The 120,482-nt window shown below is 37.7% G+C and overlaps 4 protein-coding genes across 8 annotated transcripts; 2 read left to right on the forward strand and 2 right to left on the reverse strand.

The window, feature by feature from the left end:
- Positions 1–4,754: 4,754 nt before the first annotated feature.
- On the forward strand, positions 4,755–41,555 carry RHOQ (ras homolog family member Q). Of its 2 annotated transcripts, none has more exons than XM_039347483.1 (5): positions 4,755–8,888; positions 9,913–9,971; positions 31,641–31,805; positions 34,107–34,202; positions 36,105–41,555. In XM_039347483.1, the coding sequence occupies exons 1-5, from the start codon at positions 8,738–8,740 to the stop codon at positions 36,135–36,137; spliced, it is 504 nt and encodes a 167-aa protein (XP_039203417.1). In that variant the 5' UTR covers positions 4,755–8,737; the 3' UTR covers positions 36,138–41,555. The 2 variants fall into 2 exon arrangements, with proteins under 2 accessions (XP_039203417.1, XP_039203416.1); XM_039347482.1 differs by having other exon boundaries at positions 4,766–8,888; positions 36,101–41,555.
- Positions 36,444–66,418, reverse strand: PIGF (phosphatidylinositol glycan anchor biosynthesis class F). Of its 3 annotated transcripts, none has more exons than XM_039347478.1 (6): positions 66,268–66,418; positions 64,377–64,626; positions 62,386–62,477; positions 54,238–54,354; positions 45,596–45,704; positions 36,444–36,793 (listed from the first exon to the last, which is right to left on the reverse strand). In XM_039347478.1, the coding sequence occupies exons 2-6, from the start codon at positions 64,602–64,604 to the stop codon at positions 36,680–36,682; spliced, it is 660 nt and encodes a 219-aa protein (XP_039203412.1). In that variant the 5' UTR covers positions 64,605–64,626; positions 66,268–66,418; the 3' UTR covers positions 36,444–36,679. The 3 variants fall into 3 exon arrangements, with proteins under 3 accessions (XP_039203412.1, XP_039203414.1, XP_039203415.1); XM_039347480.1 differs by having other exon boundaries at positions 66,158–66,302; XM_039347481.1 differs by lacking the exon at positions 66,268–66,418 and adding an exon at positions 66,154–66,175.
- A 42-nt stretch (positions 66,419–66,460) lies between these two features.
- CRIPT (CXXC repeat containing interactor of PDZ3 domain) lies at positions 66,461–79,387 on the forward strand. The gene is made up of 5 exons (XM_039347484.1): positions 66,461–66,615; positions 72,789–72,854; positions 76,477–76,531; positions 77,208–77,311; positions 77,432–79,387. The coding sequence occupies exons 1-5, from the start codon at positions 66,600–66,602 to the stop codon at positions 77,494–77,496; spliced, it is 306 nt and encodes a 101-aa protein (XP_039203418.1). The 5' UTR covers positions 66,461–66,599; the 3' UTR covers positions 77,497–79,387.
- Positions 79,388–82,139: 2,752 nt separating this feature from the next.
- LOC120309867 (GTP cyclohydrolase 1-like) lies at positions 82,140–100,222 on the reverse strand. 2 transcript variants are annotated; one of them, XM_039347486.1, is made up of 7 exons: positions 100,060–100,222; positions 98,903–99,634; positions 90,589–90,698; positions 90,156–90,211; positions 89,208–89,239; positions 88,262–88,346; positions 82,140–82,685 (listed from the first exon to the last, which is right to left on the reverse strand). In XM_039347486.1, the coding sequence occupies exons 1-7, from the start codon at positions 100,115–100,117 to the stop codon at positions 82,670–82,672; spliced, it is 1,089 nt and encodes a 362-aa protein (XP_039203420.1). In that variant the 5' UTR covers positions 100,118–100,222; the 3' UTR covers positions 82,140–82,669. The 2 variants fall into 2 exon arrangements, with proteins under 2 accessions (XP_039203420.1, XP_039203419.1); XM_039347485.1 differs by lacking the exon at positions 82,140–82,685 and adding an exon at positions 85,847–87,132.
- Positions 100,223–120,482: the final 20,260 nt, after the last annotated feature.

A 120,482-nucleotide genomic window follows, 5' to 3' on the forward strand; every position in this document is an offset into this window, starting at 1 on the left:
CAAATTTCCTCAGGAAGTTGTTAACACTGACACTGAGGCTATACTTCTGACATAATGCTTAAAGAAACTTAGGACTAAACTGTGTGGATTGTCTGATAGTGTTCAATGCACATTAACAGATTCAATTGCATTACAGTCCATATTTTAATCAATATATATAAACAAATCATTCTTCCTGTCCCCTTTCAGCCAGTACAACATACAGGAGCTAACCCTTCAGTAGTGTAAACACTGGATTCTCTGTTGTTTGTTTTCCTAATAATGAAAAATTTTGGCATTCATGAATTAAATAAAAGCAGTAATTAATTCATTGGTACAATTTTAAGCTTACTAATCATGGCTATTAAAGTGATCTGTGAACAGACTTCAGTTGGATGAATTTTCTGTATTATTGTTTCAGACGTTTAATTCCATCCCCCCTCCCCAAATGAGAGTTAATTTCTCTTGGGTTAGCATGTTAGCAACTGGAAAAGAGTATCTTCAATAACTTGCCTCTGATGTTACCACTAATAGGTCTTCACTCCCATATTTACGTGTTTACTCTTAATCAGTGTAACTGTTGCTGTCAATCTCCCCAAATATAAGATTGAATATCTGATGTTCGTTACCTCTACCAATTGTCATTAAATTAGCAGCTTCTGTTTTTAAACATGAAATAAATGTTATAGTAATGATCCAAAATGTGTCTTTAGGACAAGGACCTGAAGGAAATCATGTTCAGATTCCAGATCCCTCTGTAGCCTCCTGAAAGATTTCTTCAATTAGGCAAGAACATATGTTCTCACATATTTCCACAGTTTATTTCCTGGTGCATGAAAAAGCCTTGGACTGGGAAATGAGCTGTTCATCTGATCCCCTTATTCCCCTGCCTTCACTATTTAATTAATTAGTTGTATTATTATGTCAGCATCATACAAAAGTAAAAGATCAAAATTCGAGATCTGCTAGTCTTTAGCTGTAATAAAGTTTATGTACTTGTCAAAAATACAGATGCAAGAAATAAGATATTGCATAATGACAAAACTTGGTAATAAAAAGCATTTCTCCTTCCTTGCATTTTTCTTTTCCCTAACCACTATTAGATATTTAATGTATACTTTGCTTCAGAGTTTAATGGTTATTGCTTATATCCTAGTCTTTTATTTGTTTAATCAATTTCTCTCTTCTTTCCAAAAGCCATATTCTTGTCTGGTTGTATATTCCTCCATTGCCACATATTCTCTCATTTTTGGTCTCCCAATTTTGTATCATCAGCAGGGTTTTTCTTTTCCAATGTTGTGCTAGATTATTTTTTTTTTCTAATGCCAATGTACATGTCAGTATATTATATTTATGCACTCTGGAATCATTCCCATTTTACTTTCAAAATTCCTTGAATATTTTGATGCATTTATTTACAGTAGTTTTGATTTTGATGTTTTTATTTTTTGCATGACATATGATAATATATTCCTTACTTGTTATGGCATTTCCAGCATCTATTGTTACATGATTGATTCGTTTTAGCAATAATTGTATATCATCTATAAAACTTTTTATATTAATTTTCCTTTAAATTGTAGCTTAGAATAAATTTTACTAATTTTCCCTATAACTTTTCCCATTGATCCATTGTGATATTTCTTTAAAAAATTGCATTCATTTTTTCATGCAGTGTTTAATTCGTCTCCATATCATATTTCAATAACAGTACAGACACATATCTAATAAGTGACTTTGATTTTGTGTATGTACTCTAAATTCTGTCCTCTTTCTCAAGGATCCTCCTTTTTAAGATTGCTTTTTTATCTTTTCAGCTATTTGCAAATACATTAACCATGGTAGGTTCCTTCCATCATGTTGTATCTTTAATCTGTTATTTGAATCTGAATATATCACAAATTTACCTTTCAGTAATTTTCTTTAGAGTAAAAAAGCATTTGATGAAGATGCTAATGTGGCCTCATCTTACTCCACCTCTATATATGAGTTTAAGGCTATGTGCTGAAAAACAACAGTTCTTTTGTGAATTTTTCTTAAATTTTTTCTTTAAAAGGAAGTTATTTATCAGCACTGATCCTAATTAATGTCTGCGTGAGAATAGGTCCTTTGGAAGGCATGAATGGCTTAGCAAGTAATTTAGCTCATTCATCTTTGGTCCCTTCAGGAAAAGAGACAATAGTAATAATGTTTGGACAAAAGGCAATTTGCAAATGGTACTATATACTATTCCTGAAATTAATAAAATACCAGAAATTATTTCAAAAAGAAGAATGAATCCATTACCATTAGTCAAATATAAAACCTGCTGTTTCAAATAAAAATTGTTAATTAAGTATACTTTAGATGAAATGTGCAGTGTGAACATATCAAATCGCATCTGGGTGTGTGTGTGTGTGTTTGTGTAAAAAAGCAAATGTATGCCAAACTGTGGTATTTTCTGCACTAGGACTAGAAGTTGGCAGGTTCAAAACCTTTATCAATCTCTCTGCTAATTGTGAGTTTGACTAGCTTTTGGAACTTTTCTTCCTTACGCTGCAAGTTCTTTTCACTATAAAAGGCAGAAAAACAAAATAAGCAGTCAAGGGAGTAACACATACCATTTTGTTAATTGCACTGGAAGACATTTGTGCAGAGCTTTAATTGGGTGTACCATTACTGGAGGTCTTTTAACATACAGATTGTAAAACTATTCTCCAATAAAGGATATTTTGTAGCTCTGGGTTGAAATAAGGGGTCCTTCGTGCTTGATTGTTTTCTTGCACCAAGGACCCCTCAAAACTATTCTCTGCTGTGTATGCGTGTAAGGGTTGAACTTGTTGATAAATGTTATCTAGGTAGCCCTTGACCTACGATCACAATTGAGCCCAAAACTTATGTTTCTAAGTGAGACATTTGTTAAGTTTTGCCCCATTTGACAAACTTTCTTGCCACAGTTGTAAAGTGAATCACTGCAAGTGTTAAGTTAGTAACATGGTTGTTAAGTGAATCTGGATTCCCCATTGACTTTGCTTATCAGAAAGTTGCAAAAGGGGATCACATGAAAGAAGAAATAGGGGAGACATGATAGCAGTGTTCCAGTATTTGAGGAGCTGCCACCAAGAAAAGGGGGTCAAATTATTCTCCAAAGCGCCAGAGGGAAGGACAAGAAACAATGGTTGGAAGCTGACCAAAGAGAGAAGCAACCTGGAATTAAGGAGAAATTTGGGTTTTCTTGTAGACATTCCATTACCAAAACTAGGTAACATCGGGGCTTTTTTTCTCATAGAATGCCCAGAACGGAATTCCGGCACCTTTTTTGGTTGGAACCTTGTAGGGTACGCAAGGCAGGTTGTATAACGTGTGTGAATTCTGGCACCTTTTTTTTTTAAAGCACTGGGTAACATTATCAGTGCTAGTCATCATCAATAGCACTGATGATGTTACCTAGTTTGAGTAATGAAACATCTGCAAGAAAACAATCAAGCTCAGAGAGCACCAAGGACCCCTTGTTGAAATACAACATTTGGTATCCCTTGCTAGTGGCCATGCTGGCAGGAGCTTCTGTAAATTATAATTAAACAACACTGGGAAACCACAATATCCTCATCCTGTCTCTGGACATGTTTTAGAAAGTTGCTTTGCATCTGATCAGATTATTTATTCTTTTAAGCAAGCTCTCTGGTTTGGCAGATGGCAGCTTCCAGGCTTTCGGGCATAGAAGTTTCTTTTTGACTCTGTTCTTTTTAAGCAGAGATGCTGGAGACTGCCCTAAGATTTCCTACATGCTAAGGATGTCTTCTGTCATGGTCCTTACAAAATTTTAGAGCTTGCCAGACTCCTGATACTATCACCAACCACTATCTGCCATAGGTAAATGTCAGCCTTATTTATTTACCAAATGAAAATCAAGATATTATAGTAGGTTCCCACATAGAGCCTCTAAGCTCTCACTCAGAACTACTTAGCTGCAGCAAGGTGGCTGCATCATATGCATTCAGGCCTTGTTTCTATTCCTGAGGACGACACATACTTTTTAGTTTATTGTTCCATTGAAACAATATATTTAATGTTGTCAAATGTTTTGCTAATTTTCTAATTCTCTTACACAACAGACATGATTGTGATAATTAATTCATTAATGAGTGCTGGTTCCATCAGATTTATACATCCTTTGAGGTGATAACTAAGGCACTATGATTTATCTGTCTTGGTTTGGAAGTGAGTCATGTAGAGAGCCTAGTAAGGTGGCCCTTTTGTGCAGATCATGTCATAAAAAAGTGTTGGATCAAACTACAATAATTATATTTTCTATGCAACTGTTCTTAGCTTTTGTTATTTGAAAGCCAGATTTTAAATTCTCTTTTTAAAAACAACAGCTTACCCTGTAATAACTGGAAGTAATTTACATATGCAGGTGGAAGAGTGCTGTCTATAAGTGTTTCAGCAACACAACTTTTAAACCATGGGGGCTTTAGGGGCCCAATGGATGCCTTGAGGTTCTCCAAAGGTTACGGCAACTATTGTAAATTTTAAAATCTAAAAATGCAAAAAATAAGTCTGGAAATTTAGGCCACATCCATTCTGAAGTTCTGGAGACCACAAAGAAGATACAGGTAATCCTCGACTTACAACAGTTCATTTATAATGATGACGATGATGATGATGATGATGATGATTGATAATAATAATAATAATAATAATAATAATAATAATAATAATAATAATAATAATAATAATAATAATAATAATAATAATAAAAAAGTTGGAAGAGATCTTGGAGGTCATCGTCCAACCCCCTGCTCAGGCAAGAAACCCTATACCATTTCAGACAAATGGCTGTCCAGTCTCTTCTTAAAAAAGAGCAGAGGATAAGAGGCAAACAGCAAAATGACTTTCATGATACAAGCCCCAGATCTTTTGTATGTGTGTTGCAATGTTTTACATGTGTATGGAAGAAATGGAGTTTTTGCATAATAACATTAGTATTCTTCATTCTGACCAAACTGTCAAATTCTACTAATATTTCTGAACAAAAGCACGTGATCTGCAAATGACCTACCAGGAGGTTTGTTGGTACATATGTACACACATTCATGCATATCATCATACTGTTTACCTAACATTATGCAAAAGGGAAAAAGGAGAAAAAAAAACAGTAACCAATAGAATTAAAGGCCTGACACATAAAAGAAAAGGAAACATCATCAAAATTATTTACTCCAACACCGTTCCCTGTACCGCATCATACCTTTCTATCCTTGTAAACTATCCTTCTTCCACTGCATCCATACATTTATTTGTACATTGCCTTTGTATATTAAAATTCTCCCTTTTCTTTTTGAGATTCTCATTGATTCTGTCCAACTATAACTTTCTCTTATTTGTTAAGAATTCCATTTATTTTGATGCATGCTTCACTTCCATTGTATGGTGCTTTTTATTGCATCCAGCAATAAATTTTCAGCTCAACATGCACGTAAAATGTTCTCTTTTACAGGTAGTTCTTGACTTATGATTGCAAATGAATATGGAATTATAGTCATTGCAGTCATTAAGCGAGTTACTGTGACTGAACCTGTTTTTATGACATTTTTTTTTTTGCAGTAGTTGTTAAACAAATTCATTTTCCCCAGTGAAACTGGAATTAAATTCCAGAAACCAGCAAAAAGAATATATCAAAAATTGTAGTCATGTGACTTTGGGACACTATACAGCTGTAAATGTGAATTGGTTGCCAAAATTCAATCATATGACCGCATGTGTAGGGGTGGCCATTGTAACTTCAAAATCAGCTTTGGGAGGGGAGGGGTCTGTTATCATACAGTCAATAAATGACCAGTTGTAACTCAAGGACTACCTATACTGCTATTACAATGCCACTTCCTTCTCTTATTTTCCTTAGCTTTGAAAACTTTTAATACTTTTGTTGTGTCCCTTACTTCTGTTTCATTATTTAAATGTTACTGTAAGTTTAGACATTGCAAGGTATATAACAGTTTAGCCCATTCTCCACTATGCAAACTATATCCATTTTACCCCATGAGCTTGCTCTTAACACTGTTACGAGTTTGGTCATTCTGATTACTGTGAAACAGTCTATCGCTAGGCAACCGATGGATGGTCAGGAATTAAACAAAGAATATTAATGTTCCTTAATGGCTTAAAAACTCTTTTCTATGCCTTTGGGATGGGGAATGACACCATTGGGTTAATAAGGGGGAAGGAAAGAGATTATTTTAGAAAGTCTAAATGTGGACAAAGGAAGTATTTAGATAAGTTAGTGAAGGTTTGCTTTTTTTTGTTCTAGTGTTTTTTCAGGAACCTAAAGCAAGGTAGGTTGTTTATACTTCTTTTTAGGAATGTTTTTGCTTTCATTAGTTCTTAGCATTTCTAAGAAGAGTTCTGCTACTAATTAGCCCAAATATCTTGCTTTTTGATAAAACAGCAAAGAGCACATGCTCACAATCATGATTCTAGATGCCATCCTTGAATACATGCTTTAATGAATGCCACTATTTTCAATTTTCTTCAAGTCAAGGAGTTGAGAGACTTGTAGACTGGCACGTAAGAGGAGATTAAAAATATTGTTCCTGTATGTTAAATTTAGTCACCGCACTGTTTCATGTCATCAAACAATCCGAAAAGTACTTTAACTCCTGGAACTTTCTGCAATGGCCATGCTTGTCTGGGAAATTCTTGGAGGTTAAGTCAACTTATTTGGAAGTTACCAAGACTGGGAAGCACTAGACTAAAGATCCATTTCCTTCTTAACCATGAAGATGACAAGTTGATGCTGGACCAATGATACTATAGCCTGGTTGTTGAGAGATCCCTAATATAAAGGTTGTATCTTTTAAATTTTTAAAAAATAATGGGCTGAATGATGAAATTGGATCTTAGAGATTTTGAAAAAAGCAGCCTTTCCCAACCTGAGGGCTCCCAGATGTGTTACTTTGTGTTATCACTGTCTTGTGTATAATGTATGTCAGGCCATCTAGAAAAGACATACTTAGGATCTCCACTTGAAGTAAGAGGATATGAGAAAGAAAAGCAGAGTTTTTCAATACATTGAAAATACATTGAATCCAGATTCATACTTAGCCTTCTTACTTCTGACTTTCAGAAAAACCTTTAAAAAAATCTTTTCTTTTTAAGCAGTCTTTTGGCAAATTTTCAACTTTCATATGAATGGTGAACATCTGCATTTATTTTAATCTGATTCAATTAAAGTTTTGAATTATTTTCTGGGAGATTGCTATTTAGGATTCTTCTGTTAATAGCCTAGAGTTGCCTGATGGGGCAATGTAAAATTATTAATATATTGTTGTGTTATCTATACTATAGTTTATTATACTATACCTATAAATTGATGTGTTCAGTTATTATTATCATCACCTCCACCCCTTTGCCTGCTATATTAGATGGTATCACTTTGGAAGAAAGCTGCCTTAGATTTTCTGCTTAGCAATAAAGATTCCTCGGTGACCTATCTCACAGACTGATTTTATCACACAGTGCTGTTATGAAAATAGATGTTTGAGTTAGCATAAAATATGAAAAGTTAATACAGTATACAAAAATAGAACAACTTTGCTAACATCAATTCTTTTTTGCTGATGCTATCTAAAGAATTTTAAATTGACATTGATAGATATTTTCCCAATCATAGTTATATCCCAGTGTTCAATTTTTTAAAAGTACTTCCAAATACATATAAAGTTACATGACACCCCCACCTTCCCTTCTGCACTTAACCAATAGAAGGAAATAATTTTAGGAGCAGTTCGTCATTCACAATCAAGGATGATTTCTAAAACACTTTACTAATAGAAAGTGCAAAAGATAATACTCTGCCTCTAGGAATTGGGAGGAGGGAGCCCTGAATCACATTCAATTATTACTATATCTTGATTATTTACATCATCGCTCAAACCAGGAAGGCACTTTGCAAAAGCCGTCGACGTTTCCCGGCGCTGCGGGCTCTTTGGAGAGGAGCCCTCAACTGAACTACAGTACAGAATTTGGCTTCGCTCCGCCTTTCTCCTCCCGAGCGAGGCGGAGGTGGTGGGGCTGCCCCGCTATTTTCCTGCTTTCTGCGCGTGTTGGAAAAGTGGCGCCTGAAGCCAAGGAAGGGGAGGGGAGGGGAGGGGAGAGAGAAGGGAACAGAAGGAAAGTAAAGCAGAATCCCACTCCCAGCCTCGCTCTGGAAGGTAGTCTGGGCCTTCTTCTTTTCCTCCTCCCTTCGGAAAGCAACGGAGGGAGGGCGGGAGGAGGGCTTACCCAGCACATGCGAAGCAGTTTGGATTCTAAGAGGAGGGGAAAGAGGAGGAGGAGCTGGACGAAAGTGGTGCCCGTCTCGGTGCGGGTTTTGCTGCTCTAAGTTCCTCTTCCAAGCCTGCTGCTGCTGCCGCTGCTGGTCTTATGAAAGCCTGTGTCATCGCGCCTAACTGGGGCGAGAGCAGGGGAGGAAAATCCCTGCCAGCCAAATTTGGCACTGGAGGAGGAGGAGAAGGACTTCGACCACGGCGAGGGAGAAGAAATGCCATCTTCAGTGATTTGTGGCGCCTGCTGAAACGGGCGAGCCAGCCAAGCTCTGCTGCCAGGCGCAGTCTGACGCTGCCCAACTCCGGAGTGGCTGAGCTCGAAATGCCACCGAAGGAGCGGCGCCTTTTCCGACTCGGCGCGTGAACGGCCCTCCCAATCCTCTTCTCCCCCTCCCTTTTCCCTGCTCGGCTTTCCCTCTGTCTAAAATGACGATCGGCTCGGAAACCTCATCATGGCCAACGGGACGGGGGCGGCGGCGACAGTCATGCTGAAGTGCGTGGTGATCGGCGACGGAGCGGTGGGCAAAACTTGCCTGCTCATGAGCTATGCCAACGACGCCTTCCCGGAGGAGTATGTGCCCACAGTCTTTGACCATTACGCAGGTAAGGGGGGAGGGACCAATGGTGTCTTGTTTGCAAGTGCTGAGTAAGTGTTTCCCTGTCACCTTTTCCCGCCCCCCTGCCCCCCATTGCTTCTCCCCGGCTCTCTCGCTTGCTCCCACCCCTTCAGCAGGAAAAGCAGCAAAGCAGGAACTTAAGCAAAAACTTTGCTCTCCCCCTCCGCATTTTCCTCTCTCCTCCTTTCTCTTCTCATTTCTCCTCATTTACCGCCCTTCAATGAAAACCCGGCTCAGCCTTTCCCAACTGGGATTCTTCCAGATGTTTAACGCTGTCAAATGAGTTTTGAGAATATCTGGGCAGCGAGTTAGGGAAAGTCAAGCTGGAATTTATAATGGCTTGAATTGTCTTTTGCTCCTAGGACAGTTTGTAGCAGCTCCTCAAAATGGCTTATTTACAGCGTCCTCCACCCCCACCTCCCTTGGAGGGCTTCCCCTCTCTGCATTAAGGTTGTTGGGTTAGTTATGGCAGGTGGGAAACGGAAAGGGAAAAGTGATGGGATCTTTCAACTGTATTCAGCTTTGTTATGAACCAGAAGTATTCCGCCTGCCCTCTCCCCAATGACAAAGCCCCTGGAAGAGAGAGCAAAGTGGTAAAAGTTATTTTATTAGCAGAAAAGATCTTTAGTCATACTAAATAGGACCCTGCATATAATAACAAAAACCAGAAATATTTTTTTAGGCACACTTTGATCAGTTGCAGTAGTTTGATCTTGTGAGCACATGCGTGTTAATGGGGACTGGGAAACATGCACTCACATGGACATCTTTACTGGATGCTGGATTGAAAAAGTGTTTCTGTAATCTTTCGTGCTATCAAAGAAACTAGCAGTGTGTGTATATTTTTGTATTTTCAATGCCTGATTCCCCTTCTCCATCCCTCCTCCCCCATTTTTCCACTGAATTATGGTGAGTGATTGAAATTGATCCTTTGCTTGTCCTCTTCTAGAGAGAAAAGACCAAATATACTGATCCTCCTTCCCCACTTCATCCTCTCTTTCTTTTTGCAGTCAGTGTGACAGTTGGGGGCAAGCAATACCTTCTTGGGCTTTATGACACTGCTGGACAGGTAAGTACCTTTCTGATCCAATAGAACCAGACAAGGGCTGCGTTGAAGAAGAAAAAATAAGTCCAGCTTAGTGTGGATTTAAAAATAAATCCAGCTTAGAGTCTAAAGCTTTAGTTGTTTTTATGCTCACTTGCACATATTGAATTATTCAAAGATTCTGTTGAGAAGTCTCACTACAGCAGCTTCTACTAATCGCCTCATTTGCTGTCTTGCTACAGAGCTTTGAGAATGAACCTGCTTCCCCCTCTTGTTTTCTCTGCTGTCATTAAAAGACATTACAAACAGCTCTGTTAATGTGATGATCTGACTCTGCCCTTACAGTGAAAACAGTAGCTGTTTGCACTACCCCATGCCTGGGCTGACTTTTGAGTTGCCTGTTGTTTTCTCATTGGTGAATGGGCAACCAGAACTGCTGCCTCTGATTGGTGAATAATGGCATCATCTAATTTGGTAGAAAGGCATCTTGTCTGTTTATCGCAGCCCATTGCTTTCTGTCTCTAAAGAAGTCCTTTGAACTGAAACATTTGCAAGGAATGATTGAATAATTTGAGAGTATAGAAGTCTAGGAAGAATGTGTTTCTCCCTTCTTTGGGACACATCTACGTGGAGGCAAGGGGAGCAAAATGAGGGAATCCTAAACTATTGCTTTTGCATCCAGAACTGTGAATTGCCATTGATTCTTGCAATTTGTCTTCTTTTAACATATAATGGTGTGGGCCCCCTAAACAATATCTCTCAGAGAATTAGCCTAATATTTATTGTGCCAGACTGCTTTAAATGAAGACATTCATAGTCATGATGCTACTAGAATCAAAGATTTAGTCAAAATATACTTGGGAAATGGTTATGCAGTCCATGACTCACTCCCTTAATGACTGCACATCTGAGAAGCATCAAATACAATTCATAAAAAATTATGCCTCATCATATACAAAGTCTGTCTTAATCTGCCTTCTCTAATCTGCGTGAGTCTATTAAATCCCCAACTTCCATAATTCCCTAGGCAGCATTTTAAAAAAGCACTGGGTCTGAAAGAGCTAAAACTAACTTTTACTTTTTGTCTCACAGTAGCCAGTCAATAGCAGAATTTAAGTATTAAGTGTTCTTCCACCCATATTTCCCATAGATTGGTACTAAGAGGCAAGCTGCTTCTGGTTTAATGTCCAGTAAACATTGAGAAGCTTACTTGTTTTTAAAGCAATTTAAGTTAGGGTCCCCCTCTCATCCTGAAGTGGAGGCTGATTTATTTATTTAGAAAAATTAGGTCACTCAATTCACTTACAGTAAGTTTATGAAGATAAAACCCCAGTGAAAAAGCCAATAAATCCCCACCTCCCTGGTGACAGCAATCAGACCAGCTACTTGATGGGTCCATATCACTGGGGTCCCTGGGCCCATTGGCAGAACCATGTCTCATATGCTGTGCTCAAATTGATGCATTGTACTTCCGGTAAATAATTTGAGAATATTTGAATACACAGAATCAGGCCTGTAATCTGAACTTTTGTGCTTCAAAGATTTATATGAGGATCTAATGCATGAATTGTGACATTTGTGTTTGGGTAATAAGATTTTATTCTTAAAGTCACAGAGAATCAAGTTATGACATACTGTATGTAGAACTGGACATTCGGCTAGTAGTTCCACATTAATATGGCAATTCAATCTGTAATTTAAAGTTCTTTAGTACATGTTGCAATATACTATCAACTTTTCTCTAGAGCTGTTCTGATTCCAAAGGCTTTGTTTTAACAGCTAAAGCATTAACTAAATGTCTAAAAAAATAGGGATAAAATTTCAAGGACCCAGACTTTAATTAGAATTAAATATAGTAAATTCTATAATTAGTCTTATACCAAGCCTTTCAAATCCCCTCCTTTTTTATAAGGCAGCAGAGTCTTAATAATCCACATAAAATATCTCAAATGCCAATTAGAAATTTGCAGTGCTGGATTTGTGTTTGTTTTTGGTGCTTTTAGGGGCCTAATGGCTCAAGAAAGCAATACAACATAATAGTGGAATATTTATCTGAAATGCTTGTAACTGCAATAGCTATTGATTTAGGATTTCATACAGGGTTCAAGTAGATGGCATACTTGGTGGAAGGCATAAAAAGCAATAAAGATTCCTGTAGCATCTCAAAAATGAAGGCTTTCATTGTGATAGATCTCACCAGGTGGGAGCAATTGGTTTATCTTCTTTGGGTTCAGAAACTAAACAGGTTTGGGTCTGGTTAATGCTTTAATGGGAAAATCTCAAAGAATCCTAAGCCTATAGGCATACTGGAAATAAAAACAAAAAACCCAAGGTCCTGGAAGAAAATACTGTAATGTATTTGCACCAAGAAAATTTTATCTCTATATCCACCTAGAAACAAGGAGTTAAGCTTGATTAGAAGGCATCTTTATTTTACTTTGTTACTATAGCATACAGTGAAGAAATTTAATGCTATAATAAATCTCTTAATTTTAAACTTGCTGCAAGTTTTGTTTTGTTTTGCTGCAATGACTAACATGTTAACTGATGTTTCAGAAATTATATTTGAAATGTGATCAATATCTCCAGAGGACTGAAAAAATAAACCCATCTGGGCAATAGATTATTCTAAATTTTAGTTTTAAAATCTAAATTGAAATAGTCCTACAAGGTAGGTATTTGGTGGATCTCTCTACAATTGAGACATTCATCAGTTGGGAGACTGCCACAGAAGAAGGTTGTTCCTGAGGAACTATAGCTCTAATTCTAGAAGTTGATTACCATGTTTTCCCGAAAATAAGACCCGGGTTTTTGTTTTGTTTTTTTGCCTCCAAAAGAGGCACCAGGTCTTATTTTCAGGGGGGAGGTGTCTTTTTCCATAGTCTCACCTCACAGTGGCAGCATCAACAGCCCCGCCCAGCTGGCCCATTTTGTCTGTGGCTACTTGCCACTGCTCAAGTGCATCGCTCCCGGCCTCCATTTTGCTGCCAGAGGCTTTAGGAAATGCCTCTGCAGCTGAGAATTGACATGTATGCCATCAGAGGCCTTCCAGAAAGGCCTCTTCAGCCGAGAATCGAGTTATGGATTTAATCTATAGCTCGGTTCTCAGCTGCAGAGGCCTTTCCAGAGGGCCTCTGACAGCAAAATGCAGGACGGGGTGCTGTGCACATCAATCCGAAGCTCCATTTTCAGCTTCAGAGGCATTTTCTGAAGGCCTCTGATGGCAAAATGGAGGCCAGGGGCAATACACATGAGTGGCGGTGAGCAGCCGCAGAAGTGGCCCGGCAAGGCAAGTATCGATTCATGGGATGCCTGGCTGCAATGGTAAGCAAGCGGGGGGGGGGCAGCTCCCTACCCCCTATGCCCACCCTAGCTTGATTTTTAGGCATATGCCTTGCCCCAAAACTAGGGCTTATTTTTGGGGTAGGGCTTAGGCCCACCCCCAAAAAATCAACCTAGGGCTTATTTTTGGGGTAGGTCTTTGGGAAACAGGGTAGCACATATGTTAAGAGGCATTCTGATATGGTATCCCAAAGCTACGAAGGGTTTTTGAAGGTCAAAATCATAGGTACTGCTAGCCAGAGAATTATTGACATTTATTAATAATGATCTTATTAAGTGTTATTTCATGAGTACATTGCAAAGGTTTTTTTGATCAGTGTTTTGGAATATAATATTTGGAGAGTGTTAAATAATATAGGTGGATATTCCACAGGGCAGCCTTCTTCAACATCATGCCCTCTGGATGTATTGGGACACTTCTCAGGCAGCATTGCCAATAAGCCACAGTGTAGTATACTATATAGTATTTTATCTTTGCAGTCCAAGACTTTGTATTCTGAAGCAGTTATAGCAAACCTGTAAAATAAATCAGACTGACTATATTACAGATGGGAACAGATAAAATATTACTTATATAATGCACTCCCACTGAACGCAGGGTAGAAAGATGACTTAGAAAATTATGAAACATTTCACTATTATGTCAGGGCTGATTTCAAAAATTTATGTTTTATCGACACATGAGAGGTGTAAAAGAAATAAGTTGAAGGCTTCAGACAATTAACTGATGAGTATTTATATATTTATAGCATATCCTAAGGACCTAGGAATTGCATGTATAATAACAGATCATTTGTCAGGAACAATTCTGCTGCTAAGGAAAGTGTGTTGTAAGTTGAAAAGCTTGAAGTTGGCTGTCTTGCAAAAGAAAGGAAATTTAAACTATTGAGGTCAAACAATCTGATCTGTAAAATCACAAGTCAGTCCTTTGATGACCGAGATTTCCTGTACAATTCTAGAGTACAGCTCAGAAGTGCCCAGACACTTATTTGTCATAAGGTTTTTTTGGCTTGAGGTCAGATGACATTTTCATAGCCTTATGGACATCTCTTACTAATTCTTGTTTCTATAACAAAAGTAGGGATTTTTCAGTATCAACTCAGGTAGTGAAAAAAACAGAAATATTTGCACTTAATTGCATACCTCAGAAAAGTAGTTGTTTTAGGATATCATATCAAACTTCATTAGACCTTCTGCTAAATTGCATACCTCAGAAAAGTAGTTGTTTTAGGATATCATATCAAACTTCATTAGACCTTCTGCTAAAGCTACTCTGACATATATGATGCCAGACTTCTCAATTTGATGACTACTGGAGGCCATAGACTACATATTGAGGAAGGCTGTAAGCAGAAGGATTTCTAACATGCTGCTATTCATCTTACTGCAAGACATTCAAGACAGAGGAAACTTGTTAATGCTTAAGGTAGAGACTGAGGACATATGGCCCTTTAGTAATAAATATTTCTTTGCATGAGTATGCATAGTAAACAGAAATTAGAATAGTTTCTAAGGAAGATGCATGTATCAAAGCATGCCATAATGTAATTTATTTGATTTTGGCTTAGTGTAATTTAAGATACTGCAATTGTTGCATAATTACAATTCAGTATCTCTCACTTTTGGCCACACCTACATGGGATATTGGAAATTGTAATTTAGCAATCTCTGGATGGCCACAGATCGCTTTCATCAATGCTTTGAGCTGAAATGAGTATCTGGCCTTATCTGTGGTAAGTGAAACTCATTATCTGATGTTTAAATTAGGAATCAGTAGTAAATACAGTATGTCTTTCCTAATTTTCAAATGTTTTCAGAAAAGTAAATTCTCCCTCTCCCTTCAAATCTTTAATGTATAAACATTCACAGTGATGATGTTTTCTGCCCTGCTGTTTTTATATTATTTTCCATAAGAATATCTCTGCTTCTCATTTCGTCAGATATCATGAATTTCATGGTGAAGCAATGTTTTAATTGCTTACGGCTGTACAGTAATCCCTGATATTAACAAGACGAATAGAGACTGAAGATGATACTATTTCCTGGACTGCTCACATGGAAAACTTAACCCATGGGGGGGGGTTGTCATATAATGAACCCCATCATGTTATTGAGAGCAAACAAAATTTATTCAGGGTAACTCTTTTTGAATAGGTGTAGACTTTCAGTTTTTTGAGTGGTAATTTCTGTAGAACAATGCTTTCTATTCTATTTTTGATGCTGAGAAATATTTGGTAGTTTTCCATTATTTTCTTTTTACTGTCTGACAATGGAATGTGGCAATTGAGTATGTTCAGTCCTCTCTGGAATGTTCTGTCCCTCCAACTTCATCTATAGAAGTTCTCTTTGTTATATCAATTTGCCCCAGCTGTTGATACCGTTGTCTGATGAATGGAAGGTCCTGTTTTAGTTGCTTAAAAATTGTAATTCAGCAGATTCATGTCTTGAGTTATGTTTGTTTCTAATTTTATATATTGATTCAATGGGGCTGCCCTTTTTTGCCATGTTGTTGGATCCCATATATTTCTTTAGAGGAATCCATAATTCCTTAGAGTTTAGGATTTAGGGAAGATACTGAAGAAAGAGGTGAGATCTATTCCACTGTCAGATGATGCTCCCATCTGCGGATGAACTTTGTAGAATAAAACTCTTCCACTACTTTTTTGAGAACACAAAATTGGTTATGGCTGACATGGCAGATACTAATTTGTAATTTTCATTATGTTTATTATTATTTATATTGAAAAAATAGTGTTTGTGCATGTCAGTACACACATATACAGATACACATCCAAAAAACCCAGCAAACTATTGTATTTGAAAATGCCCCAAATATCCTAATTTTTTTAGATTGAAGAAAACTGGAAAATAAAGAATGTGAAGCTGAAATTATTAATGTTGTAGTAAATAAAATGTACTTTTGCTTATTTGAATATTGAAACATTATCTAGAAGAAAACATTTTAAAAAGTTGTGTGGCATCAACTAGATGACTGCAGACTGTATAAGAATCTAGCTTGTTTTTTTTAAAATCAGCTATCATAAAAATAAATAATGTCTCTTTAGAAAAAATGGTTTTGAATAAGAAGTGTGATTTCCTAATTCTGTAGACTTATTTCTTCCATAATTAAAAAACATTTTCAAGGAATAAACTTCTACTAACACAATTATTTGGGACATTGACTTGAGGATATTATTCCATATTTTCAAAGAAGAAGGATCTTCTACAGCAGTGGTTCTCAACCTTTTTAATGCCGCAACCCCCAACTGGTCGTAAGTCGAGGACTACTCAACCGGTCATAAGTCAAGGACTACTCAACTGGTGCAGCACCGTTTGCAGAATGGGACTTTTGGCGGGCTCCTTGCAGGGCAGAGACAGCCTGAACAATTCCTATTGGCTTTTGAAGCCAATAGAATTAGACTCTATTCAAGAGAGTCTATTCTATTGGCTTTCAAAAGCCAATAGAATAAAAGGGAGTAGCACAGCTAAGGAAAAGGGGGAAAAAATGGCGGACTGCGTTGTTTGGCGACCCCTGTGAAATGGTCGTTCGACCCCAAATGGGGTCCCGACCCACAGGTTGAGAACCACTGTTCTACAGGAATAGAATCGAAAGGGAGGATTCAAGAATGGGTCGGTGGGAAGAAAAACACCTTTAATCTCCCAAATAGATTTCTCTTAGATTTTAATATTTTTCTTTTTTCTTTAATTTTTAATAAAATCAAATTATGATCAGTATATATTATAAGTGCAAAGCATTATGTTCATTGCTTCCAATTTTGCTCAATTGTGCATCTGTAATGTGTTCTATTTAGTTTGAACTTTGTAGAATGCTTTAGGATCGACTTTCAAGTTTTTAAAACAAACAAGAGAAATCATGTATTTCATGCTTTGTTTGCTTTGGAAATGTTATTATAACTTCATTTCAGAAGATGTTATGAAAATATGTAAGATGTAAGAATATACATCGATATCACTGACCAGTTTTGGATACAGCAGTTTGGGACTTAATGAAATGTGTGTGGGTGGATAAATATGTGCGTGCATGCACATGTACGCACAAAAGTTCATTTTGTTGCAAGCTCTGCTGCTTTATGGGTTGAAATATTCAAGGCTCTATGGAGCAAAAAATAGCCACTTGCACATACACTTGCTGGTCAAGGAATCCTTATTTCATTCTGCAGCTGAATAGCTCCTATTTCTAGGAAGTGGGTGGAAAATGCCACTCTTTAGCAGACATAGCATTCTATCTTCAGTTCCTAACAGAGGCAATTTTTCCTTTCTGTTACCCAAATAAAGTAGAATTAAGGATTTTTTTTAGCTTTTCTTGATTGTATAAGGCAGTGGTTCTCAACCTTTTTAATGCCGTGACCCCCAACTGGTCGTAAGTCGAGGACTACTCAACTGGTGCAGCACCGTTTGCAGAATGGGACTTTTGGCGGGCTCAGCAGGGCAGAGACAGCCTGGACAATTCCTATTGCTTTTGAAAGCCAATAGAATTAGACTCTATTCAAGAGAGTCTATTCTATTGGCTTTCAAAAGCCAATAGAATAAAAGGGAGTAGCACAGCTAAGAAAAGGGGAAAAAATGGTGGACTGCGTTGTTTGGTGACCCCTGTGAAATGGTCGTTCGACCCCAAATGGGGTCCCGACCCACAGGTTGACAACCACTGGTATAAGGAAACCTATAATACATTTCGAGGTAGAAGAAAAAAAATTAAAAGTCTGCAGAAGTCCACAAGAATAAAACTTCAAAAGCTACTTGGGTGTTATTTTGGGGGGAACTGAGCGATATGCCACAAACTAGTGAACAAAATGGTTCCCTAAAATTCATCAGCAGGCTAGTTGGTACTCAACAAGTGCAGAATGAGGGGAGGAAAATAAAAATATGCAAGGATTTGGCCAGATGTCATGGCTGTGAGGTGTATACTTTAGATTGCATCTCAAAATTCAAATCGCAGACTGATACATTTCTAGGTTGTGTTCAAGTTTATAGAAATGCTTTCAGATACCCAATACAATGTTTCCTAAATTGTATAATTTGGGGTATGATCAGCTTCTATTTGAATTAAATGCTTGTCCACTCTTTCCTCCTTGATATTTTTTTTGCAGAAAAATCTGTTAGCGGTAAAAAAAGAATAACTGCAAAATATTTTGAGTATTTGTGGGTTAGGAAAACTCCGATTTAAAAATGCCCTGGAACCAGGAATCAGTCAACTCACTACTACTGGTCTTATTATTTTCATAAGTAGTTTACATTAATTTGAAAAACATTTTTGTGATAAACTATAAAGACAGAAACACTTAAAAGAGTTGTCAATATGAAATTGGTGGAAAACATGAATTTTTTAAAGAAATATATCAGCCAGGCAGATTACAGTATGAATTCTGTGTTTCATTACAGATTCATCAACATACCAATAAGATATAAACTTGTGTGATCTGCGCTAGGAAATTTGGGGTTCAGTAAAGGGAAATCAAGTGACCAAGAAGGATATTTTGTAAAGTGGAAAAGATTTATCAGGAATTATTTAGTGCATGTGAAAATGCAATAACTATGAATAATTAGTCCACTCTGGTTACACAATTAAGTCTCTAAAGCCACTTACAGGAAGTTGAATATCTACAGGGCTCTAGCTCAAGTGTATGTGTTCAGTACACAGACTGTAGAAGTGAGTTTAGGGAATCCCCTGTGTTTAGGAAATAAATTACTTACATGACCACAGTGTTCTTGAGCTGATTAACTTATACAGGAGGGTTGTTTGGAAGCACAAACTATGGCTCAATGTATGAAATACTACTAGTACAAACTGGACTTTGAATATGATATCTGAATTAGTTTTTATCAGATGATTAGAGAGCAGGCCTGCACACAAATAAAAGGGAAAAGGACATTGATAAATTAAAAATAATTGCATTTCGCAAAAGAATAGCTGTTTGGTGGCTAGCAGGGCAGCAGGAGAGACAGAGCTAGTGGTGTCATTGAGGCATTGGAAGTGCCCGGCAGCAGTTTTTTGGGGGTGGTGACATTTGGCAGTGATGAATTTAAAGAATGGAACAGGCTGCTGAAGTTCTTCGCAGGCTACATGTTCTGCCGTACTTACTCTAGGGCTCTCAAATAAAAATAAATTACCCCCAATACTAAAGTAGAATGATCTTATATTCCGTTGCGTAATCCAGAGCTTTCTTTGTTACAAATTGTTTAATGTAGGTGTGTTGTGCATGTTATTTTTGTAGGCGTGTATGTTGAGATTATTACAGTCCATTTTCTTCTTTTTTTAGACTTGCCATAGTCTCCAACTTTGTCTTTATTTGAGTTGCAGCTTTAAAATTTTTGCATTCATTGTGTTTTACCTGTAGAAGATTATATACTCTTTATTCTCCCTGGCCTTTCTGCAACACCATCAAAAAGCAATTTTAAAGCACTCAACTTCAGAATACGATAAAAAGAGAGGAATTGGATGAATCATCTTCTGGGGGATTTTACAGGTCCTCATTACTGAGATGTGCTGTGGAAAGAGATTATAATGTAGATCCAGGACTGGGACTTACCTCTCTTAAGCCGGCAACTTTGAGTATAGAGGGGTGTTTCCACGTACCATTTTTAGCAGCACTAATGGCTACCCTTCAGCACAGGCTGGCTGGCTTTTTTCACCAGCTTTGACCAATTGCTATTTTTGGTTCTATTTCTAAAAACAGATGGTTCTGATTGAGAACCTTTGTTCCCTACAATTCCTTCCTACAATTCTAAGCAATAGATGGTTGGCAGTTCAGCAATTACAAAATCTAGAGACGTTTCTCAAGAGTGTGAAGCCTTATGTAATTTTTAATAAGATTTGCCCAACCCAATGTGTTGATCCTTTGACTTTTCGAAGACATTACCATGGTATAAAATAACACATTTAGAACATTGAAAGAAACAGGAAGGGAAAAGAGAGATTTTTATCATTTGTTGTGGATTGGAAGGGGATGGAAACAAGGTTGTAACCATTTATTCATTCTTTTAGACAGGTTCTTAATTTTATCACCACCCACCCTTTTCAGAGAATATAACCAACCTTTCTATACTGACTCATGGAATGATCATTCTATTGACTGATTGGTACCTTCTGGAATATTGAAAAAGTTTTTCTCTATGCTGTTTCTTCTTTGTGCTGTGGAAGTCTTGGATAATTAGACATAATTAGACCCTACCCAGGTTTATGGAAGATATTTTGTCAAACCATTCTATCTGAACCCGAAACTAAGATAACCTCTGTGTTTGCTGTTCCTTATGTTCTGTCTATCCTGAAACATATTTTAAGGCCTCTAGAACTCTATTTCATACTACAGAATTTCTGGAAATTATAGTTCCAATGCATCTGGAATTTGCAAAATTGGGGAAAAGTAGTATAAGAAATGTCATTCAGACATTTTCCTAATCACCCTAATTATTAAGAATTGTATTACAATACTTTAATACAAAATAAAAGCAGAAACCTAAAAGCAGGAAGAAAAGAAATTGGAATTCTAGAATTGGTGCCTAACAATGAAGGGTGTCTTTAAAATCCTTAGTTTAGTTGCTTTTTTCCACATTAACCAACATAATTCATTTGTATTTTTCTAGTGTATACAGGAACTCTTAAAAGACCTCAGGAAAAGGATGTGTATGTATGTGCATCTATTTGAATATTAAGAAATTATTTTTTTCTGTTTTATCATCATTCTTCCATATTAAGAATGAAGGACCTCCCCCCAAAATGAAAAAAAATGGAATTCACATTAATCAGCAGTCAGATTCAATTGGGAACAATACAGTTAGAGTTTTGAATGTCTGCAAAATAAAGGAACTATTTACCAGTGCAGTAGTTAGTGATAACACAGTCATCTAAGCATAGCTATGTTAATTGCTTTAGTGACCCAAATGAACAAATAGCTTTAGCTGTTTCACACTGGGATCTTTCTTTGAAAAATGTCTAATGAGAATGGAAATAGGGATCCAAAGGCAGTGAAAGCTGTTGGGAAACACAGATGTTTGGGTGAGTGGGGAGATGGGTACCTTCAAGGCAGTGTTGACTCATGGTGATTGCCTGGACAACTAACTGCAGTTTTCTTGGCAAGATTTTTCAGAAGTGGTTTGTCTTCTTCCTAGGGCTGAGAGAGAATTGCTAGCCCAGGGTCACCCAGCAGGCCTGGTGCCTTAACCACTACACCAAACTGACTCTACACATATATGCTGTACTTAGGACACTAGGACATTTCTGTGGCATGTATCAATTCAACTCCTGAAACAAAATTTAAGAATTATAAAATCCATAAAGAGTTTCAGAATAATCAGATTTTGGAAATCTCCTAGGTCAATATCTGACTTGTTGCTATCATTTTGAAAATGTGACTTTTTAAACAAGGTGCAGAAACCAGTCTTATGATGAAGCTATTAGAACAGGGCTTTTCAACCAGTGGTACGGGTACCACCTGTGGTACATTGGCACCTGACAGGTGGTATGCGATCATCCTAAAAAAGTGATAGTGGGGGAGGGGAATGAGCTGAACTGGTGGCAGCACCACACAAGCCTGAGTGAGAGATGGCTGGAGCTGCAGGGTTGTCAGGACTCAGTGGAAGCACCAGGATCAGCACCAGGCTCCAGCTGGAGCTTGGCACTGATCCTGGCACTTCTGCTGAGTCCAGAAGAAGCGCCGATCAGCTGGAATGTTGCAGCATCTCCAGGGTCTTGTGATTTACATTCAGATGCTTGGCAACTGCTTCATATTTATGATGGTCACAGTGTCCCAGGTTCATGTGAAGTGACCTGCTGCAACCACCAGCAGACGAGGGGAATAAAAACCAAACACCCCCTCACCCCACCGCCACTTCCAATCCTCAACAAAAATGCTCACAACAATGGAAACCTCGGACAGGAGGAAGAGCGCCTCTGGGCGGGCAGGCAGATGTCTTACTCGGCTGTGCCTTGGGGGGCACTTTTTTCAGTGCCATTGTAAGTTCAAACAGTTACTAAGCGAACTGTTGTAAGTCGAGAACTACCTGTACTTTATCACTTTTTTCCCTTTTTTTTTTTTTTTTTGGTCATCAAGTTTTCGACACCTTGCTAGGTGACTGGTACTCGGATATTGCCATATCCTAAAAGTGGTACAATGGGTGAAAAGGTTGAAAAGCCCTGTATTAGAATATGGAGATTAAAGGATCTGAGAAATCCTTGCTGCTCTCTCAGCTTGGTTGTTTTCTTGCAGATGTTTTATTATCCAAACTAGGTAATATCATCAGTGTTAAATAGTTTGGATAATGAAACATCTGCAACAAAACAACCAAACTCAAAGAGTACCAAGGACCCTTCATTTCAACCCTGAGCTACAAATATTTTCCTTTATCAATTAAAAAATATCTTTTAATTGCCAAATGGTCATGATATTCTGGCAAACTGTCTTCCAAATCTCAACATGTTTGGCCTTTTCTGATATATACAGAGAAATAATGAGTTCTATGTTTTTTATGTTTAATGGCTATGAGATTATTTGAACCCTATGATGCTATGGGTATTTCCTAGACATCAAACTATGTCTAGGAAGCTAAGCAGGGTTCAGTTAGGGGAGTATTTGGATGAGAGGATTCTAACTACAGTATATTAGAGCTGTTGATCAAACTGGAAAAGTAGGTAAAAATAAACATCCTGGAAGCCAGCAATAGCTACTTACTTTTATACATTATTGTCAAAAGAATTATGTAGAACTATCCATGAAGTGACCAGAAGAAATACAACTTGAAGGAGACATAACTGAGTTTTTCAGATTTCCTGTCATCTGAAAATTCAAAAATTAACAGTACATTATATGTTACCAAACAGCTATCCAGTTTCCATTTAAATATGAACCCTACGTGTTGGTATATAACAATTAAAACATGAAATAAATTTTCTGTTCAAATTCATTATCTCCAATATCTATTATACTTCCTCTTCCTTTCTATGTGGATTTTGCTGTGGATGTGTTTTAATGTGACTTCACAGGTACAATAAAAAGAAAGTGGGGGCAATTGCTTTCTTCTGTTTACCAAGATGAACATAGAGCATGGATAGCCCAATTTCCATCAGATGATAGCCTACACAGATTATTGCATGATATACAAATGGAGCAGTTTTACTTCTCTTTTTGTAGCTTTAAATTTTTATTATTTCTAAACAATTTGTTTTCTTGCATAAAATAAGAAGAAAAAATACCTGGAATTTATTTCACTATCCCAGGACCACATGAAGTGAATTTAACAACAACAACAATAATAAAGTTGGAAGGGACCTTGGAGGTCATCTAGTCCAACTCTCTGCTCAGGCAGGAAACCCTATACTCATCTATCCCCTCATCCAAATCATTGATGAAGATGTTGAAGAGCACTGGGCCCAGATCAGAGCCCTGGGGCACCCACTACACACTTCCCTCCATGTAGATGCAGTTCCATTGAGGATCACACACTGAGTATAGCGGTCAGTCAGCTACAAAGTAGTAGGTTGTGGTCTACTTTATCAAATGCCTTACTGAAATCCAAATAAATTATATCCACAGCATTCCTCTGGTCCACTGATTTTGTCACCTGGTCAAAGAATGCAATAAGATTTGTCTGGCATGATCTGTTTTTGACAAACCCATGCTGGCTTTTGGTAATGACTTTGTTTGCCTCTAGGGGTTCGCTTGATTCATTGCTTGATTATCTTTTCCAGAATCTTCCCAGGTATTGGGGTCAGGCTTATAGGTCTGTAGTTTCCTGGATCCATTTTTTTTTTTCCTTTTTCGAAAATGGGAACTATATCAGCTCTTTTCCAGTCCTCTGGTAGTTCCCCAGTGCTCCAGGATGTTTGAAATATATAGTTCAGTGCTTCTGAGATCACATCTGCCGGTTTTTTCAGAACCTTGGGGTGTAGTCCATCTGGTCCTGGTGATTTGAACTCATCTACAGTGGACAGGTGCTCACTTACCTATCTTGTGTTTCTAATCTGTTTTTACGGTACTGTTTTTGATAGGTTGTGACTGTTTTTTCCCTTTGTGTAAAGACAGATGCAAAAAACGAGTTGAGTAGTTCTGCTTTCTCCCTGTCACGTTCTTGCCACTTCCTCCCACTAATGGACCAATCATTTCCTTTACTTTTTTCTTGTTTGTTACATGTTGAAAGAAGCTTTTTTTATTATTTTTGACTTTTGTTGCAAACCTTAGTTCATTTTGAGCCTTAGCTTTCCTCACTTCATCTTTGCATGCTCGGGCTATTTGCTAATATTCTGCCTTAATTATGTGCCCCTTTTCTACTTTTTATACTTGTCCTTTTTGTCTTTCAATTTATCAGAGAGTTCTTTTTGCAGCCATGCTGGTTTCTTTTGAGAACTGTTATTTTTCTTGTATTGTGCTAGACTGGGCTTTTATAATCTCACTTTTCAAAATTTCCCAAGCTTCTTGAGTTGTTTTCCCCTTGAGGATTCTCATCCATGGAATCCTTCCCAAGCTCTAAGTTTATTGAAATTAGCTCTCTTAAAGTCCAAGACTCTAGTTTGACTGTGTTCTATTGCTTGTGCTTGCATAATGTTGAATTCCAATATTGCATGATCACTCCCTCCCAAGGTTCCTGTGGCTTCAACACCTTCTATCATTTCATCTCTTTCACTATCCCAGGACCACATGAAGTGAAGATACCTATCCCACATATCTCCAGGGTGGCCTGGAGTGCACTTCATCCCTTTCCCCAATTCCTCAGCTTTTTCCTTCTTCTGCACCAATTAAGGATTGTCTGATATATTCTAGGTAATTTTCCTCAGAAAGACAGGAGGAGGAGGAGATGACATATACTGGAGTTGATCTATTCCACAGGTGCTTCCCTATGGAATATTTCTAGTTCTACTTAGAAGAACAGAATTGAGTAGTTTATCATTTTTCTCTTATGAATTTATTTTGGAAAAACGGATGAATTAAATATGGGGGACTATGGGAGGATGGATTCCAACAGAGAAACACCATCATTTTGGGTTTGATACAGGATGAATGAATACTTTGTCTTCAAACATACCAGCTTGGTACTGCAATGTGAAGTTGGACTTGGGTTGTAGTGATTGGACTAGGGCAGGGGTGTCAATCTGCTGGCCCGCGGGCCAGTTGCATCATGTGGAGGCCGCGCTCACCCCAACTCCAGCAATGCAAAAAAAGTTGCGATACATCACGACACGTCATGTGACGCGGCGAGTTTGACACCCGTGGACTAGAGGGAGTTAAGCAATGATGTTTTTTCATATCCTGCGATTTTAAAAAAATGTTGATAATACTGTGGATTGGAATGGAACTTTCTACTTCAAAGCATGTGCTTTATTAGAGTCCTTTGCCAGTTTAGGATTACCATATTTCCTCCACAGAATTAATAAATTGTTCCATAGAATTATGTTTTTTAGATATCTAGCGGCATTGAGAAAATTCAATACAAATCAGGCTACACACTGATTTCCAGAATTGTGACTGATGAGACAACTATTTAACCCTTTTGATTTTTAAAACAACTTCCCTATATTGGGGCACAGTTTAATTTTTTCCCTGAGAAAGAACAGGGGTATAGATTGAAATTCATTGAGCAGTTTGTAATTGTTTCTGTAGGCTTCTTTGGCTCTCAGTTATTGATTGTAGTTTCTGGGTGAGTTTAATATTCTAGAGGATCATACTTGGAAGACTGTGTAGCTGCAGTGATAAAAATGGATGCTGCTTTACCCAGGTAAAAGCTAGTATGCATATTTCCCCAACAACTTACATGTGTGTTTTATCAGCAGAGGAATTTGACATTATATACTGACAAGCATATATTTGACAATATATACATACTCCTAGAACCCTTATATTGTAGATATTTTACTTTTTTTTAAACAAATTTTATTGGTTTTTTAATTTCTTAAAACAAAGTATTCAGGACACACCGTGGTGCTGGGGTAATCAAACATCCTAGAACAAAACATATATACATAGTACAATCAATACATCAAATATTCCCTTTCTTTTTCCCTCAAATAGCATAGTATATTTGAAATATCCAATTCTATTTTAAATTTATTCAACCTGAACCTGTTTTTAAGCTTTATAAATTTACAATACCGTAATCAAATTAACTTTAAATAAAGACATTTTCAATTCAGATATCCCTTCCAAATATGTTCTACTTTCTTAATTTTATCAAAATCTTATTTATTTCTTCTTCCACTAATCTCCCCTGTTTAAAGTAAAATATTAATCTATCCTATATCTATCTAATCTATCTATTAATCAATCTCTCTAAGCTAACAAGATAATCAGACCTTAAATCATTTCAATCCATTAAACAGAATTCAAATCTCATCCAATTATCATAACTGATAACATCCATATCATCAAAGAATCACATCATCTTATTAAATTTCAATTAATTAATAATTCAAATCAAATCTAAAACATCTCTTCAATTTTCTTCATTCCATTACATAATAATTTTCATACAAATGAACATAACATTTTAAAAAAATTCTTAATATTCTAGATTACTTTTAATCCATTATATAAAAATATCTCATTTTTAAACAGAAATATTGATCTATCCTGTTGTTGTTGTTGTTAATTGCAAAGTCGTGTCCGACCCATCGCGACCCCATGGACAGCGTTCCTCCAGGTCTTCCTGTCCTCTACCATCTTCTGGAGTCCATTTAAGTTCACACCTACTGCTTCAGTGACTCCATCCAGCCATCTCATTCTCTGTCGTCCCCCTCTTCTATTGCCCTCAATCTTTCCCAGCATTAGGCTCTTTTCCAGTGAGTCCTTCCTTCTCATTAGATGGCCAAAGTATTTGATCTATCCTAGACATATCTAAATGTATATATCTATCTATTCTATGCATGTCTAATCCATCAGTCAAACAATCTCTTTAAGCTGACAAAATAGTATCAGACCTTAAATCATATCAATCCATTGAGCAGGATTCAAATTTCATCCAGTTAGTTGTCATAGCTAAGCATCCATGTTATAAAACAAACAAGTCATCTTATTTAATTAACATTCAATTAATTATTAATTTAACCCAGATATAAAACATCTCTTTACTTCATACTCATAATCTTAATCCTTACATCAGTCCATGGTTCTAGGTTGCCTTTAATCCAATATATGAAATTTTAAATTTCATTTTTCAATCTTATTCTAGGTTTCCTCTTATGCCAGGCAGGTTTCCATAGCAAAGTTTCCCTTCCAGATGATGAATCTCTTTTTGTTGCTTGTAGTGTCATTTGATTCGATGGAAACCATCTTGGTCTCTGCATTGGCCCTCTGTATCTCTTGTCCATAAAGCCTCATTGCTTGAGAAGTTCAAAACTCAGTATTTGCTTTTCCTGGTCTTGCTTATAGGGCAAAGTAAAATTCTCTTTATTCTCAATTAAGTCCTCTTCTTGTATAATCTGTTTTGAACATTATCCACCCCCACAGATCACACAACTGGCTCAAATTATCTTTTCTCTTGATAAATAGTTTGAAGGCCAAATCATCTCATCTCCAAATAGTCAACAATTCCAATATTAACTTTTGACCAGTAGATGTCCTCAGTAAACTAAAAAGACTTCTTCAAACGCCATTTTTTCCTTTTTTCTATTTTTTAAAGGAAGAATGGAAAAAGAAATACTCTACCAATAAAATACCGTTCCAAAAAACCAACAATTTTTTCTGTACCTCAACATGAATAGAGATATATAGTCTTTAAAAAAGTTTTAATCTGTCCTTTTATAAAATGCCTTTGTTCCCACACATACAAAAGCCACTTTTTTCAGATGGGGAAGTAATTCCAACGAAGCTTTTACAGGCAAAAACAACATGGGGTGAAGAGAGGAACAAAAGGGGTCTCACCGGGATCATCCGCGGTGGATCTGTTATGCTTAGATGTCAATGTGACTTTTGGCTGGTGCAGCAGGGTGGTTGGCCATCTTGCAGGCCGATCTTTACTCCATCGACCCTAAGGAGATAGCTGGAGACACGGGGGAAGCTGCCGCCCTCCCCTATCTACCAGCAAGCCTCCTCCTCGATGGTCGCCCCTCCAGGGCGACTTTCGACACCCTAGGGGGTCTACCGGTGAAAGAAAGTCCGGACGGCATGGAGACGAGTCTCCAGGCATGACCAGTGTCACCGTGTTCTGGAATCAGAAGTCTAGATATTTTACTTTGATCAGTATATTTAATCACTGGTCAGGATTGGTGAGACAACATCTAGGTTTTCTCACAATTGGACTTGAACATATTCTTCAACTAGAAACTTGAATAACTTCTCATCCTCTGTGTATTATTGGAATTGAATTCCAATACATAACTGTCAGGGCCCCATCGGAACCCGAGGAGGAGGAGGGGCTGGCGCAGGGGGATGGTGCAGTCTCTATGGTTCTGGAGGAACAACCTGAGAATTAGGACAAGGCAGTCCTGGGCCCATCAGGCCCAGAAAGAGTAGGCAGGGAAGAAGAAAGGGCTCAGGCTGGTCAAGGAAGAGCAGAAGAGCTCCAGAGCGGTAGAGAAGAGCAAATGCCTTCCCCGCCCGGTCCCCGAGTGCGAAGAATGGAAAGAAGGCAGAGTCAGGGCAGGACAACCCGCCCCTCCTCACGAGGTTCACCTGGAGAGTAATATTTAAGGAGACGCCGTGAGGAACACTTGCCAGGAACAAGTGTTTGTTTTCAGATCACAGTCCCCCTGCTTTCGCCTTGCTTTAAGAACTGTTTTTGTTTACATCAAAGACTCCTTTTTGCATTGCTTCAAGAATCTGTGTTTGCTCTGTGAGTCAAAGACTGTTTTTGCCTTGCTGTGAGGACTGTTTTTGGCTTGCCCTAGCCCTGAAGATTCTCTCTTCAGACCTGCCTTGCCTTGGACCCTGTCTTGTTTTGAGAAGTGCTCCTTGCCTTGGACCTTTGCGTGGCTCTGAAAACTGCCTTGGCTTTCTGTCTGGACTTTTGCCTTGTGGACTTGCCCAGTAATTAAGGGCTGTTATTGGGGGGAGGGGCTGGGGGTAGAGCCTGCCAGATCAGTGGAAGGTCATTTGTTAACCCTTACCAAGAGCAATAAAGAACTCTCTGGAGGCCGGCCTAGTCTTGCCTATCTGGGTCATAACAATAACAGAAGGCAGCTTTGAGAAATGAGGTCCTTCTTACAAGACTTTAGTTCCTTAAACATGATTTTATCTTCAATCTAACAACAGTGTGAAGACAGTACACTCTGAAAACAGATTTAATTTGCAATTATAGAGTTACTTTTAGATTTTGCTGTGGTTTCCATCCAGAAAAGATTGTGTTTACTGGATATGACGACGCAAATACAGAAAGTCTTAGGACCATAAAGATTACAATGTTCCAGGTGGCTTGCTTTTCACAATCAGAGGTTAACTGTCTTTTGTACGTGAAAGTTGTGTTTTTTGATGTTCGTGGCTAGTAGTCTCCATGAAATGATATAATGAATGTTTAAAATGCTACTAGCTTTCAGCACACCCATTAACAGTAAAGTTTATAGGCTGATTGCATTGTATGAATTTTTGCTTTGTTTGAAATCTGTTTTAGTTAACTGTTTCATTGGATAATCTTGAAAGAACTGTATTTTAAGAGAAATGAAGAATATATTCTTATCATCTACAGATTTTACATATTTTTATTCTCTGTGACTTTTTTTTAAAACAAAACTAACATGAAAAACCACATAAAGTTTTTCTTTAAAACATATTCCATTCTTGCTATACATAATCACAGGTCTCATTACTCTTACTAATTTTATTTCTTTTAGGCTAGGACATCCAAAACTGAGATTCATTATGATGCATTGGCAATCTTAGCTTTAGAAGTACGTTTCAAAGACTGGAAGCAGGGACTTTCTTTCTGCCTTATTAATCAGTAAGGTAAAATACATAATTATGTCAGTGTGCTATCCATTTCATACTACTACTTCATTTGAGAAATACTCAAAAAAGTAGGTATTCTTAAATATAGGTTTGTAAACAGTGAGATTCCCCAAGAATCTGTTAGCAGGACACCAGTTTTGATGCAATGAAGAATAATCTAGAATTAGGACTGAACAGGCAGGCTGTACAAATAATGGATAACCTCATATTATTTTGAGTAATTAACAAAAAAGGGACACTGAATGAAAGGATCTCTGCATATTGGGCTTTAAAATGTCAAATATCAGTGTGAGCAAGTGATACATATTAAGACAAAAAAATCTTAACTTGATATATATGCTACTAGAGTCAGAACTATAGTTGCTTCCCAAACAGGGAAGAGAACCTGCAGTTATCATTGAGATGTTCCAATAGAAGAGAATGTATGCAGGATTGAACTGTGCTCTTCTTGGTGCTTCTGAGCTTGGCTGTTTGATTAAAGCCATTTCATTACCAACTAATATCACACTGATGATATTACCTAGTTGGGTAATGAAACCAAGCTCAGACAGCACCAAGGACAGCACAGTAGAGAGGTTAACATCCAGCTGCTGTGAAAAAAGGAAATTCCATCCTTATGGAAGGAAGTAGTAATAAATCTTTCAACATATTTGTATTACTTCTGTTGTAATAGAAGCAACACGTGAAAGAAGTGAAGCCAATGAGTAAAGGCTACAGTATTTGAGATGTATAAGATTATGAATGGAGCTGAAAAAGTGAACAGGGATTAGTTTTTATGCCATATAATAAGAATATCCAATCCCTTGCAAGGAAGCTGCATAATGAAACAGTCAAGACAGATATATGATATGACAGATATATGATATCAGAAATTCAAACAATTATCACAAGATGTTGTGGCTGCTAACGTGAACTACTTCAAAGAAGACTTAGTTAAAGTACAGCTAATGGTTTTGACAGCTGTTTTAGGCTATTTCCAGGATCAGAGGCAGCAAGTCCTGGATATCAAATTGAGCCCTGCAGGTGGACTTTCTATTGGCATCTGATTGGCCTTTATGGATAACGTATTCCTAAATGTTTGATCCGATTCAGAAAAAATGTTTTTAAATGATATTGGTGTTTGTTTTTTTAGACACTCCACAAAAATATTAAAATCAAGCAGTATCCACAGCTTGGCTTAATGTCTTGAAAATATATCCATTATTCCATATATTGTAGAAGCTGACTGGGAAGGTAACTGTCTGATTTTTATAGTAGTACTACCACCCAAATGGACCAAAAGTAGGAGGAAAGGATAATCTGCAATTCATTGGAAAAAGCTTTTAATTTTCAGTTTATTTAGCATGAAATACTGAGGTAGTGATTGCTTAGAAACACCAGCATCTGTATCCATTAGAAATGACTGTGATCAAAATTCACATTTTTAGTGAAAAGTAATATATATGTGTGTGTGTCTGTCTGTCTTCAGGAAGACTATGATCGCCTCAGACCGCTGTCATACCCCATGACTGATGTTTTCCTCATCTGTTTCTCTGTGGTAAATCCGGCTTCTTTTCAGAATGTGAAGGAGGAATGGGTACCAGAACTTAAAGAATATGCACCAAACGTACCTTATTTATTGGTTGGAACCCAGGTATGTGGCTCAAACTATCTGTCTGTCTATCTCTAGCTATACCTACCTACCTACCTGTCCATCCATCCATCCAAAATAGCAAGATATTTTCTTCTTTTACAAAAAGCACATGCACTGCTCGTTTTTGCCTTTGAAATGTTATCAGAACCTTTAAAGATTACTGAAGTTCCTTCCTGTGATCTTTACTTCTCTAACTCTATTACTATCAGCTATTAAACAGATCCCTAAGTTCTTCAAGGGCTGTGCCCATTCTAATTGTTTCTGTGTCATGATGCCCTTCTCAGAATAGTGCCATTTTTTTATTTTTCCCTGAAAATTCTTTTCAAATTCATCCTTTCCCATAAAATCTTTGCCTTAACCAGTTATAATTCAAATGAAGTCTAAATACCTATAATTTCCTCTTTGTCAGATAAATGTAGCTTCTCCCTCTTTCTAGATCAAGCAATAGTTTCCTCAGCCCTTGCTCTTTCCAAGCATGTAGGCTTACATTTCTAGTTTGCAACTAAAATAACAAGAAATGCATCCAAAGCAATCTAATTTTAGAGCCAGAAGGGACAACTGGAGCCCTCTAGTCATTCTGTGATTAACACCATTAGTTGTAAACAGGCCTTGAAAGACTAACTATGGAATAGAGAAACTGTCCCAATGAAGAGAGAAAACAAAACTGCATCTTAATCTATTTTTGTTGCTCTTGTTAGGGAACGAAGTCCTTTGACAATGCCCCCCCCCCTTTTGTCCTCTTTATGGATTTTTAAAACTTCTTTCAGCATTTAAATTGAGAGCAAAGCTCTGTGTTTGATATGCTTATGTACAAAAAGGATCTTTGCTCATAAACAATAAAGCAGCAGTTATAGGACCCAAACAGCTGATTCAGACAAGCGTGGGTATCACATGCTATAGCTGGATGGAAAGAAGAGTCTTGTGGTCACCACCGAGTCTCCTTTACTGATAAATATATAGATACACATCTCTATGTACCCTCTGGGTGAGAATAACTGGTTCACCCATTTTTACTGTGACTGTGGCAGTCTGTGGGCTCAGTGCCCACCACTGGTTTTCCAAATAGAAATGTGGGGGTATGTGCCCTGCCACTGATGCTAGAAAGCTGGAAATCCCTGAATTCATTTTCTGCACTAAGGAAATTTAAAAATGGCTTGTATTCCCCACCCCCACCTATCAATTTGTCTCTATGCAATATATCTAAATGATTTCTATGAATGAGTTGGCTGCAAATCCATCAGCTCACTCTTACCTTGAAAGACCTGCTTGAATCAGCAATAGGGAGCTCACAAATATAGAAACAAGCTAGCTCCGTAGAGCTGCAGCAATTCTAAAAGGCAAGTTTTATTATGGCTTCAAGTATGGCAGTTGAGCCTGAAATAAATTTGTTTGATTCTCAACACCTGAATCCATGAAACCACAAAGGTCCAGAATTTATTCTGAAGCTGCAAAGAGTAGTTGTGTCTATGAAATAACTGTTTCACAATTATCAGTTTACAAGTAGTCATGCAGAGACACTTTCAAGCTCCCACTCAGATAATGTTCTACAGACCTTGAAAAACCTGACTTTTTTCTCAGGTTCTGGCTTAGATGGATGAAGCCTCTTGCTGGGTACATGATATATGTTTGGGGCCTTTGGCTGGATTTGCCATCTTGTTTACTTTTTTTAAAAAATGTAATTTGTACATCTGTTATGTTTTCTGCAGTTGGTGGTGCCTAAATGAAATAAATCAATGAACAAATATGTAGCTGCAAATGGGTTGGGGAACATTTAGCCTTTCTTCCTTCCAGCTACCAATTTTCTTCTGCTAATTTCCTCCAAACTTTTTCTTAATTGATTTCTAGTCTCAGAATAAGCAGAAGAAAGAAAATAAGTAGAAAGATAAAACAATCCTCGCCTCTCATATTTAAATTATTGACTTCTTGTGTGCTCTTCGCTTCTTCTATGCAGAGCTAAAATTTTGGGAAAATGCCTTTTGAGGGTTTTCTCTGGAAATGTCATAGGGCCTTTTAATTTGCACACAGTTCATTTGAACCACAATGTACATTACAGAAATAGGCTTAAGATTCCAATTAAAGCAGAGGTTATAGATTGAATTAGCCTGAGTTAGCTGTGGTTAAATCTCACCAAGTTCAATATTAATCATGCCTAATTTAAATCCTAAAGTGTTCAGTGAGATATCAGCATAGTTACCTTGTATTGGAGCCACTTCTATTTTCTTTTTTTTATAAAGTCTGTGATGTAAGGTTTGATTCGTAACATGTAGAAGGACTACATATCTTCTGTAACTTTCCTAACAGATTGATCTTCGTGACGATCCTAAAACATTAGCAAGGCTAAATGACATGAAAGAAAAACCAATATCTATGGAGCAAGGTGTTAAATTAGCAAAAGAGGTAAGCTGGAGATTTAGAATTCAAATCTTGCTTGGTATTATGTGTACTGCATTTCCCCTACCTTTATTTTACCTTTCTGTATGAAAAGACTTGCAGCAGCCATACAAAAGGATCAGTCCAACCTACAGGTAATCATTGATTTAAGTCTATTCATTCAGCAACTGCTCAGAGTTACGGCGGTGCTGAAGAAATGGGCTTATGACCAGTCCGCGAAGTTCCAACAGTTCCTGTGGTCCTGTGAGTGTAATCCAGAGGCTCAGGTGCCCAGCTACAGTTACAGTGTCACAGTGTGCCACGTCACATGATTGCAATTTGCAACCTCCTGTCATCTTCCCACAAGCAAAGTCAATGTGGAAGCCACTAGGGAAGGTTGCATGTCACCCCTGTAAGTTAGTCCTGCAGCTTTTTCTCCTGAGGAGCCCATTGAAGAATACAAGAGTACTTGTACTCCGTAGCACATCTGCACATCATAGCTCCTGCCCACTACATAGTGCACGCCCTACCTAGCATTCCTCACCTGACCCACTATGTAGCACAGTCGCTCCCCCACCCATTTAAAAATCCAAACATCCTGAGGTTGCAATGGCTGCCTGGAATGTCGTCATAACGCAAGGACTATCTGTGTTTTAGAAGCTGCTGTTCATGGCAACAAGAAAGTGTATTTCTATGTAAATCCCTTTGAGTCCTTGGATATAGGATATAGAGGACATAACTCTAATAAGTAAATAAAAATATAAAATCAGTAGACCTTAGTATAGCATTTTCATGTAAAAAAAAGAGTCAAAAAAAAATAGGAGGGGGACAATTGCCCTTTAGTTCAATTATTTCCAGATTATATAACAACAGTTCTAACCTAATGACCTCCTGATGATTTGTTATGTTATACATCACATTAACTGTGGACAATAAGGGCCATAAGGAAGCTAATGTGGAGGATTTGCTTTTGCATAAATTACAAACACTGACATTTTTCTGCACATGGGCTCTTCTTTCACCTTTCTTACATTAAATTATCCCTAAAATTTAATACTGTATTGCTCCACCATTTTCTCCATATGTGACTTCTTTCCAGACTTCCTGCATGGCCAGCTGTCAATATTGTTTGGCGTGGGCAGGATGTGCTCCCAAAATTCTAGCTGTGCCCACAATATCAGGGAATAAACTATTAGCCTTTGTTTTCCAAATGGACCAGTGCTACTTTTTGTCTCTTTCAGTGAGAAGGAGCAGCAAGAATGCAGATTTTTATACTACATTTAAAGGCAGCTATGTAAGAATTAAGCAGTACATAATCTTATTGGTTAATGCAGCTGTTTTGTTTGTGAATAAAATATAGAATTATATATTATACTGTAAGTAAGAGTTCATTTAGTACTTTTCAGTAATTAAAAGATAACTTACTTCAATACAAGGCAATGGAACACAGTGAGAATACGTTTGAGAAAATTAAAATAATCACCTGAATTTTTAAGTCTCCAAAGTATAATATTTATATCAGGTGTGATAATGTATTTAGCTATAGAAATTTTTATGTTTGATGGTAATCTCTGTGTGTGCATTAAATATTGGTACATTTCATTTGCTCTTTAAACTTTCCTAAAATGACTCAGATACAAATATACTGCCAAAAGTAAAACAAACTGAAAACTCCAGTGTATTTAATGGTGGTTTTTTTTTTTCAAACCCTGAAAGTAATGAAAAGAATTCTAAATCTGTCACCAAAAGACAAACTTCTTTTTCTGGAAGGTAGAGTAGTGAAATGTTTTTCTCAGGGCAAAGACAAATCAAAAAACAAACACTGATGTTTCAATAAAAATGAAAGCCCCCTGAGTTCACTAATAGAGTTTGGGGAAGATGCCCACTGTCTATGTAGCTATTAAATGCATTTGTTTTCTTGACAGATAGGAGCCTATTGCTATGTGGAATGCTCAGCTTTAACACAGAAAGGATTGAAGACTGTTTTTGATGAAGCCATTATAGCCATTCTAACTCCAAAGAAACACACAATGAAAAAGAGAATAGGTTCAAGATGCATTAATTGCTGCTTGATTACATGAGAGCTGCTGGACAATGGCCACGAGTACTGTGAAACTTCTGACACTGTGCAAATGTACACTTCAAGACAGCAACAGCTTATTGAGAAATCCACTGACTGACAGGGAAGCGGATTTTAGGAACTGGCATTTTATGAAACCCAGAGGGGGAGGGAGAAAATCACAAATATGTAAAGAAGCAGGCACCATCTACTGTGAAGATTTTATTCATATGGGAAGGAATGTACAATCTCTCAGGGGTCATGTAGTTTAGGACATACAACAAATGTATGATCAAATTGCCAGTGCATGTTGACCATGCTGTAAAAAAGAAGAGTAAAGCCCAACAATGCTCTGAAAAGATATGGAAAGCCTTTTGCTTTGGCCATACCCCTGTGCAATCTTCATGGAATCTCACAATCAAAATGCCTTTCCTCCTTGCGCCAGTTATCTGCTTTTGTATGTAAGCTGCTTCCTATTCCAATATATCCATAAAGATGCAATAAAGAGACCGGCCACATACCCAAAGGTGGCTCCAAGTGAACAGGAAATGGGCCACACCTGAAAGAGGAAAATGCTGCATTAGAAGAAGAAAAGGATGATCTTCAATGAGCACAAGTTTTTGGTATAACTGAAAGACATCAAAATGGGGCACAGAATCCTTTGCAAGGCTTGACATGCTTTTACTGAAAATGGTTAAAAAAAATGGTAATAGCCATCAAACATTTGTTAGGACTATGAACAATTGTACAGTTTTAAAACTTCTGTGCATTAAAGTGTAACTAGCTGGTGGCTATTCCATATGATGCTTGATCAAAATCAGGTAAGAAATATGTGGTGCATCTGTGGTCAGAGCAGTTGATGTATTCTTATTTTCCAGTTAATTTGCTATTTTTTTAAGCGTTTCTCTCTCCTTTTTCAACTGTATTCTTTCAGTCCTAGGATAGCTGGGTAACAGATTTGATATTGAAGCACAACTGAATGAAACATTAAAGGAGACCATAAATCAAAGGGAAGGGCAGGGGCACAAATCATAATGACTGCTTCATGCAATGACCTTTCACTGCAATAGCAATGAATATTTGCAAGGTAAAGTTCTGCTATCATGCTAGAAAGCATATTGAATTAGATCTAAGCATCTATCTTCTGTGGATAGAAGATTCTCCATCACTGGCGACTTCTGATCCAGGAGAAGAATGGAAGAACTGCTGGTCTTTCCCAATTCACCCCTTTTCCTATAGTCTTCTAAAGCTGCTTATGGTCCACAATATTAGGGAAATGGAACTGGGTTCTATACTGAAATGCCCCATTATACCAGCAAGAGAAATATGAGCAGGAGTTAGTTCAGAGAATGCTCCCATGGTTGGAACTAGATCCAGCCATCGTAAAACAGTTGATCTCTCTTTTTTAACTCTTCCTACCTCTCGGTGCTGTTCTTAAATGAAATTAATTGACATTAATTCTGAAGTATTTTTGCTGCTTGTGTATTATACAGGCACTTGGAATTCCAAGTTAGTTAGATAAAGTGGAACTGCAGTTAATATCCCAATATTCCTATGTGTTTAGTCAATATCTGAAAAATGTAAGGATGAAAATTCTGGGAGCATTGCCAAATGTGCAGTTCCCGAGTTAGTATTACACAGCTGAAACATGGCAGCAAAACCCCCCATTTATGCAGCACTAACTGAATTTAAGCCTTAAAACTATACTCCAAATCTGTTTGTGATGGGTGAAATCAGAAGTAGCTAGCCAGATCCATTCAGAACAAAATAAAGACACTACTCCACTTGTATATAAGAACTCAGCCTATCAGTCAGGGACTTAAACAAGCCAGCTAATTGATCAACTGAAATGGAATCTGAATAAAACAAAATAGCTTTACGGAGAAAAGGCATATTTGTTATTTTCAAAAAAATTAAAACATCACACACACAAAGTTAAAATTAAAAAGTTGGTCAATTATGCAGGGTACCTTTTTAGCCAATAAAATAGTTTTGATTGGTTTCACTGATTAACTCACAAAATGTCATTGTAATAAAAATGAATACATTGCAAATGAATGCTGCTTTAAATTCCAATGGATATGCAATCAGTTGAGTTCCTTAATTAGGCATGGTGTTATTTTGATCACTTTTTTCTCTTGAAGTGAAATCCAGTCCAAGCTATCGTTATTGGGCAAGGCAGGAAATATTTGCTGCTTAACATAGATGGAATTCTAAAAAGAGAATTTTTATATGTAGCTCTATGGAGGAGTTTTCCTCTTTCGTTTTTGCTGCTCAACCATGGCAAGAGGAAGGGGTTGCTGGCACAGAAGGAATGGATGGGTTGAGGTTCAGCAGGACCCCATTTTTACCATTATGAATGTGTCCTGCAGCTGCAAATTCATTATTAAAGCATATTGAAAATGATTTAAATTTTAAAATGAGTTAAAAGTTTATTAAGGCCTATTCAGATTTGAAATCTACAAGCTATAAATATAAAGATATTTCAGTGAGCATTTTTAAGAACATTAGACTCGAGCGGGCTACTTACCCCCATTTTGATACAAAAGATAAAATTAATTGCAGATGGGAATATTAACAGAAAAGTAGACAAGGGATATGAAAGCACATTAAGAGGCATTGGCTCATAGTTCTTTTGTCTGAACTCTATGTGTGAGAAAAAAGAGGAACGGGCTAGCTAGTTCAACTCTTCCTTCATGCTCTTGTTGCTTCCTCCACATTGAAGTCAATTGTTCAAAGATTCTGTAACCCACAGAAGAGTCTTGCTCTACAGCTGTCCTTCCCATATAAAAGGTAATGAGAATGGGGAAGGAAGGGTTTGTTCATGCCACCTCTGTCTATATACACACACACATACACACACACAAACAACTACATAAGGGCCATTGAATAGGGCTACTTCTTTCGTAGCAAGCCTATATTTATTTCCACTCTGCTGATTGCTGAGCCTCTCGTAGCAAAGGGACTCTTAACCTATGAATGCAAACTGCTGTCACAATAGCCTTTCTTGGATGATTCACATTCTGCTCTAAGCTAGCTACTCTAAAATGATTCTTGGAATGATGAACTTGTGGCCAAAAACCAACTTTGTGCAAAGACACAGCTCCTGCATGCACATAGTGTAAATAATCTGACCTGAAGAACTGGGAATGTCTTGCACTCACTTTTAGAGTTGCAGATATAACATTGCAGCAATCTTAGTTATCTGCTCCAATCTAAAAGTTATCATTGTGTGTTCTTAATATGGACAATATGCAGTAATCCATACTATTTCTATGGTATTAAAAGTATGGAACAGATATTTTCAACAATCATCCCAATGTCAGTAGACCCCTTAGTACACGGGTGTCAAATTCGCCATGTCATGTGATGTGTTACGACATATCGCAACTCTTTTTGCGTTGCCAACAATGGGGTGGGCGCGGCTTCGGTATAATGAAACCAGCCCGCGGGCCGGCAGTTTGACACCCCTGCCTTAGTACATCAGTGGGCTGACCTGTAGATTTCTTTCAGCTATTTTCATGTAATACTCTACAATTAAATCTCTTAGGACAACAACTCTCATGGTTCTCAGCTATTATGATTAGGAATTTGGCTCTTGCAATGAAATACATCCAAAGAATTGTACATTCAGGTTTGAAAACTGATATACTTGCTTGGGGGTTCATACAGACAACTATTTACTAGAATTTATTTTATATATGTGTAAGGCAATGCCCAGTTAGACAAATCAGAGAACTGCTATCCAGTTCCATGAACTTTAACTTACTTGAACCACTCTTTGTTCAAGTAAAAGGTAAAAGTAAAACAAGTAAATGGCTTGAGAAAACTTTCTCGATACCAAAGGTTTACTTTGATAAAGATTTTTAAACACTGAGGGAAAATTAAAGGCTAAATTATTTGATTAATGAATTGACTTCAGTACCAAAACCTGTTGGCCCAGATAGCATAACAGAGGTCATATTTTAATTTAAGAAATTAAATTAAGAAAAACACTATGTTACAGTTTATCTCTTCTCTTTTGTAGAATGCTATAGGTCCAGGCTATCTTTACAGTGCTATGCTAAGGTACAGGTATACACTACGTATATTTCCTTAATTGCACAATTTACAATCTTTTGTCTTTCCTCTTGTTTTTTATTCATCTTCCGGACTACAAATGAAATATATTCCAGGTAATATAATGCAAAACAGTCTGTGTGGGGGTGGCATTTAGCTCCTGTCTCCAGTTGCAATAAGCACGCATACCAACAAATTCTAAAATATCTTTCCTTACTGTTGTTTTGGAAACACAATTGACAGACATTTGAGATATTCTTCTATTCTACCTGGGGGGGGGGGCCTCCAGGTTGATGAAAGCTTATTTCAGTTTTGAAAAGAACAGGCAGGAAAATGAGTCAACTTACTCCATACGTTCTCCTATCTGTTAAAATTTTCCATCATATTATGCAGGTAGTCCTCAATTTATGTCCACATTTGAGACTAGGAAATTTCTCGTTAAATGATATGGTTCTTAAGTGAATACTGACTGCACCCAATTTTTCTATTTTTTTTTTTTTTTTGCCACGATTGTTAAGCAAGCTATCACATGATCGCAATTTGCAACTTTCACTGCTGACTTTCCTATTGACTTCGCTTGTTGGAAGCCAGCTGGGAAAGTCACAAATTGTCATCACTTGACTCCAGACCACTGCAACCATTGTAAATACATGCCGGTTGACAAATGCCCAAATCGCAATCATGCGATTTTTGGTACACTGCAGTGGTCATAAGTGTGAGGACTGGTTGTAAGTCACTTTTTTCAGCACTCGTAACTTTGAACAGTTGCTAAACAAATGGTGGTTAAGTCAAGGATTACCTGTAATGCATCAAACCAACTCCTTTGTTTTTTGTAATCTGTTTTGATTTGATCTTTTGCGCGCTTAATCTTCATATCACTAAATGTGCATTTAGTGTTTTATATATAGCATTATTTGAAGGTCTTCAGAAGAGCAGTCAAAATAATAATAATACGTTCATGAGGTGCCTTAGGGACTCTTACTGACCTTGCTTTGGCCTTTTATTTACAGCCTGAGAAAGGTCACCATTTCAATTTGTCATGCCTGCTTTTCAAACCAAAGATTTGCTTATTCATGTTTGGTAATATGGCACTGCATATTTTCTGCAGAATGTTAAATAGTGTATATTCAGTACTAACAAACTGCATTATTTGGTCTGGTGAAGGCTTAATTTCTAATGGACATTTTCTTTCAAAATAAATTCAGTTTCTTCAGGAATTAACCAGACATTAAACAATAATAAAAATAATCTAGGCAATGGTGTATTGGTCTTTGTATGCAAAACTGGCATCATTCATTCCCTTTATGTCCAACATACTTGAACCTACAAGGTCCAATCTGGGTCGGTCACCGGGACCAGAGGCTTTGTCTTCCGAGCTTTCGGACTCAGAAGCTGTTCCTACCTATCACCTTGATTATATCTTTCTTCTCAGAAGTGTATCATAAAGGTACAGACCAGATGTCCTGACACAACTCAGAAAGGAGCCAAGGCAAATAGGTTCATACAACCAGAGTTAATGAGATTAATACTGATAAGGACTGTTTCTTGTTCCTTGCATAACCAGGATTCTTTGGGGACCAAAGCCTAGTTAAATTGTAAATGAGCCTATTTTGGCTCAGGGTATTTCCCCCCCCCCAATTAGGTCAGGAAAGAGAACATAGTCATGAAAGAAGAGGGGTGCATAGCATCCTGGGCTCGTTTTCCATCACTTAGATTCAAGGCTACCCTAAACATGTACTGATTTACAGAGGTTAGCACTACCGGTACAGACAAACTGCATGGGAATTAATTTTGAATTAACTCCAAAAGTTGTCACTCCAACTCTATTTTTTTAAAAAACTCTATCCTGCCAAATGCCTCTGCTACAAAAAATGTTTTCTAAACTAGGAATACAAAAATAACTCCATCTCTCTGAAAGCATTCTTCTGCTTCTCACACTGTGCAACACTTTTCTCTTCCCCCACACTTTTTCTTTATTAAACATGTTAGAGGCATTGTAAGAAATACAGCAAGTTCTTAAAGAGATGGGAATACCAGACCATTTTATTTGTCTCTTGAGAAACCTATATGCGGGTCAAGAAGCAACAGTGAGAACTGGACACGGAACCACTGATTGGTTCAAAATTGGAAAAGGAGTCCGGCAAGGCTGTATATTGTCGCCTTGCCTATTTAACTTATATGCAGAGCACATCATGAGAAAAGCAGGGCTAGATGAAACAAAAGTTGGAATTAAGATTGCCGGGAGAAATATCAACAACCTAAGATATGCAAATGATACCACTCTAATGGCAGAAAGTGAAGAGGAACTAAAGAGCCTCTTGATGCGAATGAAGAAGGAGAGTGCAAAAGTTGGCTTGAAACTCAACATTAAGAAAACCAAAATCATGGCATCCGGCCCTCTCAATTCCTGGCAAATAGATGGGGAAGAAATGGAGGTAGTGACAGATTTTATTTTTCTGGGCTCCAAGATCACCTCAGATGGGGACTGCAGCCAAGAAATTAAAAGACGCTTGCTCCTGGGGAGGAAAGCTATGGCAAATCTAGACAGCATACTAAAAAGCAGAGACATCACCCTGCCAACAAAAGTGCGTATAGTCCAGGCCATGGTTTTCCCAGTTGCAATGTATGGCTGTGAAAGTTGGACCATAAGAAAGGCTGAGCGCCAAAGAATTGAGGCCTTTGAACTATGGTGCTGGAGAAGACTCCTGCAAGTCCCTTGGACTGCAAGATGTTCAAACCGGTCAGTCCTAGAAGAGATCAACCCCGACTGCTCTTTAGAAGGCCAGATCCTGAAGTTGAAACTCAAATACTTTGGCCACCTAATGAGAAGGAAGTACTCGCTGGAGAAGGGCCTAATGCTGGGAAAGATTGAGGGCAATAGAAGAATGGGACGACAGAGAATAAGATGGCTGGATGGAGTCACTGAAGTAGTAGGTGTGAATTTGAATGGACTCCAGAAGATGGTAGAGGACAGGAAGACCTGGAGAAACGTTGTCCATGGGGTCGTGATGGGTCGGACACGACTTTGCAATTAACAACAACAACAAAGAAATACAGAGTCCACCACTTCTCTCATGGATATTGCAGAAATGTTTTTAGAGGATTGGTATGATCTCAAAATAAGTGCAGGGAACAAATGTAACGAGACTAATTTTGCACCAGCTTAAGGCAAATCCAAAGAACTAGAAAAGGGCTACTTGGATATAAATATATTATTATTATATAACCCAGGAGCTGCAGCTTTCAAGACTTCAGAAGCTCTCAAAGTGCATACCTTCCTTTATAATCCTTTATAATCAATGCAAAGAAGAAGCACCAAGTACCTGAACTCCTTTGTATAGGTCAGTGATGGCAAACCTTTTAGAGACCGAGTGCCCATAAACTGGCCCGCCCCCACCCCGCCTGTCCAGAGGGCCACTCACCGTCTCACCTCACCACTCACATGATATACCATAATAGACTGCAACATCCAAGGCTATACTTTTTCATTCATAAAATTATTCCTTTTTCTATGAGTCAGTTCTCTATTTTTTTTAAAAAAAACATTTGTTCTTAAAACAATATAAATGATCCAGCTGATTATTTCTTGAGACCTGTTTCTCCAGCACAATCCCAGTGACCCTTCTGTTTGATACAATTTACAGGCTCATTTATAAACTGCTTTTGCAACATTAATCTAAATACATGTACAAACACACACTTTAATTCAATGTCCCATATTAAGAGGGTGATAAAATAAAGCCTGGTAGTGAATTTGAAAGCTCTGCCCATTTGTACCATGCCTATAATTACATTTGTTGTTATGTGCCTTGTCATTTCTAATGGCTTCTGAAAGGAGAAATTATGGTAAAACAAAGTATTGCTGACAGGATGCTTTCTAAAACTTCCAGGAAACTAGAGCCATCTTAAGGTATCAGTTATTATGTAGATTTAATGAACTAAAACCTATTTCATCCACAAATTTAGCTCTAATACATGAAAAGTAATATCCCAGTAAATCTGTTCAAAGACCCTTTGCTCAACCAAGTCCTCTTCCTGTCAAGCATTTTGCTGGTGGGAGATTAGCTCTCAGCTTCCAGGTACATAAAGATGATGAAAGCAGCTTTTAAAGTCTTCCTCTGAAAATGGAGGGGGGGGGCAGCCTTGCTTCTTAAGGGGAACTCTACCTCATCCTGTTTCTTGGGATTCTCCCCTCCTTCCCACTGCCATAGCATGTTTGGAAATGGGACACTGGTGTGCCCCTTTAATATCTTGGTTTTAGGGGGCTTGTCCTCAATTTGCTTTATATTTTGATACATGTTATTTATGATAGATCTATCTAGTGTAAAAATATGTGGGAATATAATTAGATGTATGCTTTTTTAAAAAAGGAAGAAACCAATGTCCCAAATTTCCATTATTATTTCTGATTTATATAGCAAGTTCATTGGCATTTAATCTGAGACAAAAATGGTACAAGAATAGTAATTACAACTGGACTACATTTATTTACATCAGACATTTTGTTCAATCTAGCAAGATTCAGAATGCTTAATGCCAAATACCTTTATCCTCTGGTTGTGGGTATATCTGCTTTGAGAACATTTTAATCCACTTTACATTATTAGCAGATCACTTTAGTCTTTCCACCCTTCCCCAACAGTAATGTTGGCAGATGAATGTACAGTTGTCCTGCAATCCTGCCAGCTTCTCATTTTTCCTACAAGCCACAAAATGCTTAAGGGCTTGTTGGAAAACTACAAAACATGTTTTCGGCACAGGGTGGCTCAGCTAAGGCTGTTTCAAAGATCAATCTGAAGCCAATAGCCATTTCAAATGCATTTTGTTAAGTGCTTTTAATGGAAGGTAGCAGCACACCACAGGCCACATTCTCAGATGGCATAAGTGGGGATGGCCTCCATCACATTAATGGGCTGGATGCTGACTGGCTATTGCTTGAACTTGAAAAATGTCATTAACTGTACATTAGCAAGCAGCAAGGCCTTGTTTGCACTGAGTACATCTGAAAGTATTCTGGCAACCATGTAACTCACACTGAGGAAGTAGCTTCATCCACTTCCAGCTTGTTAGAAAAAATATTCTACCATGTTGTTTTCAACAGTCTTTACAATGGAATTACAATTAAATCTTAAAGACCACCAGTCTATCAACAGAAAATGCTAGAAGGCAAAATAGAAAAAAACCCTTAGTACTTTGCTGATAAGTCTTTATAAGGGAGTAAGGTAATTGCAAACTAAATGTGGGACTAGATGGAGCTGGTCTGGTCAGTTTTATGTAATTTATATAAAATAGAGCAACCAACCTGCCATGGACGGTCCCAGTCAAGTGGAATAGGAAATGCTCCAAGCCATGCTCCCACCACACTGCATATTGTGGTAATCTGGAGATTGTTATCCCAGATAGACATAGCCCTATAAAAGAAAGAAGGAGGTTAATCTTTAAAAGTGTGTGTTCTTTAGTAGTTGACTTGTTTACTGACTCATAGCTTGGACCTATCCATGCAAGACTGTAATATTACAAAATATGTACTACTCTTTTGCAGATTCCCATCTATTACTGTACTTCAAAATTAGATTTTAATATTCCATCATCACCCATCTCTAATGGGATGTTTTTAGATGGATTCATCAGTCAGGATAATCTGCCAAAGAATAATAATAAACTCCCTCTATTTTTTTCTCTAGTCATATGGACTTCATAGAAAATCCGAAGTCTTCACATGCTTCTAGATTGAACTATAATTTATTTTGCTGCTGATAATTTAAAAAAATAGTTTTACTTTTTAATGTTCCTTATAATAAATACAGTATATTTAAGAAGCTGGGACATTATAAAATTCATTAACTATCTGTCACAATATAAACTACCATCCTGGCAAAATATCTATTCTGCAGTGCTTTAAGGAGCACTTCTTCTATTTCTGCTGATTATGGAAACATTTTTTTCTTCCCACAGCATGAAAACTTTGTATCTCCCTCAGTTAGGATAATTTCTGCAATATCTCTTTTTTCCTACTAACTCTGAATCTATTCAATTCTATGCTGATAATAAGATAATGAAAGTGCTAGCAAGGGAGTCAAGTGGTAGTTAGGTAATTTAAGTATGATTTTTTTTCCATACTGAAAATGTAACTTTCAAATAGTATTTTCTATATATCCAATGCAGTTCATTATTTTCTAAGAAAGGATAAAATGATCAGAGATTTTTATTTTTTTTTATTTTTAATGAAAAATTTCCATATGCACCTGCTGTTTTATTGGATCTTCCTGAGGAAATAAATCATACAATATATGCAATTAAGGGCCATATCATTTTATTGTTAAAATACTTCTGCGTTGCTGATCATTAAAATAATCCTTCTGTATATTATCAACTTTTTTCTTCTTGGCTTAAGCCAAGCTTTAAAGTCTGGCATTTTGTTCAAGTGTATAGGCAGGAAAAAAAGGGAAGGAACTGCCACTTGGGGAAAAAGACACAATATATGAACCGTACACTAAATGTTGGTTTGATGTAATGGTTGTACTACTTTGTGGAAAATTATTCCAGAGATTTCCTTGAAGGGTAAAATTTTAGTTATCCTTATGGCTAGATTGGCTCAATAACAATGCATGGTTAACTGAATAAAAACAACTTTTATTTGGGTTTGTACAATGCAGTAAGCCATAAACCAGACAACACCCTGCCCCCAATTATGCTGCCTCATTGTGATAGTGTTTTTGTGAGGGATGAGAAAAAAAAGTCAGAAATGCATGCCAAGAATATATATTGCCAGCAGGGATACTCAAAGCATGAAGGTCATGTTAACTGTGGAGCTAAAGCAAACAGACACTTATTTGGGGTAGCAAATATTTATTATTTATTCATTTGTTTATTAATTTGTTCATTCACTTGTTCATCCATTTATTTTTTATGGCTGCTCATCTCAAACATATGACTCTGGGCAGTTAACAAAGAATTAAAACAGATTGAAAGCATCAGAGCAAAACAATAAATTTAAAAAAGTATGAGCTGAAATAAAACCAACAACACTAAACATAACCAAGTTACCAGGTCAACCACATAGGAAGATGCTGGAGGAGGAGGATCATCAGAATAAAGACATCAATTCATACTGTGTGGAAGAAAAGAATAAAAAGCCCTTCCTGTATTTTAACCAAGAAAAGAGCACGGATAGGAAATATAAAATGATTTGACAAATGAGGAAAGTACCGCTAAATGGTTGCTAAGAGTCAACATTGACTTGATGGATCAAAATTTTTGATAGATCAAAATCACAAATTTTATATTCATTATTTATAATTCTGAGAAAAAAATAGTAAAAAATGTGCCTTAATTGAAAACAGTGTTGGAAAAATGCTGCATCATAAATACGGGGACACATATTCTGTTCAGCAAAACTACTGGGACAGAATCTGTCAACTGGATGAGAATCCCATCTTCAGAGGCACTGATGCAATTTAGAAATTCCACACGCATAGCAAGATTCACTAATTAATTTTAGATTTGGTCATGAGCCATTTGGAATATACTGCAATTTCTTCATTATGTTAGCAATTATGTTCAGCTGGGAACAAAAGGCTCACAAGCTGAGAATTTAAATTCACAACTGAGAAATAATTCAATTCAAATCACACACTTTTTACACAAGTGAAACCTATATTATTGTCAGATGTTATGGAAACTGTGACTAGCACTTATGTGAAGAAGCAACAGAGCTGTTGCTTTCTGCAATTGTCTCCCTCCTCAAGTCTGAGGGGATTTCTGCATATTTAACAGCAGCTGTTGGGTTTTAATTAAAATTGGTTGAATGAAGCTCATTCCACCCACTCCAGAGAAAATAGCTGGTTAGGAAAACATATTGGGTAGGCAGGAAGAAACTTTAGTAACTCTGTGCCTCCAGCCCAAAAGAGGAGATGCAATCTGTACCATATATAAGCTGACTTTCTGGAGCCAGCATAAGTGTCACAAAATACACATGTACAAGCATTGAGTATGTTCTTCTCTATATTAATATAAAATGATGCTATTTGCCTATGATGAATAAGGCCCTCTCATTTCTCTTAAACTAGCTGGAAAGACTCTTGTGCACATCAGTTATTGAGGTGCTTATGATGGAATATATGAAGGACCCTGACTTGCTGCAATGCCAAAGTAGTGAAACTCCCAGTTCCATGAAGACTTAGGAGATCGTATCTACTAGTGTTCCAAGAATTTTCAAAGCATGATTGTTTTTTTAAACTCTCTTCACTTATATAGATTGTTTTTCACTTTTGCTTTACTATGCTCTCAATGCCATTTGCTTTTGAATTTTTGTAAGTGATTTATCACTTGCAGAAATTAGATGACCAAATACATATAAAATACAAGGACTGAGTCAGGCACCAATATTTTTGTCCTTAAACACTCTGCAGGTGCTTTAATTCAGTTTGTATATGTGATAAACAACACTAAGCACTGACAACAGTGCTTAGTTGACTCAGAAAAGAGATGCCTTGACACTTAAGTGTTTGATGTTTTATAGGAGTGGTTCTCAAAATGTGATCCCCAGACCCCTGGGAATCCCCAAGAATGCCGCCATCTGTTTATTGGACCCGTGCCCTCCTGGCTGGTTTCTGCCAGTAGGGAGGTGACACGAGGCTGGCTCCAGGCGATAATCAACGCCTCCTTGATGGAGGGGTCTTTCCCGCAACCTTTAAAGGAAGCGGTGGTGAGGCCCCTCCTCAAGAAGCCTTCCCTGGACCCAGCTGTTTTGAAGAACTTTCGTCCTGTCTCCAACCTCCCCTTTGTGGGGAAGGTTGTAGAGAAGGTGGTGGCGTCCCAACTCTTGCGATCCTTGGATGAAACTAATTATCTGGACCCTTTTCAATCTGGTTTCAGGCCCGGCTACAGCACTGAGACTGCTTTGGTCGCACTGACCGATGACCTCTGGCGAGCCCGGGATAGGGGTCATTCCTCTATCCTGGTGCTTCTTGACCTCTCAGCGGCTTTCGATACCATCGACCATGGTATCCTTCTGCGTCGTCTCGGAGAGGTGGGGGTGGGCGGCACCATATTGCGGTGGTTCTCCTCCTACCTCTCTGACAGGTCGCAGTCGGTGTTGGCGGGCGGACAGAGATCAACCCCTAGGCGCCTCGATTATGGGGTGCCTCAGGGCTCGGTCCTGTCCCCCCTCCTTTTTAACATCTACATGAAACCGCTGGGTGAGATCATTCAGCGACATGGGGTGAGGTATCATCAGTACATGGATGATACCCAATTATATATCTCCACCCCGTGTCCTTTCAGTGAAGCAGTCGACGTGATGTGCCGGTGCCTGGAAGATGTGAGGGTCTGGATGGGGGTGAACAGGCTTAGACTCAACCCTGACAAGACCGAGTGGCTCTGGGTCTTGCCTCCCAAAGGTCAACTGGATGGTCCATCATTAGTCCTGGGGGGGGCAAATTTACCTCCCTCAGTGCAGGCACGCAACTTGGGTGTCCTCCTGGACTCACAGTTAAATTTGGAACAACATCTATCGGCTGTGGCCAGGGGGACCTTTGCCCAGGTTCGCCTGGTGCACCAGTTGCGGCCTTATTTGGACTGGGAGGCTTTACTCACGGTCACTCATGCCCTTGTTACCTCAAGACTGGATTACTGTAACGCGCTCTACATGGGGCTACCCTTGAAGAGCGTTCGGAGGCTGCAGTTGGTTCAGAATGCAGCCGCGAGAGCAATTGTGGGCGCGCCAAGGTACGCCCACGTGTCACCTATCCTCCGCGAGCTGCACTGGTTTCCTGTGGGTCTCCGGACGCAATTCAAGGTGTTGGTTATCACCTTTAAAGCCCTTCATGGCATAGGGCCAGGTTACTTACAGGACCGCATACTGCCGCACAGTTCCCAGAGACCGGTGAGGTCCCATAGATTGGGCCTCCTTCAGGTCCCGTCGGCCAGACAATGTCGGCTGGCGGGCCCTCAGGGAAAGGCCTTTTCTGTGGTGGCTCCAACCTGGTGGAATCAACTTCCCCCCGAGGTTCGAACTACTCCCACCCTGCCAGCCTTTAAGAAAGCCGTTAAAACTCTCCTGTTCCGGCAGGCCTGGGGCTGATGTCCCTGGGGGGGGGCGGGATATGATCGGACATGCAGCATGATTGTATTATTTTATTGTATTATTGTTAGATGATTGTTTTAATTTTGTACGCCGCCCTGAGTCCTTTGGGATTGGGCGGCATATAAATAAAATTAAATAAATAAATAAATAAATAAAGATATTTCACAAGATCCATGAAGCCAAAACTATTTGCCTAATAATACTAAGATGTTATTTGCCTTTTTCACTATCATTCCCTCACAAATGTACAAGGGAGTTTTCCAGAGGCTACATGTCATGCCATCATGTGACGGCTAATGGAATGTGTGCTTCTGTAACCCTGCATTTTTAGATTCTTCTAGGGTACAGGTTGAAGGAAAAAATGTGTTTTCAGAAATTAACTCAGTTCATCTTAATACTTATGCTGTGCTATTAGTAGCTCTCTTTGGTTACACCTGCTATAATCTCTGTAATCTCATTATCATCCAAATCAACCATTACTTTGAAATCCCAAAGCTATGCCTACACAGAAATACAAAAAGTACATTTGTTACTCTTTGCGATTTTTTTTAAATCTAGATGTTTAAATTTTATTTCAAGTTGATATTGTTTTAGAATTTAATATTTTATAAAAGAAAATGTATATTGTATTTTTCTTATACTTAAGGATGGACTTGACTTAAAGCAAAAAGATTATGCAACTTGCTTTCTCAACCCACATCTCCATCTTTTATGTCTAAAGATGCTGAAAAAAATGAATTTGACATATCACAGAGTTCTCTGACTCATGGAACAAAGGAATCTATTCCACAGAAACTGCGGAAAATGCAAATGAGAAACAAAAATATGATAAAAAAATGTTTTCCCTGAAATATATAGATATTAACAATGTATTACATTCATTGTTACACAAGAGAACATTACATAATATTATAATGCCAGTAAAGTAGTAGTATCATTTCAGACCAAACTTTCAGAATTAAAAAGAAATCAAGTATTTTAAAAGTAGATGTGATGAGCTTTTTAGAAGTCAACAATTGTTTTTTTATAGCTTTTCAAACTAGAAATAAAAAAGTCACTGAAACTTTTTATAGGGTAAGTTATCATCTTGCATTGGCTGGAGAAGCATACAAAATAATTGAGAGACTAATTAAGGCTTGTACAGTTGACATGGGTGAATGCCTTCTAGATGAAAAGTCACTAAAGAAATAACTGCAATGCCACTTTCCAGCATACAGTAACATGTGGATGCTTGTCCACAACACAAATAGCGATGAAATGTACAAATGAAATGCTGAACAGTTGTTTTTTTTTAATTTCATAGTTTATTCTTATGGTGGAATGTAGTCCAGATTCCCAGGAGGGAGAGGCTGTATTCCAGAAAAGCAAGAAGCTGCGAAATTTAGATAGTTTGGTTGGGAGCAAGAGGATCAAGACAGCTTCTTCCTAAAAGTTCCCAGAATATATCTTTAATGATGCAAATAGTTTGCTTTAGTTTGGTAAGACTGATGTCTGGCTCACCCAAAACAAGAAAGACACACTGGGTTTCTTTTAAACAATTTTCTTTATTGTTCCTCACCTATAGACAGAAATCCCAAGAGAGTAACTCTCTTGATTAAAGACTGCACACGTCTTAAAAAAGGTAGGCACATGAAAAGACTGCTGGGACTGCTGTCACAGTCACATGACATCATAACTCAAGAGCTATCTACACAGACCAGCATCTCCAAGCTAGCTGGGTAAGTGTGGAAGGCATAGCCATCATAGATATCTATACTCAAGGAAGAGTATACACTTTTAAGGAAATCTTTCTATTTTAATCAGGTGAACTGGGAAGAGGAATGGGTTGCCTTATGATAAATGGGTTCAGCAATGAAAGACATTACCAGAGAAGATCCAACAAGCTGAATTTCAAGGCTCATTTAACCAAATTGTTTCTACACCAAGATCTGACCTTTTCAACTGAATGTCAAGTTGCTAAGAACAGGGCATTTGAGGTACTTCAGCATATACCTAGCTTTACTTGTTTATATTTAACAGGAGACTATTAACAAAATATATAAAAATTATTAAATTTCATCCCCAAAGACAGTTATTACTGAAAGGATGCAAGATACAAACCCAAACTCTTAGGAACAATTTTTCAAAGAGTAGATTTTTTTAAAAGGAAAACAAAAGATATTAAATAAACAATAAGTACATACTGGAATTAACTAGCATAATATAAAGCTATTTAGACTGTTATCTTATGAGCCTATGTCTTGTTTCCACTTCTGGCTAAATATGCATAGAATGAGAATGTTTAGCATTATGAAAAAAAAGGTGCAGAAACCCTCAGCTTGTGGATTCCACCTGTCCAGTATGACCATGCGACTAGATGTATTCATTGCAGTTAATCAATAGAATAGAATAGAATAGAATAGAATAGAATAGAATAGAATAGAATAGAATAGAATAGAATAGAATAGGAAGGGACTTTGTAGGTCTTCTAGTCCAGCACCCTGCTCAAGCAGGAGAACCTATATCATCTCAGACAGGTGACTATCTAGTCCAGTGATGGTGAACTTTTTAGAGACCAAGTGCCCAAACTGCCACCCAAAACCCACTTATGTATCGCCGGGTGCCACTTTAGCTCATTCCCTCCCCCCGCTATACCTTGTCTAGGCTGAGCGGGGTTGCGTACCACCTGTCAGGTGCCAGTGTACCACCGGTGGTACATTGGCACTTGGCAGGTGGTACATGACCCTGCCTAGGCTAGACATGTGTAGCCGGGGAAGGGAACAAGCTAAAGTAGCGCAGCAGAGAACTTGCCGTGAGAGAATCATCAGGAACTGCAGGGCTGTTGGGCTGAGATAAAGGCCTCAGGATCAGCACTTTCGGCACACCCGGAAGATAAAGGAGGAGGAGAGCACACCAGGAAGATAAAGGAGGAGGAGGAGGAAGAGGAGAGGATATAAAAGAAGGCAGTTTTGGCAGGAGAAAGAGTCAGAAGAGAAAGGGCTTTTGTCAGAGAAGCGGTGAGAGAGAGAGAGAAGGAAGGCTTTTGGGGAGGTGTGTGTGAGAGGCAAAGAGGAAAGGCTTTTGGGGGGAAGTGTGTGTATGTGAGAGAAAGAGGGCCTTTTGAGAATGAAGGTGAGACAGAGCAAGAGAGCACAAGGGCCTTTTGCAAGCGAAGGGTGAGGAGAGAGAGAGAGGAGAGGGAGAGAGGAAGCAAGGCCAACCAGCCACATGACAATCAAGGTAGTGCTGCATATTAATACATATTGAGAAATTCATTATACATTTGTCAGTGTAAAAGGAAAGTGATTCAGCAAAGGAACCACCACCGAATAAATTAAAACTGGTACTTTTTTCCTTCTTTTTTTTTTTACAGTTTGTAACATTTTATTAGATTATAGAATAAAATACAAAAATACAAAAACAAATAGTAGGACACAGTGGGAGGAAAAAAGGAAAAAAAGTGAGGGGGAGAAGGGAAAAAGAAAAGGCATTGACTTCCAACTTCCTCTGTTGCAGTAGAAGGAAGCATTAACGCTGAACGTCAACTTTTTACTTTTCCACATTATTATAAACTAGCTATTTCTATAACAACAAATGAATCTAATCAGTAAAATCCCCCCCCCCCCGGTTCTATTTCAGTCATCAAGTTTTTGACATCTTGCTAAGGACTGGTAGTACTCAAATACTGACATGTCCTAAAAGTGGTACAATCTGTGAAAAGGTTGAAAAGCCCTGTGCTAAGCCAGAACGTAGAAGCCTTCTATACCTTGTCTCAGATAAAAAAATATGGCCATTATTTCACTATGATTAAACTATTAAAGAAGTACCTAATCTCAAATGCACCAATGCATTGCAAATTCCAACTGCAAGTAACTTACCCATTTTTACTGAACACTCTCAGCCATATTTGAAAGTGTGGTCCCAGCAAACATAAGCAGGGCAAAGTAGTAAAGGTGGATAAAAGAACTGCAAATAAAAAGGTCTCCCAGACTGACCTGGAAAAAAAAGTGAAGCTATTTTAAAGGTCTATCTTGATAACCATATTTTTTTTTTACCAGTTTACTGAAAATTTTTATTTTTTAAAACATACAATCATTTATAAAAATACAATAAAATTTTAAAATAGAGAACCCCCCCCTTACCCTCCCTCCCACCCCCACCCCCCCTCCCTTCACTTCCCAGAGCAGAATACAGGGTTAAGAAAAAAAAAGAAAAAGAAAATTATAATAATTAAAAAAAAGAAAAAAAAAGAGAAAGAAAAAAAAATATCATAATTAACCTTTAACTCCATAACTTATAAAACAATTCTCTATAATATTTGATATTCATTCATAAAATAAATAAAACTTTTTAATTCCATATTTTTTCTGAATATAATCTATCCACCTTCCCCATACAGTAATATATCTTTCTTGTGTATGATCCTTTAAATAAGCAGAAATTTTTGCCATTTCTGCAAAACTAGATACTTTAAATATCCATTCTTCTAAAGTAGGCAAAGAATCTTTCTTCCAATATAGACCTACTAGTAACCTTGCTGCAGTTAATAAATTCAACATCAAAGTAGTTTCTTTTTCATTTAAGTCAACAAAAATACCAAGTAAAAATAGTTGAGGAGTAAACTTTATCTTCTTTCTAAAAATCTTTTGAATGTTCCACCAAATCATAATCCAAAAAGCCTTTACTTTTTTACAATTCCACCAAATATGAAAGTATGTCGCATCATTATTGCCACATCTCCAACATTTGGGCTGTATGTTGGAATACATACAAGATAATTTTTTAGGATCTAAATGCCATCTATAAAACATTTTATAAAAATTTTCTCTCAAATTTTGAGCTTGTGTAAATTTAACATTTCTTATCCAAATTATCTCCCATAAATCCAATGAGATCGGCTCCTGTATATTCTGAGCCCATTTAATCATACAATCTTTAACCAATTCTGTTTCCGAATCTAACTCTAATAAAACATTATATATTCTTTTTATATGAGCCGGACCTTGGTTTTTAATCTGAATAACCAATTGTCTATCTTCTAGTGTTATTCCCTCTTTCTTGTCTACAGTCCATCTATCCATTATTTGTAAATATTGAAACCATGACTGTAGAATATTTTGCTGCCTTAATACATCTAGGGATTTCAAATGCCAATTCGAACCAGAACAAATTAACAATTCTTTATATGAAATTTTATCAAAATTTGTCCCCTTAGAGGTTCCCTCAATTGCATGTCTGGGAATCCCCCAGATAGGTATTTTATAATTTAATCTATAATAATACTTCTTCCAAACACGAAGTAAGGCATTCCTCAAAATATGTGATTTAAAAGTCCGATCAACTTTCTTATTAAAAATTAAATATGCATGCCAACCATATATTAAATCCCAACCTTCCAAAAAAAGAATATCCATATTTGTTAAATTAAGCCAATCACTTAACCAAGTTAGGGCGGCTGCATCATAATATAATTTCAAATTGGGTGCCTTAAGTCCCCCTCTTTCTCGAGCATCCTGTAATATCTTAAATTTAACCCTTGGTTTCTTCCCGGCCCATATAAAATTATTGATACCCTTTTGCCATTCCTCCAAATTTGCCTCTTTTTTAAGAATAGGTATCATCTGAAACAAAAAAAGAAACTTTGGTAGAACATTCATTTTTACAGCTGAAATTCTCCCCAACAATGACAATTGCAATTTTTTCCAATCTATTAAATCCTTTTGGACTTTTGCCCATAGTGGTTCATAATTGTTCTTGTACAATTTTCCATTTGAAGCAGTTAGATATACTCCCAAGTATTTAACCTTTTTTACCATCTGAAAACCTGTGGCTTTAATCAAACTTTCCCTTTCTTTAACTGACATATTCTTAGATAATATCTTAGTCTTATAATTATTAACTTTAAAACCAGAAACATTCCCATACTGTGTTATAAGTTCTAATAAACCATCAATCGCCTGATTCGGCTGTTCCAAAATTAAAACCAAATCATCCGCAAATGCCCGCAATTTATACTCATTCTTCCTTATCTTTACACCCTTAACTAACTTCGATTCCCGAATCTGAATCAATAAAATTTCCAATGTTAAAACAAATAACAATGGGGATAATGGACATCCTTGTCTTGTCCCTTTTTGAATATTGAAATTCTCAGTCAATCCCCCATTTACAACAATTTGTGCAGATTGCTGCTGATATATAGCTTTAAGTGCATGTAAAAAATTATCCCCAAAATTCATTTTCTCTACCAAAGAAAATAAAAATTGCCAGTCCAATTGATCAAAAGCTTTTTCAGCGTCCAAAAAGATAAAAGCCACAGGAATCTGATTATTCTTATCCAAGTACTCAATTAAGTTAATAATTTGTCTAACATTATGTTTCATATATCTCCCTGTTATAAATCCTGCTTGATCACTATGAATCAAGTCTTTCATAACCTGCATTAATCTATTTGCCAAAATTTTTGTAAAGATCTTATAATCAACATTCAATAATGAAATTGGCCTATAATTCTTAGGCTCTGTAAGATCCTGATCTTCCTTCGGAATCAGTGATATAAAAGCTCTTTTCCAAGAAGGAGGAACTTGCATACCCAACAAAATACTATTAAAGAGTTCCTTTAGTGGCTCTATCATTTCTTCAGATAAAATCTTATAATACCTAGAAGTCAGTCCATCTGTTCCAGGAGACTTTCCAACCTTTAACTGCTTAATAGCTAAGCCAATTTCCTCCACAGTAATTAAACTATTCATCCCATTTTGTTGTTCCTCTGAAAGTCTAGGAAAATGTACTGATTGTAAATATTTATCTATATCCAAACCCCTTATATTATCACTTGAATATAATTTTGTGTAAAAGTCCAAAAAGCTTTTTTTAATCAAATCTTGCTGAAAAACCTCAGTACCTTTATATTTTACTTTCTCTATAATTCTAGCTTTCTGTTTCTTTCGTAACTGATAAGCCAACCACCTCCCAGGCTTATTCGCATTGCAAAAAGTATTATGTCTCATATACGACAGATTGGTAGCCACCTGATCTGCCATCAACATGTTAAATTGTTCCTTAAGCATCTTTATAGATACCTTTAAATTATTATCAGTAGGGTTAAGAACCAACTCTTGTTCTTTTGATTTGATCTCTTCTTCTATTTCTCTACGTCTTTGTGACCCTTTTTCCCTAAAAACTTTATTCAATTGAATCAAAATTCCCCTCATATATGCTTTACTAGCGTCCCACACCATAGACATCGATGTTCCCTTATTCATATTTATAGTAAAAAAGTCCTTTAAATGTTCTTTACACTTTTGTACGAATATTCTCAGGATCTTCTAAATATAAGTCTCCTGTTATTTACACTTCGAGGATGGGAGTCTTCCGAATATAACTCCATCCACACCGGACTATGATCTGACAATGTTCTAGGAAAAATTTTCACCTTCCTCACTCTAGGGAGGAAGTCACTAGTAATCAAAAAAAAATCAATCCTTGAAAATGACTGGTGTCTATCAGAATAAAAGGTAAAGTCTCTATCACTTGTATTCCTTTCTCGCCAAATATCAATAAGCTCCAATTCTTCCTTCAAATCAAAGAAAGTCATAGGTAATTTAGTTTGAATAAAAGTTTTAGAGGAACTTCTTTTGTCTATAGTTGGGTCTAAAACCCCATTCCAGTCACCCATCAAAATTACCGATTTATAATCCAACTGAGATATCTTGCCATGCAGCAACTTATAAAATTGTTTCTGTTGTTGATTGGGAGCATATAGTCCAACAATAAGAACCTTTCGGCCTTGTAATAATAATTCCACAAAAAGATATCTTCCTTCAGAATCAGCCTCAATTAGTTTAGCTGAAAAAGTTTTCTTCACATAAATTACCACTCCCCCTTTTTTCCCAGGGGCTGGAGCAGTAAAATGTGTGCCCAGACGGGAATTCATCAAAAATTTAGAATCCTTTAAAGTTATATGAGTCTCCTGCAAACATATCAAATCATTATTATGTTGTTTCAAATAATGGAAAATCTTTCTTCGTTTCTGGGGCACGTTTAAGCCATTAACATTCCAGGTCAGGAACCTGACCATCTCCACCGGCCTGGAGCCTCTGGAGCATGGCCTGCAGATCTGCTGTCGAAGATCTTTTTGGTCTTGCCCCTCCCACAGGCTCTGTAACAACCAAACTTTCACCACTCTTCTGCAACTGCTCTTTTTCTTTACGTTTATGGGCAGCTCGTGTCATCCTTTGCTCTTTTATGTCAGAATTCGGTGCAGCTTGTTCCATAACCATCATTGATGAGGCTCCTGCCATAAGAGACTCTTCCGTCATCCTTATTTGTGGAGGTGGTGACAATCTTGCTTTTAAGATAGACTGATAAAAATCTCTTGCTTTGGAAACAGTAGTTAATCTGTGACGTATCCCTTCATAATTTACTATTATTCCTCTTGGAATCTCCCATCTGAACTGAATTTGACGATGTTTCAACTCATCAGACAAGAAAGTAAAATCTTTTCTGGCTCTTAAAATTTATGGTTACCTTGATAACCATATTGAAAAGGTAAGACTGGTAAAGCTTTTGTGTTCAGACACTATGTGAAAAGTGGTTACAATAGGAATGAACCTAGCCTTTCTCTGGGGTTGCCCAATCCTTATTTTCTTCCTCTGGAAAAGTTATCAAAAGACTGGGAACCTTTGCTTTGAAGTTCAATTAATCACAACATACTAGTATGCTTAAACAGTAATCAACATTCATTCTGCTTTTAGGAAATCAGTCACTTGCATAAATGAAAGCCATTATAACCTGAGACCTCTGAGCCACAGGATAGCTCCAGACATTTCTAAAATGTGTAGCTAATGATAACTTAAACATAGTAAGAGAAGTAGGGATGGGAAATTATTGAAAAATGACTGATAATATATCATATTAACTACATTAAATTCTAATTAAAATTAAATGTCAATCAGACACAAAACATTCTATTGGAAGTTGTGTGGAGAATCCGGAATACAATTACTTTTTAATGCTTAAATATTTTTTTTTACTTTTCTCTAATTCACAACAGTGGTGATACAATCAACTCAAGCATATTTTAACATGTTAGTGTGGACCAGATGCTTGATGGATTTGATGTTTGAAATATAATTTTTATATTTAAAATGAGAGAATGTTTTTAAAGTTGACATTAAGGACATTGATGGTTCGCATTTTAAAGAACTGGAACATCTAATAAGGGAATATTTTAAAAATGTAAAATTTGTTTCAGTGAATGTAAAATTAAAATGGATTCATCAAAAGATCTTAGTTCAAGTTTAGTGAACTGAGAATGCATTTGAAATGCATTCTGTTGACCACAAAAAAAGACGTTATTGACTCATAATTTGAACTTGTGAATAAATGATATCCTTTAGAAATAGCATTTTAATGTACATTAATAGCTTTATAGGAAAATTGTTTAAATATTAAAGAAGTTAATTAAAGAAAATCAAATTTGGGGTTTGTTCTAGCTTAGCTTTTAGTTTTTAGAAAGTCCCTAACATCCCATTTAATTCATCTATGGCTTTTGGCCTAGAAAAAGTTGTGTATTGCTGTCTCCCAAAATGAAGATCTAAACAAATCTCAGTAGAGATTTATCCAGGTTTACCAAATTTTAATACCATAGCAGGCTGTAATGAATACAAAATAAGAGCAAATGTCTCTGATCTCCTTCTGAATTCATAATCTGGGGCATGTGTGATTAATGTTTAATGTGACATCCAAAAACAAACAGTGTCAGATTCTGAAGCAGTTTATACCTCTTATATAAAAACTGAATTTTTGTAACCCTGAAACTCAAAACTTCCACATAGTGATTATCACACTTCTCAAAAGTGCTTTTCTGATTTTATTACTTTGCTGTAAATATAGTGATCATCAGTAGCAATTTGAAGAAGGAACATCTTTGGAACATTTTGCCTCAGAACCCATCAAAAATTAAGATGTTTGGTGTAACACTGACATTTGAATGATCACATATGAAAAAATCCACCCCACAACCCTGATTTTTTTTCTTATTTAAAATAGTTCAAATCTTGCTATTTTTCACTATAGTACAAAGTTTCCAGTGATTAAAGATAGGATTAGAAATCAGGAAACTGTGAGCTCTAGTTTCACCTTAGACATAAAAACCAGTGGGTGATTTTGAGCCAGTCTCTCTCTCTCAGACCAACTCACCTCACAGAGTTGTCGTTGTGTGAAAAATAGGAGGAGGAAGGAATATTAGGTATGTTTGCAACCTTATTTATAAAATTAATAAAAATGGGATTTAAAAAATCTAAAAACACCCCCACTTTTGCTCAGAAACAAGTTTCCAGTTTTGGCTTATTCTACCTTTTCAGACTGCATGATAAAGACAGAACATTTTAATGCTCCTCTATAGAAAATAAATAAACAAATAAACAAATAAATATCCTACAGAGACAACTTGAAAGTTTGGGGAAGGGAAGGGGGTATTTGTGTCTAGTGTCTTCCCTGTCATATCAGTCTTTCTTGCAATGCTAGTGTGCATTTTATTTATTTTGAGACAGAGCAACTTTCAAAAGTGGAATTTAGTGTGATTAAATTCACCTTAAACCTACCTCATTATGATCAGGTCTCAATAACATTTTTGTTTGCTTTTTTCACCAACTATTAAAATACATTTTCCTTAACTCTCTAAAATGAGCTGAAAATGACACATAAATGGTCAGCTGCATATGTACACTTTACATATTTTATGATTTAATATGTATCCTGTGGCATCATGTTCTTGAACTGTTTTCCCTTGTTCATCTCTCAATATTTTGCACCCTTGAGTTGTTTATAAAAATAATAAAGATGGGATAAAACTTTTGTTTGATTTGTTAAGGCCACCAAAGTCTCTGGAATTTTTTTATATTTTGCCAATTCAACTTTATGCTACAATGGATTATCATGGATTTATAGCAGTAAAATAGAGAACTGGAGTTGGAATGCCCTACCTACAATTGAATCACAATTTTAGTATACTATTAAAAACTTGGCAATAATATATTAAAATAAACCAGGTTCCTACAATAAATAATATTTCTACCAATACGTCATTTTAATCAATGGAGCCAAAGTCAAATTCAAACTGACTCTGGGCCAAGTACTCATTCATAGTGCAACCCATCTCATGGGGTGGTTATTGTTGGGGATAAAATTAGGGAAGACTCCAGTATAAATTATCTTTAGTTCCTTAGGAAATGTGAGAGGTAAAAATCAAAGTAACTAACCAATGGAGGGCATTTACCTTGGCACAATGTCCCCTCAGCTGTCCTTGAAGGCCAATATAAGAAGATTCCCCTACTCAGAGAGACAATGCCTCTGTGACTCTGGACACACAGAAACAACAAGCAGGTGTTTCTACAGTACCTCTATTATAGAATCATTTATACTATCCTCATTTCACATCTTTGTGAATTGCCGCATTGTTTTGATTACATCTAACCAGGTTATCTGTTCTCTACTTCTTTGATTTCCCTCAACTTTGCTAAACATACTTATTTCTCTTTTCTAGACCATCAGTTCCTTGTCCCACATGTCTATATAGTTAACCTATTTGGGATAGAATTGATTGGTTGCTGCTATTTGCGATCCATGGTAATCTTACTAAACGTCATTTGGTCCATAATTTATCCTCTTTCTCATTATCTTATCTAACTTTGTGCATTCTTCCTTAGAATTAGTGCCTTCTTTAATTCACCAGCGAACTGTCATCTTTATTTATTCTTGAAACTAGGAAAACAAAACTATCTGTCATTGACTTTTTTTTATTATCAACTCTAAGTTCACTAAGCAGATGAGTCATATCATTTTTGTCTTCATTATTAATATTTAATATTATCCCAGAACCCCTTATTTAAAACAAATCCATATTACCTTTCTCTATTAGAGGGTCTTACGTGGGACACTATAAATCCAGACTGATTCATAGTTCAAATTTCTAAAATTTAACTTTATGATTTACCAGATGGAATTATAAAAGACAAACTTACTCTAGCAATGGTGCTCCGTAAAGAACAATAATTCCATGGAAGAGGATACAAGATATGAAGAAATATACACAGCATCTTACAAATCTTGTCACCTTTTAAAGAGAATGAATACATATCTATATAATGCCATCAATATGCATAATTTTTTACAGAAGACAAGCACTTGTACATAAAGTATATGATTAGTGATACTTAGATTAAATTAAAACCCTTGTAAACCTTTTCTAGATCATTAACACTGAACTAGTATTTGGATTCTTACAGTCACTCAATAGTAGGACCAAAACTGACAATGATTTACCATATCCTCTTCTCCCTTTCTGCTTGACCCCCAACCCCCATTGCCATCCTGCAGCCTCCTAGACAGGAACATATGTCTTGCTAGAAGTCCAATCTGATTTCTAGCAAGTCGTTTAAAACAAGGCTGAGTTGCATAGCGCAAGCGGTTGCTCATTGTTGAACTATAAATTATTTAAAAACTGAGTTTTAATATTAAACTAAAATGTTTGTTTAATCATGTTCAACTGAAACAAAATGCCCAGATTGAAACTCTTTTAAGTTTATATAACAAGGTTTAATAATGTGTTTCAATCTCCTGTTGAAACTGGTAAAATTGAAATGCTATAATTTGAATTAGTTTTATACCATATTGAATATTGTGATACTCTCAAAGTTAGGAAGATGTTCTGGTAGCAGCTATTGTATTGCACATTCATAGCTGATTCAATATGTCTGAATCAGATTTACAGTACAAGCTAAGGATAGTTTTGCAAGCAAATTTCACAAAATCAGTCAGTGTCCTAATCAGTTTTATGACAGTTGTTAATCATAATTGTTAGAAAGTTCTTAGGTTTACTTTTGTTTTTTTGTGAGCTCCACAACAATATTCTGATTACTGCATTGTTGCAAGATAAATCTACGCAAAAGCTATGCAATAGACAAACTTACACACATGAGCTTGGAAAGTATCCTACAAGAGTGCACTATCATAGCTCCTAAAATATTGTGGCCAGGCACAATGCCAAGAAAACCTACCTAACCTATTTATAAATGGCCACCACTTCTCTCTCCATTTGTTGCCATTCTTTGGGAAATATGACTGGAGTCCTTTTAACGCTTAAAATGCAATTTCTTTTGACATGCAGTTTCACTTGATATGATTGTTCCTTTTAAAACTTTAAATGCAATATAACACAGACTTTTATAAAGTAAAGTTTTATAAGATTATATCACTACAGTTCAAATATTGTTCTATAGTCAAAATACTGAAAAATATATTTAAATAGCAGCAAGGTATGCCTCATTATTTAGAGCCATGGTGGCGAACCTATGGCATGCGTGCCACAGGTGGCACGCAGAGCCCTCTCTGTGGGCACGTGCACCGTCGCCCAAGTCCTAGGCGTTCAGCTGGGTTTTATAAAATCTTTTCGCTTTAGGCCTCCGCCGCTGTGTGCAAAAAAAAAAAAAGGTTCAATCAATCAATTTCAACTTCTCGCAGGGAAAAAAAGATCTCACAAAGTTGGAATTGATTGATTGAACTTTTTAGTCCCACCTAGTCTGCCGTTACCACCGTGGCCATGTCCATCCAATGGGCCACACCCACCCAGATGGCCACGCCCACCCAGCACCCGACAATACATAAGTGGGTTTTGGGCTGCAGTTTGGGCACTCGGTCTCTAAAAGGTTCGCCATCACTGATTTAGAGGAAGAAAAATCAGCCTCCCTATAGCAGAAATATTAAGAGAGCAATTACTTAGAGAATATTTTACCTTTTTAGTTAGAGAAATGGTATGGAATAATGCTGAAGACATGGAGCTTTGAGTTTTATTCTGATTGCAATCATAATGTTCCTAAAGAGCTGAAAGCATACAATAATTCATTCAATTTTACTCTTTCATATGAATACAATATTATTGAGAATCAAAAAATGCCAAATAAAAAAGTTATCCATGCCTCATACCAATAATTAAATTTTATCAAACATAACATACCTTGTGGGCAAGAGAATATCTTCTTGTAGATAAATATGGCTTAAAAATCATATGTAAGATTATATTTATAATACCAACGCTTGCTGAACAAATGCACAGCCATGTCAAGTGTGTGTCCAAGATTGAGAAATTCTTCAAGAACAAAGAAGGAACAATAGTAGTTACGATAACAGAAAATATACAGATGACATTGGCAGTCAGCAGTCTCTTTATTTCTGTATCTTTCATGTTGTCTTATTTTTATTTCCACCTGTTGAGAAGCAAATTAAGGCATTTATATTAATATTAGTAGTAAAGGCAATTCTCCTTTGTATAGAAGGTAATGCATACCTGCAGAAATTAAATATGTTTATAGCATATTCCTGCAATAACTTTTAGGGACATGAAAAAAACAAGTAAGCTCCAAAGTTACAATTTGTTGTATGAAAGAAAATAAATATATTTAAAATAGTTGAAAAGAACGGATGCCACTCCAAATTAATGACTCCAGGTTTTTCCAACTTCTCATACACGCTGGATTGGTTTAATTGCAAACATCTCAATTCCAAATGAAGAGAACTGGAAGTAGAAATCTTATGGAAAAATAAAAGCCTTAAAAAAAATAAAAGACTTTTACGAATTCCAAGGGTGAAAGAGAGGTTTTTATTTTTGCGCAAAGGTTCAGAAGCGATTTACAATCAGCAAATTTCTGAACAAGGGGGAGGGTCTAAACTAAAGCTTTATAGGTTTCTTTTTCTCAGGAACAAAGGAAGCATAGATGGAATCTCACATTGTATATGGAATCTACTTTGAGTAACATTCAGATAGTTTCTCACACGTTAGGTCCATTTCTCATGGGAATACAATGAAGGCAGTTTTTACTTTTAAACAATGTTTCTAAATATGCATTAGGTCATTCACGTACTGTTAATACAGCTTTTGGCTAACGCAGCTTTCTAACAGAAATTATGCAGACACATCATTTTTGCTTTTAGTGATTTTTCATTATTATTATTATTATTATTATTATTATTATTATTATTATTATTATACTTTATTCTTCTTTATTCTATGTTATTCTATTTCTTTCCCACTTTAGAAATACATCCTCTTTTACCCTCAGAAAAAGGATGTATCTCTCTAAGTCACTGTTCAGGTCTGATCTCCTTCCAAGCAACCTGAACCAGTGAGGAATGGAACAGATACACCCATCGATACAGGTAGTCCTCGACTTACAACAGTTCGCTTAGTGACCATTCAAAGTTACAATGGCACTGAAAAAAGTGACATGACCATTTTTCACACTTATCACTATTGCAGCATTCCAACTGCCACATGATTTACATTCAGATGCTTAACAACTGACTCACATTTATGATGGCTGCAGTGTCCTGTGGACATATGATCCCTCTTGCGACCTTCTGACAAGCAAAGGCAATGGGGAAACCAGATTGACTTAACAACCATGTGATTAATTTAACAACTGCAGAAATTCACTTAACAAATGTGACGGGGAGTCATAAAATGGGGCAAAACTCATTTAACAAATTTCTCATTTAGCAACATAAATTTTGGGCTCAACTGTGCTCGTAAGTTGAGGAGTACCTGTACAGGTTTTTATTCCAAACAGAGCACCGAAAGGTACTTCACGCCGCCTTTGTAAGGTTTGTTTAAATAAGATATTTTCTCTATCGAGACGCATTAGGATCGGAAGGGGGTGAAAATGTGCAAGGGGCTTGTAATCGACAGAAGGCCACCAAAGACAGAAGTCTCTCCCAGTTTCCCTTCCTTCACCTACGTGCCTGCTTTTAGGAGACCGCTATCCGGAAAAACAGAGGCAGGTGGTAGCAGGGTCACCCCTATGAGAGGCAGGGAAGAAGGCTTCTGAGACAACAGCGCCGATCCAGCTTACCTGCCGTTTCCCAGATGCTGTCAGGGGAAGCTTCGAAAATACGTCATAGCCTCACCTAGAAACAACCTCCACTCTCCTTTAGCGCAACTGGCTGTATTCAACCCCACCCCCACCCGCAGGCTCTTACGTCACGACTGCTTCCGTACTACAACCCGCCGGTTCGTTAAGGCGCTCTCATGCCCTGGACATCACGAGGAACCCGGAAGCGGAAGTGTGGAAGCTCACAGAGGTTCGGCAGTGGAACGTTGTTGTGGCGGGCAGGTTGGAGCCTCTCTGGGCTGGCTGAAGGGGTCTTTTCCGCCGGTTTCGGTTCGGTGTTTCAGGCCTTGGCCATGGTGTGCGAGAACTGTGAGTTGAAGGGATGGGTGGGAGAGCGCGCGGTGTAAAGTGAGAAGGCTCGTTTAACGACTAAGGTGCAGTTTGGGGGGGCTCGTCCTGAGAAAAGAGAAACATTCGGGTTGCCCGACGCTTCTATTTTTGGTCCCGGGATTGTCCTCCAAAGAACGGCTACTTCCCCCAGTAAGGAAGTCTAGTTGTAAATCTGAAGGAATCGGGACCTAGTGTGTATCAGATCAGTTGCTGTTCAGTCGCTAAGTTGTATCCGACTCTTCGCAATCCATAGCACGCAGGCCCCCCCCCCAATCCTCCATTGTCTCCCGGTGTTTGCCCAAATCCATGTTTATTGCGCCGATGACACTATCTAACGCAAATACACAGATCAGTGCCACAAGCGAAAATGGAGGGCTGCCTGCTCTAAAAGAGTTTATTTCTTTGTGTAATATTTAAAACAGAAATTTGGGTCTGCTGCTTTATGTTGCTGTTCTGAGTGCACTTAATGGGATTTTGGTCTGTGAGTACACATGCTTAAGATTATTCTATTCGGAGATACTGAATCAGATATATTATGAATATACTATGAAGGAGGGTTCAGAATACTTAAAGTGACTTAAAGGAGCAAGTATTTTGAGGTTGCTGCTTATTGGATGTTTTGATCCCCCAAATAGTGAATACTGTAAAGTTTTCAGTAAATCCTGGCAGTGATGGCTGTTTGCTGTTCTGGTAACAAAATGCCTAGAATGTATTGATCAGATAAAACAGTAGAAGTTTGTTACACTATAAGTTTTTTGTCAGCTTTTGGGATTATTAGTTACAAATAATATAGATGTCACCTCTACAACGAACCTGGCTGAAGCCATCTTGCTTGTTCTAGATTGCCACAAGAATGGGAGGGAGAAGTGGAGGTTTTCTGCTAGTTTAAACAATTCTCTGTCCCATGGGAACCAAAGTCATTTCTACCGGTCGAATTGGAGGGTAAAGCATTCTGTCAGAAAGCCCGCCAAACTATTCTATTGGGAAATGTTAATTGCATAGTGGGGGGGGGAGTTTAACTTTGTAATATTGTAACTCTTTGGAGGGAATTTCAGACTTGGTTTCACTTTTGACCTGCCAATACTATGGAGGTTGATTAGGCATCTGGTGCAGCCCAAGTTAATTAGAACATTTAAGTTAATTTAGGCACCTGTCTTGGGTACTACAATCTTGACAGGGATAGCAAAAGATGGGTTGTCTTTGCCCTCTTTGTCACTGTCATAAGAAGCTGACATCGGCAGGTACTCAGGTGGACTTTCTCCTTCTACCTGGGGAGGAGAAGTGATCCGAATGGCTTGCTCTTGCCGGACCCAATTTGATTTCTCCCGTCCAGGTCATGGGTTCCTCTTTGGCTTTGGGGTGGCAGCAGGTGCACTCTTGGCCTGGGGCACAGGGACTGGACAATCCGCAGCATGACCTGATTGCCCACACCTGAAACATTTGATCCAAGGTCTGGCAGATGCTTGGAGAAAGCTATGTCATGGTTCCAATAGATGAGACCAAACAAATCAGAACTCCGAGGCTGGAAGTTTCTATTTTAGAAAGAGAGTACTGAACCTGAAAGATACCAGCTGAGCTCATTTCAAAAATTGTTGTTGTTAATTGCGAAGTCGTGTCCGACCCATCGCGACCCCATGGACAACGTTCCTCCAGGTCTTCCTGTCCTCTACCATCTTCTGGAGTCCATTTAAATTCACACCTACTGCTTCAGTGACTCCATCCAGCCATCTCATTCTCTGTCGTCCCCTTCTTCTATTGCCCTCAATCTTTCCCAGCATTAGGCTCTTCTCCAGTGAATCCTTCCTTCTCATTAGGTGGCCAAAGTACTTGAGTTTCAACTTCAGGATCTGGCCTTCTAAGGAGCAGTCGGGGTTGATCTCTTCTAGGACTGACCGGTTTGAACGCCTTGCAGTCCAAGGGACTCGCAGGAGTCTTCTCCAGCACCATAGTTCAAAGGCCTCAATTCTTTTGCGCTCAGCCTTTCTTATGGTCCAACTTTCACAGCCATACATTGCAACTGGGAAAACCATGGCCTGGACTATACGCACTTTTGTTGGCAGGGTGATGTCTCTGCTTTTTAGAATGCTGCCTAGATTTGCCATAGCTTTCCTCCCCAGGAGCAAGCGTCTTTTAATTTCTTGGCTGCAGTCCCCATCTGAGGTGATCTTGGAGCCCAGAAAAATAAAATCTGTCACTACCTCCATTTCTTCCCCATCTATTTGCCAGGAATTGAGAGGGCCGGATGCCATGATTTTGGTTTTCTTAATGTTGAGTTTCAAGCCAACTTTTGCACTCTCCTTCTTCACCCGCATCAAGAGGCTCTTTAGTTCCTCTTCACTTTCTGCCATTAGAGTGGTATCATCTGCATATCTTAGGTTGTTGATATTTCTCCCGGCAATCTTAATCCTTATCTAGCCCTGCCTTTCTCATGATGTGCTCTGCATATAAGTTAAATAGGCAGGGCGACAGTATACAGCCTTGCCGGACTCCTTTTCCAATTTTGAACCAATCAGTGGTTCCGTGTTCGGTTCTCACTGTTGCTTCTTGACCCACATATAGGTTTCTAAAGAGACAAATGAGATGGTCTGGTACTCCCATCTCTTTAAGGACTTGCCACAATTTGTTGTGATCCACACAATCAAAGGCTTTTGCATAGTCAATGAAGCAGAAGTAGATGTTTTTCTGGAACTCCCTAGCTTTCTCCATGATCCAGCGTATGTTGGCAATTTGATCTCTAGTTCCTCTGCCTCTTCGAAATCCTGCCTGTACTTCTGGTAGTTCTCGATCCACATACTGCTGGAGTCTAGCTTGTAGGATTTTAAGCATAACTTTACTAGCATGTGAAATGAGTGCAATGGTGCGATAGTTTGAACATTCTTTGGCATTGCCTTTCTTTGGAATTGGAATGTAAACTGACCTTTTCCAATCCTGTGGCCACTGTTGAGTTTTCCAAATTTGCTGGCAAATTGAGTGTAGCACTTTTACTGCATCGTCTTTTAAGATTTTGAATAGCTCAGCTGGAATACTGTCACCTCCACTAGCTTTGTTGTTGCTCAGATTTTCTAAGGCCCATTTCACTTCACATTCTAGGATGTCTGGTTCGAGGTCAATGACCATCTCATTGTGGTTATCTGGGATGTTAAGCTCATTCTTGTATAGTTCTTCTGTGTAGTTTTGCCATCTCTTCTTAATCTCTTCTGCCTCTGTTAGGTCTCTGCCATTTTGGTCCTTTATCATGCCCATCTTTGCATGAAACGTTCCCTTCATATCTCCAATTTTCTTGAAGAGATCTCTGGTCCTCCCTATTCTGTTGTTTTCTTCTATTTCTTTGCACTGTTCATTTAAGAAGGCATTCTTATCTCTTCTAGCTACTCTCTGGAATTCTGCATTCAGTTGGGTGTATCTTTCTCTTTCTCCTTTGCCTTTCGCTTCCCTTCTTTCCTCAGCTATTTGCAAAGCTTCCTCAGACAGCCATTTTGCTTTCTTGCATTTCTTTTTCTTTGGGATGGTTTTAGTTGCTACCTCTTGTACAATGTTGCGAACTTCCATCCATAGTTCTTCAGGCACTCTGTCTATCAGATCCAGTTCCTTAAATCTATTTGTCACCTCTACTGTATATTCATCAGGAATATGATTTAGTTCATACCTGAGTGGCCTAGTGCTTTTCCCTACTTTTTTCAATTTAAGCCTAAATTTTGCAACGAGAAGCTCATGATCTGAGCCACAGTCAGCTCCTGGTCTTGTTTTTACTGACTGTATAGAGCTTCTCCATCTTTGGCTGCAGAGCACATAGTCAATCTGATTTCTATGTTGACCGTCTGGTGATGTCCATGTGTAGAGCCGTCTCTTGGGTTGTTGGAAAAGAGTGTTTGTTATGACCATCGTATTCTCTTGACAAAATTCTATTAGCCTGTGCCCTGCTTCATTTTGTACTCCAAGTCCAAACTTGCCTGTTATTCCGGTTATCTTTTGGCTTCCTACCTTAGCATTCCAATCCCCCATGATGATAAGGACATCATTTTTTGGTGTTAATTCTATAAGGTGCTGTAGGGCTTCATAGAACCGGTCAATTTCATCCTCTTCAGCACCAGTGGTTGGGGCATAGATTTGGACTACTGTGATATTGAATGGTTTGCCTTGGATTCGAATAGAGATCATTCTGTCATTTTGAGGATTGTATCCCAGTATTGCTTTTCCTATTCTTTTATTGACTATGAAGGCTACTCCATTTCTTCTGAGGGATTCTTGCCCACAGTAGTATACCTGATGGTCATCTGAGTTAAATTCACCCATTCCTGTCCATTTTAGTTCGCTGATTCCTAAGATGTCGATGTTCAGTCTTGTCATCTCTTTTTTGACTACGTCTAGCTTGCCTTGATTCATGGATCTTACATTCCAGGTTCCTATGGAGAATAAATCTTTACAGCATCGGACTTTCCTTTCACCACCAGATATATCCACAGCTGAGCGTCCTTTCGGCTTTGGCCCAGTCGCTTCATTCTTTCTGGCGCTACTAGTACTAGCCCTCTGCTCTTCCCCAGTAGCATATTGGACACCTTCCGACCTGAGGGGCTCATCTTCCAGCGTCATATCTTTTTTCCTTTTAGTACTGTCCATGGGGTTTTCATGGCAAAGATACTGGAGTGGTTTGCCATTTCCTTCTCCAGTGGATCACATTTTGTCAGAACTCTCTGCTATAACCTGTCCGTCTTGGGTGGCCCTGCACGGCATAGCTTATAGCTTCATTGAGTTACGCAAGCCCCTTCGCCACGACAAGGCAGTAATCCATAAAGGGGATTACTTTATGGATTCAAAAATAAGATTCAAGATTATCAGTACAACTTTTCTCAGCCCAAAGGACTTTGTAATGATGCATAGGGATTACAGTTTTACAATTCTTACTGTCTCTTAGTCACTTGACTACACAAAGGTTATGGCATCTAGATAATTATGCTTTAGTGATTATAAGAATTTTCTTTTTTTTCCTCAAAAATTGTAATATTAATGTTAATATATAATATGATCTGCATAAAAAAATCTATATCCCAAGCTATCTTTGTTTACATATACAGTAGATAAGCTATGACTCATTGGGTCTTTTCATAAATATTTTCTTGCCAGAATCCTCAATGCCTTACAAAAATGGCAGAGCTTTTAATATAGGGAGATAGTCAGAGATGTATCTGCCTTGAAAATAGTCCATGTTGAATTATATAACACAGTCAAACATAAGAAATTGACTACAGGAAATAATGTTATGTCATTTATAAAAATGTTTTATAAAATTTGCCAAATTTCAATTCCACAAAAGTCATGGGGTCTAGATTTTGGATCCATTCTATAAGTTATCTAATTTGTGGTACCTTATTTCAAAAATTTATATCCTACGATGCATCATTTCAGCCAGTTAAAGATGACACACAAATATGAGAGTTTTAGTAGTATATAGATATCAACTGCAAATATTAGGTGATTTAAGACATATGAAATCAGAAACAAGCTTATCTTCTTTTATGAAAATATACACTTTTCAAAATATCAACTGGTAAATTGCCATATCCAGGACTGGACTACTGTATTATGATAGCGGTTTCATTCATTAGAACAATCCTCATCCTTTCTAGACTTACGGAGTTTATGTGGTGATTACACAGTAAGAAGCAACATATGTGTTTATGGGAATTTCTGCTAATTCAATCAATTTGCTATCTATGTCTTAAAATCTGCAAACTACTTTTTGTTTGCATTCACATTTGTTATTTTTATATTTATGTCCTGTTTTAATCATAATTTCTTGTAGTTATTAAAACATGTCAGAGACCTGTCATAGTTCTTGATAAATAATCCTTACTATATTTAGAAGGACCGATACCTCACAGCTTTAAAAATATGTGTTGGCATCAAAAGTCACTGAATCCCAAAGGACAATTTGTTGAGTTACAGGACAGATTCCATACATTCCATGCATCAACAATGGCTTCCAATTTTCCTAGAATCATAGCTATAGAAAAATAAGTTACATGGAATACAGTACTTCATATTACTAATATTTGTATTATCAGTTCTGTGAAATGATATGGCCTGAACATACACTGTGTTGTTGTAATCTATTATCATAATTTTTATTCTTTCGTTTCTATGCTACTTCGTAGGTGAAAGAAAACTTGGTACAGTAATTACACCTGATACCTGGAAAGATGGTGCAAGAAACACAACAGGTATTCTCACAAGAACTGCTATTTTTGATCATTTCTCATTTCTTGATCAGGAATGCATAAAGAAAATGTCAGTGGAAAAAACTCTTCAGATCTTCATGTCAAGGTGTATGTTCCTTATTGTCTCTATAATTATTGCCTCAATAATCCCATTTCTTTTACCTTTGTTCAGAAAAGCGGTGTTGCTCATAAATGTAGAATTCTGAAAGAACTTCACAATCCACTTATTATTAAGCAATAGGCAATCTAAATCTGGAACTGCCAGTATAATACATAAGCAGGTTTCCTTTCTAGCATGTGAACATTATAGAGACATTTATTTATTTCATTTATTTATTTATGAGACTTACATACCACTTTAAGTGCAAGCACTCTCTAAGCGGTGTACGCCAGTAAGCAATGTGTATATATATATATATATATATATATATATATATATATACATACATACATACATACATTGCCCCCAACAATCTGGGTCCTCATTTTACCTACCTCGGAAGGATGGAAGGCTGAGTCAACCTTGAGCCGGTGAGATTTGAACCACTGACCTGCTGAACACAGTCATCTAAAGTGGCCTGCTGTACTACACTCTAACTGCTGCGCCACCTCGTAAATTAATCTTCCTTAAAAATAACTACTAATGCTAAAAACCTTGACAACTTGACAATTGCAACATACCTGAAGTTTATATGGTGGAACGTAATTTAAAAGACTCAGCGTTTCTAGTTGAATCATTGTAGCATATTTAGTATTCTAGTTGTAGTCAAAAATTGACTCGTTTATATCAATGAAATCAATTTAAAGATGCAACATAGCAATAGCACTTAGACTTATATACTGTTTCATAGTGCTTTATAGATCTCTCTAAGCAGCTTAGAGAGCCAGAATATTGCCCCTAATAATCTGGGTCCTCATTTTACCAACCTCTGAAGGATGGAAGGCTGAGTCAACCTTGAACCAGTGAGAATCAAACTGCTAACTGTTGGCAGAATTAGCCTGCAATGCTGCATTTTAACCACTGTGCCACCATGGTTCATAATTATATTTGCATGCATAAAGCCAGTAATACAGTATATCCTGGACCCCCAAAAATGCTTTGATACTTAATTGAGCTACCCTGAGTAAAAGCAGAAACAGGATTTATATATCTTTGGCCCAGTACATTGCAAGTCCAAGAAAAAAAAAAAGGCAGACACAGTGGAAATTACAGCATGATGTTGGAATATTTCAAATAAACTCAGACGTTTGACATTATTATCCCTGCCTACTAGGTAAATAGAAACAATTTGGTTTATTAGGTCACATGTTCCTGTCTGATTCTTCCACCTGTCACAGCTATGAATATTAAGAATGTTTTGAAGAGCACTTTAAGCAATTCATACATATTGGGGATTCTCGGATGACGGGCAATAAATGCAGCTTATATGTGTAAGGGGGAGGGATCTATAACCACTACAATATATGCATATATATTTTAGATCTGCATTAGACTTCTATTGACTTAAGTACAAACACTTAAGAAGTATTGATAGCAATATTACATGTTCTATGATGCAAACATACTAGATTAGGGAAACCTGTTGAATATCTTTCCCATAGATACACACAGTCCTGATTTTAGTCAAGTATTTTCTGTTTTGAACTAGTTTTTAAAGGAAGACAACTCACCATGCAGTTGTGTTTTGATCTTTAGCAATATACATTTTCTGTTTTGGCTGTTCAAATTGCTAGAGAGAATAGGAGCTACTACTGAGATTAGCAGGAAAAAAAATCACAGTAGTAGTAATAATAATAATAATAATAAAAAGTTGGGTGGGACCTTGGAGGTCATCTAGTCCAACCCCGTGCTCAGGCAGGAAACCCTATACCATTTCAGACAAATGGCTGTCCAATCTCTTCTTAAAAACTTCAAGTGTTGGAGCATTCACAGCTTCTGGAGGCAGGTTATTCCACTGATTAATTGTTCTAACTGTCAAGAAATTTCTCCTTAGTTCTAGGTTGCTTCTCTCTTTGGTTAGTTTCCATCCGTTGCTTCTTGTCTTGCCTTCAGGTGCTTTGGAGAATAGCTTGACTCCCTCTTCTTTGTGGCATCCCCTGAGATAGTGGAACACTGCTATATGCCACCCTTCGTCCTTCTCTTCAATAAACTAGACATACCCAATTCCAGCAACCGTTCTTTATATGTTTTAGCCTCCAGTCCCCTGATCATCTTTGTTGCTCTTCTCTGTACTCTTTCTAGAGTCTCAACATCTTTTTTACATTGTGGTGACCAAAACTGGATGCAGTGTTCCAAGTGTGGCCTTACCAAGGCATTGTAAAGTGGTATTAACACTTCACATGATCTTGATTCTATCCCTCTGTTAATCCAGCCTAGCACTGTGTTGGCTTTTTCGGTAGCTGCAGCACACTGTTGGCTCATATTTAAGTGTTTGTCAACTAGGACTCCGAGATCCCTCTCACAGTTACTACTATTGAGCAAGGTACCACCTATATTATACCTATGCATTTGGTTTTTCTTGCCTAAGTGTAGAACCTTACTTTTTTCACCATTGAATTTCATTTTGTTAGATAGCACCCAATGTTTAAGTCTGTCAATATCCTCCTGTAACTTAAGCCTATCTTCTGGAGTGTTGGCTATTCCTGCCAGCTTGGTATCGTCTGCAAATGTGATGAGTTCCCCATCTATCCCTTCATCCAAATCATTGATGAAGATGTTAAAGAGTACTGGGCCCAGAACAGAGCCCTGGGGCACCCCGCTACACACTTCCCTCCATGTAGATGCAGTTTCATTGAAGGCCATACACTGAGTACAGCCCATCAGCCAGCTACGAATCCATCTGGTGGTGATGCTGTCTAACCCACATTTTTCTATCTTATCGAATAGTAGATTGTGGTCTATTTTATCAAATGCCTTACTGAAGTAAATTATATCCACAGCATTCCTCTGGTCCACTAATTTTGTCACCTGATCAAAGAATGCATTAAGATTTGTCTGGCAGGATCTGTTTTTGACAAACCCTTGTTGGTTTTTGGTAACGACTTTGTTTGACTCTAGGGGTTCGCTGATTCGTTGCTTGATTATCTTTTCCAGAATCTTCCCAGGTATTGAGGTCAGGCTGATAGGTCTGTAGTTTCCTGGATCTTTTTTTTTTTTTTTTCCTTTTTTGAAGATGGGAACTACATCAGCTCTTTTCCAGTCCTCTGGTAGTTCCCCAGTGCTCCAGGATCTTTGAAAGTTGAGGAAGGAAGATGAATGCAAAATATGTTGTATCCAATGATATGTCATACAGCAGAATCAAAACCAAATTCCCTCAAGTTCATATATATCCTTGAAACTTAGGAGAGAAGATTTATGGTCTTATATGGATGCAGAAGGAAGGCAAAATCCCATTGTATGTGTAGACGTCTACCTGTGTAGTGTTAGTTAGGTGGTAATAAAAAATAAAAGGGACATAACTAAGATGTAGTTGGGAAAAGTGGCAGAATTTTAGCGTTCTCAGAAGGACTTGTTAAACTGCTCATTTTCACGTTTATTGGGTACTCTGGACATTCATTTTTTTCTTTTTAATGGCTTCAACTTTAATTTGAAATGGTTTCAAAATTATATCTTTTTTATTTATAGAAAGTGGTGGGAGAAAACTAAATGAAAACAAGGCATTGACATCAAAAAAGGCAAGGTAATTAAAAACTTAATTCACTTATCAAATGTATCAGGTGTTAGAAAAATTGTTAACTTGCCTATTTTACATTCTTCTGAATTTTACTCTCTTCCATGTTTCCACATATAGTCACTCCTACTTCCTCCAGCCGAGAGTTGGCATAGAAGCTTTTTTCCCCCATTACTTTGTACTTTTAGCACCTATGACCCTTTACCAACATCACTATATCCTGAGAAACATTGGCTAAATTAGTGTTTTTCGAACTTGGCAGTTTTAAGAAGTGTGGATTTCAACTCTCAGAATTCCCTGAAGTCCATCAGTTGCCAAGTTTGAAAAACACTGGGGTAGATCATGGTAATTCTGTAAGGCATTTAACAAGTAAATGAAGGACTGGGAAATTTATCATCCATATGTTGTTTGGTTGATTTACTCTAAGTAGAAGAGAAAAGGTATAAGACAAAACATGGACACATGGATCATTTATATACATCATGTTGTGCAAATACATAGTGGTAGTTCAAAATGTCAAATTGCATTTTGATAATTTTATGCAACTGCAACAAATAAACTCTCTTTGGTCATTTATTATCTTTCTTGGGGAATTTGTGTCCATCTCTGCCCCGTTTACTGTAAATATATAAAAGTAAACAAATTATTTTTATAAACATCTAATTCACTTGTTTTATCTTCTTAGATTTAATCCTTATGGCAAAAACAAATTTGCAATATGCCGGATTTGTAAAAGTTCAGTTCATCAGCCAGGCTCTCATTACTGCCAGGGATGTGCATACAAAAAAGGTGAGCTATTTATCTTAAACCCAGTTTCTTCCCTTTAAAGTGTATTTGGTTACTGAGAAATAAATTGTTATACTGGATGATCAAAAATAATTTCAGTACTCCTATGCCTTTTATTAACAGGTATCTGTGCAATGTGTGGAAAGAAAGTCTTGGATACAAAAAACTACAAGCAAACATCAGTTTAATTATTGTGATATTTTTTTTTGTAATTGACCACTTTGAACTTTGAAGCAATTGCTGAACATCATCATTACTGATAATGCGATGAGAAACTTCTAAAGAACTTGCATGGGCTAATTGTGCTATTTTATATCTAAGTTTAAATCTGCATTAATGGCTATATTAATTTAGAATAAGACATATTTGTTCACCCTAATTCGATTAGTCAGAATCTTCATTTGGAATTTGATAGATATGGTTAGTGCCAAATAAAGTGAAATGAATACATAAGTGCTTAGAGGACATTCAAAATTTCTTTTAGAGAAACTTGAGGGTTAGTAAATAGTTTAACTTTCTCAATGACTAAGCTACTCTTACATTAAGAATAAGGATTGCTGAATGCACCAGCAAAACTTTAATAAAATTGGCATATGATTTATAGGGTAAATGAATATTTAAATGTAACACTATGTAATTTTAGCAATTCATCTACACCAATAGGCAATTCTTCAGTTTATTTTTGTTACATGCTTAGAATTGCTTGCAACAAGAACTTTCAAAGCATCTGGCAAATAACAATATATGAATATTGAATTTCATTCTGCTGGATTGGTTGCACATTCTAAATAGTTACCTCAGTTGATGTGCTTTTACTTAAAATTGGCATTTTAAATGTTAAACTTGTAGTGGCTTAAATTTAAGATAGCATTAATATTTCTAAAATATATCTCTAGCTTGATGGTATACAATTAGTGCTCAAGAGATAGAATGCAGAGTTCCTAATTTGATGCGTTCATATTTTGGATTTTATTTTGTGAGTCTCTTATACGTGGTTCTACAATACTCAATAATTAATATGTTGTTTGTGCATTTTTATCAGTGTGTTGCAGAAAATTAACAAGTTTTTCATTGGAGAGGGAATTACATTGGCCTGTATTACTATGGACTACCTGACTGGATAGAGTTATATTGGTTTGATTCTTTTCTACCAATTTGTAGGTGGAATGTCAGAATTTTAAAAAAAAAAATGATTAGAAAGGGGCAATCAACATAATTCCAGTCAGGTTTGTTTAATAGCTTTTATGAACTTAAAAATTTTATTGTGATAGTATTCAGTTTGATTGTTTTGAGGCTCTATCCTAATGCTGATGTGATTTTTTTTTAAATTTTCACAAATGCCAGTGGCTCTGGGGTCAATAGAAATGTTACTTTGAAAAATGGACAGCCATATGAATATGCTACTTAACTTTGATCCCTATAATTGAACCATGGGATATAATTGTGACCTAACCACAATGTGATAAGATATACCTCTACACACACACACACACACACACACACACACACACACACTGCATTCAATACCAAACCTATGAGATTCCCCCATCCCACCTTGTAAGAAAACATTTACAGCAAGTAGAATTGACTCTGAAAGCAATTGGAATAATCAGACAGGAGTCTATAGCCCAGTAAACCAAACTTTTATTTTTACTGACCATATATCAAAGATAGTATAGTCAGCATGCAAACCTAGTAGGAAGTGATAAACGTTACAAAGATGAGCTCATAAAAACATTCCAGTGTCATTTTATTATTTATTTATTTGAATCCCATCTTTATTATTAATTTAAGAAATAACTCAAGATGGAGAACATATCCAACCACACTTCCCTTCTCCTATTTACCCGACAGCAGCCACTCTGTAAGGTAAGTTGGGCTGAGAAAGAATGCCTGGTCCAAAGTCACCCAGCTTTAATTTATCCTATGTCTTTCTTCTTTTCCTTGTCTTTGAAATGTAAAAAACCAAAAGCATGTAAGCTATGGTTCTGCTTTTGGTCAAGGCTGCCCAGCTGGGCGATGAGCCCAGTGTACATTGGTTGATTGTTTTTATACTAATAAATTTATGTCATATCTTCAGTGTGATTTGGTTACTTTAAGGGACCCTGTTTTTGGCCACAACACCTATACAAATTATTTATTAGGGTTAACATGGACTTCAATAAAAGATATTTACACCTCTTTCAAAAGGCATCTATGTCAAAATTGAACAGCCCTCTCTCAACAGAGGGGAGAGATCCAACATCATCTATCTCCAGTCTACAACAGTCCTTTCAACAGTTCCAACAAGGCTCCACACCCATTTGCACTACTCAGGTGATCCTGAAGACACAGATAAGCCTCTAGGTAGCTTTAATGACTCGCTAAAAGAATGCAAATCTGTCTGCAGGAGTATAAATCTTTCCATTCCCCACCATCCAGTCAGAACTGAAGAAGCTTCTTGTATGAGAAGTGAAACATCTTCAAAGAAAAACAAGAAAGTCCAGCTGCCTCTTGAAAAAGCATCTTTGGATTAACTTGACCTGGATGACTGAGAATCTCCATAGACATTTAGCCATCCTTTCTTTTGTTTTGAGCATAGTTATTTTGCCCTTATTTTTAATAATATGTTATAATGGGATGGGGTTGGGGTACTAGATTGGTTTTATACAATTGAAAATATATGAGTGTCATGTATGCATTTTCCTTATATTTTGAAAATCACAGGCTCTGTTGTGCATTCATTTTGAACAAACAGCTTACCTTGAGTGTTAAGCAGCTTCATCTTCTAATATTGTGAATTCAGCAACCAAAAAGGGAATATTCATTTTGGGAAAAACAGGTTGCTTTTTCCATCTATAATATACAGAGCTTATTATATGCACATATAATGTAACCATTGTTTTATTCCTCTGACATAAGCAATATTGTGCAAATCACAAAAAAAACGTAAGAATTTTTAAAAAATGAAAGGAAAGGAACATGCCAGATCTAGTTCACATCAATCCCAGGTACCAGGTTTTTTTTAAAAAATGTGTTCTCTATAAGATCTTGATGGGGTTCTATGAGATTAAGAGCCAAATAAATTTCAGTTGAATATAGCCAAGTTTCTATCACAAAAGTGTTGCTCCTTGATCAGGGATGTTGAGATTTTTAAAATTAAATTACAGGCCCTATGGCTTGAAAAAGTTTGAAGACCTGCATTATGCCACTCCAGGCTCTTCTGTTCTTGGAAACCATTTTTGTTTCTACAATATTATTTTTTCAACTTCATATCACATTCCTTGAAATTTTTCACTTGCTTTATAGCAGAGGTGTCAAACTCAATTTCATTGAGGGCCACATCAGCATTGCGGTTGCCCTCAGGGGGCTGGGTGGGGGTGTGGCCAGGGTGGATACGGCCTACTGGGTGGGCATGGATAGAGTGGGTGTAGCCTGATAGGTGGGCGTGGCCAGCTCTACATTGTTCGCATCAAGGGTGCCTGTGGGGGCCTGGGCAAGAGTGGGATAGATCTGAGGGTCTCTTGACAGAAGAGGGTGGGACCAGGGCAAGTGCCAATGCATGGTCCACTGGAGGAACCTCACTGTTCCTCTCAGCATGCAGTGGGGGGGCTTATGGAGCTAAAACTGAATGTGTTTCAGCTTAGATGGCCACCACAAAATTGTACATTGGCTCCCAGCTGGCCTGGGCCAGGGCCAGGGCCAAGGCAGAGGGGGCCGTTCCCTCACTGTTTCCAGGATGGCTTCGCGGGCCACATGAAACCACTTTGTGGGCCGCATCCGGCCCCTGGGCCTTGTGTTTGACATGTCTGCTTTATAGCATCTTATCAACTTCATCCAACCATATTTTTCTTATTTTCCCTTTCCTCTTAACTTATTAGTTTTATGTTTGTTTTGTAATTTAATCCTTATTCAATTTCCTTATGATGAAAGCATTTCAACATACCAGTATCTTTGTATTCAGTCCGCATTGTATACAGTCACAAAGGTGAATGTCCACCTTTCTCATTCTATTCAACTTATTTACTGTTGATATGATATATCCAGGTTTTGCTTCCATATAAAAAGAGATGAAAGCATGTCCTGGTGCTACTATGTTTATTTCTTTAGACAAAGTTTATTTCTTATAACAGATCACATACTTCTCTCTATTTTTCTTCCAGCATTTACATTTTTAAAATGGCTCCATCCATTTCCTTGTTAGTAAACACTGTATTAAAAAACAAATTCCTATACTTTATGCATAATTTCATTCCTGGTCAAAATAACCTTAGTCTTGATATTTGATTGTTCTACTTCTTTACCTTCTGCATTGTTAGTTTTTTAGTTGTAGTCAGAATTTGGGTTTGTATATTTAAGCTGGCATCTTGTTCTTTTCTGTAACATCTTTTTTTGTCACAAGCTGAAAGAATAGTTTCATGTATTGCTTTCAACATGGAAAGAATCTTCCTAGTCCTCAACCATCTCTTTAACGTGTTTATAAATAATCTTTATAGTAAAAGTCATTTGTCAAGCAATGTTTTATATCCAAGGTATTTCATGATGTCATAACCAATATTCCTCAAATAAAGAGATAGGAAGGCAATTCCCCACATATAACTCTGAAAGTCAGTAAAAGTTTACATTCACAGTTCAAGTAGGCCAGTTATGCTACCCACCTGTTCTCTTACAGTTAAGTTTCTTGCAGGTGGTGCCAAGGCCGGAAGAGTCTTATCTAAGGTCTGGGCTTTGAGCCAAGTCTCTTTTAGGAAATAACAAGTTGTAATACCAAACTTTGCCATAAGATGTCACTGATGCCATTTAAAGTTTTTTAAGTCCAAAATTTGTATAATCCTTTTTCCTTTTTTTTTTTTGTAGATAAAAGCAAAAGTCTCCAATAAAAATAGGAAAAATTTTGGTCCCCAAGTTTCGGGATCATATAAATCCAATTAGATTAAAGATATGCTTTTAGTGCTTTAATTCCCCTGAGTAGTAAGTTGCCGTTATTCTTCGAGGGTGGGATAGAAATTCCCTCTCTCCTCACAGGGTGAAAAATACTTTGGGCAGCTTTTACAGGAAAAAAAAAATACTTAGGGTAAAGAGAAGATTGAACTCAGTCTCATCCGCGCTGCTTTGGAAGTACCTGGTGGTAAGTTTAACTTGGGCTGTCTGCAGCCTTGTGACGGGCCATATTGCTCTGGACGATCTTTCCTCCGCCAGTTTGGAGGGCTGCCCTGGATCAAGCGGAAGAGCTGCTGCCCTCCCGTGATCAAATGGGGGTCCTCTCCTTCTCATCGCCCCTACAGGGTGACTTTCGACCCTTTCTAGGGTCCCCAGCAGAGCAAAACCGAACGTGGAAGATGGCGCTTGTCTTACAGTATCCACGGCAGCTGCGATGGCAAATCAGAAATCTCCAGACCTATATTTTTAAAAGCCATTGAGAAAGGAAATATTACAGGTGCAGGGTGGTAACAAAGTTCTATCTGCCATATGTCACAGTCTGGTAATTCAGAGGCTTCTTTGCAGACTAACTTGTTTAATCTGTATAAATTGTACAGAAACATCCTACGATAAAATAGCACTTAACTGATTTGATCTTATGCTAGTTTAATGTAATTATATTATAATACAGCTAAAAATAAGCAAAGAAACAGCAATATGTGATGAGATTTTTATCATTTGAATACAATGGCACTGCTTAATAAACTATTTTTAAAGATGACAAATCAAGCAGAAATGTAAAACAGGTTTTGTATTACAAACATTTTATACATGCAGAATATGACCTAAATAAAGTAGTTTTGTGCATTTTAGCATCACTTTGATGCAATCATATTAATATAACTATTTTAAAGAACTTGGGAGCTAACAGGAAAAAAAAGAGGGCCTCACATTTATGAATAGGGCAAATGTTTCTGCTGCTAACATGGAGTTCCCAGTGTGTGGCTGTGCAGGCAGACACTCTAAAAAAATCATAACACAGTAGCCCTTTTCCCCTCTAGTGAGTAAATTGTAAAAATATAATTATATATTGAGTGCCCTCCCTTTCCCACAGACAACACAGCTTTGCATTTACGAAATGTCAACATTTTCTGCATCTTCAAGTTATTGGAGTTTATAAGGCACATTTCAAGTTGTGTGACAGTTTTTCTGCGGACAATACAGTAATGTTTACAGTACTTTATAGCATAAAGATCCAAAAGTCAAAATGGGGTAACAAAAATCCTTACTATTTCTGTTCCTATTGATATATTTTTTTTAATTCCATTATGCAAAAAGTAATTGCAGTTAAAAACTTTTCAAACCAAAAATCAATATTCAGCACTCTCCAATATGTCTTACTTAGAAGACCTCTATGTCCTCCAAGACATATAGTATAACATGTTTCCTTCGGCCTGTTCTCAGCAAAAGACTATATACTAACACAATCTGCTTCCCAAACCTATCTCCTAGATCAGTGGTTCTTAACCTTTTTGAACAAATCGCCCCCTTGAGCCAATGAGGAAGTTGTCATCGCCCCCCTCCCCCAACATAACCTCTCAATCACAACATAGGAAATGATTCTTCAATTTATGCAAGCACTTTTTTTGTTTTCTTTAAAATTGTCATCAGGACATATCGATGCAAATAATTTATTTTCAGTCTTTTTCCCATATCTCCCATATTCTGGCCAATGGCGTGCCACTGTATGGGTAGAGGCTGCTGCACAACGCGCGTGAAGATAAGCGTTGCGTCTTCACATATGTATGGCGTTCTGTACTGAAGCTAGCTGGAGAAACATTTGAAAACACAATTCAATCCACTAATAGCGAGCGATCTGATGTTTTTTACGACAGATATACAGCGATTCACTGTACGAAAAAGTCTCAAAAGTTTCCCCAAAACTTCTTGCTCCATCGCCCCCATATCGCCCCCTTTTCGTTCCTTCGCCCCTACGTTGCCCCTTTTCGTTCCATCACCCCCCTGAAAAATGAAATTGCCCCCTGGGGGGCAATATCGCCCAGGTTAAGAACCACTGTCCTAGATTACAGTACTCAAGATTGCTGACCATTAGTCATTCTGACTGAGCACAGCAGTATAGCAGATATCTTAGTTTCAACCGTGAAGGAATACCCTTCCCAACACTTGTTCAATAACTTGTGAGAGGATGCTGTTGGATTCATGTTCCGCTGATGGCCTCTACAGATATATTTGGATGGCTACTGTCAGAAAGCAAAACTGGACCAGACAGTTTTTTTAATGTGATCCATCTGACCATTCTTAACATCCAGTAAATACTGTAACTCTACAACATTTGAAAAATTGAATTTCACTTGAATGAATAAATTGGTGACTTAATGACCAAGGTTTGTACTGACAACGTAGCATAACTCCAAATGTAGCTTGGTAGATTTAAAAGAATTTTTTAAAGGTGCTGCAGTCATTCACACTTTCTACAATTCTTAACCTCCTATAATTCCCAAGGTTTTTTAATCCTAAATCAGTAGTTTAAGTTGCTAATAAAAAAAATCTTACTGAAAGGCAGATGTATTCTTTTGACATCAATAAGGGATGTCACTATAAATGATCAATCTCTCATTTTAAAAAATTATTTGCATTCCCATACACTCCTTTTCCACAAGCCTGGCCTCTAAACTGGAACATTAAACCTAGAACCAATGCATAGTCTGAAGTTCTAGGACAAGCCTACCTTTAAAAATTTCATATAGAGAAGACTATAAATAATAGCTAATTGTCTAGGTTGGTCAAAATATCTGGAACTGTGAATAGAAGAAATCACAATGTAAAACAGCTGCCTTGAATTAGACTAAGGATCTGCCTTGTCCATCAGTATTTATAGAAACAATTTAGTATTGGAACAATATATATAACAGCTGGGATCCTAACACCCATCAGTATTAACCAATAAGACTGAGAGTAGATATAGTCAGTATATCTGGAAGTCACCAAGATGAGGAAGGCTGGTATCTAGGAAGTTGCCTTACCTAAGGCAGCTTATTATCCATCTAGCCAAATACACCTTTTCAGTCTCAAGCAGAGAAAATGCTTCTTGCCTAATATCTGATATTTACACTGAACGTGTTGCAATTGGGACGATTTACTTACAAAAAAAAAAGTTTTTCCCTGCTCAATTTTTCATATTTGAAGTCATTATATCAAGGTCTTAAGCCAGAGGCCTTTTTCAATCAGCCCTATCATAGTAAGGAAATGGACTGATCATCTAATACAGACATGTCAAATACAAGGCCCAGGGGCCAGATGTGGCCCGCGAAGTGGTTTCATGTGGCCCTCAAAGCTATCCTGGGAACAGTGAGGGAATGGCCCCACTGCCTTGGCCCTGGCCCAAGTACCACCCCCCTTCTGCCAGAGAACCTCAGATCTGTCCCACTCCTGCCCAGGCCCCCACAGGCACCCTTGACGCGAATGATGTAGAACTGGCCATGCCCATCTAGTAGGCCACACCTCCATCCACGCCTACCCAGTAGGCCGCACCCACTCTGGCTACACACCCCCAGCCCCCCCCCAAGGGCAACCGCAATGCTGATGCGGCCCTCAGTGAAATTGAGTTTGACACCCCCGATCAAATATATATAAAGTTTTACCAGGCATAGATGTAAATCTCAGCAATCCAAACACTCACCCTTTTCTGGAAACATGGCATGATTAATCTTTTTATTAAGGAAAAAATAAAACCATATATTACGCAGCACACATGAAATAAATCCCTTGCATAAGTCAATATTCTAGGGTTTAAGTTCTAAGCTTTTTCCTCCCACCTCAGCAGGTATTTGACTGTTTTTGTTTTGTTTTAATAGATTTGGAAGACACCATATTAATGTATGGTTCTGTTTAGTCAGGAAAACACTGGGTCCTGCCTAATCAGTTTCAATCTTTGCACCAAATATGAAATAATAGTTTTTCTTTTTTAACTAGACTTTAGTATACCATACTTCTTTCTAGATTATAATTGCCAAGAATAAACATCTAGCCTTTGATCCCTAGAAGGTGGAACTTGTTAGGACATCAATGTTCTTGTGGTTTTCTCTAAAAAAGGAAGTAGCAACGACTGCAAGCTAGAGGTAGCTCTGTGAAACTTAAGGAATTATAACAACAGAGAAATGCCCTGCATGAGACTTATATTTTTTAGCTTTACTATTTTGCAATCATCATTTATTTTTCTCTCTATGGCTTTGTTTGCAGAATGACATCACTGGAGCCATAGGTCTCCAAACTTTTAAAGAGTACCAAAACCAACCTTCCCCAATTTAGTATCCTCCAGTTGTTTGAACTAATTCCCTTAGTCCTAAAACAATATGGGACTTAAAGTCTAGTATCTCTGATGGGCTTCGGGTTGGGACAGTAATGTTATATATCATTTTCATTTGGGAAGCGGGATATGTCTCTTACTTTATGCAAGGAGATCTGTGTGATCACGTCATATATGCTGCCATATGAATAAAACCAATTTATTGATATAATATTTCAACACAATTCTTGAGTGTCTTTCCTCAAACTTACACACTTCAGAAGTGCTAAGACTGCCATTTCCAAGGGAGCCAATTGTAGAAGGCTATTAAGGGTATTATGCAAAAATGGGAACAAAGCTGTGGTACAATTGTGAACTCTGCTTTCTCGTTTTTAAATTACACAGCTTCTAAAACAATGGCTCACATAAGGCAATTATATTAATCAATTGTGTATGCTCCAAATCACTGATATAACCGCAAGCTGCTGCTGTTTAATTCTTGATCAAGGCAAGAAATTCCTCCCTTGTTTTTGAATCTTCTCGGAGGATGCCGAGCATAGTGCTAGTGACTGTTGTGCTGTTCATTTTCTGAACCCCCCTCATGATCATGCACATGTGTCTGTCAAAAAAAATGTTAAAAGAAGCATTTTCAGAACATAAGCAAATACTATGGGTGCAACAGCATTCAAATTATAAATACAATCTGATTTAAAATAATAATAAAACCAACAACAAAATTAAATATAAATTCTAGTACTACATTATTCCAGAATGTAGAAGCATGCATTTATTTTAATAATCTTCCTAATAGAAAATGTTTTTAAAAATCCACATATCCTAGGACAGTGGTGGTGAACCTATGGCACGGGTGCCAGAGGCGGCACTCGGAGCTCTCTCTGTGGGCACATGTGTCGTTGCCCCAGCCTTGCCTCCCCTGCAACCCCCTCCCCTCCAGCAGCCCCCCCTGAAGGAGAGTCACCCCCGAGCGTGGCCCACACGGAGCAGCGCAGCCAAGGACATGGCAGCCATGGAGCGTAGACAAGACTCTGCCCTCACACCCCATCATGCAGTTGATGCTGCAGGGTGTGGGCAGAGGGTGTGGCCTCCATAGTGTTGCTGGGCTGTCTGGGCATTCTGCGGTGGGTCCTGAAGGTGGTGAGTGGTCCTGTGGGAGGCGGGGCGGGGGATGGGGGGGCAGAGCGGGGAGGGGGTGGAGCAGGGGGAAGGGCCAGTTTTTGGGCACTTGGTCTCTAAAAGGTTCGCCATCACTGTCCTAGGAAATCTACAGTATCTCAATGACACTACAGTTCATATGTAGGACTACTTAAAAACAAAACTGAGTTTGATAGAATTCAATGAAGCCATTCATAGATGACTTATTTTCTTATCATCAGATATAATAATAAAGAACGATAATTTCTCTCAATACTCTTATTTTCATAGTAGAAGCCTATTCTGGATCAAAGTGTTTCCTTCAGAAGGATCATCAGATGAAGCAAAATCAATTGTGAAAATGTTGAGATTTGCAGTTCAGGAATATGTGGATTGCATGGTAATACCAGGCTACACACGCATTGAATACACATAGTGTTCCACAAGTAAATATATTTCTACTTTTGTGCTTTTAAAGTACTATTGCATTACTTTTCAACAGTAATGAAAAAGAAATGGAAAGGAGAATAAATAATTGACAGCAGAGGGAAAGAATTACAAATTCAACTAAACCAAATAAGGAATGATGAACTTACGAAGCTTCTATCACCACAGCCACTCCAACAGGTTTCAGAACTTCAGTAATTGCTAAAGCAATCTGTTTTGTAAGTCGCTCCTGGACTAGAAAAACAATTAGTGCTTTATGAAAAATTATGTTAGTCATAATGAATTGACAAAGTAAATGCAAAATTGTTCTTTAAGGATAAGACACAAAAGTTTCTTCATAAATAATTTTAATCCAATAAAAGAAAGATCTTTGAAGGAAGGGAAAGACTTCCCTTCTTGCACATTTTGTGGGTGGAAACAAAACTCATCTATTTCAGTTGCTATTATAAATTTTGAGTTTTTAAATAAAGTAATTATTGACTTAAACTTATATGACCTCCCACTGTATGGCACATATATCTATGAACAAGGACACACATACAATTTTGCAGCTACTAAGATTGTTAGCCAAGCAGACATAAAAACAGCCAGAAAGCAATTGAAGCCTGGGAAACAGGCCCCTAGTCAATTAACAGGAGTGCTGATTTACCACCAGCCTATCAAGTACTTAGAAGGTGAGGGCTGGGCAGCACAGGCAAACAACAGCTAATGACTTAAAAGCCAGCCATTAACACACCCCAATCAACATCTAAAAAGCCACATACAACAGGCACTATAAATACCACACATAGAACAGCACACATGCTGCTAGAGAGAAATTCCCTCAAGATGGGCTCCAGTTCGAAAGCCAAAATATCTGGTCCCGGTGATCCACCCAAATTGGAACCTGCAACATTATCCTGGAACATGTATATTTGCCTTCATTCTAGATTTCCCTCCAAATAAGCTAATTGCAGAATGGAGCCTTTCTCCTGGTCAAGTAAATTTGATACTTTCCAGAGAAATATCAGTGGGTCCTGTTCTGCCTTTAGCTCATCCTGTTTTATGAATTGAAAAATTTATTAAGCAGAGCACAGTGCCAGAAAAAGTACTAACCTTGGAGCCTTCGGCTAAACATTTCAACAATTCTGGAAAAAAGGGGGAAAGGATACACTAATGAGAGAGGAAGATGGCATTGATGGAAATGTAAATCAGAAAGTGACTAAGTTTGTTTGTAATTGATCTCAGACAATAGTCATCAAACTTTTTTTTACCTCAGTGATATCCCAGTGTGAAATAGATAGATAGATAGATAGATAGATAGATAGATAGATAGATAGATAGATAGATAGATAGATAGATAGATTGCAGTTTAATATTTTTCCTAATCTCTGCCAGCTCATAGCTGCAATTTCAATGCTAAAATTCCCTGTAATGACACTATAGCTCATTTCAGGCATTTGCCTGAATGAATATTTGAAAACCAGTCAAGAATAAGGCTGTGAACATAGCTATACTCATTTCTCTCACATATGCCTAATGTTCTACCAGGAAGTATGAAGGATTGTAGTATCCTACCTGTAGAACCTTAAAACAAGTTATTATCCATGTGAGTTCCATATAACAAGGTTTAGAATCAGAAAGACGTATTGATATTCAAGTAACCAATAGAAGAGAATATTTGTAGCTCAAAATTGAACTGTGGGGTCCTTGATGCTCTCTGAGCTTAGTAGTGAAATATCTGCAAGAAAACAACCAAGCTCAGAGAGCACCATGGACCCCACATTCAAGTAATACAAGTACTATTCTACTTTGATCTCCCAAACAATGTATGCAGGTTTCTATCCATTTTTGAAATCTTCACACATTCATGCAAGTGTCTATACAGGATTTCATCATTGTGCTATTCTGGTTTATTTCAAACAACTGTCAAATCTAATAGCTATTCTCTATAAAGAAAATCAGACACACTCATATGGTAATCTAAGCTATCTGTTACTGTTGCCTTACTGAATCCATAATATAAAATAGTGATTTATTACTCAGAAGAACAGTAATAAATACCTTGCAAGTTTACTTAATCCAACTACTTTCTTCCTTGGTAAATATCCAATGTGTACCTGCAGATATTAAAGGAAGATGAAGAATTATTAATGTATACATTAATATTCAATCCAGGACTGCCTCTATTTCATGCTTTTTTCAGTTGAACTTAGAAATCAGTTTTCCACTCACATTTATTATTATATTCAACATTCAATTTCTCAGCATTGCAGTGAGGAAGCTAAATATGCAGTATAACTGCCCAACTTGGGTGTTAATTTCATTTGGGGGAAAAATGCTGCTGATACTGCTGTAAAAAATTAGTCAAATTGATTATTATTCAGTTATTCTGCAAGGCATCTTACAATTAGCAACAAATTTGTTCTACTGGTTATATAGTTCAAGATTATGGACACTAGAATTTAAAATAAATCTATGTTTCCACTGTCATTACCTTGCCAAAGAAAGGAACCAAGTGATGCTCACAAAGAGAAAACATATCAATGCCTTTTACGATAACCATCTCATCATGATCTTCATCAAAAACAGCATCATTGAGTATCTCTGGAAAAAAAACAAAAAAGAAATGGAAGATCTCTCAATCTAGTTTTATCCTTTACTACAGAATAACTAAACAAATAAACTACCCAATAGCAATCTATAGAATCTATAGCCCTATAGATTCTTTACAAACTATTTTTTCTTGTTCCTATCAACGCTTTATTTGGGCACTTAATTCATATACTGTATAAACTTCATTTTTTTCTCACTTATTTGCTTTATCAATTTTTTCCCAATTCTCTGTCTGGTTAAAGTATCAACTGGCATCACGACTTGATTCTATATGCAACAAAATTTGAATACGATTTCTATACTTTTCTGGGCCTGATAAAAAAATACATCCATGAATCTTTATTTCTGCTATTGACACCAGGTACGGATGGTTTGACACCTATTTATTATAAAACTTTAGTAGAAGAGATGATCCAACCTTTAGGTGAGCTTTTTAATAACATATTGCAGGGTTCAGAGATCCCTCCGTCATGGCGCAGTGCCTTCATATCCTTGATTCCAAAAGAGGACCAAGATCTTACTTTACCAAAGAATTATAGACCTATATCTCTTTTAAATGTAGACTATAAGATCTTTGCAAAAATTTTAGCTAATAAGCTTATGACGGTTGTGCATCAGCTTATACATAAGGATCAATCGGGTTTTATAACTGGCAGGTACATGAAAAATAATGTTAGACAAATTATTAACATATTAGAATATTTAGGTAAGAACAACCAAGTCCCTGCAGGGCTGATATTTTTAGATGCTGAAAAAGCTTTTGATCAACTGAACTGGCATTTTATGTTAAGAGCAATTGAGGAGATGAATTTTGGAGAAAAAATATTACAAGCTCTTACTGCTATATATCAAAAACAAACGGCACAACTTATTGTTAATGGGGGTTTGTCAGAGGCTTTTATAATAGAAAAAGGTACTAGACAGGGATGTCCTTTGTCACCGTTGCTGTTTGTTTTAACATTGGAAATTTTGTTGATTAAAATCCGAGAGTCGCAGGAAATAAGAGGCATAGAAGTTAACAAAAAAGAATATAAGTTAAGAGCTTTTGCAGATGACTTGGTTGTTACTTTGTCTCAACCTACTTATTCTGTAGTGAAGTTATTACAGTTGATATATCAATATGGATTAGTTTCGGGTTTCAAAATTAATAATAATAAGACTAAAATATTATCTAAAAATATGACTACTTGTGATAAACAGATTTTGGCTAATTTGACTGGTTTTGAAATTGTTGATAAGATAAAATATCTGGGGGTTATTTTATCTGTTTCTAATGCAAACTTGTTTAAGAATAATTATGAAAGGCTGTGGGCCAGTGTACAGAAGGACTTGAAAAATTGGGAGAACTTACAGCTATCTCTCATGGGAAGAATTGCAGTGATTAAAATGAATGTCCTGCCAAAATTTCTCTTTTTATTTCAAATGTTACCTATTTTAAAGAATGAGGTTAATTTAAACGAATGGCAGAAAGGCATTAATAAATTTATTTGGGCAGGGAAAAAACCAAGGGTAAAGTTTAAAATTATGCAGGACTTCCGGGAGAGAGGTGGACTCAAGGTACCGAATTTGAAATTATATTATGACGCTGTGGTCTTAACATTAATTAGTGATTGGGTAAATTTAACAAATTCAGAGATACTACACTTGGAGGGATGGGATTTACTTTTTGATTGGCATGCCTATTTAATATTTAATAAAAAAGTGGACTGGGCCTTTAAATCTCATATTATAAGGATCTCTTTACTTAGGGTTTGGAGGAAATATTATAAAAGTGATTTTAAAATACCATTATGGGCTATACCTTGGCATGCGATAGAGGGGATAAAGAGAGGTGTTAAAATGGATACGGTGTCTTATACACAATTACTTAGATGGGATGGTCAAAATTGGCAGTTAAAATCTTTGGAAGACCTAGCACATGAAAATATTACCTATTCTTGGTTTCAATATAGACAATTAGTAGATAGATGGAAGATGGACCGTAATATAGGCCTGCTTAGAGAAGATGAAAATCTTTTTAAGCAAGTAAAGGATCAAAGACAAACTCATATTAAGAGAATTTATGGGGTGCTAGTGGAACTGGATTCAGAATCAGAATTAATTAAAGACTGTATGATTAAATGGGCGCAGAATTTTGGTGAACCAGTTCTACTGGATACCTGGGAAACTATCTGGGTGAGAAATGTTAAGTTTACACAAGCTCAGAATTTAAGGGAGAATTTTTATAAAATGTTTTACAGATGGCACCTTGATCCACAAAAGATGTCTTTCATGTATCCTGACTTACAGCCTAAATGTTGGAGGTGTGGCTGCCTGGATGCCACTTATTATCATATTTGGTGGTCGTGTAAAAATATAAAAGCTTTTTGGATTAAGATATGGTGGAACACTCAGAGAATTTTTAGAAAGAGGGTAAAATTTACTCCACAATTGTTTTTGCTTGGTATTGTTACTGATTGTGATGCTAAGGAGGTTATATTGATGTTGAATCTGATTACAGCCGCAAGGCTGTTAGTAGGTCAATACTGGAAGAAGGAATCTTTGCCTACTTTGCAAGAGTGGTTTTTTAAAGTATCTTACTTGGCGGAAATGGCAAAGATTTCGGCTTTCTTAAAAGAGCAAACGCAAGAGAAATTTTTTGCTGTATGGGAAAAATGAATAAATTTCATACAATTTAAACTAGATTTGAAAAAAATATCATTTAGCTTTTTTATAACCTGTATTTTTCTATTTTAAATACTTTCTCTTTTTAACGATTATAATTCTTTTTTCATATATATTTTATTTTTAATTATCTTATAATTTTGTTAATTTTTTTTTTAATTAAGCCTATATTCTGCTCTGGGAAGCTCCGGGGGGGGGAGGGAGGGGGTGGTTTGGGAGGGGTTGGGGGAGGTTGTATTGTTTTGTTTTTTTGTTGCTGTTGTTACTGTTTTTTTTCTGTTTTTGTAAAAGTTTTTAAAAATTTTTCAATTAAAAAAAAAGGAACAATTTAATATGTTGATGGCAGATTAGGTGGCTACCAATCTGTCGTATATGAGACATAATACTTTTTGTAATGCGAATAAGCCTGGGAGGTGGTTGGCTTATCAGTTATGAAAGAAACAGAAAGCTAGAATCATAGAGAAAGTAAAATATAAAGGTAGGTCTTTCAGCAAGATCTGATTAGAAAAAGCTTTTTGGACTTTTACACAAAATTATATTCAAGTGATAATATAAGGGGTTTGGATATAGATAAATATTTACAATCAGTACATTTTCCTAGACTTTCAGAGGAACAACAAAATGGGATGAATAGTTTAATTACTGTGGAGGAAATTGGTTTAGCTATTAAGCAGTTAAAGGTTGGAAAGTCTCCTGGAACAGATGGACTGACTTCTAGGTATTATAAGATCTTATCTGAAGAAATGATAGAGCCATTAAAGGAACTCTTTAATAGTATTTTGTTGGGTATGCAAGTTCCTCCTTCTTGGAAAAGAGCTTTTATATCACTGATTCCGAAGGAAGATCAGGATCTTACAGAGCCTAAGAATTATAGGCCAATTTCATTATTGAATGTTGATTATAAGATTTTTACAAAAATTTTGGCAAATAGACTAATGCAGGTTATGAAAGACTTGATTCATAGTGATCAAGCAGGATTTATAACAGGGAGATACATGAAATATAATGTTAGACAAATTATTAATTTAATTGAGTACTTGGATAAGAATAATCAGATTCCTGTGGCTTTTATCTTTTTGGACGCTGAAAAAGCTTTTGATCAATTGGACTGGCAATTTTTATTCTCTTTGGTAGAGAAAATGAATTTTGGGGATAATTTCTTACATGCACTTAAAGCTATATATCAGCAGCAATCTGCACAAATTGTTGTAAATGGGGGATTGACTGAGAATTTTAATATTCAAAAAGGGACAAGACAAAGATGTCCATTATCCCCATTGTTATTTGTTTTAACATTGGAAATTTTATTGATTCAGATTCGGGAATCAAAGTTAATTAAGGGTGTAAAGATAAGGAAGAATGAGTATAAATTGCTGGCATTTGCGGATGATTTGGTTTTAATTTTGGAACAACCGAATCAGGCGATTTATTTATTTATTTATTTATTTATGAGACTTATATACCGCTTTAAGTGCAAGCACTCTCTAAGCGGTGTACACCAGTAAGCAATGTATATATATATATTTACATTGCCCCCAACAATCTGGGTCCTCATTTTACCTACCCCGGAAGGATGGAAGGCTGAGTCAACCTTGAGCCGGTGAGATTTGAACCGCTGACCTGCTGAACACAGTCAGCTAAAGTGGCCTGCAGTACTGCACTCTAACTGCTGCACCACCTCGGCTCTTGATGGTTTATTAGAACTTATAACACAGTATGGGAATGTTTCTGGTTTTAAAGTTAATAATTATAAGACTAAGATATTATCTAAGAATATGTCAGTTAAAGATAGGGAAATTTTGATTAAAGCCACAGGTTTTCAGATGGTAAAAAAGGTTAAATATTTGGGAGTATATCTAACTGCTTCAAATGGAAAATTGTATAAGAACAATTATGAACCACTATGGGCAAAAGTCCAAAAGGATTTAAGAGATTGGAAAAAATTGCAATTGTCATTGTTGGGGAGAATTTCAGCCGTAAAAATGAATGTTCTACCAAAGTTTCTCTTTTTGTTTCAAATGATACCTATTCTTTAAAAAGAGGCAAATTTGGAGGAATGGCAAAAGGGTATCAATAATTTTATATGGGCCGGGAAGAAACCAAGGGTTAAATTTAAGATATTACAGGATGCTCGAGAAAGAGGGGGACTTAAGGCACCTAATTTGAAATTATATTACGATGCAGCCGCCCTAACTTGGTTAAATGATTGGCTTAATTTAACAAATATGGATATTCTCTTTTTGGAGGGTTGGGATTTAATATATGGTTGGCATGCATATTTAATTTTTAATAAGAAAGTTGATTGGACTTTTAAATCACATATTTTGAGGAATGCCTTACTTCGCATTTGGAAGAAGTATTATTATAGATTAAATTATAAAATACCTATCTGGGGGATTCCCAGACATGCAACTGAGGGAACTTCTAAGGCAGTGGTTCTCAACCTTTCTAATGCCGTGACCCCATAATACAGTTCCCCATGTTATGGTGACCCCCAAGTGGGTGTGGCCACCAATAAGAGGGAATAGGACAGCTAGGGAAAAGGGAAAAAATGGCGGACAGCGTGGTTTGGCGACCCCCGTGAAATGGTCGTTCGACCCCAAATGGGGTCCCGACCCACAGGTTGAGAACCACTGTTCTAAGGGGACAAATTTTGACAAAATCTCGTATAAAGAATTGTTAATTCGCTCTGGTTCGAATTGGCATTTGAAATCCCTAGATGTACTAAGGCAGCAAAATATTCTACAGTCATGGTTTCAATATTTACAAATAATGGATAGATGGACTGTAGACAAGAAAGAGGGAATAACACTAGAAGATAGACAATTGGTTATTCAGATTAAAAACCAAAGTCCGGCTCATATAAAAAGAATATACAATGTTTTATTAGAGTTAGATTCGGAAACAGAATTGGTTAAAGACTGTATGATTAAATGGGCTCAGAATATACAGGAGCCGATCTCATTGGATTTATGGGAGACAATTTGGATAAGAAATGTTAAATTTACACAAGCTCAAAATTTGAGAGAAAATTTTTATAAAATGTTTTATAGATGGCACTTAGATCCTAAAAAATTATCTTGTATGTATTCCAATATACAGCCCAAATGTTGGAGATGTGGCAATAATGATGCGACATACTTTCATATTTGGTGGAATTGTAAAAAAGTAAAGGCTTTTTGGATTATGATTTGGTGGAACATTCAAAAGATTTTTAGAAAAAAGATAAAGTTTACTCCTCAACTATTTTTACTTGGTATTTTTGTTGACTTAAATGAAAAAGAAACTACTTTGATGTTGAATTTATTAACTGCAGCAAGGTTACTAGTAGGTTTATATTGGAAGAAAGATTCCTTGCCTACTTTAGAAGAATGGATATTTAAAGTATCTAGTTTTGCAGAAATGGCAAAAATTTCTGCTTATTTAAAGGATCATACACAAGAAAGATATATTACTGTATGGGGAAGGTGGATAGATTATATTCAGAAAAAGTATGGAATTAAAAAGTTTCATTTATTTTATGAATGAATTTTAAATATTATAGAGAATTGTTTTATAGGTTATGGAGTTAAAGGTTAATTATGATATTTTTTTCTCTTCTTTTCTTTTTTTTCTTTTTTCTTAATTATTATAATTTTTTTTTATTATTAACCCTGTATTCTGCTCTGGGAAGTGAAGGGAGGGGGGTTGGGGGTGGGAGGGAGGGTAAGGGTTTTTTTTTCTACTTTAAAATTTTATTGTATTTTTATAAATGATTGTATGTTTAAAAAATAAAATATTTTCAATAAAAAAAAAAAGATGCAGGAAACAAATGATGTGGTGAATCCACATCCCAACTCTGCCTTCTACCTATTCTGATAATATTAGCAATAGCAATAGCACATAGACTTATATACCGCTTCATAGTGCTTTACACAGCCCTCTCAAAGCGGTTTACAGAATCAGTATATTGGCTCCATTACTACAATTATTAACTATATCCCTAGCATCAGAGGCACATTGACCTGTTCTACATGCTATATGCAATCATCTGTAAGTAATAACTCACTGTTATTGATTGGACAAACTATCTAATCTCTACATAAAAGAATGAATTGATATAAATTTTTCATTGGGAATGGCAATCATCAAAAATCAATGTGTACACTGCCATTCTCCAGGATACTCTGCTGTTAACCTCAAGGTAAAAATTAATGAGAAAAGGAATAATGATTTCAGCATCAAACAGCACAGTTAGAATTGGTTAGAAGATGTAACACTACTTCTCAAGGACTGAACAAAGATTATTGTCTCATAAATGCTAACTAGCTGCTTCATGAAAGAATATCTGTGCTATACCCAACTGCTGTTTTGTGGTCATTAAAGATAATCTACTGTTTTCTTTTTCCTATGACTCTCTCCTTATCCAATTCTCTTCTTTCCAACAACAGCAGGAGGCGGAAAACACTATTTTTGATGGAAAGCAAGAAAACTCAGGGTTTGGCTGAGGATATTGTCCATTCTGCCTTCTCAAAATGATTGATGGCCAGTTTTTGTACAATAAGCAGGAAATGTAAATCAGCCCATATAAACACCCAGATAAATTTCAGATACAACTAAAATTACTCGAGTCTCAACCACTTACATAGCATTATGGTGAGGCAGTCATTTACCAAGAAAGACTGAGGTTGCATGCTTACATACATTGACTGGATTCACAAATTGTACAAAGTTATAATGCAGTTTGTTTGCCTGTAACTTGAATGAATTCAGCCAAATAGGATCAATTCAGCAAACCATGCTTAAGCAAATTATAATTTAGAAGGATGGGCAAACCTAGCCACTTTTCTAGGAACTAAAACTTTTTGATGATTGTATGGCTTATGAATAAGAGACCTACCCAGCAATGCATGTGAAGTGATTGCTGTGTTTCACTACACAAATCCTACTTGTTCTATCTTATTTGGGCACAGTATATAGTTGTCTTGCGTCTTATGAAATGAATACTTTGATCTAATGTCATTCTAAAAAATCATTAGTTATCTTGTTTTCTAGTCTCTTTGTCTTACTTATGAAGAGTTAGCTGTTTCTTGGCTGGCACCTTATGCAGACACTTTTATATGAGATGCACCATTTATACTATATATATTTATTTTTGACGGGTGGGATTAGGAAAGCATAAATCTTAACCATGCTTTTGCTTATTTAAATGCAATTTCAAACCATGGGATAGTGGGTTTTATATTTTGTATTTCATCTAATTCACATTTGTGTTGAAAGAGTTGGAGGATTAGGATCTAGAACTGCCAGCCTCAATTTTTACCTGAACACTTTCAACAGTGCTTCTAGAAGCCATCCTGCTAAAAGCACTTTGCCTTCATTCTGCCCGAAAAAGGCACTTTAAAACTCCTGTTTTGAGTAGAGATGGAATGGAAATTAGGACTATTTAGACATCCCTTGGAAGGAACAGAAACCCACTTTCGGATAATGGATTGAAAGTGGCCTGCTTCACTAAAACAGGAAAGGGAACTCGTGGCCTGAAGGAGACTAACCTTCGACGGATTCATAGTAGCCCTTGGTGAGAAACTGCATGGCTTTAGCCGCCCTCCGAGGCGTCAGCAACAGCCCTTGCCTACCCGGGTTTTCGCCCAAACCCTGTAGGATGGTGCTGTAGGCGGCCTCCAGAACCGGGAGTCGCTCTATTTCTTCCGCTTCTCGAGCGCAGTGGCCTTTCTCGTCCACCGCCGGACGCTGGAACTTCAGAGACATTCTCCGCATCTGGCCGCCGCTCTGCACATCGAAGAGGCAACTGGGATCCAAGTCCCCGTTTTGGTAGCCCTGCAGGTTCAGCTGGAGCGGTTCCATGGTCCGGCGCTGGCGGCGGACGTGTGGCAGGGAGCGAGACGCGAAAAACAGCTGAGCCAGCGAGCAGCCGTTTGGGGCTGTTCGGGGTTTGCCACAGCAGGTGCCGGTCGGAGGTGGCGAGCGCGCGTCTAGGACAGGTGAAGCGGTTGCTCGGCGCTTTGGCGGCAGAAGGAGCAGATTCGAAAGGGCTGCGATGGGGGTTTGGCGTGAGCTTTGAGAAGGGAAGGCTGCGTCTCTCTTTCTCTCTGCTCTTCTCTCAGGCTGGGGTGACTGAGCGCGAGGCTTCTGGTATTTATTGCGCCCCTCGGTCTTGTTGATCAGCTCTTCCCCGTCAGAGGAAGTCATCTTGGGACTGTCAGCTGGGCGAGATCCACTGAAGCGCCCTTTGTCACCTGGCGCCCCCGCTATTCCTGCTTGCTCTAATCGGAGGAAACAAGCATAAGTCACGAATATTAGTCACGCAGTACACGCGGATAACACACGCAACCTTTCGCCTTTACCGACCAGTGAGACAACCAACAGTCTCTCCACCCCCACTCCCACCCCCCTCGTCTTCACAACAGCTCTTCCCTCTCGAGATTTTATTCCCATTTCTTAGCTCCAATGTGCTGACTGCTCGGCCTGCAATGGCGTCGGCTGCAGAGCAACAATTCACGTTGTACACTTGCATCGAAGGTGCTTGAAGCTGGAATGAAGCCCGCGTCCGATGTCTGCATTTCGAGCTGAATGGATGGAATTGGCTCGTGGGTGTAATTTCAGGCGCCGCTTTGGGCTTCGGGCGCCGTCGACTGTAAAAGAACCGCAGGCGTTAGTAACTGTAATGTGTCGGGCCACGGCGTTTTACCTCCAGTCTTGTAGCTGGTGAGCTCCCTTGGCCCTTGAGCTGCGGTCCAGGCCTGCATTCTTAAAATGGATGGGCTAAAGCAAACTTTTAAATTGTTTATTACAATCTTCAATGGCCATAATTAAATACTGATAACTAGATTTCTTTTGAAGTAGTTTTTCGGTTCTGTCACAGCTGAAATTGGGAATAGGCAGCCTTTTGCTTTATTAAACCCCTCTTTCTTGTCCACTTAGTCAAATATCTGAAGGATCATTAGGTAGAAGATATGCCTGTTTATTGTTCCACAGGAAAGGACTAGAGCAATGATGGCGAACTTTTTAGAGGCCAAGTGCCCAAACTGCAATCCAAAACCCACTTATGCATCGTCGGGTGCCGGGTGGTCGTGGCCCATTGGGTGGGTGTGGCCCATTGGGTGGGCGTGGTTGCGGTGGTAATGGCAGACTGGGTGGGACTAAAAAGGTCAATCAATCAATTCCAACTTTGCAAGATCTTTTTTTTCCCTACGAGAAATTGACTGATTGAACCTTTTTTTTTTTTTTTGCACATGGCGACAGAGGCCTAAAGCAAAAAGGTTTTATAAAACCCAGCTGAAGGCCTAGGGCTGGGGTGATGGTGTGCGTGCCCACAAAGAAGGCTCTGAGTGCCACCTTTGGCACCCGTGCTATAGGTTCGCCACAACTGGACTAGAGCTAACTGGTAGAACTTGTAGGAAAATAGGAGATATTTCTAAAGTGAAAAGCTGTTTTAGTACCTTGGTTGGAGACAAAAAGTCATTTGCCAGAAGCTTATATGCTATCAGAAATGTAACTTGGATTCTACAGTGTAGGGAATATGGATGAGATACCATCAAGGTTTTTCCAAGCTAATCATTTTATGAATAGTATTTAGATAAAGGTAAAGGTTTCACCTATGCCAGGGGTGTCAAACTGCTAGTCCACGGGCCAATTGTATCATACGGAGGCCGCGCCCACCCTAGCTCTGGCAATGCAAAAAAGTCGTAATACATCGTGACACATCACGTGACGTGGCGAGTTTGACACCCGTAACCTATGCAGTCATGTGGAACTCTAGAGTACTCACATCTCCGTTTTTTAGCCAAGGGAGCCAGTGTTGTCCGAAGACACTTTGGTGGTCATGTGGCCAGCATGATTATATGGCAAGGGGCAGGGAATGCTGTTATCTACCCATCATCTATTCATCTACTCACATTTGCATGCTTTCAAAATGCTAAGTTGTCAGGAGCTGGAGCAAGTAAGGGGAACTGACTTGTTACACAGCACTCAGGTCTCAAAACGGGCTGTCAGCTTTCCACCTTACAAACTCAGCGTCTTTAGCTGCTGAGCCATTGTACCCCCTTCAAACAGTACTTACTGATGGTTAATCACAATGTCTTTTTATGTATAAACATTCTTGCTTTCATCACTGGTGCTCTTCAACTGACCATCCCTTTATTGGTTTTCACATTCATTCCAAAGCATGTGCCACTACAGCATGTAAAGCGTAAAATCTCTTGAAAATCTCCTGGTTGAAAATACATTTCCTAAACTTTGTATAACTATTTTAATAGAGCTGTTGTCTAGAAAATCTCAGTTACTACAAAAGTAATTCTGGGAACTCAATTTAAAGTTGTTTTAAAGCAACTTTTCCAACCTGAAGTTCTCTTAAGGGCATTGGTGCTACAGGTTTTTAAATTATTTAGCTTTATCCCCAATTACTATCCTTATTGTAGGATGGAGAATTGTGGGAGTTGGACTAAGCAAAGGAACTGCTGGGCTCAAATTTGCCACCTCCTAAAGTACTTTTGTCATTTAAATAATGGGCCCCAGACTATTACCGTATGATTTTAAAATGGAGGGATTAAAGGAGGCCCAACAATGTATTTCTCATTCAAAATGGATGTACTCTGATTTGTGTCCCCTTTGAAAACACAAATATGGGCTGCAAGCTACAGTATCTACAAGATTAGATAATGCAGGTAGCACACTGATCAAAAAATTAGGTTCATATTTCCATAAATTGATGTGGTCTGAAATTGTTTTATATTGAATCTGCCTTTCAGCATATGATACATGTGTGTAAAATTAGTAACTTATATTTTCAGAAAACCCTACATCAATCCCCCACATTGCTCTTCATAGGGCTTATGCATCTGTCCTCAATCATCATGGACTGCCACCTGTGGCAATGACTGATAGCCACTGGGGCTATATACTTCTCTACTTTATCAAAAAGGCTGTAAAGACATGAACTTACACAGAGAAAAGTCTCACAGATAAAAGATCTTTTCATGTAGGACAGGGGTCTTCAAACCTACCCCTTTTGTGACTTGTGGACTTCAACTCCCAGAATTCCTCAGCCAGGCACGCTGGCTGAGGAATTCTGAGTGTTGAAGTCCACAAGTAATAAAAGGGCCAAGTTTGAAGACCCTGATGTAGGAGGCAATAGCAACATTTCGGAAGAGGTAAATATTTGGCAACTTTACAGAGAAGCACTTTTCTCTGCCCCATGCAAGCATACTCTCTGCTGCCGATTATGAAGGGCTTTTTTTCCCATTGAGAAGAAAAAAGGGAGGTTCTCAAACATTTTATAAGATAAGCCACAATTCCCTAGCTAATAGATTCGCTTTTATTTGACAGGTCACATGTTGTGGTAGCCTACACTCTGCCAGATTTCAATTTATCTTTCAAATGCACTGGCTCTGGAATAAGCAAATTGATTTATGTCCAAAAGGTCATCCAGAACACATTATGCATGTCTTTAAATAATCACAATATTTTTTTCAAGTTCAGTATGTTTTATCTTCTGCATACATACCAAAAACTTCAGCTAAATTTTCATAAGATTCCCACCCCTCAAATCACAAGTCTATAAATGTTTTTATCCATAAAGACTCCTATTGATTGAACGAAAGGCTGTGAACTTGTGATTTCCCCCCCCCAAATAACTTAAAGTTTAATTATAGAATGGCACATAATACAGGTGTTTTTCACTCTCATGTATTCCAAATAACAGAGAAAGGAGGATATACAGATAGCTCTCATTTAATGACTGTTTAACAACCATCCAAAGTTATGTTGCTGCTGAATGAGTGGTACTTACAACCAACGCAAGCTAGAAGTTCTGGTTGTCTCAGCACTCCCGCAGTTATGTGATCACTTGGAAACCAGCTTGCACTTATGATGGTTGCAGTAGCTTGTGGTCAGGTGATCACCATTTGCAATCTTTCCTGCTAGCTTTCAACAATCAACACTGGCAGAAAAAATTGCAAGTTGCTCTGGTTAGATGCTCACACTTTCCCCCTCCTGGCAACAGTCCCCCTCGGCCCCTCTACACTCATGCCACACCAGCCACCCATGTGCCCTCTCCCACCCAACAGCAGCCACCCCTGGCCCTACCATGCCTTACAGGCCACCCATGCACCTTCCCCGATACAACAGCAGCCACCTCTGGGCCCTCTGCACCTGCACCATGCCATATCTTGTGGGCCATCTGCATATCTTCCTTTGCTTGGCAGCATCCACCCCCAAGTTTGCCATGCCAGCAACCCATGCACCCTCCCTTGCCTGGTAGTAACCACTTACCCACCTGCCTGTTTGCAAGCCAGCTGGGACTTGCTTAATGACTCACAATCCTTGCTTAATGATGGCACCAGACATGCTAGGATTGCTAGAGTTAGTAATATGGTCACCTGATGTTGCACTTAATGTAATCCCAAATTCAGTTAATACAGGACAAGCTTGTGCACAATTGAGGCTTCTGCATGCACAGTTGCAATTAGGATAGAAGTTCAAAAAAGGCTTGTTATTACATTAGAGCAAAAATGTAATGAAATGAATAAATGTGATCATAGCAACACTAAAATAAAACATTTGAATGCCTGAATCTACAGTAAAAAATTTTGTTTTTATTTTGCTTTGTATAACTACTCTGTAACTTTGTTAATCATAAATTTAAATTAAAAGTATACTTTTAGTGTTTTACTGTAATATTTCATTTATATATTGGGTTTGCAAACCCAAACCCACACCAATAATGAGGCACGACCACAAACCAGAAACCAGACTACAGCTGCATCATTAGCCACTTTAAACCCCTCCAATCCATACATGAAGCAAACTGACACCCACCATGAAGACGAGGCACGACTACGAATGCGAAGCCAAAAAATAGCAAGGCAGCCCACCATCTTAAAACCCCCCTGCAACTCAGACTAACCTGAGCACAACAAAGCCCCCACCCAAACAGAAGACTCCCCCATCCAATCAGAGCACAGCCAACCCCCCATCCAATCAGAGCACAGCCAAGCCCCTAACCAATCAGAACACACTTCCACCCAATCAGAACACAGCCAATCTCCCACCCAATCAGTTCATACCCCCACTGGCAGTTAAAAGGAAGAAACAGCTGTGATCACACATTGCTCCTTGAAGCACGAAGCTGAAAACACCAGCCTGAAGATGACGAAGTCTCCAATTTGACGCGGGAGAAAACCCGAATAACCAAAGACATATATATGTATGTATGTATGTATGTTTGCCTCCAAGACAAAGAACAAGAAAACGGCAAAGCCCTCCTCCCATACATAAAAGGCACCACAGACAGAATCAGTAAGATCCTCCATAAACACAACATCAAAACAGCATTCTGCACAAACAGAAAAATATCCACCATCCTTAGAAACCCCAAAGATAAAATTGAATTAGAAAATCAAGGAGTATACGAAATCCCATGCACCACTTGTCCCACCACATACATCGGACAAACCAACAGAAGAATAAGTGCACGCATTGAAGAACATAAGAACTCAGTCAAAAAAGAGGAACCAACATCTTCCCTGGTCCAACACCTTAAAGCCACAGGACATGAAATTGACTTTAAAAATACCAGAACCATTGCCAAAAGTGAACATTTTAATAACAGAATAATCAGAGAAGCCATCGAGATAGAAAAACGCCCACACAGCATGAACAAGCGAGATGATACCTCCCGCCTACCAGCCATTTGGAAACCCGCCCTTATTGACAAACGACTTCCTAACACAAAAAATGATACCAGACCCACACTCACAAAAACCACACAGGAGGTCACCACCACACATCCACGCAAAAAACAAACCCAAAGCCACACCGATGACGAGGCACGACCACAAACCAGAAGCCAGACCACAGCTGCATCATTAGCCACTTTAAACCCCCCCAATCCATACATGAAGCAAACTGACACCCTCCATGAAGAGGAAGCAGGACCACGAATGCGAAGCCAGAAAATAGCAAGGCAGCCCAAAATCTCAAACCCCTCTGCAACTCAGACTAACCTGAGCACAACCAAACAGAACACTCCCCCAGCCAATCAGAGCACAGCCAAGCCCCTAACCATTCAGAACACACCTCCACCCAATCAGAACACAGCCAAGCTCCCACCCAATCAGTTCATACCCCCACTGGCAGTTAAAAGGAAGAAACAGCTAAGACCACACATTGCTGCTCAAAGCACGAAGCTGAAAGCACCAGCCTGAAGATGACGAATGGGACTTCGTCGAAACGTCGCCAAGACACTTCCAATTTTACGTGGGAGAAAACCCGGACAACCAAAGACCTACATATACATATATATATATATATATATATATATATATATATATATATATATATATATATATAGCCTGGTGGTTAATACAACTGCCTACGTAGACTGCCCAGGTTCGAATCCCATAAAGGGGTGTGGCTAGCTGATGAGGACAAATGAGTCTGAAATAGCTATATTAGTCTCCCACTTAAAAATCTTTAACTCTTGTCAGCAAAAAGAAATCTGAATTTGTAATGTATCGCAGTAGTGACTTGAGCCTGCTTAATGCCCCTAGTTGGGGGGCTACAAGGCAAAAGAGATTATAAAAAGTAGAACTGCAGTATAGCAGTCAAAATTCAGACTGTCTGTCTGAAAAACTTTCTGTATATATCCCTTGACTCAGCTGACAAAGAGGGAAGGAGAGCCTGTGGTCTGGTGGTTAATACAACTGCCTAGCATGTAGACTGCCCAGGTTTGAATCCCATAAAGGGGTGTGGTTAGCTGATGAGGACAAATGAGTCCGAAATAGCTATACTAGTCTCCCACTTAAAAATCTTTAACTCTTGTCAGCAAAAAGAAACTTGAATTTGTAATGTATCGCAGTAGCGACTTGAGCCTGCTTAACGCCCCTAGTTGGGGGGGCTGCAAGGCAAAAGAGATTATAAAAAGTAGAACTGCAGTATAGCAGTCAAAATGCCAAAGGTGCGATCAATCAGACCATCTGTCTGAAAAACTTTCTATATGTGTAATATTTCATTAATTATGTTTAAAAATTTTCATTGCCATTTCCAGTGAACTGGAACCAATTACCATATTTTCTATAGAAATACAATTTTGAATAGTGCAAATTCAAATAATATGACCATTTCATGGGATTCAGCCATCAGCAGTAATTGAGACATACAGTACAATTTATGACAAGGTTTGTTGAGCTGTCAAACCTTCATATCATCTTTATCATCCATACTGGTGATAGTTGAAAAATGATATAACCTTAGAACCAGAGTGGCTGCATGTTATTGGAATTCAGCTTAAGCTTATTTTATTCCATCTCATTTTCCCCGGCGTCTGGGCACCATAAGGAGCTCTGTTACATCACTGGACTGGACTGGGATGGTGATGTATAACTTAGTATTATCAGCTATCAGACTTTGGCAGTTGCTTCAACATGAAAGCCATTCTTTCTAAGCAAGGTTCTCACAGGTTTTTTTAGCAGATTTTTGAGATACAATGGATAGTGCTACAATAATTTCAACAGCTCAGCTATGCCCCATCTACAGCCATTTTTTCCTAATAGAAAGAAACCAAAAAAAAAAAAAAATCTCCATTCTAAACTAAGAGTCTTCCTGAGATCTGGCAGAAAGATTGATCTTTTCACTGGTAACAGGTAAGTTTGTAATAGACTGGTTACAAAACCATTTCCTCAATCTTCATCAATCTGGGAATTAACCATTATCTCAGTTTACTGAAGATGCCTTGCCTCAAATCAATGGATTACCTCCTCCAGCAGTTTATTAACTTGGTATAGGGAGCAGATAGCAATGGTGCTTCACAATAGACTATTCACTGGCTTGAACACTTCTTCTCCACAATCACCAACTGAAACTGCCTATTCAGGAAAAGCAGAGGTCATTGCTGCTCCTGATCCTGAAGCCTCACATGCCCCCCCCACCCCACATAAGGATGCCATAGTCAATGATATTGAATGCCACCGAGAGGTCTAACAGAACTAGAAAGGATGCACTCTCCATCACTGGAGGCTTTTAAGAAGAGTCTGGACAGCTTCTTATCTGGAAAGGTACTGTATAGGATCTCCTGCTTGAGCAGGGGGTTGGACTAGATCTCCAAGGTCCCTTCCACCTCTGTATTCTGTTCTGTTCACTCTCTTTGTCCAAATCTCACCCACCAGAGGGGCCAAAGAGAGTTTGGTCCCTTGCATAGGTCTGAGCCTTGATGTAAGAAATTTGGTGTGTTAAAAGAAAGACAATAAAGCCTAACAAAGAGTGAAAACATCTCTTTTACATTGAACTATATCCCCCTCCTCCCTCCATTGGGGCCAAATAGTTTTACCTACTCTACTGACCCCAATGCATCAGGAACTAAGTCTCCTCACTGCTCTGCCCAATGTGGACTCCAATGGCAAAAAAAAAAGCAACAGATTCATTATGTAATTGGCATTATTTGGCAATCAGAATAGTATACCACCCACTTGTTTTTGAGTATGAATCTCTGCCTATATTACATATCCTAGATTAAAGGCCACATGCCGTCTATCTGAAAAGGCTGAACATGGCTTGAAATGTTTTTCTCTCTCGGTGTCTTATTGGAACCTCTGCATTATAAGCAGACTCCCTCACTGGGACTCTTGTCTGTAAATTGTAAATACAGCAAAGATTAAGGCAACATGTCTTCAAAGAGTCTTTACCAGAAGGATGCAAAGTTCTTGGCCACCTTCCCATTGGAAGCTTCATCACTGGGAAAGTTGAAAGGGTATAATAATAATACCATTAATCCCACCCTTTATGTAAGAGCAACAACACAGAAAATTCATACTGATCGATGCCATCCAAACTTCAGAAGCACAATACAGGTAATTCTGGATTTACAACAGTTCATTAAGTGACCTTTTGAAGTTACAACGGCAGTGAAAAAAGTGACTGATGTTTGTTTTTTACACATACACAAGGCAGCATCCCCATGGTCACGTGATCAGAATTCAGAGGCTGGACAACTGGTCACGCGATCCCCTTTTGCGACCTTCTGACAACCAAAGTCAATGTGGAAGCCAGGTTCGTTTAAAACTATGTTACTAACTTAACAACTGCAGTGATTCACTTAATAGCTGTGGTTAAAAAAAGATTGTAAAATGGGGCAAATCTCAATTAACAACTGTCTCGCTTAGCAACAGAAATTTTGGGCTCAATTGTGATTGTTGAGGACTACATTTGTATTGCAAATATGATGGTATGTGCAAGAAAAATAGTTATAGTGAGAGAAGGCTGGGATTCTTACATGTGTTTATAATGGTCTGGGGGACAAGGCAGTTCTTCTTTTGAGCCTAATAGCTTTAATACTATAAAGGACAGTATTGCCTAGCAGTCACAATAGCAGATTAATCTTTTGGGAATATTTTTCTTTATTCTGGTAATAAGGGAATGAGAAGCACAGATATGTAATGCTCTTACATATGACTGATTCTTATGAATTTAAAAAACACATTTTTTTACAGACTTGGCCTTATTCAGTTATGGAAAATAAACCAAGCCAATTTAAGATGCCCAAGGCCAGATAGAATGAATTATAGTTATTTCCTTTCATATTTCTGAAATCATAGGTGTACGAATCACAATCATATGATATCAACCCTGAGAAACCATCATTCCTTATGGCAGTTTCACCTTATCTGATGCCTTCCCCATATGCTTTGAGTACAACTCCCCAAATTCCCATTTGCTATGTTTTTTTAAAAAAATTGTAATTTTCTTTTTATACTTTGTTAGTGGCCCAGAGTTATTTGATTAAGGTGGGTAATCATATAAATGTTCCTAAATAAAATAAATAAATACCGGGGGAGAAGGTATTTTATTTTCCTTCTGAGCATTCCAGAAGAAAATCTATAATCTTATATTAGAAGCTTCTAAATGGCATAACTACACAACTAGTTTTGAAATAAAGTTCTTTCATTATTCTCCAATTAGAATCAATGAAAAAAGGGAGGGAAGGAGGGAGGGAGGGAAGGAGGGAAGGAAGGAAGGAAGGAAGGAAGGAAGGAAGGAAGGAAGGAAGGAAGGAAGGAAGGAAGGAAGGAAGGAAGGAAGGAAGGATTATCTAATCTCAGAATTCCCTTACAGGCTGTTCTACCAATGTAGCAAAAAGTTGCATTTTATCTTTTTTTATAGATGCCTGCATGTCTGTCTGTTTATATGTCTGTCTTGTAGGTGAATTATATTTTTTCAACTGTTGTAAAGTACACAGCACCACAGAAATCAATGAAATTTTAATTACTTAATGTCACACATCTGAGAAAGCAAAAAGAACACCAAAATTTGAAGCATAAAGTCAGCTGGCAGGGTTGAGAAGTCAAATGGTTCTGTGCTTGGAATTACAGAAAGTGGAGTCAAATCTGTACTTTTTTTCTTCTACATTTTCATGTTAATCAGTTTAGGCTCAATAAATGAAACAAATGTTAATTTATATGCTCCAAAAGTCACAAACAGTCTTATTTTTTTATTCAATACATTTATTGGCCTCCCATCTTACCACAGGATAACTGGGCGGCTTACAATATTAAGCTCTTCGTTGAATATACACTCTATATTTAGGAATTCTAGCACAGTAAACAAGTTTAATTGTCAGACCTGAGCAAAAGAGATGGGGATAGAAGAATCTGCAGTATAAGAATTGCATCATCTAGAACAGTGTTTCCCAAACTTGACAATTTTAAGGCATGAGGACTTCAACTCCCAGAATTCCACAGCCAGCAACGCTGGCTGTGGAATTCTGGGAGTTGAAGTCCTCATGCCTTAAAATTGTCAAGTTTGGGAAACACTGATCTAGAACTCTGATACATTTGCATTGTCAAAACAAAAGAGCAGCATATTTCCCTTTTACTTATTTCTATGACTAGAGTTTGTCTCTGAAATTGGGTTGAGTAGATGAGAGGGATTTCCAGTGGGATGATTCAAAACCTCCAATGAACCATCCCTGGCTTAATAAACTCCTGGTAACTGAAAAAAGGCTTTAAATCTTAAAAGTCATTGAGAGCTTTAAACCAGAATGTTTGATTCAATCTGGAATTCAGCTGGTGTGGTTGTCTCAGAAGAACTTCCTTTCCTTTATTTATTCTACTTTATGCCAACTGCAATTATCAATCTTCAAGGAAGCTATGCATACAGAAGCCTTCTAGAAACAGTAATGCAATGGGATCCGCCTGATGAGTTTTCTGATGATAGAAAACAAGAACAGCAATGTTTGGGCTTGATGTTTCTTTTTCCCTCTCTTGATTATGTGTTCTCTGTGTATTTGCTTGCAATAACTCATGGTGTTTTGCTTTTCTCTGTGTAGAACTGCTCATGGTCCACCTTGCTAGGCTCTATTCCTTCACCTCATAGTGCCGTACCTGTGTTGTTCAGGGTTAATACACAAATGCCACTGCCACACTTCCCCTATTCTGTTTCTTCTTTTCATGGTTGCAGAAAGTCATCTACTGACTAAAAGGGTAACTGTTACATTTTCAAATTACTTGTTGCAAATTGTGGGAATCCGCCTCCTTTGAAGTCATATGATCCGTTTTGTCTTTTATTACTATCAGCTGCTTCAACCATAACTGATTCTAAATGGCATGTACTCCAGTACAATAAGTAGTTTAAAATAATACAGTAACAAAAGATACCAACAGTGTAATTCAAACCGTACTATGCCAAAGAATAATTATCAAAGTCACATGAACAATTGCTTATTCAGGAGATTAGGGGGAGATTGATTGTAGGATCTTTTCCAACTAATTTGATTAAAAGATGTAAACTTTCATAAACTGCAGCTCACTTCTTCAAAGACATAGAGGTTTGTCACCTAGTTAGTCTACATCCATCTGATTAAGCGAGCTGCAGTTTACAAAAACTAATGCATTTGAATAAAGTTGGTTAGTTGAAAAAGATGCCATAGACTCCTGCTTTTTTGCTACTATGCTATACTCTCCTTCTATAATTACTACAAGGTGAAATCTTTAATTTCATATCGAATGCCAAAGGCTTCCTGGAATCTACAGGTCTAGACGACTTTTCTAAACACCAGCATAGTTGGTGCTGAGTTAATTCCAAAGGGAAGCAGGATTTAAAAAGGTAATAAGAATAAGTGCTTAAAGGAAACTCTTATTGGATGGATAGATACAATTGGGAGTATCTTTCTAAGAAAACTGAAATCCATTGAAACCTCCCATCGATATTGAGGCCTGACACACCAACATCACCAACATGGACTTCAAGCCATCATGAACATTGTCACACCATGCCTTGTCAATAGAATATGTGACTTTGTTTGTGTACCAACAATTATTTCAAATATATCTGCTAACCAGTGGCATACCATGAACACATGTGGCTCCACAATATTCCAACATTTTCAAGTCTACTCTAAAATAATGCTTTCTAAACTCTGAAACTCCTCCTTTACTTGAAATTTATTGATGCAATTTTCATCACCAGAACCCTTGAAACACAATTATCAAATTCATAAATAACTTCAACAACTCCCACCCCATCATCAATCTCATCTTTCTCCTTTCTACAAAACAGGTCCATTTCCTTGATGTTACCACAAAATTGCACAATAAATACCACATTATATTGGAGGTCTATACATTGGCATACAGACTTACATGCTTGTAATTTTTAACAAGAACATACTGTACTATCAAATTTATTATATATAACCAGGTTCTACATATTAGTTCTGATCCACTTGACAGAGATGCTGAACCGATGGAATTAAATCAATTAATTCTGGACATTGAACTATCCAGCTAATGAAATAATAAACAAATCAACACAGTCAGATCATTTCCCAGGAATAACTTATTTAAAAAAGACCACAGAAACAGAATACAAGAGCGCTATTGGTTATCACTCATAACTCACAGTTCAAGCCATCTTGGGCAAACAGGTCAGACTTTGCACCATATGAACACAAGTTTGACAATAGAACTTAAAACTAACACAGTACAGGTAGTTCTTAACTTATAACAGTTGATTTAGTGGCTGTTCAAGATTACAACGGCACTTTAAAAAGTGACTTATGATCATTTTTCACACGACTACAGCAGCATCCCCATGGTCATGTGATCCAAATTCAGACATTTGGTTCATATTTATGATGGTTGCAGTGTGTTGGAGTCATGTGATCCCTTTTTGCAACCTTCTGACAAGCAAAGTAAATGGAGAAGCCAGATTCACTTAACAACCATGTTCCTAATTTAACTATAGTGATTCACTTAGGAACTGTGGCAAAAAGGTCGTAAAACGAGGCAAAATCCAATTAACAACTCTTTCACTTAGCAACAGAAATGTTGGCCTCAACTGTGATTGTTTGTCAAAGACTATATGTATTGCAAATATGACAGTAAAATGTGCAAGAAAAGTACAGTGAGAAAAGGCTTACCTGTTTTTATAGTGATATAATTTCTTATATGTTTTTATAGTGATCTGGGGGACAAGGCAGTTATTCTTTTTAGCCTAACAACTTTAATACTATAAAGGACAGTATTGCTTAGCACTCACAACAGTAGCAGCATAAGACCTGTTGTCCTAGCTTCAGCATCTGTTGTTATACATACACATATGCACACATGCTGATGGGTCAAAAAATTGGACCCATGGTACCTTTTGTGGAATTGCCACAGCTGGAAAGGCTAAGTAAATTGAGATAAGGAATTTAAAAAGGTGATAAGGTGTCCTGCCATACTGTTGGAGGGAGGGGGAAAGAAAGCTTCTAGCATTCTTCCTATACTTTCAGTTTTTCTGTAGCTGCTTGGGAATTAGGGAGGGGGGGCTGTCTTTGGGAAGAAGCAGACTCCTTCTCAGCCAGTTCCAGCCTGATTCCAAGGTTGTCGTGTCCTAAGAGTGATCTGTTATCTACCCAGTGCCTCAGTGTTATCATAACATCTCTGTGGCATCATATTGGCTGCTGGTAGACTGGTCAGGGGGATTGGTTTGGGGGGAAAATAAAGAATTGCTTTGCGTTTTGTGTGGATTTTCAGATTCCGCTTGACTTTCTGCATCCACTATCTCTCAGTAAAAGTTCTTTTGATTAACCTCAGTGGAGTTAAGAATTTTGCTTTCCTGAGGGACCAGCATGGGCAGGTTCTTACATAAGACTTCCCATACCAACTAAGTGTCAGACCCCTCTATTTTATCTGTCTGTTTTTTATTACTGCTTTGCTTGTGTACTCATTTTTGGGATCTGCCATTCTGCAGGGAGGGGGGCTGATTGCTGGGAAATGTATTTGTCTTGTGCTGCTCTGTCCTCTGGGAAGCTGCCTCCCTCCATGAGAAAATGGAGCCTGGGACTATTGGGAAACAAAACCGAGAGAGACCTTGAGATGGGCGCTAAATCACCAGGTTCTCAAAACAACATAGCACCTATGGATTGGCTGGATTTCAACTGGATGGTTGGACACCGGAGGGAGGAGTTTTGCTTGGGTATTACGATGTAACCTTTCGTGCACAAATTCTTCAAATTTTGCTTTGTTCTACTGCTATCACTAACTCTCAATAAAAGTTCCTTTTGAAACAATGCCTGTTTCAAGAATTTTGCTTTCTTGGGAGATCTAGTTGAGGCAGATCCTTACACCAAGACTCTAACTAAAGCTAAATGTAAATAACTTTACAGTGCAATAATTACACATTCTGGTTTCAGTGCAATATTAAGTTACATGTTGAAATGGATTGGAAGAAAATTCAGGATAGACCAAAAAATGTGCTTCTTCAGATAATATTTGTCCCTATCAAGAGCTATTATCTCAGCAATACTGTTGCAAGAGGCAAACTGTGTGCTTGGGTTCATACTCTAAAGCCTATCACACTATATTTGGTTTTGACTTTATATATTGTAAGGATCCAAGTTCTGGAGCTTATAGACTCTGGTTTACAGTTTAATGTGCTATATCAGGGGGGGTGAACGTATGGCACGGGTACCAGAGGTGGCACTCAGAGCCCTCTCTGTGGGCACGCGCACCGTCGCCCCAGTCCTAGGCCTTCAGCTGGGTTTTTTTCACTTTAGGCCTCCGTTGTCATGTGCAAAAAAAAAAGGTTCAATCAGTCAATTTTAACTTCTCACGGGAAAAAAAAAGATCTTGCAGAGTTGGAATTGATTGATTGAACTTTTTAGTCCCACCCTGTCTGCCTTACTACCGCAGCCACGCCCAGCCAATGAGCCACACCCACCCAGCACTCAACGATGCATAAGTGGGTTTTGGGTTGCAAATTGGGCACTCAGTCTCTAAAAGGTTCACCTTCACTGTGCTATATGAATGTTAGCAATTCTAATCTTTCAATTAAACAGTTTTCCCTCCATTAAAGAGGTTACCATTTTTGTACTGCTCTACTGGCCGAACAGGAACTCTATTGCCTTCTGCACTTTAGTCTTGCTACAATATATATATATATATATATATATATATATATATATATATATATATATATATATATATATCTGCAAAGGATTCCCTAACTCTCAGAGCCTTGAGCTTGAATCCGTACTCAGGTTTCCTCAGGAAATTTGCACAACTACCATTGCTGTACACCTGTCTTGGTCAGCTGTAAGAGAGGCCTGGTTTTGATTCCCTGGGGATTATTAAGAATCCTTCCATTGACAGACACCACATTTCAACAGCATTTAGCACAACATAATGCAAAAATGTAGGAATCTAATATGGGAAAGGGAGAACTGTCACAAATGTCTGATCACAGAAGACAAAGAAAAAGATCAGGTGGACAGTGGAAAAAGTCATGAGGTAGACCCAAACATTTGGATTAATAAATTAAAGTTACAATATTACATAAACTAACTTCGGTCTATCTTAGTTTTAAGTTTATGTCTAGTGCCTCAGGCATAGTGTCTGCAAGAGACCCTTTTCAGGGTCTGACAATCTTCCTAATTTATACCACTAATAGGGAAGAGCAAATAGCAGCTGAAGAAAAACTAAGAGGTCGCTGCACTGAATGAACTTTATATCTGTTCCTTATGATCCTTAGATACCAATGGTGTATTAGGAACATTGAGATAGGAGAGACATCTTGCTAAGTTAAGCCCTGTCAATAAATCAAATTTGAAGAGAAAGTTGGCAAAATGCCATTTCGAAACTGTCTTTCTTCATCACTGGGCTCCAGCAAACTTTTCTGGTACAGTATTTCTAATACAACTGGTACAACTACCATATATTCCAGCGTATAAGACGACTTTCGCAAGCGTTAAAATCGGCGCCGAAGTCGGGGGTCGTCTTATACACCGAGTCATCTTATACGCTGGAAATACTGGTAGTTTCCAGCGTATAAGACGACTTTCTAGGCATGCGACTCGGCGCCAAAGACGGGGGTCGTCTTATACACCGGGTCGCCTTATACGCTGGCATATATGGTAATTCCATTTATATTTTCTATAAAACTCAGAAAGATGCTGGAAAGAGGAAGCATTGTGGAAAATGAAAATGGAGGCCTAGGATATAATGGTGCCTCTCTCTGAAGATAGTGCCCTGATACCTGACTAAGAATATCACACATTGATTCCAACTGATTTCAATTCCTGCTAGTTCACGGAGCATGATTAACATGAATAGATTATGCCATCTAAGGACTATCTTCCTTCTTTGACTGTCACAAGTAAATTTACAGACATGGGAGAAGCATACAAAGCAATGGCCTAAGTCAGATCTGAAGGTATATGCATTAAATATCTCTCTCTCTCTCTCTCTCTCTCTCTCTCTCTCTCTCTCTCTCTTTCTCACACACACACACACACACACACACACCTATCACCGCAGAATAGTAACAAATGAAAGTATATAAATACCAGTAGCCAAACACATAGCTTTGCTTATATACTCTGGAGTCAAAACATAGAGTAATAACTTATTTCTTTATACTATTATCCACATTACGCATACATATTACACATATTCGTTTTAACCTAAGGTAAGTTTAATTCTCTTTGCTATTAAATCCTAGGAAGAACATGTTATTTTGTGGTGACTGGTGAACTGAAAATGGACACAAATTGTACAAGGAAGATGAAAAAAATATTCCTAATATCCCTCCAGACTTAGATGGCAGGATGTAGATTGGCCTCCTTTCCACACACACCCCTCAAGCCTGGCTGACTCAGCATGAAATACTAAGAGACAAAAATTTATTGTTCAATTTGCAGTCTGGTAATTGAAGAGCAACTGTATTCATTTCAGGAGCAAGCTCTAATTTTAGAGCACAGCTAAATGTGCTGATGAGAACAACAGGCAGGCCCTGGAGAACCATTCTGGAAAGCAAACTGAGCTTTAGCATCTCCATTTGGAGCTATAAAAACAGCCAGGCCTTTCCCGATTCCCTATCCTAGCTAGATTTGTTGTAATGACTATGAAAACATTCAGGGTTGCAGAAGTTAGGCAATGAGGCACATGAATGTCCTCTTATAGAAGGTAGTTTTACTTCCTGAGGGTAATTTGGGAAAAAAGGTGGGAAGGATATAGGTTTGTATTGCCCTCATCCCCTTATAAGTTGCCCTCCAGGAAACTGGTTTTCTACAGTGGAAAACTCAGGGCCATGACATCTCCAGCCTGAGATCAAGTTATTTCCAAACCCTCTACAACAAGGGTGTCAAACTGCCGGCCTGTGGGCCGGATGCATCATGGCAAAACCATGCTCCCCCCCATTGCCGGCAATGGAAAAAAAGTTGCAATATGTCACGACATGTCACGTAACGTTGCGAGTTTGACACTCCTGCTTTACAGCTTCTCTAGAGTTGTAGAGAAACAACTCTAGTTTCTCAACCTTGCAACTTTAAGATGTGTGGACTTCAACTCCCAGAATTCACCAGCATGCAGAAATTCTAGGAGTTGAAGTCCACACTTCTTAAAGTTGCCAAAGTTAAGAGGCACTGTTCAGAGACTGGATTGGCTCTCTAAAAGGCAGCAGGTACACTTAGTAAGTTCAAGGCACAATGGTATGGTAGCCATAACTCTGTCATCCAATGGCGATCACATGACCCCAAGATGCGGCAACTATTGCAAATACCAAGTTGCCAAGTGCCTGAATTTTGATCAGAAGACTATGGGGATGCTACAAGTGTGAGACAGGTTGTAAGTCACTTTTTTCAGTGCCACTATAATTTCAAATAGTCACTAAAAGAATGGTTGAGGATTATCTGTAGCGCTAAATGAGTAATTACATCAGGACTGGTCCCCCCCTGCCTTGAAAGAGGGCATGATACAACTTCTCCTAAAGATATCCTTGGACAATGAGGTACTTCACATCTATTTTCTATCACAAATATCCCTTTCTTGGGCAAAGTCCTTGAAAAAGTGGTGAAAGTTTATCAGCTTTACATTTTGGGGAGAATATGGATTATCTGGACTCATTCAAAGCAGTTTACAGACTTGGTTTTGGCATCAATACTGCCTTAGTCACCCTGCCAGATGACAATTTCCTCCAGTGCACTATTGATGTAGCCAGGGTGTCAAACTGCCAGCCCATGGGCTGGTTGCATCATATGGAAGCCGTGGCCACCCCAGTTCTGGCAATGCAAAAAAAGTCGCGATACATCATGTGACACGGCGAGTTTGACACCCCTGATGTAGCCCATAGTGTATTCTGCAGTAAAAGCATGTTTGAACGTTGGTTTTGGGTCTTAATGTGTTTGCTGCAGTTTTTCTTTAGTACTAAGTATAAAAAAGTTCTGTAGAAGAAGAGTGTATGACTCATAATTGGTTATTCATTTGTTCTCTGTGCTGTTGAGCACTGACAATATAAATTATAAGGAATTTTGTGTTTCCAGAGGTAAGCCTATTTCCTGGGTAGCAGCTGTGTCTTCTTTCATTTTACCACCTAAAAATGTAATTGTTTCTGGCACAAAAAAAGGTCAAATCTACAAATAATGTTTAAAAAGAGATGTGTATTTCTCATTAACTGCAAATTAGCTTTAAATGAGATAATATTGATTTATAAGATTTTTATTTCAATACATAATACGTTAGTATAGTCATTGGATTTAGTTTAATATTTTCTACCAAGTGCTCTCCTGATCTGGAAGTAGTAATAGAATAAAAGAGGTTTCGTTTGTGAGAGGTCAAAAAACTAGAGCACACTCTCATCATGTTTTTTACAATTGCTTCATCAATAACCTCAGAGCAAATAGCTGCTCTAAGCTCAAGGAAAGCCAGGCTACCACATTTGGATTCAAATCTCATGACCTCCTTCCTTTTTTTAAAAAAAGACATTTTATTGTTTTTTTCAAAATTCTTAAGAAAAAGTACTCAGGACCCACTGTGATGGTTGGGTGGTCAAACATTCAAAAGTAAAAATATATATAAACACAACAACACAAATTTCACTATCCCCTCTCTATTCCCCTCAGTTAACATAATACCTTTAAATATTCCATTTCTATTTTAAATTTCTATCACTATTAAACCTGTATTATAACTTTATCAGTTTACAATTACAATAGTTTAAATTTAAAACAAAAAATTATCAATTCTAATTCTTAATCTCTCACATCCCTCATTTTATCACCAAACTCATTTATTTCTTCTTCCACTACACAATAGATATCCTAATAGCAATAAAATATTGATCATCCCTATATATATGTAATCCCAAAGTCAATCCATCTCTTTAAAATAACAAAATAATATTAAAACCTTAATTCATTCATATTCATTAAACAAAGTTCAAATTTTCTCCAACTTATCATGCCTTATCATGTCTTTGTTGTCATACAAGAAATCCATCCTAGTAATTTAAAACATTCCATAAATTATTAAAAGCATCCCAATCTAAACAATCATCATTTTTTCAATTCCAGTAGATAATAATTTTCATATAGTTCCCAAACGCTACATAAGTACAATCCAATACATTCTTAATCTGTTTAAAATATCTATTCTAATAATCACGCTCCTGTATGTATATATATTTAGTTGCTTCTAACTCTGAATCTTAATCATTAAAACAATCCATAAATCCAGTATTGCCTTTTAGTCCATTACAGTTTTAAATTTCTCTTTTAAGTCTAATTCTAGGTTTTTTCCTGTACCAGGCAGGCTTCCATAAACACACTTCCCTTTCAATCAGTAAGTCTATTTTTGTTGCTTGTAATGACCTTTGAAGAAATAAAAGTCCCATCCTCTGCATCAGACGTATGTTTTTCTCCTCTTTTAATTATCGTTGCTTTATAGTTTCAAATCTCAGTCTTTGCTTCTTCTGTTCCTCAAAGTTACAGATGAAAGGTTTGTAGGGTAAAATAAGTTCCTCTTTTATCTCAGTTGATTCCTCTTCTAATATAATTTGGTTTGTAGAATAGTCAAGTGTAGTCTGGTCATCCATTTGAATGTTTGAAGTGAAATTTCTAGATCTTAGTTCTGAAGTAGATTCTTTCAGTATAGTACAAATTTCTGCAGTGGCCTCATGTATCTTTTCCAATATAAACTTATAATTTTAATTCTCCATTTTGAAAGTAGTTAGTAATAGTTTTTTGTTTTGTTTATTTGTTTTGTTTGTGGAGGCTGTATTTGGTAAGAGTTAATCTATATCCACCCTCACAATTCCCACAGTTCAGCTTATCTTTTTCCAAAAATGATTTGAAGGTCAGGTCTGATTTTACTTCAAAAAAATAACCAGAAGATGCAATATTAAATTTTCGCCACTAGATGTCCTCAGTAAGTTAAAGAAGAATCTTTTCCAGACAGCATTGTTTTGATTCTATCTTTAAAAGTATAGTGTGAAAGAAGGAATAATCTTCCAGCACCAAGTAATAGTACAGTCCTTAGCAGAACAAAAAAGAGAGAGATTTCTGTATCCCCAAAAATATGAAAATAAATTTTAATCTTATAAAACGCTCTTTCCCAAAAATATCAAAGCTGCTTTCTCTAGCCAGGGAAATAATTCCAACAAGGCTCTTACAGGCAGAAAACAAAGTCAAGTAGAGAGAGTAACAAGGAAAAATCTCACCTGGATTCACCACAGGGGCTCTTAAAGCTTAGATGTTCTTGACTTGCGGTTTGAAGCAGCAGGGTGTTCGGCCATTTTACTGGCTGATCTTCTTCTCTGTCGGCCCTCAGAGATCGCGCAGACAGCTGGAGGAGCCACCGCTCCTCT

Source organism: Crotalus tigris, unplaced genomic scaffold, assembly GCF_016545835.1.
Source record: "Crotalus tigris isolate CLP2741 ecotype Arizona unplaced genomic scaffold, ASM1654583v1 scf7180000018081.1164505, whole genome shotgun sequence".
Classification (NCBI taxonomy): domain Eukaryota; kingdom Metazoa; phylum Chordata; class Lepidosauria; order Squamata; family Viperidae; genus Crotalus; species Crotalus tigris.

What these genes read in the sequence shown, in the direction of transcription:
- LOC120309867 (XM_039347485.1), bottom strand. Translation starts at nt 100,117, where the DNA reads ATGCAGGCCTGGACCGCAGCTCAAGGGCCAAGGGAGCTCACCAGCTAC. An exon ending in CACCAGCTACAAGACTGGAG is followed by an intron (nt 99,635 to 100,059) that starts GTAAAACGCCGT and finishes TCCTCCGATTAG; the next exon opens with AGCAAGCAGGAATAGCGGGG. An exon ending in TGGTTCCTTTCTTTGGCAAG is followed by an intron (nt 90,212 to 90,588) that starts GTAATGACAGTG and finishes TAATATCTGCAG; the next exon opens with GTACACATTGGATATTTACC.
- PIGF (XM_039347478.1), bottom strand. Translation starts at nt 64,604, where the DNA reads ATGAAAGATACAGAAATAAAGAGACTGCTGACTGCCAATGTCATCTGT. An exon ending in AGAGTGTTCAGTAAAAATGG is followed by an intron (nt 45,705 to 54,237) that starts GTAAGTTACTTG and finishes TTTCTTTTATAG; the next exon opens with GGCTATGTCTATCTGGGATA. An exon ending in ACTGGGACCGTCCATGGCAG is followed by an intron (nt 36,794 to 45,595) that starts GTTGGTTGCTCT and finishes TTCCTCTTTCAG; the next exon opens with GTGTGGCCCATTTCCTGTTC.
- CRIPT (XM_039347484.1), top strand. An exon ending in TTGACATCAAAAAAGGCAAG is followed by an intron (nt 76,532 to 77,207) that starts GTAATTAAAAAC and finishes TTATCTTCTTAG; the next exon opens with ATTTAATCCTTATGGCAAAA. An exon ending in GGGATGTGCATACAAAAAAG is followed by an intron (nt 77,312 to 77,431) that starts GTGAGCTATTTA and finishes TTTTATTAACAG; the next exon opens with GTATCTGTGCAATGTGTGGA.
- RHOQ (XM_039347482.1), top strand. Translation starts at nt 8,738, where the DNA reads ATGGCCAACGGGACGGGGGCGGCGGCGACAGTCATGCTGAAGTGCGTG. An exon ending in ATTTATTGGTTGGAACCCAG is followed by an intron (nt 31,806 to 34,106) that starts GTATGTGGCTCA and finishes CTTTCCTAACAG; the next exon opens with ATTGATCTTCGTGACGATCC. An exon ending in GTGTTAAATTAGCAAAAGAG is followed by an intron (nt 34,203 to 36,100) that starts GTAAGCTGGAGA and finishes TTTTCTTGACAG; the next exon opens with ATAGGAGCCTATTGCTATGT.